This window comes from Pleurodeles waltl, chromosome 3_1 (assembly GCF_031143425.1).
Source record: "Pleurodeles waltl isolate 20211129_DDA chromosome 3_1, aPleWal1.hap1.20221129, whole genome shotgun sequence".
Taxonomy (NCBI): domain Eukaryota; kingdom Metazoa; phylum Chordata; class Amphibia; order Caudata; family Salamandridae; genus Pleurodeles; species Pleurodeles waltl.
In genome coordinates, this window is record NC_090440.1 from 1,119,714,938 (window position 1) to 1,119,859,116 (window position 144,179).

At 44.7% G+C, this 144,179-nt stretch overlaps 1 long non-coding RNA gene across 1 annotated transcript; it reads right to left on the bottom strand.

Annotated features, from left to right (window-relative positions):
• Nucleotides 1-33,810: 33,810 nt before the first annotated feature.
• On the bottom strand, nt 33,811-100,881 carry LOC138285005 (uncharacterized). Its single transcript, XR_011201491.1, has 3 exons — nt 100,746-100,881; nt 43,191-43,298; nt 33,811-36,478 (listed from the first exon to the last, which is right to left on the bottom strand). It is a non-coding gene; the product is annotated as an uncharacterized lncRNA (long non-coding RNA).
• Nucleotides 100,882-144,179: the final 43,298 nt, after the last annotated feature.

The following is a 144,179-nucleotide window of genomic DNA, read 5'->3' on the forward strand; positions in this document are numbered from 1 at the left end:
CCCTGCAGGACCCCTACCCAACGTCACCGCACAGGAGGGTCCAGATATGTCCACTCCACCCACAGAAGAGGCCCACAGTGATGACAGCAGCTCGGCCCATTGGGACCTCGGGACAGTCGGTTCCCCTCACACTGGCACAAGCCACGACAGACCTTCCCCCCTCTGGAAACACCAGCACGGCACCCACCCAGCGGGCCCACACCTCTGTCCCCAGGACACGTCAAGCAGAAGTGTGTCCACCACTACAGGGAACCCAGGCTAACCCACCACCCCAACAACACCAGGGACCTGGGGGCAGTGGCAGTGGGCACAAGACAAAGACAGAGAACAATGCCAAGACCCCCACCAAGAAATGAGACCACCCTGATTGTCATCCTTATGTCCCACCTTGTCACCCTGTCCATTCTTAAGCTGCCCCAGCTCCACTTCCTATGCCCCTTTGGACAATGCACCTGTGAGACGAATAGACTGGACTCTGCCATGGACATTCCTCCACCATCAACACCTCACCATTTGACAACCCCCTCCAATATTGAGCAATTAAATAAACACCCTTAAAGCACAAAACAATCAGGAGTCTGTCTGTGATTTCGAAATAGTGTATTAGCAATTACAGTGGCAAAATACTCATTCAAATGTAATGTCAACATACCTATGTCACACAGCTATAGTCCATGAGGAAACAAAGCAGATGTCACACAGTGGGACCCACATCTGTGAAATCGTAAGGGAAAGTGACAACTCAGTGACCATACACTGGGTGAAAATGACAGACAGTAGAGAGGAAGTACATTTAAATCAGATGTAGCAGGCAGTGTTGTCTTCTTACCTGTGTCTCACTGGAAGTATTGCAGGATCACTGTGTTCCTGTTGTCGATGTCCTCTTCTTCTGCTTCCTCGTCTTCACTGTCCATAGGGTCCACACCTGCCACAAGACCTCCATCCGGACCATCCTCCTGCAGAAAAGGCACCTTTCGTCGCAAAGCCAAGTTGTGAAGCATACAGCAGGCCACGATGATCTGGCATATCTTCTTTGGTGAGTAGAATAGGGAACCACCTGTCATATGGAGGCACTGGAAAATGGCCTTCAGGAGGCCGAAGGTCCGCTCTATAATCCTCCTAGTCTGCCCATGTGCCTCATTGTAGCGTTCCTCTGCCCTTGTCCTGGGATTCTTCACTGGGGTCAGTAGCCATGACAGGTTGGGGTAACCAGAGTCACCTGCAAATGGCTAGCGACAACTGTTAGACACACACTAACTCATAGGGACATCCACAGGCCCAGACAACTATTCCCACTGTATTGGGTCCATGTGCTCACCTAATAGCCACACCCGGTGCCTCTGGAGTTGCCCGATCACATAAGGGATGCTGCTATTCCGCAGGATGTATGCGTCATGCACTGAGCCAGGGAATTTGGCATTAACATGGGAGATGTACTGGTCTGCCAAACACACCATCTGCTCATTCATGGAATGGTAACTCTTCCGGTTTCTGTACACCTGTTCACTCCTGCGGGGGGGGTACCAAAGCCACATGTGTCCCATCAATGGCACCTATGATGTTGGAGATATGTCCCAGGGCATAAAAGTCACCTTTCACTGTAGGCAAATCCTCCACCTGAGGGAAAGCGATGTAGCTCCGCATGTGTTTCAGCAGGGCAGACAACACTCTGGACAACACATTGGAAAACATAGGCTGGGACATCCCTGATGCTATAGCCACTGTAGTTTGAAAAGACCCACTTGAGGGGTGATTCCTGTGGGATGGCGGATAGCTCACATCAGGTCTGGCTCCAACTGGGCACACTGTTCATGGATTGTGGCAAAATCAAGCCTGTAGGTGATGATCACATGTCGCTCCTCCATTGTCGACAGGTCCACCAGTGGTCTGTACACCAGAGGATGCCGCCATCCGCTCACATGCCCCAGCGGACTGTGCCTATGGAGGAGAACAGCGAGCAGAGAGTCAACCAACTCTGAGGTACGTAAACACAGCTTACTCTGATAATATTAGCAATTCGAAATTAGCCTGTATGAGTGTTTAGGTAAGGCCTACATATGTGTGATGCAGTCAAAAATAATGCCATGTGGGCCCATGAAATGGTGGCTGCCTGACCTGTAAAGTGGGACAAGGGGATATGAGGTAACTGCGCTGGCGTTGTACACCGTTGCGGTAGGCGGTCGAAGACCGCAGCGCAATCCTGCATTGGTTAACATTGGACCCTATGGGTCCCAGGAGCCAATGACGATGTATGCCGGGGGTGATGGTACACACCGCCACGGACGTGACCGCCATTTTCTCTCTATTTAATCACTTGATACCTGATCTTCGACAGGAGAGGACCTACACTGCAAGTGCTGCTGTGACCTCAGTCTGGAAGAGACAATGGCTCGTGTGTCTGGTGAAAGGGCCCCTGCCTTCAGCACGGAGGAGTAGGAGAAACTTGTGAATGGGGTCCTCCCCCAGAACACGCTACTCTACGGTCCTCTAGACAAACAGGTAAGTACACTGTGAGCATGCTGTATCGGCAATGCCAGTGTGGAGTGGGGTGGATGAAAGATAGGGGGGGGGGTGAGAATGAGGCGTGCATGAAAAGACGGTGAGTGCATGTGCGTCATCGCAAGGGTAGGGATGCGGGCCAATGACTGTGACGGTGCGGGCGGTAATATCTTCTCCTTTTCCCCTGTACTATTCCTGTAGGTCAGCACCCACCAGAAGAAGAACATTTGACGTGCCATCGCCAAGGAAGTCCGGACCCTGGGGGTCTACCACAGACGGAGCACCCACTGCCGGAAAAGATGGGAGGACATTCGCCGCTGGAGCAAGAAGACGGCGGAGGCCCAGCTGGGGATGGCCTCCCAACGTGGAACGGGTGCCCGTCGCACCATGACTCCCCTGATGTTCAGGATCCTGGCGGTGGCGTACCCGGAGTTGGATGGGCGCTTAAGGGCATCACAGCAACAACATGGGGGAAAGTACACTCTCAGTCTGCTGATTCAGCACGCATTGTAGGTGTCTGGGTGGGGGAGGCGGGCTGTGGGTTCCCCTAGGCCAGGGCGAGTTTAGTAGGCAAGGACCCTACTTAAGGCAGGCCCTGTGGCACCCCACCCCACCTGTGTACAGTGGCAACTACACCCAGTCAGGCTCCTGTGACATCCATGTGTGCAGAAATCGGCCATAGCCTTGTAACCCATGTCCCTGGGATTGAATAGTGGACTCCAAGTGCGCGGCGTAGTGCAGGGGGCTTCTGTGTCTGTCGTGTCTGCCAACGGTAGTGGTATTGCATGCCCTCAACATGTCTTTCTTCTGTCTCCCACCCCCCTTTTTGTGGTCTCCCTGTTCTTGTGTGCATTAGCATCATCAGGCGGAGGAGCAGTGGCACCGGAGCAGGAGGGAGCTGCATCCCACATGACCCTGGACGGCAAAACTACGGAGTCTGAATTCACCAGTGGGATGGAGGGCGAGGGGAGCTCCACGGCAGGAAAAGGAGCTGACACCAGCGATACGGACTCCTCCTCTGATGGGAGTTCCCTTGCGCTGGCGGGCGGATCTGTGCTCCCGCATCTACAGGTACAGCCGCCACCCCCCACCAGCACCGCCCTCCCAGCAGCCCCTCAGCTTTTGCCCTGTGCCCACTCACCCAGGAGGGTGGGCATCACCTTCGCCCCAGGCACCTCAGGCCCTGCCCCAGTCAACCCTGCTGCCCTCAGTGAGGAGGCCATTGACCTCCTCAGGTCCCTCACTGTTGGGCAGTCTACCATTTTGAATGCCATCCAGGGTGTAGAGAGGCAGTTGCAACAAACCAATGCATACCTGGAGGGCATTCACTCTGGTCAGGCAGCCTTTCAGCGAGCATTTCAGACTCTGGATTCAGTACTGATGGCAGCCATTGTCCCTGTCTCTAGCCTCCCCCCTTCAACTTCCTCCACCCAGACCCACACCCCTGTACCTCAGCCTATCCCAAGCACACCATCAGACTAGCATGCACACACCTCAACACACAAGGGAAGCTCAGGCAAACATAAGCACCACACATCCCACAGGCACTCACGCAAGCATCACACACATGCAGACACACCAACATCCACTGCCTCCACTGTGTCCCCCTCCTCCTCGTCTCTCTCCTCCCTCCCTGTCTCGTCTCCACTCACACCTGTATGCACTACATCCTCAGTTACTACGTCCATCACCAGCACACCCACCACCACACCCCGCTCACGTGCAGTCACCACCCCCACTACCATTCACACGTCCCCTGTGTCTTCTCCCAGTGTGTCTGTGAGGCCACCTGCCAAGGTACACAAACGCAGCCACACACCCACCCAACAGCCATCCACCTCACGACAGCCTCCAGCCCATGCACCTTCACCCAAAGTCAGCAAACGGACACCTCCCAGAACCACTACCTCTTCCTCCACACCCAAACCCCCTCCAGCTACCCGTCCCAGTGTTCCAAAGAAACTTTTCCTGGCCAACCTTGACCTCATTCCCTCGCCTCCCCCTCCCCTTCAGTCTACTAGGGCCCGACTCTCCAGGTCCAAACCTGGCACCTCAGCCACAACATCGGTGGGACCAGTGGTGCCAGTAGTCACCGGATTATGGAGTGCAGCAGGGCAGCCAGTGTGGCAAGGAGCCAGAGGACGGACAGTCCCCCACCTGTCAAGCATAAAAAGTTGGCCAGTGTCCGGCAGGAGAGGGGAAAGAAATCAGCCACCAAAGCCGCTCCCAGGGGTACAATTGGGAGTGTGGAGACAGCTGCGACACCATCCAAGCTGGGGAAGGGGCACATTAAAACCGTCAAGTCTGGGAAGATCAGCACGGCGGACAAGACTGCCAGCAGCAGCCCCGCTGCCCAAGACAAGACCGCCAGCAGCAGCCCCGCTGCCCAAGACAGGACCGCAAGCAGCAGCCCCGCCGCCCAGGACAAGACCGCCAGCAGCCCCGCTGCCCAGGACAGGACCGCCAGCAACAGCCCTGCTGCCCAGGACAAGACTGCCAGCAGCCCCGCTCCCAGGACAGGACCGCCAACAGGACAGGACCGCCAACAGCAGCCCCACTGCCCAGCACAAGACCGCAAGCAGCACCGCTGCCCAAGACAAGACCGCCAGCAGCAGCCCCGCTGCCCAAGACAGGACCGCCAGCAGCAGCCCCGCTGCCCAGGACAAGACCGCCAGCAGCCCCGCTGCCCAAGACAAGACCGCCAGCAGCCCCGCTGCCCAAGACAAGACCGCCAGCAGCAGCCCCGCTGCCCAAGACAGGACCGCCAGTAGCAGCCCTGCTGCCCAGGACAAGACCGTCAGCAGCCCCGCTGCCCAAGACAAGACCACCAGCAGCAGCCCCGCTGCCCAGGACAAGACCGCCAGCAGCCCCGCTGCCCAAGACAAGACCGCCAGCAGCAGCCCCACTGCCCAAGACAGGACCGCAAGCAGCAGCCCGCTGCCCAGGACAAGACCGCCAGCAGCCCCGCTGCCCAAGACAGGACTGCCAGCAGCAGCCCCGCTGCCCAGGACAAGACCGCCAGCAGCCCCGCTGCCCAGCACAAGACCGCCAGCAGCCCCGCTGCCCAAGACAAGACCGCCAGCAGCCCCGCTGCCCAAGACAAGACTGCCAGCAGCAGCCCCGCTGCCCAAGACAGGACCGCTAGCAGCAGCCCCGCTGCCCAGGACAAGCCCGCCAGCAGCCCCATCTGCCCAAGGTAAGACCGCCAGCAGCAGCCCCGCTGCCCAGGACAAGACCGCCAGCAGCCCGCTGCCCAAGACAATACCGCCAGCAGCCCCGCTGCCCAAGACAAGACCACCAGCACCATCGCAGGACAGTGAGCGCCAATGATTACTACGCTACTGAGACCGCCACGGGCAGGATGAAGCACTCTGGGCACCAAGCCCCCTCCAGAACCAGTGGAGAAAGACATCCACTACCTCTGTACTTGGCAGGATGAAGCACTCTGGGCACCAAGCCCCCTCCAGAACCAGTGGAGAGTTACATCCACTACCTCTGTCCTTGGCAGGATGAAGCACTCTGGGCACCAAGCCCCCTCCAGAACCCGTGGAGAATGTTATCCACTTGAAGGACTGTGGCTTTGCACTCCCCAGGATTAAACAGTGGGCAACCCACCCACTGGAGAGACTTGAGAGACTGCGGCTTTGCACTCCCCAGGATTGAACAGTGGGCAACCCACCCACTGTAGAGACTTGAGAGACTGTGGCTTTGCACTCCCCAGGATAAAGCAGTGGGCAACCCACCCACTGGAGAGACTTGAGAGACTGTGGCTTTGCACTCCCCAGGATGCATCAATGGGCATGGAGCCCCCTAGTGGATCTGGCGTCGTGCACTTATCCGGCTGAGGTGCCCCCCTTCTCTTCCCCCTGAGGTGCCTGTTTTATTTCTATCTGATGCCCCTGCAGTATTCTCTCCATCTTGTTCGGGTATTGAGTGTGGGCTTCGCCCATGCCTCTTGGGCCCAGTTTTCCACGGACTATGATGGTGGAATCCCTTGGACTTGTGTTCTTGGCGTATATAATTGTTCATAGTGTAAATGTGTATATATGTAAATATTTTTTATTACTGTATTTTAATATATTACAATCATTCGACTCATTTGTCCTTGCATTCTTCCAGAGGGGGTTGGGGGGTGTAACTGTGATGTATCAATATGTATTTGTGTGTATGGTGTTGTGGGTGGGGGTGTTGCGTGTGTGTGTCACTCTCTTCCCCCCCCCCTCCCCTGTGTCGTAGGTGCAGTACTCACCGTGGTCTTCGCCGCCGGCATTCGTGCTCCTGGTAGAGGAGCAGGAAGATAAAAGCTGGGAGTATCTGAAGTTCCGGTTCCATGGCGTCCTGGTTCCTAGTGGGGTGTGTAGAGGTGAGCGTTTTCCCTTTGAAGACCTGTTTCCGCCGTGTTTTTGTTTGCGGTGAATCCACCCCGGAAAAGGTGGCGTATTGGTGGCTTGTAATTCTGTGGGCGGTACATTGTCTTTCGCCTGTCTGTTGGCGGTTACCGCCGCGGTGTTTGTTTGTACCGCCGTGGCGGTCGGAGTGTTAAAGTGGCTGTCTATGTTGGCGGTTTCCGCCACGGTCGTAATTCCATTTTTTTTACTGCCGGCCTTTTGGTGTTTTTACCGCCGCTTTAACACCGACCCCCAGGGTTGTAATGACCACCTGTGGCTTTCCACTCCCCAGGACCAAGCAGTGGCCATGTAGCCCCCTCTAGGAGCAGTGGCGGTTTACCATCTTCTGGCTGAGGTGCTCCCCCTTCCTCTTCCCCCTGAGGTGCCTGTGTATTTTTGGCCTGAGGCCCCAGCAGTGTACTCTCCGTATTGAGCCCGGAGTCAAGTGGGGCCTTGGCCTATTTGACATGGCCCTGTGGGCCACGGACATTTTGGAGTGGTCAGTGTCTCTCCATTTGTATATTTTGTAGATACTGTTTTGTGCTTTGAAGACGTATTTCTTGAAATTTATATTATTACACTGACTTTACTCACTTCTTTTTGTTATTGCGTTATTCCTGAGGGGTACCGGGTGGATACGTAATGTTATTGCATCTGTTTGTGTCTATAGTGTTGGGGGTGGGGTGGAGGTGTTGCGTGTTGAGTATGTGAGTCAGTCTCTTTTTCCTCCCACCCTCCCTTGTGTGCTAGGTGCGGTGCTCACCGTGGTCATCTTCGCCGCTGTTCATGTTCCTGGTGTAGGAGGAGGTATACGAGCATGGCATTGTGGTTCTTCCTTGAGTGTCCAGAGGTGAGTCGTTTCCCTTCTGTGTACTGTTTCCGCTGTGCTTTTGATGGCGTTGGTACTGCCCCGGAAAAGCTGGTGGATTGGCTTTTTGTAATACGGTGGTTGGTACATTGTCTTCCGCCTGGCTGTTGCCCGTTACCACTGCGGTGATTGTTGCTACCACCGTGGCGGTCGGTGTGTTAAAGTGGCTGTCTGTGTTGGCGGTTTCCGCTGTGGTCATAATTCCATTTTTTTTACCACCGGCCTGTTGGCGGTATTACCGCCGCTTTATCACCGACAGCCAGGGTTCTAATGAGGGTCTTTATGTCCATTCTCAGCTACATGATTAAGCAGAGAAATTGTATCCTGTTTGCAAGCTTCTCTAGTGCTCGATTCCACGAGTAAGGCATTGATATGTTGCAATAGAACTGAATCACAAGGTATCTGCAGAGACTCAAGATTATCTTCAAAATTTGATTGAAAATAAAAGGACTCTCAGTATACCCATGTGGAACTCAACACTGTGCCAAAACTCTCTCTAGAAATACAAAAGAGAACATTCATTGGCTATCCTCATGCAATAGTATGAAGCAAAAGGCTTGTCAAAGTTCTACAACAGTTAACCAATCAGCAGTGCACAGAAAAGATTGGTGGCTATGATCAATGCCACAGAACAACTACATCATTCATTTGTTGAAGATTTTGGATAATCCAGAACTTGCCATTGGATTTCTGCAAGCTCATGATTGGCGATTTGAATGGACTCCCAACTATCTCGCTCAGGATCCCTTTTCTCAACATGTCCTCAATTGTTGGTGTTGTTCCTGTCACTGTCTCTCTGGCCAACTTGTATGGTGGTTTTCTCAGAAAAACTGCATTGGGCTTCACTGTGATACAGACAAGCTCTACACCTTTGATCAGTCTGATGTCTTTTTCTGTAAAATCCCATATTTCTGGGTTCAAAGGCTCTCTCAAGTTAGGGGGGAATTCTTCTTCTGTTCTCATTGGATACAATCATGCAATATCTTAGACCAAATTAAACTCCACATCGTCATAGTGTTCCTAGAATTCGACTCCATTTGGTATGCATCAGATTGTGCAATCTAACTTGCACAACAAACCTCTTCCTAGAAAATTTACAGGACTCATATCACACACCACAAATTGAAGCCTACTTTTATAGAACCTTCTTTTAAAACTAGATTGGTGATCTGTTTATTTGTAATGCTTATAACTTAGCTCCTCTTTCCTGAGAGAGGTAGGTCTGTGACTTCCGCTGATCTAGCAGTATAATGGGTAGCTCCATTGTCAATAAGAAATAACACTTAGTGGCCATTTACCTCACCTTCTACAAATGATCCACCCTGGTCTACCTCTAAGACTGCACTAAGTATGCAATCGTCTTCCCTCCAGAGGCACCATCCTCGTGAATTCTCAGAGCCAAAGCTATCACTGTTCAACATAGGAAACTGTTGAAATAGGTTCTGGGTCTGAAATTGACTTTTATTTACTCTGGGCATCTGATTCATGTTAAATCTGGGGTTGCCCATATGTTGTGGAGCCATTGGGGCTTGTGGAACCTGCACCATTGTAACCTGTATTTGCATTAGCACTTGCATTTGCTGATTTCCTCCTTGCATTTGGTTATTAGCACTCATTCCACCTGGATTCAATCTACACTACCTCCTCTAATGTGTGATCTTGTTACAGGAGTGGCAAGGAGTCATTTTCTTCAACATTGAAACTTCTACACCAGTATTTGGATCAACCCGAACTCCTCAACCTCTACCCTGAGGACCAACGATACCTCCTTGAACACCTTGAAGTACAACTTGAAACCCAACTCCTTACATTTCATTTAGAAAACCAACACTTTACATTACACTGAGATTTCCTGCAAATGACTGATTCTGAAAACCTTTCTGTGCCATTTTCATCTGAGCTAAAATAAACTTCCTTAAACTTCTTTTGCTCATCTCCTGTCTTTCACTACAATACATTGCATATTTCAGAATCTCATCCAACCACTTTATCTGCTAGCAAAGCACATTGTGTTGTATGTGCTGACTAATATCAGGTCTCATCCCAGTAACAAACTGTGAGATAAAGAACATCATAAGACTCAAGGTATGACTGCCCAGTGTGCTGCAGAAATACCTTCATTAACCATTCATAATAGTCATGCACTGACTCTTTCGCTGCTTGCTGAATTCTATTTAGCCTCACACAATCCAAATCCTTTGAAAGAACTCTGCCTTTCAGGAAAGTAATCACCTAATTGTATTTATCCATCATAATAGGAGATCGTGCATTAGTGCAAGCGTTTTTCGTTGGCTATGGGCTTAGCCAGTGCATAGCAATTTTGCATTCAAACCACAAATCATTTGAAACAACAATGTCAAAGAATGTACTCAAATCAATCCACAGTACTTTTGAAATGTTAGCAAATCTTTCTATTTCCATGTATCAATGCATAGGGTTCTTTCTCAATTGTAGGACATTGTTCATAAAAATGCAAGATTTCCTCTACCCCATGGCACATGAACATACCCTTCGCCTGGTACCTCTCTTATGTGATCAGTTGAAACTTCTCCTTCATTCAGGAGACCTGGAGGTGGCTTTTCTCTTAATTCAGCCACCTCAGATTTTTTCTTTTTCTGTTCATGTTCCTTTGCCTACTTGGGCTCTAATTTTTCCAATTTTTTCTAAATTACTCAATTTACTAATGCATTTTAGTAATTCAGTAATGTTTAATTGCTTTCCTGAAGAATGCACTGTCTCAGTTGCTTCTTCATCTAATTGTATTCAGAAATGTTTCTGCAATGGAACACTTTTTGGAAGATCAATGTAATTGTTTTTGCCAATTCAGTCAATTTATCATGTGTAGCTGCTTCACGCCTAGTAATTTCTTTGCTCAAATATATCAATTATTGTTCTTAATATTGATTCACATGTTCAAGATCTAAACATGCTTTAATTATTTATTCTAATCCTATTTTAAATCTCGGGACATTTAATAGTCTTTCTTTTTCTGCACTCTGACCGGGGTATAGACTTCCAGTGTAGGCTGTCTTTGCACTATTTTTGGCAGCTCCCTCAAACCATGGGGGTAAAATAGTTTGCTGTAGTTTCTATCCAACAATCTGTGAATTCTGCAAAGTTGGGAAAAAGCCGTGACCCACGTGCCCCTTTAACACCCACTTGAGCTACAACATTTGGGACAATATTAATTGGACCATTTGCTGTGCAAATCTCTACTGGTTATGCTGTTATAACACCAGCAACAGATGCTAGTACCGTCACAATAGAAGCAGAAACACCTGGAGGAATCACTGCCAGTGCAACCTCAAATTAGGTATAACAAGTTGTGCTACAAGCTGTGTCATAACAGGCTGTTCATTTGTAGCGGTCTCTCAATCTGAATTGCATTTGGGCCAACAGAGGCTGTAGTCACTGTCACATTAGTAGTTGTCTTTTTCTCAGTATATGTCTCAGGAGCCACATAAGGTGGTGGGCACACAGCCAATAATTCACCCAATATACCAACTCCAGAATCACTGTCAGAGTCTGATTTGTCTTCATCTTTTTCTCCTTTAACTTTTGACCTTTTTGGTTTCTCAGATTTCCTGTTAGTAATTACGGGATATGATCTAGTTCCCTCAATTATACCTTTCCTCCATCTCGGTTGTTGCTCATTCCATATTGCATCTGCATACTTTTTCACAGCTCTCTTTGTTCTTCTCTGAAATCTCTCTTTTTCTAGAGCAAGCTATCTTCTCCCAAGCATTTTGTGCTTCAAATTGTGTAGGTCTCTGAGGTGGCATCATGTCACAAAGTTTGTCTCTTGGTCTGACAATAATGCACAATTTAAATGTATCCCAAAGTGGAAAGCTCAAATGGGTGTGCTCTTTCAGTGATCTTGCACCATTTGCGCAGTCATACACATGTGTGTAACCCATTCTCAATCATGATATGATAAGCAGGCGTGGCCTCTACACCTTCCTGTACTGCAATTTTCACATCATCTCTTATGAAATTTCTAATTGCTTCGAAAAATATCATGTTCCCAAATTAAATTAACCATTCTTCAGTGTTTTGATTCTGTTTCATATACGTCAATTTGTCAGCACACCTCCTTCCCATTCCCAGCACGGCTCTTCATATCAATCAACCAATCACTACGTGACTCTTCACACGGACCAACTAATCACTGCATGGCATTTAACACCGATCTCAGTGCAGCGCAATATGATGCAACAACGTAATCCTTGCAGCAGTTCATGCCCCTTTACAATTTCTTCGTGCACACACAATGCTACATTTCTACAACTTTGTGAGACATGAAATAACAGTCTTCGTCCACTGAACAAAACAAAAAACACAATTCAACAAGCAGAATATTCAGGTTTTTACACACCGCAACTTTCTCATTCAAAAAGATTTTCAGACACAAGAAAGAAATCTCAACCAGTGGGAATTCATCCTAATCAATGAAGTGTTACTTTGGTGCATTGGTGTCCAGTAACCTACACCACAAATGTGGTAATCTTGTTTAGCTACCAGAGATCATAGGATAGAACGTTGGGGGTGGAATGTTGAAATGTCGGTGGTGATGGTTGGGGAGTTTGATGCTGATCGGTTATGGATGCGGGTGTTCAGTTGCCTTTTGTTGATAATAAATCTTACCTGCAACAATAGTCTCAGTTTCATCCTTTAGACTGCTACATTTATTTGGGAGGCAGCGTTCATTCAACTTCTACAGCTCAAAATTGTTTTTGCATATTGTCTTGTTGCAGGAGCGGCAACTCCAGGGAGGCAGCATTTACAAAAGAAGATTCAGAAAGGTGGGGCCACGTATCTGTTTGTGCCGTTTTGCTATTCAAGAAATCTTTCAGTAGATCTTGTGGAAGATTCACTTCCCACAAATCATTGCACATACTTTTTCTTGGTGGCCATTTTGAATCAGGTGAGATTCAATATTGTATTGAAGGTCCATTTCTTTCCATAATTCATTGCACATATGATGTATCTACAGCAGCCATTTTGGATTGGGTGAAGTTTACAGATCTTAAAGGTATTACTTGTCTTTCTAAAGCTTTGAATAGAGGTATTATTTTGGCAACCGTTTTGTTCTCTTGACTATCTGATTTCTTGCCAGCCATCTTGGATTGGGTTACCCATATTGTAATCCTATTGAAGACAGTTACTTCTGAATATTCAGTCATATTTGCCATTTGACAGGTAGTTTAACCAATGATTTGTTTAAATATATAATAAAAAGAATAATATAACAACAATATAAGGAGTTTTTTTTTTTTGGTCAGGATGTCAAACACAGGTTTTCAAGCATATGTGGATGCATTAGACGATTAAGACTGTTCTTCGCAAAGGAAACTCACTTTACTTAAACATTGATTAGGGATGTATTCGAGCAAGCAGTGAAAAGTTACAAAAACTGATTTGGGAAGAAAATAAATACAGTGATGAAAAAGTTCAGATTTTATTCTCATCCTCAAAAAGAAGACAAATTTATGGAAGGCTACTTTTCAGCATTAAGAGCTCTAGATGGTTTTGTGAATTTGTGACAATCACATATGACCAATTACTTTGAGATCAAATAATTATGAAAACACAAAGTAAAGAAATCGAGGAATAGTTATTGGCTGGTATAGAGACTTCATTAAGTGCTATAATAAATATTGCAAAGGGTATCGAACAATCTGAAAAGTTTGTAAGTGAGATCAATGGTCAACATAAAAAAACTATTGATGTCAGTACAGAGGTTAATGCTATAAGAAACAAGGATAATATTAAACGAAAGAAAGACTCAGATTGTAGAGGTATAGGTAGGAAGGAAAATTGCATGTTATATTGCAGATGTGGCAGTCCATACCACGTAGGCAATTTTAAAGGGTGTCCAGCTTTAGAAATAAAATGTTTAAAAAAGGGGACATTTTGGGAGAGTGTGCAGAGGTGTTATGTCCAAAAAAGTCAACTGTGTTACAAGTGATGAGTTTGATTCAGAATTATTAAGTGGTGGTTCTATACTTTGTGTTTCCGGTAAGCAAGCTAAAGGATTTGCTAAATGTACTTTGAAATTGGATGGAAAGAACATTGTTGATGGTAGATACTTGTGCATGGTATAGTATAAAAGGGAAATCTAAATTCTATGAGTTATAAAATGAAAGAGAGTTACATCCCCCAGATGTGCAACTTGTTGATTATTCTGGGCACGACATTGATGTGGAACAATACCTTTAGCCTGACATTGAATTTAATGTAAAGAGAACAAAAGGAAAGACTTATGTGGTCAAGAAGGCTGATTCCATTTTGGGATGGCCAAATTAGCAAGACTGGGTAATGAAGTTAAATTCCAGTGCTTTTCAAGCTGTGTCAGTTATCACATCAGAGGTAGGCACCTCTGGTTTTGTGGATGACTTAAAATGTTTGTTCCCAAACCTGTTATGAGATGAGTTAGGGAAATTTCAAGGATTTAAACATAAGATTGTTCTGAAAGAAGGGGCTGTTCCTGTTAGACATAAAGTCAGGAAAGTATATTTGGTGTGGAGGGACAAATTAAAGGAGATGCTACATGACATTTGTCTTAAAAAAGTGATTGAGTCAATTGAATCATCTCCTTCGGTATCTCTTGTTTTGATTTCTATTAAGAGTTCTGATGATTTACGCTTATGTGTGGATTTGCGTAAACTAAATAATGAGATTTGGAATGATAGACATCCTTTATCTAATCTGCATGAGATGGTTTCTACTCTTGCAAGAGCAGCAGTATTTTCTACTATTGATTTAACAATTGCACACAACCAGATTGAGCTGGAGATGGAATCCAAGTATCTTACTGCTTTTATAACACGGAAGGGAATGTATCAATATCTGACAAGGCCTTTTGGTTTAATGAGTGCTGCTTTGGTATTTCAACTATTAATGAAGATTACACTAGAAGGGGTCACTGATGCAGTGGCTTTTCAGGATGACATTCTTGTGTTTGGGAAAACGTATGAAGAACATGGTAAGAATTTACATGAATAATTAAAAAGGCTGCAGAAGGGTTTGACTATAAGATTGAAAAAATGTTGTTTGCAAAGAAAAGTTGTTGAATATTTGGGCCATGAAATTTCAGAAGAGGGCATCAAACCTAAAATAAATCATGTGGGAACAATAGTTAATGCTGCTGTGCCAATTATTAAGGAACAACTATTGTCCTTTCTGGGTTTAACAGAGTTTTATGCAAAATTTGTGCAGGATTATGCTACTGAAAAACTACTTTTTAGTGGGGGGTTTTACAGCAAGAATAATTTGAACTCTTAAAGAAAGAAATTATTTGTGTCCCTTGTTTAAGACTGTACATTGTAAGTAAAGATTGTGTGGTGGCTGTGGATGCAAACAGTGTGGGTTTTGGTGTGGTTCTCATGCAAAAGAATAATGGAAAGGAATGGATTGTAGCATATGCTTAGTGTACCCTTAAATCATCTGAAAGGAATTATGCTATAATTAAAAACGAGTTATAAGCATGTATGGGGGCTGTTCAACATTTTAGACAATTCTTGTGGGGAATAAAATGTACAATTAAAACTGATCACAAACCTTTTATTAATATCTTATCAGCGGGTGGTGGAAGAACATTGACAGCACGTCTTACTCGTTTAGCTGCAAAATTGAAAGAATATCAATGCATTGTTCAGTTAGTTCCTGGTAGAGAAAATATTCATGCAGATTGCATGTCATGCTTTCCTTTGAAGGATGCTTGGGAACTGGAGGATGTAAGTGAATGCGATGTGGCATATGTAAGTGAGGATTTAAAGGACGAGTGTGTGGCTGGTGAATCTTTGTGTGTGATTTCTAAAGATATGTGGGGAGAATCGTTACAAAAAGATGAGGTGTTGAAATTGGTGAGTGAATATTTAGTCAGAGGTTGGCCAGAAGAGAAGAAATTGAGTGGGGATTTAGCTTCTTTTTACAAAGTCAATGATGAATGAATGTTCAATAAGGGCATTATTCTGAGAGGTGACAAAGTTGTGCCTCCACAAAGTTTATGGAGGACAACTCTTACTCTAGCACATGTGGAACATCCTGAGATGTCATCTACTAAAAGGAGAGTTAGGGATTTCTGTTGGTGGCAAAAAATGAATGACATGATAGACAAATGGATAATAGAATGTACTCCTTGTGCGGGCAGGGATGAAACTGCTAAAGCATATGTTGTGGAAAATGAATGCATTGAAGTACCTTCAGGTCCTTGGAGCAAGCTGGGTTTTGATATAATGGGCCCACTTGCGGTGTTACTAGGAAAATCATCTTTTACTTTCGTTTTCATTGATTATTTATCAAAATGTCCAGAAGTAAAAATGGTAGAGAGAGTTGATTCGAATGTGGTGATTGAATTTTTTAATGACCTTTTTTTATAGATGTTTACATGAGGAGATTGTATCAGACAACGGCTCTCAATTCGTTAGTAGTGAATTTGAATTGTTTTTATCCAGATGTGGTATTATCCACAGAAGAATATCCAATTACCATCCTCACGCCAATGGCCAGGTAGAAAGGTTCAATAGAGGCGTGAAGGAATCTATTCAGTTGGCTGTCAAGAGCGAGATGTCATGGAGAAAGGCATTACAGGCAACCTTATTAATGTACAGGACATCTCCCAATTCTGTGACCAGGCTTTCACCTTTCGAATTGTTATGAGGTAGAAGGCCAGGATGTAAACTTGTCCCTTGGTGGTTGAGAGAAAAGAGACAAAACACTGGTTTAGTGAATTTTTCAGATGTTAGAAAGAAAGTGAAGGAACTCCAAGGGAGTGTGGTAGTAGTGAGTAAAACATTCCTAATTCAAAGTTGAGTGAGGGGGACTATGTAAGGATTAAGCTTCCGAATTTAGTTTGGAAAGGTTTTCCCAGGTGGTCTGAACCTAAGAAAGTGGTAGAAGTTTTCTGTAAAGTGGTGCGAGTGGAAGATTGGACAATTTGGAACTTGAGAAGGATATCAATGTATAGAGGAAGCCTGAAAAAGGTTAGAGAATGTTTGTATAATGAGTGTGACACTAATGTTCATTTTGATCTGGAGAACAATGTTTCAAACAGTCTTCCTAGTGGAAGCAATGATTCTGGTTTGAACAAAGTTGCGGATCAGGAAATTGTACTAAATTGTTCCAAGAACTTGCAAAGGGTATCTTACCAAATTTATTGTAGACGCCAACTTAATTTAAAGCGTCCTGAAAAATGTAAGGATTATGTAATGAGTTAATATGTCATTTATTAGAGTAACGTAATTTGTTATCTATTTCTCTCTATGGAAATTCTGATCAGATTTACTGTAAAAAGTTCTGTAAATCTATAATTGTACATATTATAGGGAATGTGTATGGTATCTATGTTATTTCTATTCTATTCTTGAATTTGTTATCATTCCTTTTTTTTTTTAATTTATTTACAGTTAAGAGTTATTGTCAATGTGGTAATTAGTAGTAGTTTGTTCATATCTTTAGGAGGTGTTTTTGTTTTTAAAAAGGTAAAAAGAGGAAAGATGTGTTGAAAGCTTGTGTAGCTACCAGTGTAGATAGGATAGAATGTTGGGGGTTTGAATGTTTGAATGTTGGTGGTGACGGTTGGGTAGTTTGATGCTGATCGGTTATGGATGCGGGCGGGTGTTAAGCTGCCTCTTGTCTCAGTTTCTCCCTTTAGACTGCTACAACAAATCTTTACCAAACAATAAAAAACAGAAAACAACTCTTATTTATTTATCCCGGGTTCTTGGACTACTTCTTAGCTCAGTAGCATCTTCAACTTCTTGATATAAGCGTATAAGCATCAACAATTCATTCAACACGCATACACCAATACTTAAATAAAACTGCAACAATTGCAACGCCTAACCCTATTACAATTCATACCTCCAATTCAGCAATCGCCTTAGAACCTGCACTCCGTCAATCTTCAAATTTCAGGCCATAGGGCATGGGGATCTCTCTATATCAGGGTAATTAATTACAGCTCCATTAATTACAGCTCCTCTTTCTCATTGCATAAACCATCCTCTGCTGGCAACTTTGGCAGAGTGGGGATCTCAGATCAAAATTGGTTTCGAAAGTAAGGTTTACCAACTCATCAGGATAGCTATTTCAGTGTAGCTGTGCTTAAGAAATTGGCTGCTTTTTCTCTACATCTTGGAGAGAGAACATATGCAATGATTTTCACCAATTCTTCTTTAGATTTTGTCCCCTTCACTTCCAGGTAAATGCCATAAATGTTTTTTTTTTGTATTTCTTAATTTACATTTTTCTGATTTTGGTGTTAAACTATAGTCCTGAAATATTCACACCACTGACTCTTATATTATGTCCACATCAATTTTTCCCATGTATTAAAATATCATCCTGGACATATTGCATGCTCTTTTAGTCTCCTATAATACTGGTTGTAACTCCTGTAAAATCTGAGGCTAAGGATGCATTTCCAAAAGGCATGACTAAGAATCTATATGCTCCCATAGTTGAGATTAAAGTACTTGCATATCTGATAGTAGGCTGGTGCTAAGTCTAATGTAAAAAACTCATAATCCTCTCAGCAATGACACAATTTCCATTATATTGAGTAATAGTAATTCTTAGCAAGAACACATTTGCTTAGTTGACGTAGATCAATACATAGAGAAATCTCACCAGTAGGTTTTTTTTGTACAACCAAAGCAGCCCACAAATCAGTTGCTTCTGGGCAGTTAATCAGACCCATTTTGCTTCATTTATTTCTTTTCCAGCCAGTTCCATTACACTCGAAGAAAATATTCTGGTCTTGTTCACTTCTTGTGCACTGCAACACCTTCGGAGATTCCACCTTAAAAAAACCTCTGACATGTTAGCCCTGTTAGTTTTCGCTTTAGGATCGTCATTTGGATCCCATAACACTCCCAATTGTTTCTGATGTAGCAAGACATTCTTGTCACCTTTAGTGGACACTTTTCTTGAACTCTTATTTTGATTGGTTCTCATCCGTAACTCCCTTATTTAATGTCTACCTTCTGCACAAGCACCTTCCCTTTAAACTTTCTGTGCAAAATGTCATTTCTCCCAATAATATACTTGACCAAGAACAAGAGTCAAACATCAAATCTACTTCCTGTGTGTCTAGCAAGACCTGGTCTTTGGATTTCCAAATGTCTTATACCTCATTTGCGGCACAGACTCTTCATGTTGTTTTGTACTTGCTCACTTTTTTTTTTTTTATCTCTCATCAATGTTTGACATAATGTCTTCCCTTCTACAATTTTTGCATGCTGACTTTATGTGCAGGATAATATTTACTACTTGTGCTGTACCCCAAAGTATCGCATCTGTGGCATACACCCTTAAACCTTCTGCCCGCATTCTCAATTGTCTTGCTTTCCACCACCTGCACACACATGTTTTTCATTCATTTTCTTTATCCCTTCCACACATTCCATGTTATGTTCCTTCCTTTTTGCTGTCATTAACATTTCATTTAGAGCAGGACATTGCAACAAAGCATGTATTGATCCGTAGCTCGAACTTTATTCAGTTCTCAAATCTCCATTAGCAGGCATAACTAAGTAATACATTCTTCCAAAGATTCTTTTTGTTTCTGTGACCTCGTACTAAAAGGGTGTCTCACTAGAAAGGTGCTTACTGTTTAATTCAACACAGATTCGCCAGTCATGTACCAACTGTCAAGACAATGTTCCATTCTTACCTGTTTTACATGGAATATAAGGAGAACAAAATTCTTGAACAGAATGTACATATGTCACAACGATCTTCCTTTAAATTTGAATCTCAAATCAGTGCCTCTTTATTCTTTTTATAGACAGTATTATACTGCGGAATGACAAAATCGTTTTATTTGTGACTAAAGATAATTGTAACTGGTGTAGTAAGTTAGAATCCCATATTAATTCATGCGAATGTTCTTATGAACTTTAGCCCTTTCGTTACACCTTCTCTTGTATGTAGGTCAGTATCTGGATATACTTTGCTACTTAAAGAAAAAAAATGTGGAAATAACACGCTATTTCTATGCTAAGAACTTTTAACCTCAGTTCCTGTTCTCAAGGGATGTGTGGAGTTGCAATTTTATTTTCTGCTTGCATCTGTTACAAAGATGTTTGAAAAAACTTTACAGCTAAACACCTTTTATGAAGTTTTGTGCTTTAAGATTTCCTTGTCAAAATCTAAATGTTTCCATCAATTTTACAAACTTAACAGAAACTGTTAGTTTTACTCTATAATCTTATTGTGCATAGAAATGTTGTGCTTAATGTAAACTTTCCAAGAAATATTTTTGGATATGTTTCCCTGGGTGGAACTATGAACCAAATGATAAATACGTAGTATTAACTCTACCAGTCACCTTTGGCTAGGCTGGAGTCTATTAGTGTGAAATGACTTCGCTAGGCAACAAAAAAGTAACTGAAATATAGAAAGACTAGGGAACTTTCCAAATTATGGGAATGGTGGAAATATGGACAACTTTGCATCACAAAAAAATTTGCTTTCCACACCCATTTTCTTACGTCTTCCTACTGACAATTTAACATGACCAAACCGGGCAACAAAATATCCTTCATGAATTGCAATGTCCTACCCTCTTGGCCTGTAGGTCTAGAAATTGCAAGGCATAAGAATTATTTGCCTGTGTGTGCAGTGCACATTCCAATATTTGTATGTGTAACTTTGTTATTCTATTATACAGTAAATAACTGTCAACAAGATCATACAGATGATTAAAGGCCTCCCGGGAGACAAGGCCTAAGCTTACCCCTGTCACCGGTCAGTTCAACCAGCAAGCCTCCGGGCATACAGCCAGTGCCCGCAGCATGCACAACTCGATAGTTCTGTGGGGCATAGGGCCCAGTCGCATCTCCGCTCTGTCTGCCGCATGCCACAGGCCTAGCTGCCTGTCCGGGTCCTGTAGTCACAGCTTCCAGACCGCTTCACGAAAGCACAGCAGGCAGCTGTCATCCCAGAGTGAAGGATCTCCATCAAGGCAGGGTTGTTGGTTTGTTGTTTTGGCAAGTCAGGCAGCCCCAATCGTGCGAACTGTGTCAGATATTGTGGCCATCTTGCAGCTCAGTCAGGCCACTTGTCTTTTCCAGATTATTGGTTGAGCATAGAAGGCTTGACACAAATTACGAGGCAGTCATTCATCCTCCTTGCTCCCTGACTGCATAATATTACATCAGTTGAGTTTATTTGTTCAGAAGTATGTTTTGTTACGTTGTGTTATATGTTCTGTTCTGGATATTGCCTGTTACATCTTATTCCAACTCTTAGGCTGACAATAGGTTGCAATGATAAGCAGCACAGGTGGATCAGGAAAGAGGGAATGATCAGAGACTGTGCTCCATTAAAGCAACAGTAGCAAGTTGCTTTGTAGCCCTTCTAGAAATAGCTGTAAGAAGGCATCAGGTACCAAAACATTGCAGTAAAAAGGCCTTTTTATTAGGGGATAGGAGTAAAAGGAGTACCTGAAAAGTGCAAAAATATTTTGCCTGGAGATCTAAAAACTATTGCATCAAAGCTGGGACTGATGGAGGAGCCTTGTGAGTAGAATGATAATTGTGAAAAATAGATAATTGCAAATCATACTAATTTAGGTGGTGGTTTTTCTCTCAGTTTTACTGCCTATGGATTTACCAGGGTCTTTCTTCTGCTTTATTTGTATTCAAAGACGTAACAGAACTTGAGGTGGGGGGGCTGCAAAGTACATGGACTCACCAATGAGTTCTCAGGACAGGCCACACTTCTGAGGGGACCCTCAAGGAACTCAAGGGCCCCAGCACCACAGGGGCCTTTGTTACATCACTTTATGTACAGGACCGATTTTCTTTCACTAAAGTATGTTTTTTTCATTACTTGGGGCGAGCATGTCTTGAGCTTATTTTTAGAGTAATCTGTGCTTTCTCTGACTTGGAGCTTTGAAATTGTGGCTCCCAGTACTTATTAGAGAAGATCACTCTATATTGTCTGTCACAGAACTTTGCTCAGCGGATGTGCTCCTGGCATCAGTCCCTAGAATGGAACGCTCATGAGAAAGGCGGCTTCTCCTTCTCCTTTCTACTGCCTGGAACCAGCTTGTATTCAAACTTCGCTGTGTCCACAACTAAGCACAGTTCTGAAACATTGAAAACTTTACTTTTACCACAGCATGATGCTTTTTAGGATGGCAATTTGCCACTGGCCCTCAGTGCCAGGGCACTCCCAGGAGTAGCTATGTATGCTATATATTTTTTTCTCATTAATTCATTCATTTGCTCATATTTATTCATATTATGTTACGCTGTCTTAAGGCTATTTGTTAAGTGTAGCATTCACTCAATGGTTTTTTGTGCTAGAAAGCTTTGACCAACGCTTTGTTTGTACTATAAAGCCTTGACAGAGGTGGAATTGTAAAAGTTAAAAAGAAAAGTGTTATGTTTTAAGTCTTTTCCTGAAATACATGTAGGAAGACATGCAACTACAGGGACAAGTATACCGCAAAGTAATGCACTGATTTTTTATTCATAAACAAATATACATCTAAAAATAGAAATTGTAATGGGAAGGTTGGAGTTTTCAAAATCTGGATTTATTTCTAAAACACAAATCAATATACAAGACTCTAGCATAGCTAGCATATACGTTTGGCCTTTTGCTCCTAATGCATACTTTATTTTTGGTAGTGCACAATAGTGCTTCAATTGTGGTCACCAATAGACCATACTACTGCTTGCTGTACTTGTGCTGCTCTTGAAGATCAAGCTAAGCATAATAAGTTAATTTTTAGCCTGCAATTTTAAATTCCTTCACATTTACAAAGCGTGTTAACATTTTCAATTTGCTTTTTTCTGAATATATAGTTAATCAATCGGCTAATATTAATTAGATTTCTAAACTCACAGACCCCCGGATAAGGCATCGTGGATCATCAGGGGTCTACAGACCACAGATTAAGATTCACTGCGCTGGACGCCTGGTTTTGAATGGTTTGTAATCGCCTCAAAAGTTGTTTAGCAATGATTCTAGGGTCCCTGAAATTCTATCTTGTTTCTAGCTGGCTACAATGGAGTCAGTTGATGTTGCTGCTGCCTCTGGATGGTTGTGCCCTGTGTTGGTGACCATTAAACTGGGAGTTGTATACTGCTGTGTACTCTTTATTGTATATTTTTAAACTTAACATTGGCGACAAGCCACCTGTGGTCACAGGTGCTGACCAACACAAAATTTGCGGACCCCGCATGCGCTCTGCATTTATTTCACAACATAAACTTCCTGTGATGCTTCAGTTTCATTATTGGTTACAGGTTATTGTATGTTGTGAGACTATGGTTAATTACAGCACTTTCTGGGAGTTTCTGTACGGCAACAACTGCATCCGTTGGAATTTGACAAACACACCTCTAGGATGTGTACTTACTATGAGCCACTTTTACCCCATGCAGCAAGTAGCTTCAGGCATCCTCCAGACCACCACAAACAGTCTCATGGGAGGCTCCTGATTTCAAGGTTCACATGTCACGCAATTGTAACAAATTATTTACATGTATCGCTTGACAGCGTAGCTCTACTACTCATTTAGTACTTACTACTTTGTTGATCTGTTTTTAGATATTCAAGAATGCTTTTCTCATTTGTACTTAATTTAATCCTTGGACTTTGGCTGGTGTGCTGTATTACCTCACTAAGGAAACTGCAATAAACTTTACTAAACATAGTAAAGAAGTATAAATATGGGCCATTGTATTTATATATTTTGAGAGCACAAACAGGAAACACATGGACATATGGAAATCTGAACAGTCTTTAAGGATGAATATACTGGCAGTCAAGAACAATGTACAGGTTTTGGTTCTGCCTGATTTGTTTTTTTAATCTCTTCTGTTTATTAATTATACTTATTAATGTAATTCATTGTGTTTTTTTGTTTTTCCAGGTAGTAGTGTACAGTTCTGTTCTTAGGTGACTTGGACATGTCTTGATTCGGCATGTCACAACCTTCACAATTTTTATCTAAATCTGGGTCCCACTTTTGCCTTGGATAAAATGGAAACAATTATTGACTATTACTTAGTCGCCATTAGAGGAGAGAAATTTTCACCTGCGAGGAAGCAAGGGGTGTTACACAACCTAGGTAGTGAGGGACAGAACATTTACGAGAGCCTTGACAAAATAGCCATTGGTAATGGGGAAAGAGGTCACAGAAATGTTTTCCTAATGACTGCGGCGATGTAGGAAAAGCATTTTGATCCATGCATTAACATTGTGATGGAGAGACATACGTTTTTCACAAGAGTACTAGCACATTAGGAGAAAGTGGGGGAACAATGTGGCTGTCCAGAATTGTTTACAGAATTGTGAGTTTGATGATTAAACTGATTCACTAATTTGTGTCGACGTACTAATGATCCATGGGTACAGGACATATTGTTAGCTAAAAACCCCTCACTAAAAGAGACCACCAACATTGTGGAAAGCATTGAACATACTTCTGGTTAGCTCAAAGAGATGTATAATTCCACTCCTAGCTGAAAGAGATTTTGGTCAAAAAAGAGAAGCTGACAAATTAAATGAAAACAAAATTGAGACACAAAAATTCTTGAATTGTATCTTTAGGGTAAATGTTAGCTCTGGAAAAGATTCCAAATTGAAATGGTTCAAGTGTGGCATTCCCGATCATTTGTCAGAGAGTCCACATTGCAAGCCAGCAAATTCTTTATGCAGGAATTATGGGAAGAGGGGCCTTTTTCCATGTGTTTGAAACAACTTCAAAATCAGTTTTGTAAGTGATGTTTCTGATGAGAATGTTAAAACAGTTTTTCAGGTATAGTGTGAGGCAGGTGGACAGTGTGGTTGATGGAGGAGGACACACTCACCTACCTCCAGTTCTTCAGGCACTGGTAGTGGCACAATAAAAAAGTTATCCTCCCCAGTTTGGGACTTCTTTACGATTAGCAAGCAGTAGGATAACATTGCAATATGCTCCATTTGCAGTGTGAGTGTTCATTAAAATAACCCTTGATCCCACAATGGTACTGGAGTCCAAACATCTCATTAGAAAAGAATTGTGCAATCCAGTGGGAAGAGCACCTTAAAATGGTAGCTAGTGGTGGTGATGGTGGTGAGAAGAGAGGGGAAGCAACTCTGATCACTGCGCTAGAAGGAGGTGATAAGGAACAAAAGGATGGCTTTCTTAGACAAAGCAGCCCTGTCCCCTGCAGTGTGCCAACATCACCTGCATCACCAACCTCCAAATGGCACAATACTGAGATGTAGACACCACTGCATAAAATGATTTCCCCCAATACCCAAATTGGGTCTCCACCTCTTGGTTATCTCCAGAAGTCTCCTGTGTCAGTGGCACTATGAAAGAAAAAAAATCTAAGCTACTGTTACGGGCATTTTTAGGTAGAAGGGGATATATGAATGCAACCACCCAATGGCACATTTATACAATGGGAAGCTGGTTTAAATATTAGCACTGGACCTATTTTGCCAGAGTTGCTGTTACAGTGCTCCGTCATGATGTGCTGCATTTGGCTGGCCAACCTATGCAGCAGAGTGGTGTTCACACTATCCACCTGACAACAGATATGTAGACCAGCTGTTAAGCAACTGATTAGATGTGTATCACTGCACACTGGGTCTATTTTGTGGGAGTTAGGCAACAGTTATCTGCAGGTTTTAGTGCTAACAATAGTTTTAAGGGCATTCTGCGGCATGCAACAGTAGTTATGTTTGCCATGGCCAAATCCCATACAGCTGCAAACATCTTGGAAGACTTTAACAGCAAGGTGTATAAATGGTTTCAACCCACAAGTCTCAGAAATGGACTTGTTGCCACAGACAATGGCAGTAATATAGTCAAGGCCATGGCAGCTGGTGGATATTTCATGGTCCAGTGTTTGGCATATTGCATCAACCTGATTGTACAGGACTTTCTAAAAAAAAGAGACAGTCAGCAACATACTGGCCACCTGCAGACAACTGAACTCATTCCAGTTCTTCTTTTAAAGCATAGAAGCAGTGGAGGATCATTCAGTATGCTAATAGAGTACCAGTTAAACCCTCATACATGAGGTGTGAATACGTTGGAGCCCAACCTGCTACATGTTGCAAATTCTGTCTGAGCATTATAGACTGATCACCCAACTATGTCCTTCAAAGAAGAAGGGGTGCAACTGGGAAAAGCATGACCAAGGGGATGGACAAATGGGGGCTAGTCAAATGCCTGACACAAATGGTACTTCTTTTTGAGGTTTTCACACCAGAAGTCAGCGAGGACCGTACAATACGCTAAGTAATCCTGTTGCTCTGTACCTGTTACAAGACTAATGAAAAAAGGTGTTGCAAAGATTAATTTAATCATTTCCCTGGCTGTTAATACAAGGCTGCAAAGTGAGATTGTGTCCTCTAAAGAGTACATCTGTACCACAATACTTGCTCCACAGTACAGAAAATACTAGACACTTTCATTCCTTTTTCAGAAGGAAATGTTTCAGAATATAAGACTTGGATTGTTGAGCAAGCGAGATACCTGGAGGAAGGATGGCTGAAAGTCTCCAGACAGAAGTTCTGGTGTGCAGCCTTTAACCTCCATAGAGAGCAGTGCTGTTCTCTCACAGCAGCCAACACCAGCAACACCAATAACAAGAAGAATCAAACTCATCCTCCACTGTGACTAGGTTTCAAGTTCAGGGCTTAAGTCTAGTGCAGAGGCGCAGGCAGCAGAGGCCAAGGAAGTGGAAGCACCAATGACCATTCAGAGGAGGATCCAGGACGACCCGAATGACCCAAAAGAGGTCTACCTGGATCAGAACCCATTGATATGGGAAGACACACCCAAAGGCCAAAGCTCAGGAGGCTGGCACAGAGGTATCTGGCTTGTCCAGTAGCCAGCGTGTCTGCTTATCATGTGTTCAGTGCAGCTGGTGCAGTTGTCTTAGTCAGAAGAAACATTGCCTTGCCTCAAAATGTGGAAAGATTGACTGTGACTAAAATGAACCAACACTTCATACCATAAGATTACCCTGTTCTTGAAACAGCGCAGGAGGAGGGCAATAGTACACACTTAAGTCCAATGGCTGAACAACTTCAGGGTGAACTCCCTGAATTAGAGGATGAACTGTGCTTCCAAGACTGAGAAGGCCACAATAAAACTTTCACATTACTGTTGAACTGCTGTGCAAAAAAATGTTTTTAGCTGGGGGAACATATATATATTTGGTATCCAATGTATGCAGCCTCACCATTGATAGACATGTATGGACTGGATTGGAATTGGACCAGTGTGCACAGAAGAAGCCTCCACATTCGTTTTAAGGAAATAAAGACAATGTCTTCTGTTCCTATTGTTCTTTTCAGGTCGAGTGTAAGCGTACAACCTCTTGTATACTTTTAAGTATACTTCTTCTGTCGGCTTCCAACTATTTCATTTGTTAGTTTCAGTGTCATTTAAAAATCTGTTCTTGCTAGTGGTCAGTCATGCCTCTTTGTCCTGCCTTCTTCTGTGTGGGAGCAGGGACCAACCATGCATAATCATGCTTTGTCCTGTTTAACTGGTCTGTAGGGGACTTTTTTTTAACTTTGTTTCTTGCTCCTGTCCAGGGAAGCTTCCCTTTTAATTTGCAAAGCATTCTTCCTCTAAGCTTAGCTGTAATCAAGGCTATAAATCAGGCTGTTATCTTGGTCACGTTTAGTCCTTATGGGCTCTCTGCGCCATCTCTCAGCTGCCTGGCTCCTGCCCTTCCATGGCTTGGATTTTCTTTTCCAAGTGTGCCTGCCTGTGTGCTGAGAGCATGGGTGGAGGATTGCTTGTAACTGCTTATAGCCCAGGCACCCAGCTGTACCAGGGCTCTGCAATCCTTAGAGACAATGCCCACTTCTGCTCCATACTGGGATCCCACTCGCAGCTCCATCAGTGCACTGCAGTTCACACACTCCAAGCCCTCATCCATGCCAGTGCCGGGAACCCCACTGAGGCTGTCTGCCAGAGCACATCAGTTCTTGCAGTCAGTACACTCTTCTGCTCCAGTACTGGGACCTCTGATGCAGCTCCATCAGTGCACCGCAGTTCACACACTCCAAGACCTCAGCCATGCCAGGGCCAAGAACACCACACATGCTGTGTGCCAGAACACCTCAGTTCTCACAGTCAGTACACTCTGCTGCTCCATTACTAGGACCTCGGGGTCAGCTCCATCAGTGCACAGCAGTTCACACACTCCAAGCTCTCAGTCGTGCCAGGGCCAGGAACCCCACACACACTGTTTGCCAGAGCACATCAGTTCTTGCAGTCAGTACACTCTGCTGCTCCAGTTCTAGGACCTCGGGTACAGTTCCATCAGTGCACTACAGTTCACACACTCCAAGCCTTCAGCTGTGTCAGGGTCAAGAACTCCACACATGCTGTCTGTCAGAGCACCTCAGTTCTTGCAGTCTGTACACTCTGCTGCTCCAGTACTGGGACCTTGGGTGCAGCTCCATCAGTGGACTGTAGTTCACACACTCCAAACCCTCAGCCATGCCAGGGTCAGGAAACCCACACACGCTGTCTGCCAGAGCACCTCAGTTCTTGCAGTCCGTACACTCTGCTGCTCCAGTACTGGGATCTTAGGCACAGCTCCATCAGTGCACCGTAGTTCAAACATTCCAAGCCCTCCGCTGTGCCAAGGCCAGGAACCCCACACACTCTGCCGGCAAGGGCACCTCAGTTCTGACAGTCAGTACACAATGCTGTTCCAGTGTTGGGACCTCAGGTGCAGCTCCATGAGTGCACCTCAGTTCACACATTCCAAGCCCCTCAGCTGTGCCAGAACCCCACACACGATGTCTGCCAGAGCACCTCAGTTCTTACAGTCAGTACACACTGCTGTTCCAGTACTAGGACCTTAGGCATAGTTCCATCAGTGCACCTCAGTTCTACCCCGATGAGGTCACTTCCTTTCCTCTAGTGGGACCCTGCTCACATACAGTTTCATTACAGCAACTCAATTCTAATATTCAGTCACACTGCCAAGCCAATACTGGACGCAAAAGAGAAAAATACAGCTCAGCCAGTGGACCTCAAGTCTAACATCTAACACCATTGTTGATGGGAACCACAACAGCTCCACCAAAATCCATCAATTCTAACATTCAGTGCACATTTCTTCTCAGTACTAAGGCTCTCACACACGCCCTTCAGGCCTCCTCTCTTCTGTGGTTTAGAGGCAATTACAATACAACTCTGCTAATGTACTTCCTGATGTTTTGCAGTGCTCCCTGCAGTTTCACACTCTGACTTCTGTTTGAGGACGTGGGGGAGCCAATAAAATCTATTCTTAGCTGCTTGGTTTATTTGGGAGGGTCTGTTACACCCTACAATCAGTTCTTTCCTTTAATCTGTTTATTCTCAGTGTTTTCTTTCTCCCCCACTTTTCTCTTTCCATCTCTTAAAATTCACACGTTATCAGTTTTGCTCTTTCTTTCACTGTTTATTTCTACTCCTCTCCCTTTTTTTATTTTCCTCTTCCTCTTGCCATCTGCTCTTTCAAACTCCCAAGAACTTGGGGCCAGTTGTAGGTAGGAAAAAAATAGCGAGTCAGAAATTGCAATTCAATGCGAATTGCAATTTCCAACTCGCAAAATGGGATCCAAGAAAAAAGTGCGATACCAATTTGCGACTCGCAAGTGATGTTGCACCGCATTTTGCGAGTTCGCTTCTAGTGTGTCGCAAATTGCGACAGGTCCGCAAATTGCCTGCAGGTGCAGCATAACAGTTTTGAAATTTACTTCCTGGCTCTGGGTGATGACATCAGAACCAGGAAATCATCAAATACACCTGGGAGGAGGGAGGACCACACCCTTTCCAAACTGCTGTGCAATACCTAGGAGAGAGGACCTACTGCTACTATGGAGGAAACAGGCAGTGCTGGGAGAAAAAGAAAACTTAAGTTTTCTGACAAAGAACTGGAGGTGCTCACAGAGGAATGCTGCCAGCACCACGACAAACTGTTTGGGAAGGCAGCCCGGAGTGTCCCAGACACAGAAAAAAAGAAGATTTGGCTGCAAATCCAGGACCTGATTAATGCCATAGGGGTGAGCCACCGCACCCTGGAGGAAGTAAAGAAAAGGTGGTATGACCTGCGCTCCAGGACAAAGGAGAGGGTAGCAGAGCAGCTCAGAGAAATGAGGGGCACCGGAGGAGGCCCATCCACCGTCCCACCACCCACAGCCATGGAAGAAATGGTGGAGCAGACCCTGGAGCCTGAGGCCGTACTAGGAATGGGAGAAGTGGACAGTTCTGCACCAGGGACATCCAAAAGTGAGTACCATGAGATATGCATTCACACCTACAAATGCAGTATCCACATTCTCCCAGTACACAGCAGCAGGCACCACCAGACTAGCTCCATACAAGTCTAGCAACCACTAGAATAGTGCATTATGGGCAATGTAGTACAGTAGACGGCATATAGGCAATTGTTTATTATGAGGCATAAAACAGATGTGAGAGACTGACAGTGTATTCCCTATGTCCCACAGGCCTCCCACAAGACACCCCCAGCAGCGACAACATGCAGGGAGAAGACAACAGGCCAGAGACAGTGCAGGAGGCTGCAGCAGAAATTCCTGGGCCCAGCAGGACACCACCACAGTCCCCTCAGGAACAAGAGCAGGAAATGGGGGAAGCTCACACGACCCCTGGCCCCAGGCCCACAGCAAGTCGTCCAGAGCCAGCAGCACGACAAAGGCGCAGACACAGACACAGACCGAGTTCAGGCGGTGACCCAGGAGGAGATAGGGGAGGCAGCAATGTCAGGAATAGAGGCATCCCTCCTTAACGGTCAGCGCCTGCAAAACAGACAATTGCGGTCAATTTCAAGTACATTGCACAGAATGGAGAGCAACATGACCACTGGCCTGGCTGAAGTGAACACGCAGTTCACTAGACTAAATGAAAATGTGGGGGATCTCACCCAGGCCATCCGCCAACTTGTGACGGAACTGGTGGCAGACAGACGCAGCGCAAGGCGCAGGGAGCGCCACACAGTGGCACGCTTCGACCGCATGGCAGCCTCAATTGGGCATCTTGCAACAAACACTACTGGCCTGTCTAGACGGACAGTTAGTTTACAGGTGGAACTTGCCCACTTTGCGGGGGTTGTGGCACGTGGACTTGGCCGCATCAGCCATGCAGTGGACTTGATGGAAGCTAGGCAGGTGGAAAGGGACACAGGTGAGACCCCTCAGGACAGTGAGGAGGGGTCCACAATAAGTATTGTGTCTGCAAGTGACACCCGAGTGCTAAGGAGTGCAAATGCACGGCAGGGGTCAGCTGACCCACCTGGGATGAGCCATGCTGGGCACACAAGAAGGAGGTTGTAAGCCATCAGAGAGCATGAGTCATGAGGCACATGATGTCAATGTGTCCTCTTTACGTTTGGACATGTACAGACTTTAACGGGCAGCACTTTTCTTTCATCATTTAATTTACAAATAAAAAGGTTTTGTTAGTTCCACTACACAACTGGGCTCTGTTCGTCTGACATCAGTGAGTGTGGGGACAGTTGCCACGCACCTGCCAAAGTATTGGGTTGCAATGTGGTCCCGTCTCTGTCTGCCTTGATTTGCAATGCTTCTATCCCCAGGTTGTCGTGTGGTAGCTCTTGCTCCTCATCCTCCGAATCTGTGTCTTCAGGGGTGAGATGTAGCCCACGTCTGGTGGCAATGTTGTGTAGGATTGCACATGCGCCAACAATCTTGAATGCTGTTTCTGGGGCATACTGGAGTGCACCTCCACTTTTGTGGAGGCATCTGAATCTTGCCTTTAACAATCCAAAGGTCCTCTCTATGACAGTTCTGGTCCGCCGATGGGCACTGTTATATCGCCTCTCGTTCTCATTGCCAGGTGTTAGGTACGGGGTAAGTATCCATGGTCTTAGGGCATATGCACTGTCACCTGTTTTGCAAAAATAAGCAATGTTAGCAGGGCATGGATGGTTTCTACAGTGACCTTTATGTATGGCTTCAGGGTGTAGTCACCAATACCTAATAGATATCCGTCTCCAAACTCCCCACGTTCTAGGCGTTGGCGTATCCCACTGTGCCTGAATATGTATGAGTCATGTGTACTCCCTGGAAATTTGACTACAATGTCAGTAATGACATTATGGGCGTCGCATACCACCTGGATGTTTAGTGAGTGGGTACATTTCCTATTGCGGAACACATATTCCAGATTTGCAGGAGGGCAGATTTGTATATGTGTCCCGTCCACACAGCCTACAACATGGGGGAAGTTGGCAATTCTGTAGAAGTCCAACTTGGTGCTGTTAATTTCTGCCTCATTCCTGGGTAGGTATATGTATCTGGACATGTGTGTGAGTATGGCATCTAGGAAACATCTGAAGAATCGTGAGAGTGCACTTTGGGATACCCCACCTGCCACAGCAATCACCCTCTGATAGCTACCCAAGGCCAAGAGGTGCAGTGAGCATAGCACTTGCACATGTGTGGGGATGGCGCTGCCGTGCATTGTCTGTCGTTGAAGCTGCAGATTGAGTAGTTCAATTAATTCTAAAATTGCTGCACTGCTCAGTCGATATTTGTCATAAATCTCCTCCTCAGTTTGTTGGAAAAGTGTCCGCCTGGTTCGGTATATCCTCTCCTGTCTGCTCCTCCTCCTCCTCTGCTGGGCGGCGTGGACTCTCCTACTCCCTGCTATCACATACAGTTCAGCCATTTTGAGTAACCCGGATGCCTTCTGGGTCTTCTTTTATACTTTGGTTCTGGTTACCACCTGCTTTGACTTAGTGGTAATTTGGGTGTGCAAAATGGGCTTTTTGCGACTAGTTGCAATTTGCGACTGCCTTTTTCACATGGTTTGCGACTCACAAATTGCGACTTCCTCTTTGTGGGTCGCAAAATCAGGTCGCTATTTTTGTGAGTCGTGAATGGCTCGCATCGCAATTTGCACTTCGGAAATTGGATTTTTGCATCCCATTTCGGATTTTGCAAGGTCGCAAATTGCAAATTGGGCCATTTGCGACTCGCAAAAGTTTGCTACATATGGCCCTTGGTTATTTCATTCCTTGTTTCGTTCCTCTCTTTCTCTTCATCAGGAGTTCATTCTTTCACTCATTTTTTCTCTTCCCTTTATGCTTTCTTTGTCTTTTTTTTTTGCTCTTTCCTTTGACTTGGCATGTGTCCTTTCACCATTTTTTATCTTTCTTCTTTCCTTTCTTTGGTGCTTTTCATATCTTTATCTGTCAATTCACGATTTACCATAAACTATTCTTTTTCCCACCTGTATTTGGAAGCCACAAGTTACTTGTCGGGATCCGAAGTGTCAAAGTGGTTTTCCCATTCTTTGCCTGTGAGAAATGTGTCAGTACGTACATGCCCTGGTTCTTTCGCTGCTTGTTTGTCTCACCATCTCTCCTTTTTCTCTAATGTTCATTTTTTTCTATCTTTTCACACTTATTTCACTATTTCTTCCTCTTTATCTTTCATCCGCTAGCTTCCTTCCCTTTTTTCTTTTGCCTCACACGTCTGCTCTATTTCTTCTCTGAGTTGTGTTTTCATTTTCTCGTTCTTTCTTTTCCTTCAGGCTTTTATTTCCTTGGGACCCCTTCTCTTTCTTCCTTTTGTCTGTTGTAGTCCTTTTGTTTCTCTTTTCCTGCCTCATCCGCTTTTTCTCCTGAGGCCTAGTTATCAATGGAGCAACAGGTGCAGTGGCACCGGGGTCAAGAGACCTATGGACCTCACTCAACTGTAATCTCTGCTGTATTTTCCTACCGAAATTACAGTCAACCATTTTCCTTTCTTACTCCAGGGCTCATGACACCATTATTACACCACTTGACCTCTCCATCTTTACGCTTGACTCCCTCTGGCCTTTCACACTCCAATCCACCCCAAATGCTATTTTTGTTATGGTGTTTTGAGCAAATAATACCTCTAATACCAAAAGTTTATATCTGATAAATGTTTATATGACAATTGATATGTTTTTAGATAGAGAATGAAGGTGAATAGAAGTTATTTAAATGCTGAGCCAGTGCAATTATATGGCAGGAAAGGATGAAATTAGGAGGCAGGGTTGACCAATTGGCAAGAAAAGTCCAGTTATTAATTTACAATGCCAATAGCTTTAACTCAAGAAAATGCAATACCTATTGCATTGCAAATGCTTGTTTTATTCCATAGCTTGGCTGCCCTAAAAAATATTATTATTTGCAAGACTGCCATTGTTTGTTGCTTCAATGAGAAAGGAGGAGATACAATAGACCAATGTGTACCACCATGCTTAAAACAGGTAACTATTGCACCAGTGAGTGAAATACATTGAGAGAGTGTGAGTGATGATGATTCATGTGGTGACAGACAGTGAGGGTGTTGTTCAATTTGTAAACTTGATTTTGACCATTTGTAATGTTTGGGGCCGATAGGTGATTCTTCCTGAAAATGATTGCCCCTTTCACACATAGCTAGATTTACTTACATGGTCCACTCCTTGCTGTACTTAATTTTTTCAGATTCCTCAGAGGCTAGACCAGTCAGTTTAGTAACAAATGTACACAAAATGTGCGAATTGTTTTGGTCTTCTTGTTTATCACAGCAGTGCACAACAGGCTTATCTCTCAATCTTATTTTGGTTGTGAGTCGGGACTTGGAGTCAGGACTCAGGGCGGAACTACCTCAACAACCAGATGAAGTACAGTATGAACAATGCCTATCTACTTCAAAGTGAAATCAACATGATCAAAGAGGCCTATTCAGCCCTATACACTGGAGAGAGGTGGGTTGATCTGAGAAATCCTGGCTACTTTGCTGGCTTAAATGTCAAACTCCTGTAATTAAGTGGTTGTGGTTGAGGGGACTGTAACTTGAGACATGTGACATGATGGATGCACTCAGCAGAATGGTATGACATTTGTGAGATTGACCAGCCAGGTATACGCAGCTACTTGTCTGGGATTGGTTGTAAAATGGTTCTCAATCTTAGTTAATCATACATGAGTCATGAGTGCACCAGCCTATTCACTTGTTCTACCTTTTGGTCCTTGTGAAGCACACGTTCTCCCTGACTCTAAAATATCAACATTCACTGTTTTGCAATCCACAGGCCTTCTCTTCTTTTGCATGGAAGTTCCATAACACTCCTGCTTACCTTACCAAACCAGTTCAGCCTTGCACCCAAGACAAACATTCGAGAAGAAGAATGCAGATGCATCACCCAATTTGGCAATTATATACAGTATAATTTTTCTTTTCCTAACAATCATAATTTGTATAATGGTGTGGGTCCACTCCTCCCTAATTTGTATTTTTCAAAACTAGGTGAAAGAAGAATTAGATAAAAGCTTGACGTTCGGGATGAATGACTGTTTGCAATATATTTATTAACTGAGCTGTATCATTCCTTCATTCCCTCCCACAACAGATTTGATGATGATGTGTTGCTTATCGAACAGATGAATATTGTTGTGTTTGTCCACACCTTTCCCTAACTCCCCATTCCCATCTATCCATCAAACCTCTAACCCTCTTCCCCAAGGTTGTGTGATATATTGAGGTGTGGCTTACAAATGTGCATCATAAATGGATCACACACTTGGTGGGGCAGATATGGTGAAAGTGACACTAACTCATTGCGGGATCTTTTTACCATGCCAGTCCCACTTACTCACCCAGGCATGAAAAGACAACAGCATCATCATGGTGCAGAGTCTTAATTGAACAATGTCTGTCCCCAGGATAGGTACTACTAATGAGGTCTATGTGGCTTGATTCCCAAAGGTAAAGTTACACTTTTGATGTAAGTTCACTATTGTACTTTATCTGAACTACCAGAAACTTTATGAGAAGTAGATAATCTTAGTAGTAACTAGTAGTAGTTAAGAGTAACTCCTTTTAAAGTGATAGAGATTACTTCCTACTTGCAAAGGTATTACTTGTAAAGTTATTGATAAAAAAGTTACTAGTCAGAAACCTACACTGCAAGAGTAAACTAACACCAAAAGTACAACATAATTTACCTTCCGAATCAGGTCTTTTTGTTCCTTAAAATGGTTATCCATCTCCTGAGTCCTACGTCCTGAGTCAAGGGTTTAGTAAACTTACTTTTAATTGTTTTAATAAATGAAATTCTAACTCCTCATTGTTCAGAAGCTACTACTACTAATTTTTGTAATAATATCAGGTCTTTGTGTCATGGTGAGGTCTGGGCTCAGTCTTTGATAAGTTATGATAATAACAAACTAACTCTGTGTTTTCTTTCAGTCTAGTTGCCTGTGATGGATAATCCTTTTGAATAATCTTACAGCTGGAGTTCACCTCATTCAGAAAAGGTGGAAGTGGGGCCTGCTTGTGATGTCTTCCCGGTTAGTCCTAGCCCAGTACTACCACCATTAAGAATGCTATTTGGAAAACCCTGCAAAAAGGTTTTGGAAGATTGAAAGCGGAAGCAGCCATTAATTCACCTATTCAGATAGGAACACTAAGAAGTGAACTAGTCAGTAACTTATACTGAAGTTTTGTTTTGAGGGGATGTTGCTCTGCTGGGCAGCAGTGGTATGCCCTGGATACTAGTGGCGCTGGAGTTGGTATGACCGGAATGGAGGCGGGCCACGCTGGCAGGAGAAACTGGAGTCACATGCTTCCTCCTCTTCCAAGGCCACTAGCCAACAGCTGATGGATATGACTGTGCCAATCCTCTGGGGCTGCAGCCAGATGGCTATCTCCTGCTGGGGTATGTGATCACCAGCAGCATGAGTAGCTAAATCAAGAAAGACAAAAAATGAAAGACACAAATTGTAATACTTAGTGCAAACACTTGTTTATAGTGGCACAGTAGAAGAACATTACTGGTATATATACTGAATATTTAATGTGCTTAGTCACAGGGGCAAGTTTTTCCACACACATGCATTTTATAATAATAGAGCTGAATTTAAGGAATAAAGTCAGAATACGACCAGAAAAAAAAGTGTTTTTTAAAAGACTTCAATGTAAAATGACTTTGGGGGTCATTTTGACCCTGGCGGTACGAGACCGCCAGGGCTAAAATGACAGAAGCACCGCCAACAGGCTGGCGGTGCTTCCTGGCCTATTACGACCACAGCGTACTGCCGGGGCCGGCGGTATTCCGCCACATTTTCCCCGGCCAGGAAAAGGCTGGCGGAAAGGGGAGTCGCTGGGCCACCTGACAGGGCCCCATGGAGCTTTTCACTGCCTGCGTAGCAGACAGTGAAAAGCACGACGGGTGCAACTGCACCCGTCGCACAGCCGCAACACCGCCAACTCCATTTGGAGCCTGCTCCTGTGTTGCGGCCGAGATCCCTGCTGGGCCGGCGGGCGGAAACCAGGTTTCCGCCCTCCGGCCCAGCGGAGATCTCCAAATGGCCGCAGTGGGAGCGCGGCCGCATTGGCGGCCGCCCGGCCGCCCGCCAAGGTCTTAATGACCCCCTTTGTGTGTAGATTACCTCTCATTAACCCTTACAGTGCTAGGCCTTTCCCCACCCCCAGTGGTAAGCCTTTTTTAGCTATCTGGGGTAGTTTGCGCTTAGGTCTTCATAGCGTTTCATCTACATTGGCTATCCACACCAAATTAACATCCTTTTTTGCAAACACCAGTAGGATTCTCAAGGTTTGTGTATTTCCCTGAAGGGGACCAAGAAAGTAGACTAAATATAGCTGCATTTTGTTTTTTGGGGGAAAATGTGAAAAAGTGTTTAGAAAAAACTGTGTGTTTTTTCCTGTAAATGCCATCACTGAAAGGTTTGTGCTGCTAAAATCTTCCAAACTTTCAGGAACAGCAGACTTGATTCAGAAAAACAAATTTTCTAACACATTTTTGGCATTTTACTGACAAGAGCATATTTTCCCTATTATTTGTGCTTTCAACATCCTTCCAGTTTATGGTGGAAACAGGTGTGAAACACATGGCGCATCCTGGAAAGCTATAAATGGGTGGAAACTAGACAATATTGGGAATCCAGCAAAGTGTCAACATTTTTTATGTTAGTTCAGAGCTTTGCAGGATTAGCATCAAAACATTTGACGCTAATCCTGCAGAACCCATTGTAAACAATGGTGTGCCTCCTTTTAATGCCTGCTCTGAGAACACGTTAAAAGTGCTGAAAACAATGCCATTAGATTTCTTTGCGCAATTATTTTTGCCCGCCTAACTGGGGAATGCCCCCTTTGCATACACTATGCCTGGGCCAGCATTATGTATCCCCAAATGTTACAAAGTGGCTCAATGCATGCGTTGCACCACTTTTAATTTTGGTGTGGCAATTGTGGCCTTGTTGGGCCACATTAGTGTTAAATAAATGACATGTAATGTGGCCCCTGGAGTCACTATGGGCTCTTAAATCTGCCGTATGGGGTTTGTGGGTTTTGCCAAGAACTTGAGGTACACAGAGCAAGTAACTGAGCTGCACCTTACAATTGTTTTTTATTGTGTACCGGGTCTAGAGCAATTCATATGATAAAATATAAATAGTGAAAAATAGGTATCAGGGAAACCAATGTATTTCCGATACGGGTAGAAGACATGGGGGTTAACTTCACATCTGTGAATTTGTGGATAACCACACTAGCAAGTGAATTAGATGGAATTTCTCAAACATTCTTCTTTCTTACACCTTGTCTTACATTTGGAAGGTGCAAATGCAGAGACATACAATTGGTAATAACATGTGTTCTACTATTCTGTGTTCCCCTGTTTCCCAATAAAAATGGCGCCTCATTTGTGTGCGTAGGCCTAGTGGCTGCAACAGGAAATGCCCCAAAAGGCAACATGGATACATCAAATATTTTCATGCAAATCCGACCAGTTTGTTGTAAAGTGAGTAGCTGTGGTTTTTGGGTCCTACCTCATCTGGCACTTTGGAAAACCTAACAAACCTGTACATTTTGAAAACTAGACACCTTAGAAAATCAAGGATGAGGTGACTTGTGTGGCTGTCGCTAGGTAGATTTACCCAGAATCCTTTGCATCCCGCAAACTTTCACTAAAAAACTAATTTGCTGCACATTTCTGTGATGGAAAGTTCTGGAATCTGCACAGAGCCACAAACATCTTTCCACCTAGCATCCTCCTACGTCTTCTAATGAAAATGGTACCTCAGATGTGTGGTTAAGCCTAGTGCCCGTGACAAGAAGTGGCCCAAAATGTAACATGAATACATCAAATTTTTCATGCCAAACTGATACATTATTTTCAAAGTGGATAGTTGTGGTTTTTGGGCCCTACCTCAACTGGCACCTAGAAAAGCCCAGCAAACCTGTACATTTTTTTAAACTAGACACCTCGGGCATCCAGGATGTGGTGACTTGCATGAGTCTCACCAGTTTATATCACCCAGAATCTCTTGCAAACCATTGCATTGGTTGGATCAATTTTAATTGTCAGAAGTGGGGTAGTGCTGGCAGGTAGGAATTTTGTGTATTCCTGCGGATTTCTGAAGTTTCCATCACAGAAATGTGAGGACAAATGTGTGGTTTTACTCATTTGAGGTGTGTAGGGCATGTTGGGTACGAAAATAGTGTGGGATAGATGCAAAGCACATCATTCAGAACTCCTCCAGATGTCTAGTTTTCAGAACTGTCTGGGTCTGGTTGATTTTTCCAGATGGCAGCCTACCCAGCCCAAAAAGTGCACCTGTTCAACATTGCAAGGGGGGAGATAATGGGAGTTACCCAAACTCTCCTGGCCTAATTTATAAAAACAACACCCATAAAAATATATCCTATTGCTTGTCAGTGGGATGAAATGCTTTAGTCCACATGGAAGCAGAAAGACTGCTCCCCCATTTTTGAGGGGTCGGGGGCATGGCCATTCCCTTGATGGACAGCCTCTACCCCTACAAAAAAGTAATCCCTGCTGTCTAGTGGGCTTTCTGCCCTTCCCAGGGGGCAGCTGAGGTAATTGTCCCAATCTGTCCCCTGGGGGCAAAAAAGACTGTTTACGTTTTCGGGGTGGGGGGTGATGGTGATGTCCATGCTGGGCAGCCCCCACCGATACATAAAAAAAGTAATCCCTAGTGTCCAATGAGCTTTCTGTCACCCCGGGGGGGAGGGCAGATGGGGTAATTGCCCTCATCTGCCAGCCAAGGAGGCAGAAACACTGTTTATCTTTTGTGGGTGGGGGCATGTCCATGCCCATGCAGGGCAGCCCCCATTGATACAGACAAAAAGAGTAATCTGTGGTATCTAGTGGGCTTTCTGCCCCCTTGGGGGGCAGAGAGGGTAATTTTCCCCATCTGCCCCCCCCAGAGGCAGAAAGGTTGGTTCCCTTTCTAGGTGTGTGGTGGGGCATGCCCATGCTGGGTAGCCCCTACTGATATAAATACATTAAAAAAAGTAATCCTTGATGTCTAGAGAACTTTCTGGACCCCCGGGAGCAGAAAGACTGTTTTCCATTTTTTTTAGTGGGGCATGGCCATGCCAATGCTGGGCAGCCCCCACCCCTACAAATAAAAAAAGAAAGAGTAATCCCTGGTGTCTAATGGTTTTCTGCCCCCCATGTGGGCAGATTGTCCTAAAAATAAGGCCAATCTGCCCTGGGGGGCATAAATCAGACAAAATAATGCCCCGATAGTGAGGAGTTACCCTTGCCTACTCAAGGGCCACTGGTGTCTAGTAGTATTCTCCCACCCGGGGCAGATTGACCTAAAAATAAGGCCTATCTGCCCCCGGAGGAGGCAGAATCTGGCCAAACTGTGTTTCCCATTTTGGGGCCCTCGCATAAGTGGCCACTCCCTCAACCAAAAGTAAATCCCTGGTGTCTAGTGGGGTGGATCCGTGCTTGGGGATTGACCTTATTTGGTGATATCTAAGCAGGGATCCACTTGGAAAAGTTACCTTTGGAAAGGGGAGGTTCCAGTTCCAACAATACCTTTCCTGTATGCTTTAGTGCTCGGGGCTGAAATAGCCCTGCAAGCACAAAGCAGTGAAAAGTAAATGAATTGATTGTCTCATCTGATTTTCACTTTCACTGTAATGACGTCAACATGACATGCGCACGATCGTCATTACAGTGAAAAATAAATTCCTCAGGCAGCAAGGGAAGCTCTTCCCCTGCTTCTGAGGTTAAAAAAATCAAAAAGTAAATCCCTCTGTTTCTTGGTCATATGCAGAGGACGAAACAGCTCCGTCCTCAGCAAACGACCACTCTCGATGAGGATGGAACCGTTCCATCCTGAGCACCGAAGGAGTTAATAAGTAAGGCGTATATGCTGCACAATTAATAGCATACTTGAAAGTATCTGAGCAAATTAATGGGGGCGTGCTAGTGGGTCTGCTACACTGCAGTTTGCAGCGTGTTTTGGGGCTAGCTGTCATAGATAATTTATTAACTTTTTATAATTATTTTCAATGGCCCTCCTCTTCTCTGACTGTCTCTTCACTTCTACCCTGACTCCAAACATAGAAGAGGCAGATTGAACACTCCACCACTGTTGGACTCGGCCCTTTTAGAAGGGTAATCCCCAATCTTTATGCCTCCTTCCTCCTAATTTTACTGATTTGTTTTTATTGGCTTTAGGACTCTGGGCACTTTACCACTGCTAAACAGTGCTAAAGTTCATATGCTCTTTGTGTAAATTGTATTGTTGATTGGCTTTCCATGATTGGCGTATTTTATTTACTAGTAAGTCCCTAGTAAAGTGCACCAGAGGTGCCCAGGGCCTGTAAATCAAATGCTACTAGTGGGCCTGCAGCACTGGGTGTACCACCCACATTAGTAGCCCTGTAAACATGTCTCAGACCTGCCACTGCAGTGTCTGTGTGTGCAGTTTAAACTGCCAGTTCGACTTGGCAAGTGTACCCACATGTCAGGCCTAAACCTTCCCTTTTTATACATGTGAGGCACCCCTAAGGTAGGCCCTAGGTAGGCCCATGGGCAGGGTGCAGTTTATGTTAAAGGTTGGACATGTACTGATGTGTTGTACATGTCCTGACAATGAAATACTACCAATTTTTTTTTCACTGTTGTAAGGCCTATCTCTCTCACAGGTTAACATGAGGGCTGCCTTTAAATTTGATTAAAGCACAGATTCCCTTTGGGAGAAGACAGAAATACGCAGCTTAGGGTCTCTGAAGTCACAATTTAAAATTACATCTTTTAGTGAAGTCCGTGTTTTTAAATTGTGTGTTTGAAAATGCCACTTTTAGAAAGTAGGCATTTTCCTGCTTAAACCATTCTGTGACTCTGCCTAGTTGTGGATTCCCTGTCTGGGTCAGTTTGACAGTTGGGCTGTTTGCACCTCTCCTCTAGACAGTAACACAAAGGGAACTGGGGGGTAGCCTGCATATTCTGATGGGCCATCTGGGCTGAGGGGAGGAGAGGAGTGGTCACTTACACCTAAAAGGACTGTGCCTGCCCTCACACAATGCAGTCTCCAACCCCCTGGTGTGTGCCAGGGGCCTGGTCTGGGCAGTGCAGGATCTTGAAAACAACAGAGACTTCTCTTTGAAGTAGGCCTACTTAAATGACAGAAAGGGGTTCAAGAAGAGCACCGAAAATCCCTGAATATCAGATTACTTCTGGAACCAAGAGGAACCTACCCGGGAGAAGAGCTGGAGAAGCTGTAGGAGTACTGCCACTTGGCCTGTGACTGTGCTTTGCTGGGTTGGCCTGCAGTAGCTGCTTCTACCTGAGAGAGGACAAAGACTGACTTTTGTCTGACTTCCCACTGGTGAAGAATCTCCGCTTGAACTGAGCTTGCCTTCTGTTGTTGAAGTCTCAGGGACAACGAAGACTTCTCTCTGTCAGCACTTTGGCTTTCTGCTGAGAGTCCTGCTTGTCAAGTGGTGCCCTAACCTGTCTCGCAGCCCTTTAAAGGTGCAGCTGGTGGAAAAGGACAGAAACCCTTGCAAAGACCGCCGTGCGGGGAAACTTTTGATGCACCACCTGCCTCACTGCTGCTAAACGATGTGCCGCCGACCTTGCTGCTAAAATCAACACTCTGCATGCATTGCGGCTGGGGGATCGACACAACGTGGCTGGAGAAATGACGCACAACACCTGCAGCAGCTACTGTTAACGGCACAAGCCCCCACACAACATGATTTGTTAACACTGTGTGACCGGATTTCAACGCAACATCGCTGGGTGTGGAAAATCAAAGCAAAGCCTGCCTGGACCCAAGGTGCCTGTCCAGAATCGACACATCGCTCTTTTTTTTGGTCAGCCGGGACACAAGGAAAGAATGATGAAATGAAGTACACCTAGTAGGTGACTGAGTGGGCACTGGGATTCACACCTTCTTTTTGGTTTGTAATGCACTGCAAATGTCATAATGCAGCACTATTAACTGAAGCAGATCCACATTGCTCAGCCTACAGTGCAGCACCAATAAGACCCATGCTGCAGTTAGGTCATGAGTGGCGAAATGCTGTGGCAGGGAGATGATGATGATTGTTATTTCTGCCTCGCTTAACAAATACAGTACTGTTGATATGCAAGCAAGTTGACTTACCACTTGTCTGTCACCGCTGGGCCTCCACCACCTCCAACCACCTGGACCTTCACTGTCCTACTCCATGTTGGCTGCTGGCACTGGCTGTGGCACTAGTGGGCTGCGTGGCTAAAAAAAAAACATTAAATTACCAATTTTAGATACCAGATTCACCATCTAAGTAATTATTTTGCACAAAGTACAACAGCAATGCCTCACTATAATTCATTTAGCAGTATCTTCTATTGAAACTATCACTTTGGGAGGTTCCTTGGTTCACAACATGTTAAAAAATTCAGAGAGTCAAGTCAATCAAACATTTTTCTCTCCTAACGGAGGAACAAGGCTAGAGAATGAAGCGCAATGAATGGGTGGAATGGAACGGTATTGGTTGGTAATGGAATCTCATTCCTTTCCTATCATGCTGCACTTTCATGAAAACTGATGCTCTACTATAACTTGCGCCCCTTCCATGCACAGTTTTTTCTTCAATAATTTGACTATTAATGTTTCACTGATTTTTTTATTTACATTATAAACACTGTAACAAGTGCTGTGAAATCTGGAGTAATAAGAAGTGCAAGGTGAGGGCACAAGTTATAGTTAACTTAGGGTGCAAATTATATTTACTTGAAATAACTCTAACTATGACTGCAGTAAATTCAAAACCTAACTATAATGTCCCTGTCACCTTTGGTTTAGACAGTGAATTTCTATGTTTTTTTAACGTAAAGTAATTTTCATTAATATAAGTTAACCCACCACTGCCATGCATGGCACTTGGCCATCCGCAGCAGGACCTGGCCTGGAGCCAGGCCCTGCGGCCAACCCCCTATAACCATACAACCTGGTGAGGTGTGTGGCCTTTGGCTGTGCATGATGGGGGTTGGGCGCAGGGTCTCGCCTGCAGCCACTCCTTGCGGCCAACCACCCAACCCAACGCGGCACAGGGCCTTTCTCTCTGGGTGTGAGGGTGTCTGTCTGGGTGTGAGAGGGGTGTGAGAGTGTCTATGTGCATCTTAGAGTGGATGTGAGAGTGCCTGTCTTGGTGTGAGAGGATGTCTCTGGGTGTCACAGCGGGTGTAAGAGGATGTCTCTGTGAGTGGGTGTCTGAGTGTATTTGTGAGTCTGAGTGTATGTGTGAGAGTCTGAGTGGGTCTGTGAGTGGGTGCATGAATGTTTGCGTGAGTCTGTAATTGGGTGCATGAGTATCTTAGTGGGTCTGCGAGTGAGTGTGTGAGTCTCTGAGTGGGTGTGTGAGGGGGTGCATGAGTGTCTAACTAGGTCTGTAAATGACTGCATCTGTCTCTAAGTGGATCTGCGAGTGGGTGTGTGAGTGTCTGAGTAGGTCTCTAAGTGGGTGTGTTGAGTGTTTCAGTGGGTGCATGAGTCTCTGAGTGGGTCTGTGAGTGGGTACATGAGTGTCTAGTGAGTGGGTGTGTGGGTGTATCAGTAACTGTGTGAGTGACTCTGTCACAAAGTAATCTCACCTGCTCTTTTATCCAGCAAGAGTATACAGCTTTGCATTAAATATCTACCCAAGTGGAGTTCCTTCTACCTCCTTGGGTAAATGTCCACTATGTTTTCTACACTACAGCTTTGTAATAGAGCACAAGGAAATGTCACCAGTGACCCTGTGTGCGTTTTGGCAACACAATTGTTCATGTTGCCTGTTTCTCTAGATTTCTGTGGTGATATAAATCCTCCTTTAGAGAAGCCAACAAGACTACAAAGACTTAAATCTCCACTAAACCAGGGTCCTTCCTTTCCCTATATGAAGTAAGTGTTTCATTGTTTTGTGGAGATGTCTTCATATTCCTCAGCATCAAGACTGTGCTATCAAAACTGGTGGGAAATGCACTTGGGCCCTTTTGGAAGCTGTACATCATCCTGGCAAAATGGAAAATCTTTACATACTATTAAGGTTGACATTGAGGGTCAAGCACATGCAGCTTCCAGGTGACTTGCACATTTGCATCCTCATAACAATTTAAAGGGAGAAACATGCACTGAAGGGGAAGAGGGCCATGCAGGGCCCCTCCCTCGGCTGATTTCGGCCCCAGGGACCCCATACCCTGGGCCCCGGCCATGTCACCTAGGTGCCATATGCACTCAATGTGCATGATTGGGACTGGAGATGGAGTCTCAAGGCCACCACGGTCCCGGCTTGCTCCCCGCCTTCAACGTGAGCCGGCATTGCTCTTGCACACAGAGAGCTGTTAAACATGTAGCTCCCTGTGTGCAAGACCAACCGCTTCATCTTTTTCCCTACCTGAATCTCTGCAGGTAGGGAAAGAGGTGAGCTTCAGCTTCTAGCAGGTGAGAGCACTCTAACAGCTCTTGTCTGCAGGAAGCATGGTGTTTTCTCTGACTTGACGGGAGCTGTCAAAGCAAACAGCTATGTATCCAGGGTGGACACCCCGGGACAGAACAGGAGCCGGACCTGGGGGCTGGCAGTACCAAGGGACATGTAAAGCTCCAGGAGGGTGAGGGCGTGCAGCTCCATCCAAGCTTTATGTTAGCCCCGGGAAGCAGGTTCCAGGAGTTGGGTAGCTGCAACGGACTCCCTTCTTTTTAATTTTTTAGTCCCTGGGAGGTGGGGGCTGTGCAGAGCCATGCAGCCCCCCTTATTATAGCAAATTGCCCTGGGGAGGTGGTGGTCCCTGGGGCTGCAGGGGAGGCCACACGGACCTCCCCCATTTTAAGTAAAGATTTTGTCCTTGGGAAGGTGGTGGTCCCTGGGGCTAACATAAGCCCTAACGAGGGGGCACCCTGTGACCCCCTACTTTTTCAATCCCTCAATGCCCCCGGGACCTCGACCACCCAGGGGCCGAAGAGAAGAAAAAGGCGGGAGATTACCTTTTTTTAAAAATCTTTTGAAAAATCTGCAGATACACAGATTTGTTCAAGATTTTTTTTTTTTTAAAAAGGCTTTTTAGCCCTGGTGGGGTCTGCGAGGGACTCCTAGACCAAGGCTAGGGGCTCAGGGTGACCCTACCATGGTGCCTATTTTTTTTGTACTTTTTTGGTAGGACTCGACTGAAGCAGAGCTCCAAGATGGCGGTCAACACTTCCTTGTTGAAGTGTGTGCAGCCAATCAGGTATCAGCATGGGGACAGGTGGATCAGCGGAGGACGGGCATCTCTAGATATCTATATTTTTTCCCCTTTAATATCTTCAACATTTATTATCATTAGTCCATTTACTTGGAGACTAGTGTGTGCCGATAAACTCCACACTGCCACCAGTTGGTGAAGTTTTTGGAACTCAGTTCTCCAAGCAGAGTGTGGAGTGGTAAAAGCTCTGTGAGCTCCCCCGCAGAGCAGAGTTTCCCATCCACCCCTAGTTTCCAAAGGAAAAGCATTTTTTGTTTTACCAATAACTTTGGCGCCGCTTGATGAATCTTCATTACATTTTCAAAACGAATACAACTGTAGGTTCAGCTGCTGTCTTGGAAGTTTTAGGGTGATCCATCAAGCAGGGCCCAAGAAAAAGGGGGTTGTATAACACGCAAAGTGTGTGGAAAAGGCTGCATGGCCATGCCTTGGGTTCTGCCACCTTCCAGGAGCAAAATACTGTGAAGGGTATGTGGTGGGACCACCCTGGGGACCACCACCTCCCCACTACAAATTGTATGTGGGGTCAGCGCAGCCCCCCCACCACCCCGAGGACCAGCACCTCTTCACAGCAAAATACTGAGAAGTGCATGTGAAGGGGCTGCATAACCCCCCACCACCTCAGGGGCCATCACCTCCCCAAGGCAAAGTGCTGAGCAATATATGCAGGGGGTCTGTGAAGCTCCCTTTGCTACCCCTGGGACCGCCACCTCCCTGGGCAAAGTGCTGTGAAATATATGCGGGTGGCCTGCACAATCCCCCACCACCCCCAGGGACCACCACCACCCCGGGCAAATATAATTTAAGAAGGAGGGCCATGTGGTATTTATGGCCCTGGGGACTGCCACCCTCAGGGCTGACTTCTGTTACCTCCTGAGGTGCCCACCCTCAGGAGGGAGTAGAATGCTTTTGTTTGGTGGGAACTTACAGCTCCCACCAAGCAAAAGCTAAGATAGCTCAGCTTTCAGCAAGCAGGAGCTGTCAAACAGCTCCCACTTGCCGAGAGCTGAGTTTTCATCTTTTTCCCTGCACACTGACATGAGTGCAGGAAAAGAGAGGAAAACATTGCTCCCGCAATCAGGGAGCTGATATTTGCAACAGCTCTCTGCTTGTGGGAACAATGCCCGCACCCACAGGAAACTGGAGCCATCTGAGACTGCGGGGACCTTCTGACTCCCCCCAAGACCCCTATAAACTTGAGTGCTAATGACGCTCGAGGAACAATCACATTGGCAAAGTTAGAGACACACAAGATCACTGAAGGCATTTCCTTGGTGTCCTTTATGCAGCTGTAGTGTTTGAGATGCACTATACATTTACTCAAAGAGGTAGCACTTACTAATTAGCCAGAAAGTAATACAGTCAGGTAGACATTGTGCTTTTAAAAAAAAAATCCCCTGCACTTGACTTACATAAACAAGTAGCACTTACTCCCTACTCTGTAGAAAGTGCTCCTGTTTGATAGACATTTTCGCGGTCATTCTGACCCTGGCGGTAAAAACCGCCAGGGCCGTGGTCTGCGGGAGCACCGCCAACAGGCTGACGGTGCTCCTTTGGGCATTCTGACCGCGGCGGTACAGCCGCGGCCAGAAACGGAAAGTCGGCGGTGTACCGCCGGCTTTCCGCTGCCCAGGGGAATCCTCCATGGCGGCGCAGCTTGCTGCGCCGCCATGGGGATTCCGACCCCCATACCGCCATCCTGTTCCTGGCGGTTTCGGCCACCAGGAACAGGATGGCGGTATGGGGTGTCGTGGGGCCCCTGGGGGCCCCTGCAGTGCCCATGCCAATGGCATGGGCACTGCAGGGGCCCCCGTAAGAGAGCAGGGGCCCCCGTAAGAGGGCCCCACTTGGAATTTCAGTGTCTGCTTAGCAGACACTGAAATTCGCGATGGGTGCTACTGCACCCGTCGCACCCCTTCCACTCTGCCGGCTCCATTCGGAGCCGGCTTCCTCGTGGAAGGGTGTTTCCCGCTGGGCTGGCGGGCGGCCTTTTGGCGGTCGCCCGCCAGCCCAGTGGGAAACCCAGAATGACCGCCGCGGTCTTTTGACCGCGGTACGGTCTTCTGGCGGTTCCCGCTTGGCGGGCGGCTCCTGCCGCCCGCCTAGCTTGGAATCACCCCCTTGTGTTGTACTCTGGACTCTTGTTGGATAAATGAGCAGGTGAGCTTCAGTTCTGGCCATGATGCTTGTTTCACAGAAATTAAACCTCAACAGGAAGCACTTAAAAAAAGAAACGTAGCAGCTGCCCCAGTAGAAGTTCCACTTCTGGAAAGGACAAATGATCATAACTCCTGGGTTGGCAAAGGCAAAGCAAATGTGTTTAATCCGCAATTCCATATTGAAAACCGATCTGAAATCCTTTGTGGAGGTGAATGCATCTTTCATCTGCTGGAGCACAATCAGAAACACGCACGTCGACCCTCTCACACCCAGACAGACACTCTCACAGCCACTCTCACATCCTCTCACACCCACACTCACACCCAGACACTTTCACGGCCCCTCTCACATCCAGAGATACCCTTTCACACCTACTCGCACACCCAGAGAGACAGACCCTGAAGCCAAATTCTGCTGTGCACAGCCAAAGGCTGTGTGCAGCGTGGTGTTAGGTGGTTAGGGGGGGTTGGCTACAGGGCCTGGCCCTCTGTGGCAGTGGTTGGATTAACATATAGGCCCTCATCATGATCATGGCAGTGTGGGTCGCTATGATGGCAGTGGGGGGAAATCCCACCATCCGGCATGGCGGCCCACACCACCACATAATGTTGATGGCCCTCCTTCACCACCAGGCTGCCTCCGACAGGCAGCCTGGCAGTGGACGGCATCATTATCCGACAGGGCAGCGCTGCTGCCCCTCCGATAATGATCCCATTTCCACCAGCCTTTCCCTGGTGGGTTTCCCTGCCAGGGAAAGGCTGGTGGAAGGGGTGCTCTGGGGCCCCTGTGCAGTGCCCCATCGAGCAGGTCACTGCCCAATTTACGGGCAGTGATCTGCGTGACGGGTGCAGCTGCACCCGCCGCACAGAGGCATTGACAGCGGCTCAATGTGGAGCTGCAGGCAATGTCCCAGCCAGGCATTCTGCTGGGCCGGATGGCAGAAACAATGTGTCCGCCCGCTGGCCCAGCAGACTGGGTGGCCGGCTGGCCCGGCCGGCTGGGTTCCAGGTGGGCTGGCGGTCACTAGAAAGACCGCCAGCATGAACACGGCGGCGTACAACGCCGTGTTCATAATGAGGGCCTTAGTATTGAAAATTAGTGTATGTTATAAATACCTTAGAAATTGACTTAAAAAGCAAAGGTTAGAAGGACTTTATTATAAGGCTCTGAAAGTACTCTCACAAAACAGAAATTCAGAAGTTCTGGTTTGAGTTATTGCAAGTAACTATAGCTAGTAGCCTAAGGTAATTATAACTTGCACCCTTGCCATGCACTGCTAATTACTCCAGATATTACAGCAGTGTGCTTGGCCGGGGCCCGAGTTGTAGTTACCTACTTAACTATAACTGCTGAATTTCTCTGGTTTTGTGTGAGTACGTTCAGAACCTAAGTTTAACGGTACTGTAACGTTTGTTTTTTTAAGTTAAAAAAAAATATATATATATATATATAGAGAGAGAGAGAGATATACACACACACACATATTTATAGTCAATTACATCATGTAAACTTAAATTACCTCTGAGTGTGAGCATGCTGTTTGAAAAAAAAACATTTTAGAAAACAAAAAATGAATATTACTCATCGAGCCCCACAACCTCCGGCACCTAGCATGTCAAGCATGTCCTTCTCTTGGTTCATGATACCAGCATAGTGGTGCGTCAACTGCTGCTCTGTGTGCTGCACCCCTATGCTGCGGTGCACGCACTGTTGCACTCTACCCCAAAGTCGTTGATGCCCCCGCAGGGTGTAACCCTTGTTGGGCCTGCTGCCTGCTGCCAGCATGCAGAGGTGGTGGTGCTGTACCTAAATGATTAGTGTGGCCACGTCCGCCTTGCTGATAATGCTGCTGGGCTGCACCCCTGCATGCCACGATGCCCACAGGAGTACAGTTGACAGTGGCACTTCTGATGCTTGCTTCTGCCATAGCAGAAAAAGGAAGCAGGAAGAGGAGGTGAATGAAAAGGAAAACCAAAAACAAAGTACAAAAAAAGCCATGAAAAAGGTAAAAAATATAAAATGCACACACAGATAGACAGACAGCAATACAAATAAGTAAATGGCAGGTGGACTTTAGATTGGGGTGATGAGATGGGGAAGGATTAGGTAGGATAAAAAGCAAGTCAAGAGAAGCAGAACCTAAATTTGTGTTTGCATGAGCACCGCATGGTGCCGTTCACACTGATTTTCAGCGCAGAATGTGCTACTGGCATGAGAAAAACTATGCAAACTGCAGAAAGACCATTTTCTCACCTGTTGTTGGAATTCCACAGAATCACGTAGAGTTTTTTGTAACTCCACGGAATTCCTCTGAGTGAAATTCCACAAGTCTGCCCAGGCCTACTTGGCACCTGTGGTTTTTGCATCCAATGACAATGGTAGCAAGTTAAAAATGCGTGTAAATGTCAAGGACGTTAATCAATGTATATGGGTGGATCAGCAACCACTGCCTAATATGCTTGAGGCTTTGCCAATGTTGAATGAGGCAGTGATTTTAGTGTAATAAATCTCTCAGCTACATACCATCAGGTGTTTCTTCAGGAAGAATCAAGGGCTTTAACTTCTTTTGTTACACCACTAGAGGTCTATAGATTCATAAGGATGCCTTTTGGCCTACCTTTGGCTGCTGGATGTTACTAAAGAGTAATGAAGGAAGTACTCAAAGGCATTGGCTGCATAATGTTTTTCCAGAATGACATCATAGTTCAAAGTAAAGATAGAGGCAGCCATAATGTGGCATTAAAACAAGTATTGACCAGAATAAAAGAAAATGGGCTCATGCTCAAGAAGGAAAAATGTATGTTCATGGTGATCTCAGTCTTGTATTTAGGTCATACTGTGTCTGGTGATGGGAGTCTCCCTAAGCTAGAAATTACTATCCCTATTGTGATGCACCAACACCCATCAATGAAGATCAAGTTAGGTCCTCCCTTGGCTTAGCGGAGTACTACTCCAAATGTGTTCCCAAATTTTCCAATGTGGTGCATCCTACATGGTCCCTAATTAAGACAGTTGCTAGTGTGGTTGGTCTGAGGAGTGTGAGGATGCCTTTCTAGAAATAAAATGTGAGATTGGGAAGATGACAACTTTGGGACATTTTGAATTTTCTATGAAGACCATACTCACCACACATGCCAGTCTAAATGGTTTGAGGTAGTCCTTTGCCAGGTACTAGATGAAGAGAAACCAACTGCATTTACCTCATGGTCACTGAAGGGTGGTGAGAAAAGGTACCTTTTTAATTCAGAGGGAAACATTACCTTGAATGTGGGCAATAAGCCACTTCAAATATTTCTTCTGGGGTATGCTTTTTATCTTGAGGACTGACCATGGACCTTTATTTCAAATATTTTCAGATAAAATTGTTGATGATACCACTCCTAGGAAAAGAAGGTGGGTTGAAAGTTTATTGAAGTTCAGTTTTTATGTATAATACATTCCAGGAGAAAATAATAGCAGACTATTTATCTTGACTTGCACTTGAAGAGCTGATATTGGCAGACTCTGAACTTCCTGTGTTGTGGGTTAAAGACTCAAACCTAACAAATGTAGAGTGCAAAGCTGAGATTGCTACAGATGTGGTATAGATGTAGTCAAGAGTTGGCCTTCTTGAAAGTTGTTACAAGTGGAGGTGAAGTGGTTTGGGAATGTGAGTGATGAATTGAACATTGTTGATGAAGAACTTTAACATAGTGAATGGCTAGTTCCTTCTCCTGGGTTGTGGTGCAAATTCATAAATCTAGCCCATAAAGGATATCTGGGAAGGAAAGCCATGGTGAACAAACAATATTAGTGGTCTGGACGTCATAGGCATGCTGAGATGGGGGTGAAAGATTGTTTGCAATGTGCATACAGTGATAAAGCCAAATTACTGTGGACAGCTCCATTATTACCTGTAGAAACACCTAAAGCGCCTTGGAGTAAGTTGGACTTAGATATTATGGGCCCTTTTGGACGAGCTACCATCAAGTGAGAGATTTGTATTAATGTTGGCAGATTATACCTCACAATGGGTCATGCATTGTGTGAGTTATGTTACTACTAAAAGTAAATTGGAGTTTTTGTGTGATGTCTTTGCTTGTGAAGGTATTCCAAAGACCATTGTTACTGATAACGGTTTACCTCTCAGGTGATGAAGTTTTAAGAGGATCTCTCTGTCAGTCACTATTACGCTGCTCTTTATTCGCCACAGGTAAATGGTCTTGTGGAACGCATGAACCAACTACTAAAGGTGTGTGTTCAAACTGCTGAGAGAAGAGTTTCACTCAAAGGGGTGTTACAGAAGAAGCTATGAGCATATCGTCGCACTCCCAATAGTTAGACAGTTGTATTACTTTTGTGTGCCTAAAGGGTAGAGTGGCGGGCTCTGAACTTAACCCATTATGGCTGAGCAATGAGAAATATGGTGATGATGGGGGTAGCGATGGAGAGGAGAATTTCCACAAAATATAAATGCACATCAGAAGAAGTATTAAGAATATGTTGATGATAAACATTTGGTGCAAGGGAGGAGATGGAGTGTGGGGGAAATGGATTCCATAAAAAAACAGCATGGATGCCCAACAGAAAATTGTGGTTTAATTTGGCCCTGTGAAAACCAATGCAGTCAGAAGGAATGTAGTGATTTGGAGAAGGTCACGTTTGGGCAAAGCTGTGGCACATATGGGTCTGGTAAGTTAGGATCATCGCCTTCCTTTCCTATTGGAAGTTTATCTCCACGTGTCAAGAGTAGGCCACATTATCTCCATGACTATGTACTAACTTAAAAACTTGTCCTTCTCCATGTAGTTATTATACAATGCAGTCAATGGCAATTTTATTACATTTCCATGTCTGTCTTCATGCTCTCCTTGAATTCTTCCATTTTCCTTAAGTATACATTATTTTTCCTCTACTCCTTTGCTTTATTAATTCCATTTTCCTTTTGTACATAAGTTGTTGTTCCTTTGTTATGTGAAGGAGGTTGGGTCCTGGAACCCTCAACATATTGATTCCAGCTGGCCACCTAGATTATAATGGAGCTGGTTGATGTTGCTACTGACTCTGGATGTTTGTCCCCTTTCTTGGTGACTAATAAACTGGGAGTTATCTACTGCTGTGGACTCACTATTGTGGATTCTTCAACTTAACATATACTGTAAAGGAAGATACAATTCTCAAGTCATTAACCTATTTTGATTTATGCTCAAAAGGTCAGAACTGGTCTAGGTTTATGTAGAAATAAAGTACAATAACATACAACTGAGGAGACATGGACAATCAGGAAGGGGACCTAAAACATTCAGAACAATAAATCATGATGCATGATCTTTGTCCATTAGAAGAGTCTTTGTTTTATCCATGCTAATTCCCCAGCTAGTTGGGGTTCATCCAGAGCTCCATATTATATAAGCAATCAGGCAATATTAACAGTGTCCAATCTAATCGAGTCACATGAAAGAGGATGTATGTCATCAACATAATATAACAAATGTTCACAGTTTTTGATGATGCGTAGAAGTGGTTTAACATAAGTGTTAAATAAGGTGAGAGGCATGATCCCTGCAGTAGTCCAGTTGTGCTCACATGACTTCAACATACTGCATGTACTGCAGGCGTTTAGACATCCACTTGTGTTATTTCTTTTAGCCTCTTATTAAGTGAAATTGAGCACTGTTACTAACACGTCACGTATCATTATTATTACTGCACTAATATATGTTTATTTTGAATATCAATACACCTTAGTAGAAGTATGTTATCACAGAACTAACTCACTCTACATCCCAACAAGAACCCTAATGTTGTATATCTATTATTTCCTGATATCATTTACATTTCAGCACATAGTAACTCTTCTGTTAATGCCTAGACGCTTACCATAATTGAACATGACTAAATTATTAGTCATGTTATTCCATGTTATAATCCAATGTTATTTTCTGGTGTGTGTGTGTGTAATTAGGAACAAATATTTGTATAATTCTAATGATGAGGGTGCCAAATATGAATTGCATCCTGTCTGTGGTTTTGCACTATGAAAGAGTTTAGCCAAACGACAACTACAGATTGTGGGCACCCGGTAAAGACTGGTGTGTGTCCCCTGCCCTGCACGCATTCTCCACCAAGATGTTGAAGCCTCCTTTTCTATCTGCCCTCAGGAACAAACCAGAGACCAGCCAGCCTTAAGGTACAAGCAGAAATATTTAATAATACGTGCACGGAGACTGTGAAATGATAGGCCAAATCCAAGCAGTCTGAGTTGCGGAACTCCAACACAATCTTTTATGCATGAAAACCACAAAAAGGTGGAAATACATTATCCAATCAGAACAACTGAAAGATAATTTCTTCATCAAGTAAATGGTGTGATGCTGATCAGGAGATGCATGGTATTACACATATATTAGGCATCTATCCAATCACAGTAGAATAAATGTTAATGGTGGCAGCATGATACAAGATGACCACAAACGTGACCTTCATATTTCTCAGACGGTTGGGACTTTCCTAGGTGTCACCATACCAGTTTCTTCATCACCTCTCCTCAGACCTATGTAGGACATCAAGATGTCTGTCTGTTGCTGGATTGCTTGGCAAATGAAGCCATGCATGTCGCATGAGCTATTTAAGCAAGCCTTGTATTACAAGCTGCCTGTCAGGGTTAATGTACTAAAGGTCACCCAAACTTTTGCATATGTTTTTCAGGCCTGTACATCAGTGAGTATCAGTGGGTACACCCTAGTTGGTGGCCAGAGCTCCGCACAGCAGAAGAAGACTTGAGCAATCTTGGATTCAGGAATAGAAGGGTATTCTGAGACTTGGTCATGCCTAACCGCTAAGAATGATGTAAAGTGGGAAGGTATGCCCCTCGATATTGGCTAGTGAGTCCTTCCCTCCCAAAACCACAATTTGGCATAAAAGTGGCCCCTATGGCACACAGTCCTCAGATCACTACTGGTCTGGAAAGAAGACAGAGGAAGGAATGATCTGCTATTCCCTGGACCCAACAAAGAGAGGATGCACCAAAGACTTGACGGTACTTGCTGAAACCAAGAGACCAGTAAAGTGTACTTTGCCTGCTATGTCCATACATGGAAAAAATAACTCCACTTTTGCCTAGACAGAAGAAGTGACTCAAAGGGCTGGGTGACTAGCCCATTTTAAGCATCAGGACTAAAAAAGCTAAAGACGGAAGTCACAGAAAGAGGCAGTCATCTTAAAGCAAGAGAAACATTTACAGTGCTATACAGCAACAGGGTCTCAGAAACAAATGAAAAATAGATAGCCACTGTGAAACAGTCAAGAATAGGAGTACGAAAGAGCAATACAGACACAGCCTAGCCAAGAGGGTAAGGTGGCAGCAATATCTATGTGCAGGAAAGTTTGCTATGTAATGTCAGCATGTTTTAGCAATCTCCAACTTCCTGCACTTCCAAGCGACAAAACAGAGGCATTTTGTGATTTTAGAGAAGTCCTAGTTGAAATGGAAGACAACAAACAAGATAATAACATGCCTCAAGAACCTAGTGAGAGATGGTGTGACAGAGGTGGTTCAAAAACTCCTCACCAGCTGCTTAGTGTCTATCACATCCATAGACAGCAGGTGGACGATATAGCCATGTTGTCAGATAAGGTATCTCTAAAGAAGCACCATCAATTTGCTTTTTTGTAGGACAAAGTCACATGAAGTTGGTATTAAAAAGAGGAGCATTAGTCAATCTGATGGGGCTGTCCAAGTGTGATAGATAATAAAACCAAAACTAGAAGCCTCGGATGTCATAATTTCACACATTGGCAACCAAGAAGCCACTGATCTGCAAGGGCAAATTTGCAGCGTGTTTCCAGCATCAAGGAAGAGAGTCACTTGCAGAAATAGAAGTGGTAGAAGTTGAAGTGTCTGTGCCAAATATACTGTGCCTACAAACTGCCATTGCCTTAGGGCTAATGAGTGTGATCTAGTCAAGTGAAGAAGTAAATCACATCAGAGATGTAACAGAAACAAAATAATTTCCCATGACTATCTAACAGCAGATAGTCACCCTGTCTCCTTCATTGTTGATACTGAGCCTTCAATAAATGTGATGAGAATTGAGAAATTCTGGAACATGAAACCAACATCTCATTTGGAGAAAACTGAAGTCCTTGTCTACAATGGGGCTGCATCAAAAACTCTTCAATGCATAGGGTCGTTCAATACAGCTCAAAACTACAAATCATTAGCATTGAGAGCGACAATACAAATACTAAGAGGAAAAATTATGTCTGCATGTCTACTGTGCTTTGACATGACAGAGAAGATGGGTTTGTTTTCCATCACATATTTATTATAAGCCAAACCATCAATCCCACAGCAGTTCCCTAACTATCTAGTAGGTCGGGCAAGATGAAAGGTACTCAAGTGCAGATACACATCAACAAAGTTTAGTTAGTTGCATCCTGCTTGCAGCAAACAATAGAGAAAGAAATAAGGACCTTACTCAAACTTGAATTATTGAAGCATCTATTGGTCCAACACCATACGTCTCTCCCAAAGTGGCCGTGCCCACTCTGAATGTGTTGACGTGCATCAGACCAAAAAAGCACGGAGCAAGAATAGTATGTGGAATTCAACATCTCAAATGTAACAACTCAACTGATTGTACCAACATTTTCTCAAAGCTCCATCTCAACAAAGGATACCATCATTTGCAGTTGGAGGGAAACTGCTGCTGCATCATGACATTCTTCACATACTTAGGACTCTTTAGACAAAAGAGGCTTAGCTTTGGAGTGTCACTGGCAGCTGAAAATTTCAAAAAGTTTTTTGTAGTATAATCCAACCTGTTCTAAATGTGTTAAACTATAGTGAAAACATCCTGGTATTTGGATCACTGGAACAGGAACATGATGAAGCACTCCTTAACCCCTTCGCTGCCAGGCCTTTCCTTGGTTATTTGGGGCAGTTTGGACTTAGGCCCTCATAAGATTTTGTGGACATAAGCTACCCACGCCTTTTGTCCTTTTTTCCAACATCCTAGGGTTTCTAAAGGTTCCCAGAGTCTGTGGGTTCCACTGGAGGAGATCAAGACATTAGCCAAATACAGCAAAACATTTTTTTTTTTTTAAAGAAATGGGAAAAAGGGCTGCAGAAGAAAGCTTGTGTTTTTTCCCTGAAAATGGCATCAACAAAGGGTTTGAGTGCTAGAATCAAATTTTTCCCCAGATTTCAGATACAGGCAGACTGGAATCAGAAAACCAAATTGTTCAACACAATTTTGGCATTATACTGGGACATACCCCATTTTTACTATTTTTTGTGATTTAGCCTCCTTCCAGTTAGTGACAGAAATAGGTGTGAAACCAATACTGGATCCTGGACAGCTAAACATTTCTGAAAAGTAGATAACATTCTAAATTCAGCAAGGGGTCATTTTGTAGATCCTACAAGGTTTTCCTACTGAAACTAGCAGCTAAAAATAAATATAAATTGAAATTTAGGTGAAAAAAGAGCCATTTCTGTCAACGTTTTCTTCAATAACTTTTTCGAGCTATAGCTGATTTTTTAAAGCAATATACCATTACGTCTCCTGGACTTTTCTGGTTGTGGGGATATATAGGGCTTGTAGGTTCATCAAGAACCCTAGGTACCCAGAGCCAATAAAGGAGCTGCACCTTGCAATGGGTTTTCATTGTAAGCCGGGTGTACAGCAATTCATTTGGTGAAATATAAAGAGTGAAAAATAGGTATCAAGGAAACCTTTGTATTTCCAAAATCGGCACAAGATAAGGTGTAGAGAAGCAGTGGTATGTTCCCCATACTAGCATGTGAATTACAGGGCATTTCTCAAATAGTCGTCTTTTTTACACACTGTCTTTCATTTGGAAGGAAAAAATGTAGAGAAAGACAAGGGGCAATAACACTTGTTCCTCTACTCTGTGTTCCCCAAGTCTCCTGATAAAAATGATACCTCACATGTGTGGGTAGGCCTTATGCCCATGACAGGAAATGCAACATGGACACATCACATTTTTACATTGAAATCTGATGTGTTTTTTGGAAAGTGCCTAGCTGTGGAGTTTGGCCTCTAGCTCAGCCATCAGCTCAGGAAACCTATGAAACCTGTGCATTTTTCAAAACTAGACACCTAGGCCCATATTTATACTTTTTGACGCTAAACTGCGCTAACGCAGTTTAGCATCAAAAAATTTAGCGCTGTCTAACGCCATTCTGAAGCGCCATGCGGGCGCCGTATTTATGGAATGGCGTTAGCCGGCGCTAGCAGACCGGCGCTGCCTGGTGTGCGTGGAAAAAAACCACGTAGACCAGGCAGCGCCGGCGTAGGGGGAAAATGGCGTTAGGGCGTCTTAAAATGGGGCAAGTCAGGTTGAGGCAAAAAAATCGCCTCAACCCGATTTGCGCCATTTTTTTCGACGCCCAGACGCCATTGAAATGACTCCTGCCTTAGTAAAGACAGGAGTCATGCCCCCTTGCCCAATGGCCATGCCCAGGGGACTTATGTCCCCTGGGCATGGTCATTGGGCATAGTGGCATGTAGGGGGGCACAAATAAGGCCCCCCTATGCCACCAAAAAAAAAAATATATATATAAAAAATTATACTTACCTGAACTTACCTTTTCTTCCCTGGGGTGGGTCCCTCCATCCTTGGGTGTCCTCCTGGGGTGGGCAAGGGTGGCAGGGGGGGTCCCTGGGGGCAGGGGAGGGCACCTGTGGGCTCATTTTGAGCCCACAGGCCCCTTAACGCCTACCCTGACCCAGGCGTTAAAAAGTGGCGCAAATGCGGGGTTTTTTGACCCGACCACTCCCGGGCGTGATTTTTGCCCGGGAGTATAAATACGACGCATTTACGTCGCCGTCATTTTTTAGACGGGAACGCCTTCCTTGCATCTCATTAACGCAAGGAAGGCGTTCACGCAGAAAAATTACGCTATTTGCCCATACTTTGGCGCTGGACGCGTCAAACGCCAAAGTATAAATATGGCGTTAGTTTTGCGCCGAATTTGCGTCTAAAAAAACGACGCTAATTCGGCGCAAACGGAGTATAAATACGGGCCCTAGAGTGACTTGTGGGGCTCTCACCAGGTTCTGTTACCCAGAATCCTTTGCAAGCCTCAAGATTTTGCAAAAAATAAAACACTTTTTACTCACATTTCGGTGAAAGCACGTTCTGGAATCTGAGAGGAGTCACAAATTTCCTTTCACCCAGCATTCCCCCAAGTCTCCTCATAAAAGCGGTACCTCACTTTTATGGGTAGGCCTAGTGCCCGCGACAGGAAATGCCCCAAAACACATCAAAATTATCAAATACAAAACTACCTGTTTTTGTGGGGGGGCACCTGCGTTTTTGGTCCTGGGCTCAGCAGCCATCCAGGGAAACCTAGCAAACCCAGACATTTCTGAAAACTAGACACCCGAGGGAGTTCAGGGAGGAATGACTTGCTTGGATCCCCCAGTGTTTTCTCACCCAAAATCCTCAGCAAACCTCAAGTTTAGCTAAAAAATCTAATTTTTCCCACATTTCTGTGTGGGATCACCGCACCAGCACAAATATCCTAACACCCAACGTTCCCCTCAGTCTCCCATTAAAAATGCTACCTCACTTGTGTAGGTGGGCCAAGTGCCTGTGACAGGAAAGAGCCAAAAACATGTCAAAATTGAGGGGGAACCAAAGCAGGTCCAAAAGGGCAGTTAAAAAAAAAAACATTTTTAGACTGACAAGTGGGGCAGAATGTTTATCGGTACAGATGTGACAATGCTGGTTGCTAGGAATTTTGTGGATTCCTGCAGATTTTGGAAGGATCCATCACAAAAATGTGGGGAAAATGTGTGATTTCAAGCAAAGTTGGAGGTTTGTAGGGCATTGTGGGTAGGAAAATGGTGTGGGGTGCATCTGAAGCACACCACCCTGGACTCACCCAGCTGTTTAGTTTTCAGATGTGTCTAGGTCTCATAGATTCTTTTACAAGTCAGCGTACTAAAGTCCAAAAAGTGCAGCCCTCATCATTCCAAATGGGACGATTTTGAGAGTTAGCCAAGATCTCAGGTCCCAAATGTAAAACCAAAACCCAAAATAATCAAATGTCCTCTTGCTTGCCATTGGGATAAGATCTTTTAGTGTGCGGGGTAGAGCAGAAAGACTGTTACCCTCTTCAATTGGGGCGGGGGCATAACCATGCCCATACTGGTTGGTAGTGACCACTCCACTATTTTTTTTAATTCCCTGGCATCTAGTAGGCTTTTTGCCCCCCCCAGGGAGTGGATAGGGGTTAATTGCCCCATCTGCCCACCGGTGGGCAGAACAACTTTGTCCCCATTTATTTGGGATGGAGGTATGGCTATACACTTACCCTCTTTTTTAAAAAAAATTCTTCCCTGGTCTTTGCTGGGCTTTCTGCCCCCTTGGGGCAGATGGGCCTTCCAATAATAGGCTGATCTGCGGGGGGGCAGAAATGGGCAACAGTAATGTGCCCCCATGGGGAGCGACCCTTGACCCAACGAGCCGCCCCCCAAACAAAACACACGCACACCAATCCCTGGTGCCTAAGTGGTTTCTGCCCCAATAGGGGCAGATTGGCCTAATTGAAATAGGCCAATCTGCAGAAAAGGCCTAAATAAATTTGCCCCTCAGGGGAGCAACCCTTGCCTAAAGGGTCGCTCCCCATCTGTAAAAAAAAAAAAAAAAAGAAATCCCTGGTGCCTAGTAGTTTCTGCCCCCCTGGGGACAAATCAGCCTAATAAAAATAGGCTGGTCTGCCCCCAAGCGGGACAGAAATGGCCTGAAATAAATTTGCCCCCCAGGGGATCGACCCTTGCCTAAGGGGTTGCTCCCCTTGTATGGAAAAGGCGCAAAAAAAATGCCTGGTGTCTAGTTGCTTCTGCCCCCCTTTGGGGCAAATTGAGCTAATAAAAATAGGCCGATCTGCCCCCAAGGTGGGCAGAAATGGCCTAAAATAAAATTGCCTCCCAGGAGAGTGAGCCTTGCCTAAGGGGTCGCTCCCATCTGTAAAACAATAAAAAATCCCTGGTGCCTAGTGGTTTCTGTTCCCCGTGGAGGCAGATTGGCCTAATAAAAACAGGCCCCCTGGTGTAAATAAACATCCCTGGTGTCTAGTGGGCATTTCTGCAGCCTGACCGTGAAGCGATCGGGCTGTAGAAATGCTCAGAGAGAGCCTTTCCTTTCCTTTAATGCCTCTCTGCCTGCCCCCACCTCCCAGTCGGCAGAGAAATGCAAGCAGTCTCTCAGCTTCCAGCACGATGGGGGAGGCCTCTGATGAGGTCAGTGCACGATTGCGCACTGACATCATCATCAGACGTCACTGGGGGGTGGGGTGAGGGCGGGGCTCGGGGGTGGAATGGGAAGTGAATCCATTTCCATCTCTGCCCTTGGCTCTCCCCCCATGAGCTGGGTGCAGGATGAGGTGGTTACGTCCATGGAGCATGAGCACCACGGCCGAGAGGTCCCCACCTAGTCCCCAGCACCCGAGAGGTTAAAGAGTGTCAATTACTGTGAGACAAAACTCTTACACATGTGCATAAACTTCTCAGCTGTACAGGGCAAAGCTCAGATTGTTTGGGCACATTTTTGCAGGGAAAGTGATAATGGCAGAGCCCTGAAAAGTTTTAATGCACCCACCGGCACAGGATCATTTCTTGGAATTGCTAGTCACTGTGCAATGTGTGGAAAGTGTGACAAAAACTTTCAGACCATCAAGGAACCAGTTAATAAGGCAATGTTAATAGCATGTTTTGACCCTAAATGGTACACCGGGTGGCAATTGACTCAATTCTGGTGAAGCTAGTGGCCATGTTGGCACAACATGGTGAGGGCATAGAGTCGCTGGCAAGTGGTAGAACATGCCAGTAGAAGTCCATTGGATGTACAGAAGGCATTCTCTCAACCCGGGGAGAGTTTAGCTGAGGTATGTGCATGTAAACCCTTTCACATCTTCCGTTATGGGAAAAGATTTAGCATCAAGACCAACCACCAAGTGTTACTGACAATCTGTATGAATTCCAAAATGAAGATGTCCCTAAGAACTGAATGATGGGGAAAAAGACTGCGTGAAATCCCTAAAACATCATTCACAAGCATGGAAAGGAGCTAAACCTGGTCTACTATTTCTCCAGACACCTGTTGACATCACAAACACCAGCCCCTCACTAGCAGAGGAATACCATCACTTCCTTGTTATAGTCAATGTATCAAAGGCAATCTTAATACAAGTCATAGACACAGCTGATGAGAATGAAGACTTGGTTGTGGTAAAAAAATGAATGAAAACAAGAAAAGGGAGACACACTAGAGTTGAACAGAGAATGAGAGATTGCATTAATTGCAATGCAGATCCAGAAGAACGCAAAACATTTAAATAACAAACATGAAGAACTGTCCTAAACTGCAGAGGGACCTTTTTGAGAATCACAAATTGTCCTTTCCAGAAGCCTTTGAAAGCAGCAATAGACACAGCAAATGTGAGACAGTGAGGAACTGTGGCAACAAAAATGGCACTGAGGAAATAGATGTGGCTCCCAAGGCTAAACAACATGCTGTTGTGTTCACTTCAGGACTGCCACACAGGTCAGCACACCTCAATTTTGAACAGACTGATGCCCCTTGAAATGCCAGAACGACCAAACTAGGGGGCATATTTACAAGAAAGTGGTGCATCGTTTCCACTTTTCTTACATCGCCCCTGCCCTACCTAACAACACTATGGTTGAACCATATTTACAATAGGGTGCACCACGGCGGTTGTTAGGACAATAGCAACAACATTTTGGACGCTAGTGTGGCGCTTTTCTGCACTTTCGTCAAAAATGTTGATGCTAATGCAGCAAAGCACAGGGATGCCCACTGATTAAAATGGCAGTGTCATTTTAACTCCTGCGCTGAGCATGTGTTAATAATGACAGAAAAAATGGCGCAGTGAAATATTGTAAATTTCACTGCGCCATTTGTTTGGGCCTCCCTGCGTGGGAACACCCCTGTTGCATACATTATACCTGGTGCAGGCATAATGTGGCAAAAGGGTTTACAAAGTGCAATGAAAGCATTGTGCCACTTTGTAAATACGGCATTGGAAAAAAGCCTTGTTCACGCCACCTTAACGTCAATCAAAATGACACAAGGGCTGTGCAAGGTGGTGCTGGGGGGCTTGTAAATATGCCTGAGGCAAAGTATCTTGTTGCAGTCAATTATTCTGGTCCAATGACTTCTGGCAAGTATTTACCATAGTTTATGGACGAGTACTCTCATTTGCCATTGGTAAAAAGAATTTCACCCAGCTCTTTGGCAAAGTTAACAACAGCTTTGGATGTTATCTTTGCAGCCTAGGGCCTACCACAAAAAACATGAGGTCAGACAAGAGACTTCTGCTCAACAGCTGAGATCTTTAAGAATTGTTCAACCAGCAGGATGTAGGGCACAGGCTAGTGGCACCCCTGTGGTCCCAAACATACAACATGGTAGGGAGATTCAGGAGCAGTCTCAAAAAAAGTGCAGAACGCAGAAGTGGGAGGGATACCATGCAACAAAGCACTGTGCCAGGTTTTGAGAGTTTATAGAAATGCTCAACTCTCAACAACAGGGGCATTCCCAGACCCTCTCATGTTTTGGGAGAACCTTATTTAGCAAACGTCAGTAGCGACTACCTTCTGTTGAAGATGCCAAACTCAGAGCCACAGATGAGGAGAAGAAGGTTAAGTTTTAATCATGCACTTGACAATGAGCTACAGAAGACAAACAGGAGAGAGAATTGACATTAGTAAAGCAACATAAAAAAAACAACAACATGCACTCCCTTTAATCTACAACCTTTGAACAGGTTAGAAAGGAAAGACACCATGGTCACTATGACTCACACCGGCAAAACAATTGCGCAAGATATATACCTTTTCAAATCCTTCCCATTATATGAGCGTGAACAAAGAAGAGTGGAAGAAGAGCAGAGATGATTGAAAAAAGAATGTGGTCCGCCCAGCCTGCTGAGAACTGAGGTAGGATGGACTGAGAAGGTCCCAATGAGAAGGGTACAAGGGAAACCAAGGAGGTCAGGACCCACCATCACTCAACCCTGCAGACAGATCAAAGAAATGTAACATTGTATTTTGAACACAAAATGAGGAGAGTTGTCAGGTATGATGTAGGACTCTAACGAACGGACAAAGTCTGGAAGTCATGCAAGCCCACTGGACACTAGACACTCACAGGAAAGATCCCGGGGCACTGGAGTGGCCTGGGGTAGGAAGCCATGGCAGGAGTATCTACATCAGCACAAAAGGAGGAAGTACTGGGGATTACCTGGGCTGAGGTGCAGTATTCAAATGGTTTAGAATAAATAAATGAAAGAGTCTACCTTGGCTGTGTGCATCACTTGTATGAGGAGAACCATTACCCCGACCTGACTGTCCAAAACAAAACAGAGAGTAGGCGAAGTTCACTTCCGTGTACGGTCTGAAAGTGTACTGTTTGCATGGGCTACATTTAGGAGTGGCATTGATGCACCTCATGGGAGATTTGTGTGGCATTTTTTGCGCCTTCGTGGAGCTGTTCACAGGCTATGGAAAGTGCTCATTGCACAGTCAGTGCACTCAGAAGTTATCCTAGAGAAGGGTTTGATTTCTTTGAAAATGAAAATGATACCCGTGCATGCGCCTTTTGAAACAAAAACACAGGTTTTGATGTTTTAACCTTAGTTCATATTGAAGAAAAAGGCATTTGTTTGCTGACTATGTAGTTATGTTTTTATATATTTTCATAATTATCTAACTGCATTTTCACTAGGAGATTATACACACAGTCCTGCAGAGCTTGCACTGACACACAGAGCTATCTTACTTTACATGTTTCAGCTTCTGGAACAAACACCAGTACACTTGGGGCCTTATTTATACTTTTTGGTGCAAAACTGCACTAACGCATTTTTGCACCAAAAAGTTTTGCACCGGCTTGCACCATTTTTTAGGACCAGCTGGGCACCATATTTATGGAATGGTGCAAGACAGTGTAAAGGGTAGACTAGCAGGAAAATAAATGACGTTAGGCAGGTTAGAGTAGAAATAAATGACTAACTAGATTATCGTCATTTTTTTATGCTAAAGGGCATATTTATACTCTGTTTGCACTGAATTAGCGTCATTTTTTTTTACACCAATTCGGTGCAAAACTAACTCCATATTTATACTGCTGCAGCCAAGCCACACCAAACAGCTGTGTGGGACATAGCAGGAGCCGGCCCGGGGGGGTGCTGGTCCCCAGGGCCATCAGAGGCTCCAATGTGACGATAGCCCCGGAGGGTGGTGGTCCCTGGGGTCTGGTGATCCCCCTTTCAATTGTTTTCTGTTTGCCCTGGGAAGTGGTGGTCCCTGGGGCACAGGGAACAAAGGCACGGGCCTCCACACATATCTATATAGAACCTCCTTTTCTTTTTTTTAAAGATTTGCCCTGGGTGTGGTGGTCCCCAGGACACGGGGCGGCGTGGCCCTCCCACCCAAAATTCAGTGTAGCCCCGGGGAGGGGGTGGTGATCTCCGGGGCTAATGGGTCTCCCAAAGGGATCCTCTTTCCTTTTTTAAAATATTCTCTGGGGTGGTTGTGGTCCCCGAGGCATAGGGAGGCCACAGGCCCCCTGCAAATCATTTCTTAAATGCCCTGGGGAGGTCGTGGTCTCTGGGGCAGCAGGAGGGGCCCAGGCGCCCTCCTCCTGCATATCAGAACAGCCCTGGTGAAGTGGCGGTCCCCAGGTCAGTGGGGGTATGCGGCCCCCTGCAAAAACAATATAAGCCTGGGGGAGGTGGTGGTCCCTGGGGCAGTGGGAGAGGGCCATGAGAACTCCCCCCCAGTTCTAAAAAAAATGCCCCAGGACATGGCCCACCTGGGGGCTTTATAATAAGGAAGTGGGGGAGACTGAGCAGCCTTTTAACAAATTTTACGGTGCTTCCAGGGATCCCACCTAAATGTTTTAAAAAATGCTCTTTAGCCCTCAGGGGCTAGGACCCCACCACCAGGGCTAAGGGGTCAGGGTGTTCGTACACAAGCTCCTTTTGTATTTTTTATATTTTGTTCTGGGACTCGGCCTCAGCCAAGTCCCAAGATGGCTGACAACATTTCTGTTGTTCAAGTGTTACCAGCCAATCAGAACTCTGCACGAGATCGGGAGGGGTCGCGAATCCTTCGCATCCCTATATATACAAATATGGATTTTCTTGAAATTCTCAAGAACTACTGAATGGATTTACACCAAATAACAAAAAGGGCCCTTTCTGGACCAAGAACTGCCTTTCTGCCAAATTTGGTGTAATGTCATCCAGTTGTTTTTGTGCTATCGCTGTTCAGTTTTTCCAATGAGAATTAACATTGGAAAAGTGATGCCAAAGGTATAGGCAAGCAAAAAACTGCTATATATATCCACAGGTCGCTGTAGTCCGGCCTCTTACAATGCAGCTCGACTCGGCAGGGTAGCGAACCCTAATTAATCCCAAAAACACACGTCGGTTGTAAAACGCATAGCCTTATTTGCATTCAACACCACAACGAACCAAGACGAATTTATTTTGAAAAAAAACTTGCGCGTTTCGAAGCCGTGGCTCCTTGCTCACAGGTAGAGCTACAAATAAATAATGACTACGCTATGCGTTTTACAACCGACGTGTGTTTTTGGGATATAAAAAAAAATATATATATATATATATATATATATATACATGCCTTTTATCTATTCTGGGCCTCCTGCAAGTGGTGTGATATCACGTTCTGGTGATTTCATCATTATGATAAGTAGTGATTTTCAAACCGGATAAATCCCATCTCTCTTTGGTCACAGAATGTAGGCAAGTATGAAGATGTTTGACCAAAACTGGGTGGCTGAGCAGAAGTGAATTGGGCATAGCTAATCTCATGGATCTGGGTCGCTTAGCTGAAAGACAGGAGCAGAAGAGGCAAGGAGACAATTTAAGAATCAAATTAAAGGACTGGGAGAGTGTTATGGATAGAAATTATTCCAAGTCATATAATAGGACTTGGCCCGGCTCTTAACGTTATCATTTCCTAAAACTATGTAACAAAAGTTAATTTGCTTCTGGGGAATTGTCGAATTTTAGAACGCAGAAGAATGTTCTTTACTGTGCAAATGCTATGTTACAGTGCGTTTATTCTCTCCACTTCCATTATGTTTTTTTCTTACACTAAATGTACATACTTGTTTGTGTTCTGACATGATGAATCAATTATACCCAATAAATATTGACAACATAAATCGCCTACCTTTGGTCACCTCACAGAGAAAATCTTGGTTTATTTTCTGAGCTGGCTGTATAGCATGCTGGTCCTTGGCTGCTGAGGAGCAAAGAAGGTGTCAGCCCATGAAACTCTTAGCATAGATCTGCAAAGCTAAGTCACAATAGGAGAAAAACTCTTTATGCAAAACACATGTTTTTGCCACTACTGCAGTTATCTGGGAAATTTCCTGCGAGTTTGTTACCATGGCAACACACCCAGCATGAAAGGCCTGTTTACTAGGCCTCTAGGACAAAAACCAGGCATGTGTTGTCAATTTGAGGAGGTTCTGGCTTAGCTAGAGAGCTGCCTTCATAGGAATCCTTGCTGGAGTAAAGACAACTTAGACATGAACCATACCTCCTTCTTCCCATCATTTCAAAAGCAATCTTCTTTTTTTCTCTTTGAGGGAAAGTTTTCTTGGCTACGATAAGGGAGTATCTGGGCAGGCCGCCATGGCAGCAGGAAATTAACTTCGGGGGGAACTGCTCCACGAAGAGCGGGATCTCCCAGAAACAGTGGAGTCTGGGATTTTTGAGGGTAGAGGCGGATGCACAGAAGAGTGGGGTTTTCAGCACTGGGACTAGTGAGTTGATGTATGGTATTGTATCCTGTTAGGCAGCGTCAGCCTTTTTAATGAGGTAAACTTGACAATTGCCATTAGCATCAAGTTAGTGGGATTTTCTATATTTTAAATGAAAAAGCGATGAGGTGCTTATTGAATAGTTCACTAAGGGCGTCTGTTACTGAACGTTTGTGTAGAACTGCCACTCCTGTTGGGCAGAACCAGTGGAATTATGCGACTAAGAGGATGCAACATGTTCTGCGTCAAACTGGATTTATCTCATTTGCCACATATTTCATAATTTGTTGCAGAATTTCCAGAATTCAAACAAAAAACTTTACAGCTCAAACGGATAAAAAAATGACTAAATAAACAAGCACTGACATCAACTTTGCAAAAGATATGTAGTAGCCTTTCAGTTGCTGAATGCTGTTAAACGTATACTAATGTAGTGAAACTTCCACCCAGAAAACATTAATATCCCCATTTGATAGACCCTGTTAGCATCAGGAAAAAAACTTACTTATGTAAATGTAACTCAAATTGGCTAAGGAGATAATGAATCCTTCATTAGTCTGTAAAATCGACGTACTCCAGAGACATTATGGCATATTTACAAGAAAGTGGCGCACCATAGATGATGTGCCATTTTTCTTGCACCCCCCTACTGACACCTAACAACACCATGGTTGCACTGTATATACAATACAAAAAGAACAAGTAATGGACGGAATGCTGAACAATGTCAAACATTCACCCCCAGTACAGAGATCTGGGCCTAAATCCATTGTTTTTTTGCTACCCATACCGTTCCAGTTTGGACCCAGCCATATGGGAACAGTCCAGCCCAAACTGCCAATACGCGCATCGTGGCGGTAGTTACCACAATAGAGTCAAAAAAAATTATACTATTGTGGCGCTTTGCTACACTATCGTCAAAAATGTTCACACTAGTGCAGCAAAGCACAGGGAGGACCATTGAAAATAATGGTGCACCTTTTTAATGCCTGCTCTGAGCAGGCCTTAAAAATGACACAAAAAATGGAGCTGTCAAATCTTGTAGATGTAATTGTGCCATTTTTTAGGGCCTTCCAGCACCGAAACGCGATGCTTGCATACATTATGCCTGGCGCAGAAATAATGTAATGCAAGGGGTTACAATGTGGTGCAATGCAAGCATTGCAACACTTTGTAAATATAGGACATCAGAAATGCCTACCTAATTCCACATTAGCATAAAAAAGAATGCCACTAATGGGGGGCAAGGGGCTTGTAAATATGCCCCATTGCTCTTAGAGGAGCAATCATTTAAAGAGGTTACTCAGTTACAGAAATATTTCAAACATGTGACTTGTCTTTATTAGGTGTGATGTCTTGAATTGTACAGTGTCTCCTAACGTGATGCTTATCATGACTATGTGGAATACAGAACTGCTCTGAAGAGCACTGTCACTGGGCAAAGAGGTATTTCTGAAGGCCCAGGTGTGGGCACAGAGTAAATCCAAACCCGAAGACAATTTCTAAAATGTAATTGGCATATTTGTCATAAAAGAGGCTGACGTTTGTTACAAGCAGTGTGCATATGCAGCTACATCCTGCACTCGACAAAAACAAGCTTACCTGTGCAAATATTTGTAATACACACCATTTTATTTTTGAAGTTACAAGGGATGGCTTTATTAAAATAGTATGCATGAGGTTTCAAGGAATTTAAAGTCATTATTTGCTGTTGAATAATATTTTCAATAGGACCTGTAAGCACTTTTCTTTCCTAAGGACTCTTGTTGGAGTGTAGCTTTTATAATAAAAAATTAACATGAACTGCTTGCGAAATATTGAGTAATGAAGCTGCATAGAAAACGCATTAATATGTTTCTAATGTACGCATTTGAAATGTGCCCACGGGGTGTGGCCACCAATGCATACGATGATTGATGAAATTGACTAATAATGAATTAATAATGTACTAATGTATGATTCTGTTTTAGCATTAAGAGTTATATGTTAAGGTTTTGCTGAATAAATCATTAGGCTTTAGTTAGCAAGAGTGTGGGACTAGATGCTTGGTCTCATATTAAATGTGTTTTTCTAACGTGCAATGTGCTGTCTTCCTGAAGGACATAAAGCTGTACTTTTCCAGAAGTTAGAGATGTGTGTAGCTGTAGTAAATTCATTCTCATGAGACCCGACTTGCTCAAGGAGACATTCTTGTTGAATGCAACAGTGTAATTCGCATCAGGTACAAGGTTGCCTGAACTGGTAAAGACAATCGAGCTACTGATTGAAGTTGTGCGTGTAACTTTTCCTACCTGCCATCTCACCCAATGAAGACGTAAATCACAGGAGCCAATGAACTGTATGAGAACTGTCTTAGGTGAAAATTCTAGTAAGGTGACCACTCAGCCATTGAACAGAGATAGTGGTGCACTATCAAATACTGACCAATGGGAAATTAGAGACTTGTCTGGCAAATTCAATTTAACGATGTGTCATAAGGAGACATCAGCCATTAGAGGGATACCCCTGTGGTTACTCTGGTATTCCGTCTTTACCTTTGCTGCTTTGATCCTTCAAACCATCCTCACCATGTCTTGCCCGATATCCATTCCTTCTCCTCCTTAAGAGGGAAGAACTTTCTGCCCTGGTTTCTGAGACTTTGCTGTTCTATCCCAGCTGATGGCAGATCGACTACTGTCCTGAGGACGAAGACTGACTCTGTATGCTGACCCATTACGGAGGGTAACTATATGATAATGAAATTGTAATTGTCTGCTTGCCTTTCCTTTCTAGGTGCCAACTGCTTTTGACAGAGACCATAGTTAGATGTTTTCCAAATTTGTGTTACTAAATTGTTTTGCATGAAGCCCAGCATCCTGATGCTAATTCAAGGTTAGTCAAGGAGTTCACTAATATTGGGTGCAAAAAGACAAAATGACTGAATCTTTGCTGTGTTGAGTAGATGCGCTAATGATACTCTGCTAAATAGATACATGTTGACACCGTGTTTTGTTCTAATGTTTATAATCTTCGCTTTGCTCAAATCTTATTCGAGTTGCCACATTATAACACTGTTGATGTGTTTTCTGGTGTTGAGACTAATAAACTTGCTAATGGAGTGTAACCAATAGGGAATAAATATCATAAAACTTACTACATTTTGTGTGGTTATTCATGGCTGAAAGGTCATGGTGAGTTTTGATTTATATTAATGTCATTTACTAATTTGATTAATTTGCTGTTGTGAATATTGATGGGACTATTGATCTATTGATTGACATACTGGACAGAGATCTCGTCTTAAGGTGTCTCCAATCAGGGTCAAAAGGTTCATTGGCCTAAAACGAGTCCCAGAATAAGTAAATTACCTAGGGCGGGACGCGTTATCACCCTTCGTAGGTTGCATAACGTTTTAGTGTCCATAGCTTTTTGTATCACTGTGATAATGCTGCCACAGAATGTGCCACACATTTTGCTTATTTTTGCATATAAATTGGTCATCCTGCTGCATAATTTAGTCTACGGCTGCCACAAGAGTCCACTGCCCTGGCACTGGTAACATGGAAGACTGGCCTTCCTGGTCTGCACAACTGCCAATGAAGCAACATTTTGCTACAAATTCTTAAAAACAGGGGTATACATGTGCATTTAAACACGGTTTTTCACACTATAAACTAGTGATGCAGGTGGCATAGTAGATGTGTTGGAGGAATAAGGAAAATGTCTCGCTGTTCTATGAATGGGTCAGGGGGGGCTCAGCAGGAAGACTGGTTGGGCAGTGCAATGCATGTTGGTGGCAATTGGAATACTTGTATGCACATTAGGCTCACAACACTGGTCAACCTTTGTGGGAAGTAAAGCTCCCCTCTGTTCCTCCCATTTGTGGATCAGTAGCCCTAGAAGATAAGGGGCAACAGCGGGAACAACTTCAATAATACATTAATAGCACGTAGTACAGTCAGTGAGAGTGATATGTGCATAGCTGCAGAATAGCACACATTTTAAGAGAGGCCTGATAATCTCAAGGGCCACATTATATGAAGTGCCTCAGGCGGGCAACTGGCAATGTGTTGGCTTTATGCACCCCCTGGACTGTTTGGTATTACAGAAGGGACACCAGATGCTTGGGGGCCTCTTCAGTAGTATAGATTTCACCTGCTCTAATTGTGGATGTTGGTATGATTATATGGGGGCATGGCCCTGGCAAATGAGGAAATCCTCTGCTTTTGTGCTGTATTACAGATGCAGAGTACAAGTGGCCAACAGGAGGTGCATAGTCTGTGAGCCACATATAGGTGGCACACTTTCACTGCACCCCCGAAATGTGCCCTAGAGACCTTAAAAGGATCCCCCTGGAGAATAGAGCAGTCACTCACTAAACCTGCCTGCAAGGGTATTTGTGCACCCTTTAAAAGACAATATGGAATGCCACCACCAAAAGAGTGAAAGTTGGACCTGCGGATTTAAACAGTCCATCTAATGCGCTGTTCCCAGTGCTGCGCAGGTTCACATCTTCACTGGAGACTACACATTGAGAGGAAGATTTATGGAAAGTGGCGCTGCACTGAGTGTAGTGCCATTTTCCCTGTGCCCCTTAGCACACCCCTATTGCCAACCTGTGTGCGCCATATTTAAAATAAAGTGCAACTTGGCGCAGGGTAGGGGCAATAGCATCTTTTTACATGACGCTATTGATGTACTCTGCAGGAGTAGCGCCAAAATATTGGCACTACTCCTGCAGAATACATAGGGGCCTATTCAAAATCATGGAAGACCCATTCAACGCCTGCTCTGAGCAGGCATTAAAAGTGCCGTAAAAGATGACGCAAGGAAGTCTCATAGATTTCCTTGTGCCATTTTTTTGGCACCCCTAACGGGGGAACAAAAAGGGCTACAGGGTGGTGGAATGCATGCATTTCGCCACTCTGTAAATCTGTCACTAGAATTTAGGCCTTGTTAGGTCACATTAACGAAAAAATTATTACGCTAATGTGGTGCAAAGTGGCGCTAGGGGACTGTAAATATGCCCCTTGCTATGATACGTGCACTTTTCTGGTCAGTGTTTGTCACACACACTTAAGTGTGCAGAGTGGATTAGTGAGCTCTATCTATAATGTGGCCCAGGTAGCCCCACGTCAATAAAGTAACTTCAAACCAGTACAAACTTTTATCAAGTAGCACCAAGCATACTTGACCTCGTCGGCCCCCATTTATATAAGGGTATGGCGAGTCTACTCGTCCCAGCATGCATAGTATTGACTGCGAAACAAGGCCTAGCTAAAAACCATCCTCATGAGTGAGGCCATTCGAGAGCTGTCCATTTTTTGTTTCCCAAATGGAAAACTCTCAGATCTTTGTAAAGAACTTTGAGTCAAAGCTGTTCATTGATACCAGGTTCTAGCATTGTTAGTGGGATGAGTACTCTTCTGTTAAAATTGTTGTGTTTTTTCTTATTTTTAAGCAGGTAGCACTAGGTGAGGTAATTTACATTGATTTTGTTTTCTCGTTCTGCTTATCACTTTAAATAGAAGAGTAATTTGGGGGCACAGGTTGACGGGAACAAGTGAGAGCGACGGAAACAATGAATGCCAGATGTAATGCCAACAACATGTGCACATGAAAAGCAATACTAAAGGGGTTGTTTATCAAACTAACAGCTCCCTTGGGTGGCAATTTTAAACTTTCAGTAGCATCACTTTTTTTTCTTATTGTATGTTATGGAGGACGGGAAAATTCAGAAGTTTCCCTTGCAAATATTTTTTGGAAAACTAACAGTACATTTGAAAGGAGGTCAGTAAAGGAAAACTCACAACAGGAGCACATCCACCATGCATGGAGTATCTGCATTATTCCGACCCCGTCTGTAGTAGATATCCCACAAGATAAAATACTGCTCGCAGCCTGTAGAACAGTGTCACAGTGGAGGCGTCCAAAATAATGCTTACAGAGGCATGTGCACCTTCCACTTAAGATATGAGACTGTGGTTCCGGACCAGTCACAGTCCTGGGTAGGAGCAAAATATGGAATACAAAGTGAGCATCAATCCTGAGGCTGCGCCAGAGAGAGGGAAGGGTTGACAAATCCTCGAGAAATCGTCACGTGAGATCAGAAAAAGGACGAACGAAGGAGCCCATGGTAATTTTCCGTCTGCAATAGTGAAAAATAGAAAAGAAGAGCCTACCTACTGCTGCTCTAGATGCCCTGCATAGATCACAGCTTGAAGCACAAAACTGCAATTCATGAAAGAGCTGCAACTTCTGCAGAAAGGAAGGCCACACATTACATCAACAGTATCATTTAACAGCAGGTTTGTTCATATGTGCTGTCGGCCATTCTTCCTTAAAAATTGAACTGCTGGTTAACCCTGGGTGACTGTCCAGTAAAAAAAAGGTCAGAGTGAGTTACTGACCATGCAGCAGAAAACAAAACAAATAGCTGAAGAAAAAGACCATTGAAGGATAATAAGGCCCACTCATCAAAAAGCACTTGACCCTTTGTGCTAGGCCCACTGCTTCTTTCCACAGATGCCACTTTTGGCAAGATAGGTAATGTAGTGCCTAAGAAAACATAGGCACTGAAGAGAAGTCCAAAAAGTATGAAAGAATGACTGCATCTGCAAAAAGCAAACAACAAAGCAAGAGTCAGACAGAAATGGTTGTCAACCAACACACGGCTTGCCACTGATTCAGAAAGTGCAAATGCTGATCTATGCCCACAAGGAAGGGAAGTAAAGAACATCATCTGGGATCTAGAGAGTAAGTAGAGAAACACTAACATAAACACTAATCCTTTCAATAGCTTGGGTCTCAAGGTTTCAACCTTGGCCAGCATTAGGAGAAAATATGAGGACAAAATATCCCTCCCTCTGGTAAAGTTAAATAAGGCATGCTTGTTGATAAAATGTAAGTTAACTGTTACTCATATGAGCAAGGTTATTTCATTACATGTCCTTCATATCAGAGTTTTAAGAGATACAAAAGGCACACTACAATCATAAGATTTCATAATCATGAATATGGAGTGCCATATCCATCGGAGTGGTGAATGAGTGACCTTATGACTCATCATTCTTTTCTGGGGGAATTGACTGGAAGTTCTCAGGCATGACAGGTTTACTCTGGTAACTGAACTTTATTATAGAGTCTGTGAACGAGCAAGTGTCCGACACTGCTCAAGTTATGGATGACTTGTACTTGGGAGAGCCAGTTTGCCTGCTACAATAGGCAAGAAACATTTGACTTCAGCTTGTCTCCTCCGAAACTATGGCAATGGAAGACAACTTGAACTACACCAGTGAGAACAGCAGACATGCTGGTTATCAGCTGGGCAAGCATGGACCTTGTATCCAGGACGATTGAGCATGAGGGTTCAGAGGCTTTCTTGAAGGGCATACTTGCAGGCATGGGGACGAAAGTCAACAACTATTTCAGCAGTCACCCTAATGGCCTGAGTAATTCTTAAATCAGCTTTCTGTTCATACCTCCATTGATGAGATCTATTATCCGTTGCACGTTTTGCAACCCTTTACCTCGAACATGGATTTCGGTTTCCACAATGAATGTACTAAAATCGGAGAAACCGAAGTGCTTACCTGTTGAGAAAATAGTAAATGAAAACAGACCTACGGCTCATAAGAGAAGAAGTATAAATACATTGCTTTCAGTTAACATTCGCTAACCCGTATTTGTCATTTCATATCCTTCTAATATGACAGTGTCATTACGCACTTTCATGGCAATCAATGTATCTTGTGTCAGAAGAGAAAAGATTGAGTCATTTCTTTCAGGATTCCAACATCGGAACTGCAGATCATTTAGAGATCCTAGCAGTGAGTGATATCATCAGTGAGACTTCTTACTCCTCCACAGAAAAACATGGATGAGTGAGTGAAGGAATTATGATTGAATGAAAAGAACCTAAATGAAAGGTTCTTACAATCCACACTGCTGCCAAGAAGGGGTGATGAAAGGTCATAAGGTATGGCCTCCTCCAAGAGGCAAGGTGAGTAACTGCACAGAAAAAGAACTGTGCAGCTCTAGCCACAGCACCTGCACAAACTGCAGAAACAAACCTGAGCAAGTTGAAGTGTAATGCTCACCCTATAGAATGCATTGCAGTCTTCTGTAAAAAGCATGATTGTTCCATTTAACACATTGGGGGTGATTCTCACCCTGGCGGGCGGCGGAGGCCGCCCGCCAGAGTTCCCCCCTCCAAAATACCGCTCCGCGGTCGAAAGACCGCTGAGGGTATTTTGGGTTTTGCACTGGGCTGGCGGGCGACCGCCAAAAGGCCGCCCGCCAGCCCAGTGCAAAACAGCCTTCCCACTAGGACGCCGGCTCAGAATTGAGCCGGCGGAGTGGGAAGGTGCGACGGGTGCAGTGGGGCCCTCTTACGGGGGCCCCACGACACCCCATACCGCCATCCTGTTCCTGGCGGCAGAGCCGCCAGGAACAGGATGGCGGTATGGGGTGTCAGAATCCCCATGGCGGCGCAGCAAGCTGCGCCGCCATGGAGGATTCTACAGGGCAGCGGAAAACCGGCGGGAGACCGCCGGTTTTCCCTTTCTGACCGCGGCTGAACCGCCGCGGTCAGAATGCCCTGCGGGGCACCGCCAGCTTGTTGGCGGTGCTCCCGCCAACCCTGGCCCCGGCGGTCCATGACCGCCAGGGTCAGAATGACCCCCATTATGCAGATCAGAATGAGATACAGAAGCAACGACAAAAGCAAGTGGACATTTGTGCAAACGGGCCCCTGGTAAAAAACCTGCATGTGATGTACAACTTCTTCTGCAAATTATAAGCCGCAAGTACCATCAAAAACCGAATCATGCCCTTTTCTCCAAAGAATACTATCCGGGAAATACTCAACTTGCCCTTCACTCTGACATCGGCAGCCTGTTTGTACTTTGATTCTGCATGACAAAGTAGTGCTAAAAAAGTGAAATTAAGACAGATGAAGTTCTAGTAGAAGTAAGGACTCTGGGGCCTCAGGGCGCTAACCAAGAGAGGGAAGACTCTCATGCAGAGAAAGGAAGAGAAACTGATGCTGCAGTGAGTGGTAAATGAATGGCTAGTATATAGATCAATAGAAAAGAAGTCACCTGAATTGTAGTCACCTTCACCTGAAACTAGAAGCTGGAGAGATTGAAGATACTGGTTATGGAGGGAAAAGGACAAAAATAAAACAAACATCCTTACTTCAGTGCCATTCTGGGGTGACTTTTGGAGCCTCTAGGCAGGACACAGACGATACCAGATTCATCACAACACAATTCCTTCCCCTGCCCAATTAGAAAGTAATACAGATAAAATACATTTGTAAACTACTCCATCCTTCAAAGATCCAGTAAGGTTGTGAAACAGCTCTACTGGACTGGAAGTCCATAAGCACCCATCTTGAAAATGTAAAGAGTACCCACAGGCTGATCTGAGTGATAAACTTCAATGAGCTGGTTGATGGTTTACCACTAGGCATAGTCATGTATGGGTGGCAGAATATGTTGCTGAGATGACTTTCCAACATCAATAAAGGCAACACCTTGTTGGTAGTCCATGACCGGCTGTCAGAGTGCTCAATTAGATGCCCAGTTGAACAGACAGTCTCGCACTTCTCCTGAAAATGGCATATGGCATACTTGTTGATAGTGAAGGAAAAACTATGGACTCACAAAAAATATGGTTATACTTTCAGACAAGAATACAAGAATACAAGGAATCGGAGGTATGGCCAAACACTGAAGAACATGGCTGTTCCCTAGATTTGCTTTGCTAACATAAAGCACAATCACCTACATCCGTGCCACTTTCTGCACTCCCACCTCTTTCCAGATGACACACGCAGAGCACTCCTTAACTACATTTCAGAACAGCACAAAATTCTTCAAGGTGACAATGACCTAATGAGCTAATAATGGCAAAACTGTAATACTATGAAGGGCAAGCCAGACAGAACATTAGGAATGTGAGGGTCCCTGAAAGAGCACAGGGACTCAGTGTGACACTATTCTTGGAGGACATTAAACACAAACACTGATGCCCAAACGGCTCTCAAAGTTCTTCTCCATAGAGTGAGCACACAGACCCCGGTGCCACCACTCCAGCCAGGTGCCACACCTAGAATGATAATTGTTTGCATTTTTAACTATTCTAACAGAGATACCAAACTCCAGGCTACACGCAGGTAAGACAATCTCCAATATGAAAATGCCACAATCTGATTCTTTCCAGATTTCACATACATTGTCCAGAAGAAACGATGAGCTTCAAGGATGTAAGGAAGGCTCTAAGAGCCCGAGAGATTAAATATATGATGATGTTCCCTGCGAAATTGAGGGTAGTGGCTCAGGGCAAAACCTGGTACTTTAGCACGCCAGATGACACATGGGATTGGCTAGGGGGCTAGTGCCCTGCCCTACTTAATGAAGGACATGCTGAAAGACCTGAACTGAAATCGACCCACTAAGAAGACCTACAACAAGATTGACCAAAACCACATCAAACATACCAAACACATGGACAAGGACAGTAGGATTGGTGACAACAACTCAAGGCCAGAGGAGTTGGTCTAGGCGCTCTGAGGAAATGGAGAGAGGACACACCAGGGTGCAGTACTAGTACCCTTTCTGCTTGAAAAACGAGGATTCACTGAAAGAAATTATCCCAGTGACCCCCAAATAAGTACAGGTGAAGACACACTGGGGGTTATTACAACTTTGGAGGAGGTGTTAATCCGTCCCAAAAGTGACGGTAAAGTGACGGATATACCACCAGCCATATTACGAGTCCATTATATCCTATGGAACTCGAAATACGGCTGGTGGTATATCCGTCACTTTACCGTCACTTTTGGGACGGATTAACAACTCCTCCAAAGTTGTAATAACCCCCACTGTCATCTTGGGGAATTGTATGATCTTGAGCAAAACAGAATGGCCAACTCAAGACTGTCTGTAATTAACATTTAACTAATGGGGTGACAGGCTCACTGAGAGTTGGGGACTCAGGCAATGCAAGGCTGGGGGGGGGGCGTTTTGTTACATGGGTGTTTTATTTTGTATTTGTATGTTTGTATGTTTGTTTAGTAGTCCCTGGAGTGACTGAGGCATTCAGAGGCATATGGCGACCACAGCAGCCCAACCCAGGTTATTCTTACATGTTTAGGGCTTTCAGAGGCCTTTCAGAGGCCTAAACATGTAAGAATAACCTGGGTTGGGCTTCAGTGGTCGCTATATGCCTCCATATGCCTCAGTCACTCCAGGGACCACTGTAGAGCCAACAGATGATACCCTAATATGACAAGCAGGAAAACGCAAAAAATACTGACAGTTTGGGAAACAGAATTAAAAGAGGGACTGTTTTGCAATACCTGAAAAGGCAAGCCCCAGATATTGTCATCCTGCAGTCACCAACCTGAAGGGTAATCATTGTAAAGTGCTGATAGATAGATATGGTTACAAGCTACTTACTTATTTGGGATACACCACTGACTCAACAGGAGAAGTGGTCTTGATAAAAAGACACTCCCTCAACAGAAATGGTTAAATCAGAAAGGCAGATATGTCCTACTGGAGAGACACTGGGGGGGCATAAGGTTAAATCTCTGCTCAGTCCATGTTCCACCCAAATTTCAGACATCCACCTTTCCAGAGATAGGCTCACTTCTCTTACAGGTACTACAAGGAATACTGGTTTTGGAGGGTGACATCAGCACAGTAGTTTATGAACGCTGGGACAGGGAGACCAAAGAGGTGGTTCAGGGACAGCCTAATATGCTGCTTGGCTTCCTTGAGGCCCTTGGGCTGATCAGTCTATGGTGCACACATAAACCCTAGCGAAAACAAAACATATTTGACTCTGGAGCACATACAACTTCTCATTTATTGATTATCTGCTGACACAATGCCTACATATGGTCCAATTTAAGGGGTCTAAACACCTCGCAAAAGGAAACTCTGACCAATCCCTTGTGTTGGCAGAGTTACAGAGCTAATTGGAAGAGAAGGTAAAAGCCTGGTCATAGATCAATGGTACCTCAAAAATAAAGACATAGGGCCTCATTCTGACCCTGGCGGTCTATGACCGCCAGGGTGGAGGCCGGCTGAAGCACCGCCAACAGGCTGGCGGTGCTTCATTTCTTATTCCGACCGCGGCTGTGAAGCCGCGGTCGCCCAGCCGGGTCCGGCGTTTTTCCGCCGGATTTCCCCTGGCTGGGGTAATCCTCCATGGTGGCGCTGCTTGCAGCGCCGCCATGGGGATTCCGACCCCCTTCCCGCCAGCCTGTTTCTGGCGGTTTTCACCGCCAGAAACAGGATGGCGGGAACGGGTGTCGTGGGGCCCTTGGGGGCCCCACAAGGATTTTCACTGTCTGTATTGCAGACAGTGAAAATCGCGACAGGTGCAACTGCACCCGTCGCACCCCTGCAACTCCGCCAGCTCCATTCGGAGCCGGCTTCATTGTTGCAGGGCCTTTCCCGCTGGGCCGGCGGGCGATCTTTTGGCGGTCGCCCGCCGGCCCAGCGGGAAAGTCGAAATGACCCCCGCAGTCTTTCGACGGGGTAACTTTGGCGGGCGGCGTCCGCCGCCTGCCAAAGTCAGAATGACCCCCATAGTAGCAAACCTAAAAAATTGGGATAGAACTATACTTTAAGGAAATTAAAGATACAGTGGACTCCTCTGTTACACTCTGGGATGCAGATAAATGAAACAGTAATAGGTGGGCAAGCTAGTGGTCCACAAGAAAGAAAAGAGAGATCCTCGACATATAGCGACTCCTGCTGCGGAAGTGCAGGGGGAATTTCTACACCACAGACTAAGCCTGAAACAAAAGAAGTACTAGAGACTTTGCTAAAAACAATGCCCGTGCAATATTTCTGTTTACTCAAAGCAGACTTTATAATATAGAAAATAAAACAGGAAACTATTGGCCTGGCTGGAACACGGAGATCAAACTAGAAAGTGGGTCCTAGAGGTCAAGAACATGAAAGGGGAGTTTGTGAGGGTGAGCCCCCAGGTAGCAGAGTTGATTGCAACCTATTATGCTAAACTATACATGTCCTCCATCACAAAAATCACAGATTAGATACAGAAGTTCCTCAAGGCTATGCAGCTTCCAAACCTCTCAATTGAAGACAAACAGTCCTTGGAAGTGCAGATAGACAAGACAAAGATTGCAGTGCCCATTTGAGGTTTATAATCCAGAAAACTACTGAGACCCAATGGTATTCCCATTGAACTCTATAAGAGCATGGCAACCAAACTGTCACAGCATATACTCAGCATGCTAATAGAAATCAAAAACAAGGGCTCACTCCCAGTGAAGCAAAGACTGCCCACTATCGTAGTCATACCAGAAGAGGGCAAAGCAATTGATGAATACATCTCATACATGATGATCTCACTGCTTAACATAGATGTAAAAATACCAGCAACAGTGCTAGAGACAAGATTAAAAAGAGTAATGTTGACGCTGGTTGACCCAGACCAGGCGGTCTTCATGCCTAACCGAGGGATCAAATGTAATATATGTAACATTTATGGGGTCCTGAGACTGGCAGACAGTACACAAGGACAAATATCATGGATGTGCCTGGATGCCACAGTGACGTTTGATATGCTTGAATTGTCATTTGTATGAGGTTCTAGAAAAAATGGGCTTTGGCCCCTGATACACACAATGGATGAGGCCCCTATACTAAAGACACTCACAGGAAAAAAGGTTAATAGTGGGATGTCTAGCCTGATTATGCTTAAGAATGTGCTTAAGAATGGGACCAGACCGGGATGCCCACGCTCCCTATGATGTTTGCCCTAGCACTACAGCTGCTAGCAGCCTGGATCTGGCAGGGCCGTCTTATCCAGGACATACAGTGGCGTACAATTGACGAACACTTGGAAAGAAAGAAAATTGCTGTATGTGGAGGACATCCTTCTGTATTTGGAAGAACCAGAGAAAACAGTTGCAAAAATAATTGAAACATTTAAGACCTTGGGTCAGTACTCTGAGTACAATATAAACTCAGGGAAATCCCAAATGTTCCTATTCACTGGCAGACCACCACAGCTACCAGCAAACGGGGGATACCAAGCACAGGAGATTCAAATACCATGGTATATATGTAACTTGACAGAAGGAAAGGTTTATTGAGTAAAACCTGTACTGGCTGTAAGAAAGACAGTTACCACAGTCACTGCTGGGCAGAACACCCTTGTTCAAAATGATGGCCCTACCTAGATTTCTATATGCCTTACAAAAACCCCTTCATGTTCCTGCTGAGTTCTTCAAAATACTGGAAGCGGAACTGTGATGGCTGCTGTGAGATGGGGGAAGTATTTCAAATATTGCCTGTAGGAGGCTGGACTGGTTTGTAGTGAGTACCAAGGGGTACTTGCACCTTGCACCAGGCCCAGTTATCCCTTATTAGTGTATAGGGTGTCTAGCAGCTTAGGCTGATAGATAATGGTAGCTTAGCAGAGCAGCTTAGGCTGAACTAGGAGACGTGTGAAGCTACTACAGTACCACTTAGTGTCATATGCACAATATCATAAGAAAACACAATACACAGTTATACTAAAAATAAAGGGACTTTATTTTTATGACAATTTGCCAAAGTATCTTAGAGTGTACCCTCAGTGAGAGGATAGGAAATATACACAAGATATATATACACAATAGCAAAAATATGCAGTATAGTCTTAGAAAACAGTGCAAACAATGTATAATTACAATAGGATGCAATGGGGAAACATAGGGATAGGGGCAACACAAACCATATACTCTAAAAGTGGAATGCGAACCACGAATGGACCCCAAACCTATGTGACCTTGTAGAGGGTCGCTGGGACTATTAGAAAATAGTGAGAGTTAGAAAAATAACCCTCCCCAAGACCCTGAAAAGTGAGTGCAAAGTGCACTAAAGTTCCCCTAAGGACAAAAGAGTTGTGTTAGAGGAATAATGCAGGAAAGACACAAACCAGCAATGCAACAACTGCGGATTTCCAATCTAGGGTACCTGTGGAACAAGGGGACCAAGTCCAAAAGTCACAAGCAAGTCGGAGATGGGCAGATGCCCAGGAAATGCCAGCTGCGAGTGCAAAGAAGCTTCGACTGGACAGAAGAAGCTGAGGTTTCTGCAGGAACGAAAAGGGCTAGAGACTTCCCCTTTGGTGGACGGATCCCTCTCGCCTTGGAGAGTCGTGCAGAAGTGTTTTTCCACCGAAAGGACGCCAACAAGCCTTGCTAGGCGCAAATCGTGCGTTTGGCGTTTTTGGACGCTGCTGGGGCCCAGGATTGGACCTGAAGAGAGAGGGGACGTCGAGCAAGACAAAGAGCCCTCACTGAAGCAGGTAGCACCCGGAGAAGTGCCAGAAACAGGCACTACGAGGATGCGTGAAATGGTGCTTGCCGAAGTTGCACAAAGGAGTCCCACGCCGCCGGAGACCAACTTAGAAAGTCGTGCAATGCAGGTTAGAGTGCCGTGGACCCAGGCTTGGCTGTGCACGAAGCATTTCCGCCGGAAGTGCACAGGGGCCGGAGTAGCTGCAAAGTCGCGGTTCCCAGCAATGCAGCCCAGCGAGGTGAGGCAAGGACTTACCTCCACCAAACTTGGGCTGAAGAGTCACTGGACTGTGGGGGTCACTTGGACAGAGTCGCTGGATTCGAGGGACCTCGCTCGTCGTGCTGAGAGGAGACCCAAGGGACCAGTGATGCAGCTTTTTGGTGCCTGCGGTTGCAGGGGGAAGATTCCGTCGACCCACGGGAGATTTCTTCGGAGCTTCTGGTGCAGAGAGGAGGCAGGCTACCCCCACAGCATGCACAAGCAGGAAAACAGTCGAGAAGGCGGCAGGATCAGCGTTACAGAGTTGCAGTAGTCGTCTTTGCTACTATGTTGCAGGTTTGCAGGCTTCCAGCGCGGTCAGCGGTCGTTTCCTTATCAGAAGGTGAAGAGAGAGACCCTAAATAGCCAGAAAAGAGGGTTTGGCTACTTAGGAGAGAGGATAGGCTACTAACACCTGAAGGAGCCTATCAGCAGGAGTCTCTGACGTCACCTGGTGGCACTGGCCACTCAGAGCAGTCCAGTGTGCCAGCAGCACCTCTGTTTCCAAGATGGCAGAGGTCTGGAGCACACTGGAGGAGCTCTGGACACCTCCCAGGGGAGGTGCAGGTCAGGGGAGTGGTCACTCCCCTTTCCTTTGTCCAGTTTCACGCCAGAGCAGGGGCTAAGGGGTCCCTGAACCGGTGTAGACTGGCTTATGCAGAATTGGGCACATCTGTGCCCAAGAAAGCATTTCCAGAGGCTGGGGGAGGCTACTCCTCCCCTGCCTTCACACCATTTTCCAAAGGGAGAGGGTGTCACACCCTCTCTCAGAGGAAGTTCTTTGTTCTGCCATCCTGGGCCAGGCCTGGCAGGACCCCAGGAGGGCAGCTGCCTGTCTGAGGGGTTGGCAGCAGCAGCAGCTGCAGTGAAACCCCAGGAAGGGCAGTTTGGCAGTACCAGGGTCTGTGCTACAGACCACTGGGATCATGGGACTGTGCCAACTATGCCAGGATGGCATAGAGGGGGCAATTCCATGATCATAGACATGTTACATGGCCATATTCGGAGTTACCATGGTGAAGCTACATATAGGTAGTGACCTATATGTAGTGCACGCGTGTAATGGTGTCCCCGCACTCACAAAGTTCAGGGAATTGGCTCTGAACAATGTGGGGGCACCTTGGCTAGTGCCAGGGTGCCCTCACACTAAGTAACTTTGCACCTAACCTTTACCAGGTAAAGGTTAGACATATAGGTGACTTATAAGTTACTTAAGTGCAGTGTAAAATGGCTGTGAAATAATGTGGACGTTATTTCACTCAGGCTGCAGTGGCAGGCCTGTGTAAGAATTGTCAGAGCTCCCTATGGGTGGCAAAAGAAATGCTGCAGCCCATAGGGATCTCCTGGAACCCCAATACCCTGGGTACCTCAGTACCATATACTAGGGAATTATAAGGGTGTTCCAGTAAGCCAATGTAAATTGGTAAAAATGGTCACTAGCCTGTCAGTGACAATTTGGAAAGAAATGAGAGAGCATAACCACTGAGGTTCTGGTTAGCAGAGCCTCAGTGAGACAGTTAGTCACTACACAGGTAACACATTCAGGCACACTTATGAGCACTGGGGCCCTGGGTTACCAGGGTCCCAGTGACACATACAACTAAAACAACATATATACAGTGAAAAATGGGGGTAACATGCCAGGCAAGATGGTACTTTCCTACACAACCCCCCCCCCCAAACGAAGGACAATAAGACTAGCCATGACCTGATGAGTCTTCATTGTCTAAGTGGAAATATCTGGAGAGTCCATCTGCATTGGAGTGGCTACTCCCAGGTCTATGTTCCACTGTATAGTCCATTCCCTGTAGGGATATGGACCACCTCAACAATTTAGGATTTTCACCTTTCATTTGTTTTAGCCAAAGTAGAGGTTTGTGGTCTGTCTGAACAATGAAGTGAGTGCCAAACAGGTATGGCCTCAACTTCTTCAGAGCCCAGACCACAGCAAAGGCCTCCCTCTCAATGGCAGACCAACGCTTTTCTCTAGGGGTCAACCTCCTACTAATAAAAGCAACAGGTTGATCCTGGCCCTCAGAATTAAGTTGTGATAGGACTGCCCCTACTCCTAATTCAGATGCATCAGTTTGGACATAGAATTTTTTAGAGTAACAAGGGCTTTTCAGGACAGGTGCAGAGCACATGGCCTGCTTCAGCTCCTCAAAAGCTTTCTGACAGCTTGCTGTCCATAATACCTTTTTAGGCATTTTCTTGGATGTGAGGTCATTAAGAGGGGCTGCAATGGAGCCATAGTTCTTAATGAACCTCCTGTAATACCCAGTGAGGCCTAGGAAGGCTCTCACCTGAGTCTGAGTGGTAGGGGGAACCCAATCAATGATAGTTTGGATTTTCCCCTGAAGTGGTGCAATCTGTTCCCCACCAACAAGGTGTCCCAGATAAACCACCTTACCCTGCCCTATCTGGCACTTTGAAGCCTTGATAGTGAGGCCTGCCTTTTGCAGAGCCTCCAAAACTTTCCATAGGTGGACCAGGTGATCATCCCAGCTGGAGCTAAAGACAGCTATATCGTCCAAATATGCTGCACTGAAAGCTTCCAGCCCTTGCAGGACTGTGTTCACCAACCTCTGAAAAGTGGCAGGTGCATTTTTCAAACCAAAAGGCATTACAGTAAACTGGTAATGTCCTCCAATGGTAGAAAATGCAGTCTTAGGTTTAGCATCTTCTGACAATTTGATCTGCCAATACCCTGCAGTCAAATCAAAAGTGCTTAGATACTTGGCAGATGCCAGTGTATCTATGAGCTCATCTGCCCTGGGTATAGGGTGAGCATCAGTTTTGGTTACCAAGTTGAGACCTCTATAGTCTACACAAAACCGCATTTCCTTCTTTCCATCTTTAGAATTGGGGTTTGGTACCAGTACCACAGGAGAAGCCCATGGACTGTCAGAGTGCTCAACCACTCCTAGTTCCAACATTTTCTGAACTTCTTGCTTTATGCAGTCCCTGACATGGTCAGGCTGCCTATAGATCTTACTTTTGACAGGTAAACTGTCTCCAGTATCTATAGTGTGCTCACACCAAGAAGTGGTGCCTGGCACAGTGGAGAAGAGTTCTGAAAATTGTCCTAGGAGATTTATGCAATTATCTTTCTGCTCAGCAGTAAGACAATCAGCCAAAACTACACCTTCCACAAGAGCATCTTGTTCTGTGGAAGAGAAGAGATCAGGTAGAGGATCACTGTCTTCTTCCTGTCCCTCATCAGTTGCCATGAGTAGGGTGAGATCAGCCCTGTCATAGTAGGGTTTCAGGCGGTTGACATGGAGCACCCTAAGGGGACTCCTGGCAGTGCCTAAGTCAACCAAGTAGGTGACTTCACCCTTCTTTTCAACAATTGTGTGGGGTCCACTCCATTTATCTTGGAGTGCTCTTGGGGCCACAGGCTCCAAGACCCACACTATCTGCCCTGGTTGGTACTGAACCAAAACAGCCTTCTGATCATGCCATTGCTTCTGGAGCTCTTGGCTGGCCTGAAGGTTTTTACTGTCCTTTTTCATGTACTCAGCCATCCTTGATCTGAGGCCAAGTACATAATCCACAATATCCTGCTTAGGAGCTTTTAAAGGTTGTTCCCAACCCTCCTTTACAAGTGTGAGTGGACCCCTAACAGGGTGTCCAAAAAGAAGTTCAAAGGGGCTGAAGCCCACTCCTTTCTGGGGTACCTCCCTGTAGGCAAAAAGGAGGCATGGTAGAAGGATATCCCATCTCCTGCAGAGTTTTTCAGGGAGACCCATAATCATGCCTTTGAGAGTTTTATTAAATCTCTCCACCAGTCCATTTGTTTGTGGATGATAGGGTGTTGTGAACTTGTACGTTACACCACACTCCTTCCACATGGTCTTTAAGTATGCAGACATGAAATTGCTTCCTCTGTCTGATACTACTTCCTTTGGGAAGCCCACCCTGGAAAATATTCCCAGGAGGGCCTTTGCCACTGCAGGTGCTGTAGTGGTCCTTAAAGGAATAGCTTCAGGATATCTTGTGGCATGGTCCACTACCACTAAGATAAACCTATTGCCTGAAGCAGTAGGAGGGTCAAGGGGGCCAACTATGTCAACCCCTACCCTTTCAAAGGGAACCCCAACCACAGGCAGTGGGATAAGGGGTGCCTTTGGAGTGCCGCCTGTCTTGCCACTGGCTTGACAGGTTTCACAGGACTTACAAAATTCCTTTGTGTCCTCAGACATCCTAGGCCAATGAAACAGGGGAACAAGCCTGTCCCAAGTTTTCATTTGTCCTAGGTGCCCAGCTAAGGGAATGTCATGTGCCAGTGTTAGGAGGAACTTTCTGTACTCCTGAGGAATCACTAATCTCCTGGCAGCTCCAGGTTTAGGATCCCTATGCTCAGTGTACAAGAGGTTGTCCTCCCAGTAAACTCTGTGAGAGTCACTGACATCCCCATTAGCCTGTTTGACAGCTTGCTGTCTGAGACCCTCTAATGTGGGACAGGTTTGCTGTGCCACACTCAGCTCCTCTCTGGCAGGCCCCCCTTCACCCAAAAGCTCAGCAGTGTCTGCTTCCAGCTCCTCTGGTGTAGGTTCTGCACAGGGAGGGAATTCTTCTTCCTCAGAAGTTGAATCCACTGTAGAGGGAGGGATAGTAGGAAGTGGTTTGCTTCTACTAGCCCTAGCTTTAGGTAGCACTTGGTCCATTGTCCCAGGATCCAAGCTTCCCTGTCCTTTTTGCTTTTTGGCCTGAGCCCTTGTCAAAGCAAAAATATGCCCTGGGATGCCCAGCATTGCTGCATGGGCCTCCAACTCCACATCTGACCAAGCTGATGTCTCCAAATCATTCCCTAATAGACAGTCTACAGGTAAATCTGAAGCTACCACAACTTTCTTTGGACCAGTTACCCCCCCCCCCAGTTGAGATTTACAACAGCCATGGGGTGGCTTTGTGTTATGTTGTGAGCATCGGTTACTTGGTACTGGTGTCCAAGTATGTGTTGTTCAGGGTGCACCAGTTTCTCAATCACCATTGTGACACTGGCACCTGTGTCCCTGTAGGCCTGGACCTCAACACCATTTATTAGGGTTAGTTGCTTGTACTTCTCCAAGTTATGGGGGCAAGCAACCAAAGTGGCTAAATCAATAGCCCCTTCAGAGACTAAAGTAGCCTCTGTGGTCTCCCTAATTAGACCAACCCCAACTAAATTACCAAAAGTGAGCCCAGCTACTCCCTTGGATTGGCTATTAGTAGGTTTGCTCCCACCACTACTGCTATTAGTAGGGACACTAGGTGTAGCAGTAGGGGTTGTAGTGGTAGGAGCTGTGGTGCCTTTCTTTGGACAACTGGGATCTGTTGTCCAATGGCCTTTTATTTTACATAAATAGCACCATGGTTTCTTTTCCTTGTTCTGATTAAAGGAGGGTTTGGACCCACCACCCCCACCAGAGTGTTTTTGTGGGCCTGATGAAGACTCATTTTTAGATTTGTCCCCACCCTTGTCAGAAGACTTACCATCCTTCTTTTTGTTGCCATCTTTGTCACCCCCTGTATGAACTTTTCTGTTCACTCTTGTTCTGACCCATTTGTCTGCCTTCTTTCCCAATTCTTGGGGAGAGGTCAGATCAGAGTCCACCAAGTACTGGTGCAACAAATCAGACACACAATTATTAAGAATATGCTCTCTCAGGATCAAGTTATACAGGCTGTCATAATCAGTAACTTTACTGCCATGTAACCACCCCTCAAAGGCCTTCACTGCCTGGTCAATAAAATCAACCCAGTCTTGTGAAGACTCCTTTTTGGTCTCTCTGAACTTTATCCTGTACTGTTCAGTGGTTAAGCCATAACCATCCAGGAGTGCATTCTTAAGAACTTGGAAATTATTAGCATCAATTTCTTTCACAGTAAGGAGCCTATCCCTACCTTTTCCACTAAATGATAGCCATAGGATAGCAGCCCACTGCCTTTGAGGGACATCCTGTACAACACAGGCCCTCTCAAGTGCAGCAAACCACTTGTTAATGTCATCCCCCTCCTTATAAGGGGGAACTATCTTGTGCAGATTCCTGGAATCATGCTCTTTTGCAGGATGACTATGGGGAATACTGCTGCTGCCACCATGGGTATCTAAACCCAACTTCTGTCTTTCCTTCTCTAATTCAAAAGACTGTCTATCCAAATCCAGCTGTTGCTTTTTAAGCTTCAGTCTGGTTTGTTCCATCCTCAACTTATTGAGTTCCCTCTCTAACATTCTGTCATCAGGGTTGGTGGGAGGGACATTTCTAGAAACAGAGCTATGATGGGAATGAACAGAAGGAGACCTGTCCCTTACAGAAGGCACCCTAACAGCTTGGTTTGCAGAAACATTACTACCAGTATGGTGAGAATAAATGCTTTTGCTATGATGTGAGACAACACTATTTATTTGGTGTGGCTCATCATCATTACCATCTATGCTAGATTGTCTAGTAATGGGCAGGCTAGGAAGTGTCTTTCCTGAATCTTTTCCTGGGGGAGTCCCTGAATCAGATTGGGAACTATTAGGTACTTTTTCAACAGATGGGGCACCTATGGCCTTATCCTGTTCTCTAAGCATGTTAAGTAACAGTTCCAAGGAAGGATTCTTCCCTACACTCAAACCTCTCTCTATACAGAGACTCCTTGCTCTTTTCCAGCTAAGGTTGTCATATGCAAGTTTGGACAGATCAACACTTTGGCCTGTGCCAGACATTTTTTAGAGAGAGTTAAAGTGATAGAAAAAGAGAAAAAAGTTTTCAGAACTTTTGGGAAAGACAGAAAAAAAACTTTTTAAACTTTTAAGAACTTTTTGAAAGTTTAGGAGTACTTTTCAGCACTTAGAAAAGAGTGAAAAGAGGAAATGCAAAACTTTTTGGCTATGTGTATATACACTGACCTTGTTTTGTATATTTTTCTCTTATGAAAAGTACAATGACAAGAGTGGTAAGTAGTCTCAAGCACTTATCCCACCACTGCACAACCAATGTAGGAGGCTGGACTGGTTTGTAGTGAGTACCAAGGGGTACTTGCACCTTGCACCAGGCCCAGTTATCCCTTATTAGTGTATAGGGTGTCTAGCAGCTTAGGCTGATAGATAATGGTAGCTTAGCAGAGCAGCTTAGGCTGAACTAGGAGACGTGTGAAGCTACTACAGTACCACTTAGTGTCATATGCACAATATCATAAGAAAACACAATACACAGTTATACTAAAAATAAAGGGACTTTATTTTTATGACAATATGCCAAAGTATCCTAGAGTGTACCCTCAGTGAGAGGATAGGAAATATACACAAGATATATATACACAATAGCAAAAATATGCAGTATAGTCTTAGAAAACAGTGCAAACAATGTATAGTTACAATAGGATGCAATGGGGAAACATAGGGATAGGGGCAACACAAACCATATACTCTAAAAGTGGAATGCGAACCACGAATGGACCCCAAACCTATGTGACCTTGTAGAGGGTCGCTGGGACTACTAGAAAATAGTGAGAGTTAGAAAAATAACCCTCCCCAAGACCCTGAAAAGTGAGTGCAAAGTGCACTAAAGTTCCCCTAAGGACAAAAGAGTCGTGTTAGAGGAATAATGCAGGAAAGACACAAACCAGCAATGCAACAACTGTGGATTTCCAATCTAGGGTACCTGTGGAACAAGGGGACCAAGTCCAAAAGTCACAAGCAAGTCGGAGATGGGCAGATGCCCAGGAAATGCCAGCTGCGGGTGCAAAGAAGCTTCGACTGAACAGAAGAAGCTGAGGTTTCTGCAGGAAAGAAAAGGGCTAGAGACTTCCCCTTTGGTGGACGGATCCCACTTACCTTGGAGAGTCGTGCAAAAGTGTTTTCCCGCCGAAAGGATGCCAACAAGCCTTGCTAGGCGCAAATCATGCGTTTGGCGTTTTTGGACGCTGCTGGGGCCCAGGAGGGACCAGGAGATCGCAAATTGGACCTGAAGAGAGAAGGGACGTCGAGCAAGACAAAGAGCCCTCACTGAAGCAGGTAGCACCCGGAGAAGTGCCAGAAACAGGCACTACAAGGATGCGTGAAACGGTGCTCGCCGAAGTTGCACAAAGGAGTCCCACGCCGCCGCAGACCAACTTAGAAAGTCGTGCAATGCAGGTTAGAGTACCATGGACCCAGGCTTGGCTGTGCACGAAGGATTTCCGCCGGAAGTGCACAGGGGCCGGAGTAGCTGCAAAGTCGCGGTTCCCAGCAATGCAGCCCAGCGAGGTGAGGCAAGGACTTACCTCCACCAAACTTGGGCTGAAGAGTCACTGGACTGTGGGGGTCACTTGGACAGAGTCGCTGGATTCGAGGGACCTCGCTCGTCGTGCTGAGAGGAGACCCAAGGGACCGGTGATGCAGCTTTTTGGTGCCTGCGGTTGCAGGGGGAAGATTCTGTCGACCCACGGGAGATTTCTTCGGAGCTTCTGGTGCAGAGAGGAGGCAGGCTACCCCCACAGCATGCACAAGCAGGAAAACAGTCGAGAAGGCGGCAGGATCAGCGTTACAGAGTTGCAGTAGTCGTCTTTGCTACTATGTTGCAGGTTTGCAGGCTTCCAGCGCGGTCAGCGGTCGTTTCCTTAACAGAAGGTGAAGAGAGAGATGCAGAGGAACTCGGATGAGCTCTTGCATTCGTTATCTAAAGTTTCCCCAGAGACAGAGACCCTAAATAGCCAGAAAAGAGGGTTTGGCTACTTAGGAGAGAGGATAGGCTACTAACACCTGAAGGAGCCTATCAGCAGGAGTCTCTGACGTCACCTGGTGGCACTGGCCACTCAGAGCAGTCCAGTGTGCCAGCAGCACCTCTGTTTCCAAGATGGCAGAGGTCTGGAGCACACTGGAGGAGCTCTGGACACCTCCCAGGGGAGGTGCAGGTCAGGGGAGTGGTCACTCCCCTTTCCTTTGTCCAGTTTCGCGCCAGAGCAGGGGCTAAGGGGTCCCTGAACCGGTGTAGACTGGCTTATGCAGAATTGGGCACATCTGTGCCCAAGAAAGCATTTCCAGAGGCTGGGGGAGGCTACTCCTCCCCTGCCTTCACACCATTTTCCAAAGGGAGAGGGTGTCACACCCTCTCTCAGAGGAAGTTCTTTGTTCTGCCATCCTGGGCCAGGCCTGGCTGGACCCCAGGAGGGCAGCTGCCTGTCTGAGGGGTTGGCAGCAGCAGCAGCTGCAGTGAAACCCCAGGAAGGGCAGTTTGGCAGTACCAGGGTCTGTGCTACAGACCACTGGGATCATGGGATTGTGCCAACTATGCCAGGATGGCATAGAGGGGGCAATTCCATGATCATAGACATGTTACATGGCCATATTCGGAGTTACCATGGTGAAGCTACATATAGGTAGTGACCTATATGTAGTGCACGCGTGTAATGGTGTCCCCGCACTCACAAAGTTCAGGGAATTGGCTCTGAACAATGTGGGGGCACCTTGGCTAGTGCCAGGGTGCCCTCACACTAAGTAACTTTGCACCTAACCTTTACCAGGTAAAGGTTAGACATATAGGTGACTTATAAGTTACTTAAGTGCAGTGTAAAATGGCTGTGAAATAACGTGGACGTTATTTCACTCAGGCTGCAGTGGCAGGCCTGTGTAAGAATTGTCAGAGCTCCCTATGGGTGGCAAAAGAAATGCTGTAGCCCATAGGGATCTCCTGGAACCCCAATACCCTGGGTACCTCAGTACCATATACTAGGGAATTATAAGGGTGTTCCAGTAAGCCAATGTAAATTGGTAAAAATGGTCACTAGCCTGTCAGGGACAATTTGGAAAGAAATGAGAGAGCATAACCACTGAGGTTCTGGTTAGCAGAGCCTCAGTGAGACAGTTAGTCACTACACAGGTAACACATTCAGGCACACTTATGAGCACTGGGGCCCTGGGTTACCAGGGTCCCAGTGACACATACAACTAAAACAACATATATACAGTGAAAAATGGGGGTAACATGCCAGGCAAGATGGTACTTTCCTACATTGCCAAAGTCATTAACATTAAATATGGAAGCTCCATAGAGCAGAATGTATATCCTCTCCTTATACCTCTCCCCTAGAGCATAATTTGCAGGTGGCCCCAGGATGAGAAATGAGCCAGAGGTATGTCAGGCAAGCTGTCTCTCAGTGACTTTAGGGGACGAAAAATAATGTTCCCTGACCTCTGGAGATAAAAAAAGGTAGACAACTAGCTGTTTGTCTTTTCACTTACATTTGAAATTCAGTTACTAAACCTTCTGCATATCTAAGTTTGCTCAATAGATTTTGATGTGTAAATAAAGCTTGTGTGTACTGAAGCCAAGTTTAGTGTTTGCTGCCTTTTAATTATGAATTGGGTGTGTGTGCTAACGTAATCCCACCCTCAGAGTCAACAAGTCCAGCCCCTGGGGCTCCCACCCTACTTTGCTAGATGCGCTCCACCCCCAAAAGGCTACCTTTAGCACATTAAACAATTTCAGAAATTAACAAACAAAAAAAACAAATAAATAAATTAAATAAGGCCCAATCACCTCAAAATACGCAGTGGTGAAGCAAGGCCTCATTCCACCCTTTCCCTTATGCACTCAGTTGACAGATTCCATAATTTAAGCTTTTCACCTCACATATTCAGGTTGCCCATTTACCACATTCCTGGTTTTAGCAATCCTGATTCATCATAATCAATGCCTGGCCCATTTCTGGCAGGAGCATGATTTCGTTGTCAGAATCCAGCACATTTTGCAGATGGGTGGATTCCGCCTTTGCCTTGGATTGTAATTGTAATTGTATTTATATAGCGCTTACTACCCCTGTTGAGGTGACAAAGTGCTTTTTGGCGAGTAGCACGCTTCTCCGGAACCCAAGAGGAATCAGTGGTGGAATAGTATAGGGAAATATGAGTACAGTATTAGTATTAGTATGAGTTAAGTTGAGCAGAGGATACGTGAGTTGGATTGACTAGAGTAATGGAGGGATAAAGGAGGGAAGAATCCAGAAGTGTTAATTGGGAGTGTATAGTAATAGGATGAAGCTTGGGATGAGTAAAGGAGAGATGACGGAGGGTAGAGTCTGAGGAAAGGTGTTAGAGTATCATAGTAGTAGGATGGGTTTTGGATGAGTCAAAGGTGAGATAAATGAGGGAGTATGTAGTAGGGTTGTTTGGGAGATCATAGTAGTAAACTGAGGTGTGGGGTGAGCTAAACGGTAGAGAGGGGAGAGCTTAGGCATGGTTATTTTGGAGATCAAAGTAGTAGAATGGTTTTGGGATGAGTCAGTGTGGAGATGGATGATAGAATGATAGAGACATAGGGTGATGGGGAGACAGAGTAAAGCTTACGAGAGATTAAAATTTATATATATATATATTTTTTTATATTTAATTATTTTTAATCTTATTTATAGATTTAATTTAATTTATATTTTGATTTGTTTTTCAAATAATAAATAATAAATAAATAGATTTGTAAATACATAGTAAGGGAATATATGTGCAAGGAATATAATAATGGGTATAATAATATGAGAAGTAAAATTGTATTGTATAAACACAGACTTTCAAGATTTGTAATATTTGATGTCAATTAATAAGTGTACTTTCCTAACATTCATTTATCTTTCCTCGATTTTCGGTAGCTAAATGCTTGCTGTTAAATAGTTAACATAACATTTGCTCATTGTGATCTAAAAAATAAAGCAGGGATTCATAAGTATCTAATATAACAACATTTCTAGGAGGTATGCAATGACCTATGAACATTTCAAGCACAGAATAATATACACACATATAAATATGTATATACACACATATATATAAATACACACATGCACACACACACACATATATATATATATATACATATACATATATATATATATATATATGTATATATATATATTTATATATATTGATATATATTGATATATATATATATATTTAACCTTGGGTAAATATATATTAAACAAGCTTAAAAAGTATGTGTATAATTTATTATTATGAAATAGTAACTATACTATTTCTCAAAGAACTATACATATCTATAACATACACATAATCAGATTTTAAATATTTATCAACACAGGCATACGCAGTCCATTGCTGTTTGAATATGGTCGTTAAGAAGGAAGAGCCAACTCTTGAGTAGTCTTCTGAAGACAATATAGTTATCAGTGGATCTTATATTTGGGTTAATGAATTCCATAGTTTGGCTGCTAAAACAGAGAAGAATGTACCACCTATTGTCTTTTTCTTGTATAGTGGTGTTTTAAGGCAGGGTGCCAATCTTGCGTGGAGGGTTATTTGTTTAATGTATTTGGTTATTTTGTTTCTGATGAAAAGTGGTCCTTTTCCATGTATAGATTTGTGGGTGATACAGAGCAGTTTGAAGGTGGATCTTCTGACAACCGGTAACCAGTGTAGTGCTCTCAAGGCAGGGGAAATGTGGACTTGTGGCTTTACATATAATAGTAGCCTGGCAGCTGAGTTCTGAATACTTTGTAGAATTTTCATACTAGATAGAGATGATCCATGGTAGAGGCAATTGGCATAATCCAGTTTGGATAGTACTAGACAGATAGTAGCTTGCACCTTGTGTGGAAATCCGAGGTGCTGGAAAATGCGTAGCAGAGTCTTCAAGGTGATGAAGCGTGATCATGCTAGTTTGTCCACTTGGGCCTTCATTGTTAACTTGGAGTCAATGGTAATTCCAAGGTTTTTACTTCCTTGGATACTTCAGGAGGTGGTTCCAGATCGTCAGGCCAGGCGCACAGTGGGTCATCATTTTTCCAGTCGCCACATGTGAGTATTTCTGTTTTGGAAGCATTCAGTTTGAGATTCAAACATTCAGCTTTTCAGTAGAAAACTGAGTTCACTTGCAGCCATGAATAAAAGTATATGGACTGATTACCTTGTCAGGCGCACTACTTTGCTGAGTGCTCTTGGCTCAGCACGCCATCAGTAGCCCACAAACAAACAAAGGGTTGTTTCCCTGATTTATCTTGTGCAATGCCAATACTGCAGCATGGAAAGCTGGAATGATCGCACACTTCTGAGGGTACCACTCATGATTCTGGGATCAGTGACATTGTGCTACTGTATTATGGGTTGCATGCTGTTAGAGTGCCCTGTTTTGTATGTGTGCGCTTTGGAGTAACTATGGCGTACGAATAAACAATTCCTATTATTTGAATGGTGCCTCGTCCCTATACACTTTAACTTATGTGGATGCTAAATACATACCCTTGGGTGTTACAGGCAGGACTGGACAAATGGCAGCTCCCCTATGGCAATGCCAAGGTTTCCCTAGTGTGTGAAAACAGATTCAAATTCCCAGTGTACACCCAGGACACCCTGACCGTGGGAAACAAGCAGTCAGATAACCACATACTTCTTGTAAGTGCACACCCTCAGTTGATTGAGCTGGCGAAGACGAGGGTGTCATATGATGCTCCTGGAGAGAAAATAAAGATGTTTCTGGAGTGCCTGAGCAGCTGGCGAAGTTAATGCATGTGATACAGGTAGCATAGCATAGCTACCTCGAGTACCACCTGTGGCATCCACCACACTGCTCATGTCACTGCATGAGCATTCATTTGCCAGACATCGGAGGGTGCAGTGTGTGACTCCACTCCCTTTGGTGGGATCCTTATTTACTGATTATGCTCTCCCATTTGGGGCCCAGTTAGCGCTATGCTCAAGGGTGTTCTTATCCTGAATCTATAATATGGTGCAAGCTCACAGGCAAATGAATGCCATTATTTCCACCAGATCATGAGCTCACCTGTTTTCCAACTCTTTTCCTCTCTTTCTCTTGACATACTGTCCCCACTTTCCTGTCCAGCTCACTAGACTCCTGATACTGATTACCTTAAAATATGACACTGTTCCTCTGTCTGGTGTGGCAGGGTGTATTAGAGAAGCTCATAGAGCTCACAAGACACTTCCCTTATTACCTCTCTCCTGATCACTCCTCCATCTCCCACAATCAAGCACATTGAGGTGGCTGTGGCTTGCGTTAAGAGCTTTACAAGCAACTAACACAACAGAGCATATATTTACATTGAGCAAGGTCTACCTTTGCTCCGGCGCAGTGAGAATCACATAACAGGCCAATATGTGGACCTTCCGTAATATCAAAATGACCCAAAAACACTGAAGATGATACCAAGCCACTGAAGTGAAGAGCATGTTTTGGGTACACAACTCTTGTGCATTCCAAAAGTGGGCAGACCCACTATATACTTAGCATGTTTCTGTAGTGCTGCTGCACCTAGATCGAAACAGAACAGAAGTATTGCAAAGGACTACTAGGGATAATTGTAAGCAATATAGAGAAAATGCCATTCTCTATGTGCCACAAAGTGCAGTTTCTTCTTGAGCAGGGCTTAATTTTTGCCAATGCTTGCAGGTGTTGGGCACCAGGAAGTATTTTTTAGATCCTGGGCATTAGCCAAGACCTTTTGATTTTAGTAAAATTATATGTATAATGTATTTATTTATTGTTGCTTTCAGCTAGCCCTCTTCATCCATTTGTCTGTTATTGTGTCATTCACATTTTAGTCTGCCCACTATGACATATAGGGCCAGATGTAGGAAACAGTTTGTGACTCGCAAACAGCAAAAATTGCCGTTTGCGAGTCGCAAACCGGAGTTTCCTATGCAGAAATGCACTTTGCGAGTCGGGACCGACTCGCAAAATGCATTTCTGACTCGCAAATAGGAAGGGGTGTTCCTTTCCTATTTGCGACTCACAGTGGTATGCAATTCCATTTGCGACCAGTTTCCATCCACTTGAAGTGGATGGTAACCCACTCGCAAATTGGAAGGGGTCCCCATGAGACCCCTTCCCCTTTGTGAATGGACCCCAAAATATTTTTTCAGGGCAGGTAGTGGTCCAAGGGACCACTACCTGCCCTGAAAAAATTCCGAAACAAAAGGTTTCGGATTTTTTTTTAAGTGCAGCTCGTTTTCCTTTAAGGAAAACGGGCTACACTTGAAAAAAAAAAAACTGCTTTATTTATAAAGCAGTCACGGACATGGAGGTCTGCTGACTACAGCAGGCCTCCATGTCAGTGAGTCACCTGAGTCGCTATGGGGCCGCAATTTGCGACCCACCTCATTAATATTAATGAGGTGGGTCTTTGCGACCCCATAGCGACTCGCAGACGGTGTCTGAGACACCGTTCTGCATAGCAAATTGCGAGTTGCAATTTGCGAGTCGCTCGGACTCGCAAATTGCAAGTCGCAATTTGCTTTGTACCTACATCTGGCCCATAGTACTGTGTAATGGGTCAGAGGTCAGCCGACGTCAGCCATTAGGAAACTTCACCATTAGTGATGGCAGTCTTCACAAGCAGCACATCCTCACCAGTGGCGGCCACCACAAATGTCAAGGGGTGTGTCGGGTGGGTATGGGAGACAATAAAATAAACAATATATTTTTTTTTAAACTTACCTGTCTGCTGCCACCCTCCTCGCTCCTCTCCCTATAATGTTGTCCCAGCAGTCCATGGGACACCAGCACAGGCTTCACAAGCAATCCTGGCACTGCTCTCATGCTATACCTAGCATGAGAGCAGTGACAGTACTGGTTTGAGCAGCTTGGTCTGCCACTCAGACAGTGCACTGAAGTCGGTGCTGTTTCTCCAACCCAGCTGTGCAAAACAGCATGTTTGGAGAAACCTAAGTGCACATGTCAGTTTGGTCGGCCTAGGACAGCTGGGCAAACTAACATGCGCTCTTAAGTGCACTCACTCCACTCCTCCTCCCCCTCCCATGGCTCAGCCCCGCACATTCCTGAACATGCTGGCTCAGAGCCAGCAGCTGGAAAATAAAACGATAATCAAATATCGTTTTATTTTTCAGCTTCTTGCTTTGAGACAGTGGGGTGACGCTCCTTCAGCATTGCGGAGAAGCCCTCCCCCCCCCCCCCCGATTCCTCACGCACAGTAGTTGTTTTCACTGCCAAGGACTCCTATAGCAATGTGTGCTTTTTTTTAGACTATTTTTTCTAAATGTATTCATTTGACTTTAAGCCATTGTGTTTTTTACGTTCAGGAAGGCCTGGTAGGCTCCCAAAATAAATATTTGCAAAAGCCATTGCAAAAGAAAACAAGCATTACCAAATCTGAAAAGCTGACAGCCAGTGGTACCCCTAGAAGAGAAAAGACAAAGAGGGAGGAAGAGAAATTTTGACAGTAGGAGGAAGCAGGGATGATGAAGAATCGGCGAGCGTGAGATAAAGAGAGAAAAAGTGTACGATTGTGACGATGGTGGCAGAAAGGGGCATGGAGTTGAATCATGACTAGGTTGGCGGGTATTCAGCAACCTCAGCGTTCTGCACTTCCTTCAGCAAGCTCCTGATGAAAACACTTTGGGCCACTGTATTTTTTCTTGACAAATAAAGCACTGACTTTGAGGTTTACCTGAGGTATGTCTGCGTTCTCTGTGATCAGTGGATTGTTATCAAATCGATTCCTGCTCTCGAAAATTATTTTAATGCCCCCCACCCCTTTCCACAACTCTTTATCGCCCATATTTCTGACGTCCCTGGAAGTTTCAAGTATAATGGAGCTGGAGTGTAAGAACAGATGAGTTGTGTTGATTTGATTAAGTGCAACACAAAAGTGAATTAACAGCCCCATCTCGTTCAAATCTCGCCTGCATCTGCGGCAGACAGCAGAGCTAGGAGCGCACAGGATTGCGACTACCCGTCGGCAATTTAAGAGCGCCCTCATCTATCTCTGGGATGCAAACTATTTAAACTCGCCCCTGTCATTTTTAACGACATCTCACAGAGGACGCCTTTAAGCTGTAGACTCATGATATCACCCATAAACATTACGGCTTCTTCAGGTTTGATTGGCATGTCAGCTTCTGGGCACAACTGGGCTGGCCTCAATGCCCGGCAGATAAAGTGCAGCTGTCAATCACTCACCGCGGTGCCCCCAAAGCCCTTGGAATGTCAGCATGAGGAGGTAGAGGTACACCGATCCTTTCAGAACTACGGTCAACACCTTCTGGGCCTGTAAATCCACACATCCCTCCAAACAGTGTTCTTTACGAGTAGGTAGGTGCGAGCCCAGGGTTGTGTTTTGTTCTCCAGGAAGCAGCGGCATGTGGTGATGCCAGTCCTGCCAAGGATGCCACGAGGCTGTTTACAATATCCCTGCAGGGAAGTTACTGCTACCAGCCTATAAAAGGTAATCGGAGCTGCTGGTGAGCCGGGCAAGAATGTAAACAGGGAATGCGTTCTCGCTTGAAATTTTCAGAAGCCTCTGCAGCTAGGAACAACGAGCTCGCATAAGAGCCTATAGGGCAATCAGGCAGGGCAAGAGGTCAGGTCAGGGCGTGGGCTGTTTATCTGGCTGTTTGCGGGCATGTTTCAGGATCTGCTTGGCAGTTTTTTATTGCTGATTTCTCTTGATACTACCAAAATAATTGCTTGCAGCTAGCACAAATGCATACAGTCTTCCATACCTAGCAAAACAACTACACACTGTCTTCAAAAGTTTAAAACTGCTCTGATTTGTAAATGTGGGGCACTTTTTTAACTATCAGATTTGCTAATAGGGAGCACATTATGGGCCATACTTGTGGCCAAGTCACCCAGCGGCATGCAGGAAGTCACCTTGCTGCACTGGGTGACAGGGAAAGGGAAGGACTGCGCTGTATTTAAAGGAATACGGCGCATTCCTGCCTTTGTCCCTGTGCTGCCGATGTTTTGGCTGCCTAGCGCCTACGCAGGTGCCCTTGCACCGGAGTCCAAGGGTTGCTTCGTTGTAAGGAGGATTTGTTTTTGTGCAGGAAGCGGCACCTTTCTGCACAAATGAAATCCCTTGAGTCATTTTCCACTTTCTATGTGTGCTGCACAATGCAGCATACATGGAAAGAGCAAAAAATCTCCTCATTACTCCTCACATGGGAAGTCGTAGCATTTTGACGGATTCCCAAGTCTACCACTTCTGGTAAATATGGGAATGCATCAAGATCCATTGATGTTGCGAGGGAACACCCATGAAACAAACATGGAATGCCTGCCTGAAGCACAGCAATGCAACGCAGCAATTTGAGCTCCGTTGCTTTACTCCAGATTTTATGGCAAGACCGGAGGCTCCTATTATGCATTCTTTTCTTGCTTTAATTAAAACAGCAGCAAGTGAAGAGAACAACAATTCCCATGAGCATGGCAGAAACCAGCCAATGGGAAACAAAAGGTAGTCCAATACCAGTAACCAATGAATAACCACATAAGCCATTATGACGTAACTGGACTGCGAACAGCCCTCTTTTCTTGCTGCTCGCAATCCAGTTAAGTCGTCTTTTATTATTCCTCTTATAGTATGGGGCATTATTTTTTATGGTTATGGTCATTTTCCTTTGTTCAACGCGTAATGTTATGATTGTTGCTGTGATAGCACACTGTTTGTTTACCAGTCGGCATGTTGCCGCATTACCGTCGTGCTCCCACGCTCTCAGGCACGCGCTCGATTGATTTAACGGTTTTAAGCGTTCCTCGCGTTGTGCCATTAATTTGACGACGCGCGAGGAACGGTTCATTCCCGTGTGCCTCCTTCGCATTGCCAGCTCTTTGCATCGCTTACCGACGCTTTTCTTTTTCTGGAAAATTCAACCGCTTTTACAGCAGTTATTCCGGGCACGTCCTCTGCCTTCAGGCTCGCCGACGTTTCTCAGGACTCACAGTAGGCAGCATTAGACACGCCCTAGGGCGGAGCCGTTTCTTAGTTTCTCATTCCATTCCCTTCTCCATTAACCCCTTCTTATCCAGTTTTGTGTAAACATGGATTCTGGCAGTTCAACCTCACGACAGGTGGAACCTGAAGAGGTTTCTGCTATTAAGCAAGATATTAGTCATTTTATTCAAAATTCGGTTCAACAAGCTGTTAATAATTCCATGAATAGTTTGTCAAAAACATTAGAATCTTCAGTTTTGACAATGTTTAATAACACATTTAATGCCCAGTCTGCAGGGGAGTGCAGATAGCGCCCTTCACTTATTACCAAGAGTTCACATAATTTGGCGCAGAAGGTTTGTGAGGTTTCCTCACCCATGGCAGAGGACGCGGCTCCTCAAAAGGCTCCAATTAAGGCAAAATCCAAGAATATTTTGTCTCCCTTAGTTATCACCTCCATTCCAGATACTGATGACGAGGTACCCGATGCGGATTCAGATGCTGATCCATCTGATCAAGATGATTGTGACGCTGCACCTATCCCAAAAAGACCTAAAATTTCCTCTTCCAACATCACTCCACTTCTAGATTCGGAAGGTTTGCCTATGTTTGACCCCTCCTTCATATTACACCCCAATTCAACTGAATGGTTCCCGGCTACTCATGTGGGAGAATATGTTTCAACCAAGTTATTTTGCCCTTTAGATAAGCAAACCTGCTCTAAACTTAAATCCGAGTGTCCTCGTCCCTCTCTAGAGCATAAGGCATCCGTTACTCCTTCTATTGACCAACCCATCCTCACCTTCTTCACTAAGTTTGGAAAGGATCCCAGGAAAGGGGTAGATAAAGCCTGGTCCTCTTGCCAGGACAAATTATTAGACATCATTGGACCTCTCACACGTATTTTCGACATGGCAGAGTCCGCCAGAATCGATGGTTCCGCAGTGGATCCTGAAGAATTTTCTCTATGGGTCCAAAGATCTGTCTGTCTGTTAGGCAATGCCAATGCCGCGATTTCACAAGAGCGTCGCAAAGGGATTTTGCTCAAACTGGATCCCAAACTGGTTCATTTAGCTTCACTTCAAGCGCTCTCCAACACAGAAGGTTGTTTATGTGGTAATAACTTTATCAAAGAACTGGGCAAGTACGTTGCTACTTTTACTTCAATCGATAAGGCTCAACAATCTTTAAAGAAAATGTTCAACCAACGGGTTTTCAACAAGGCCGGCAGAGGCAGGAGCCGCTTTGCCGGCCGTCCATATTACAACCAAGGCTCCCGTGGCAACTACACCTACAACTCTTCATACCAAGACTTCAGACCCCAGTTTAATCCCGCAAAGAGCCAGAGGTTTCCGTACCAGAGGCTTCAGGAACAACAGAAATGCCACCCAATCAGGTAAATCCTTTTCCTTCACTCGTACATGTGGGCGGTCGACTTTGCCATTTTCTCCCAAATTGGCTAGTAATGACTTCAGACCCTTGGATTCTCAATACTGTTCGAGGTTACACAATAGAATTCTATTCAACTCCAATACAATCGGGGGCCCCCCCTTCCACGATTTTCTACAGATATGTCCGCTCTTATTTCCTCAGAGGTCCAAACCCTTCTTCAAAAGAGAGCTATTGCCTTTACTCAACCCCATCCTCTAGGCTTCACCAGTTCCATTTTCCTAGTTCAAAAGAAGAACAAGAAAATGAGGCCGGTTATCAATCTCAAGTTTTTCAACCAATTTGTGGTTTACCGTCACTTCAAGATGGAAACCATTCTCCATCTCAGAGATTCTCTCCTTCAAAACGACTGGATGGTCCGCTTGGATTTACAGGATGCTTACCTGGTAGTTCCAATCCACCCGGATCACAGGAAGTTTCTTCAGTTTCAGTGGCTAGACCAATTCTTTCACTTTACATCTCTTCCTTTCGGTCTGTCGTCAGCTCCATGGTGTTTTACCAAACTCATGAAGCCAGTGATAGCACACCTCAGAGCACAGGGGGTGAGACTTCTTATTTACCTAGACGATATCCTTCTCATGAATCAATCTCCTCATCTACTCTTATCCCATCTCAACCTTACGTGTTCTCTTTTGGCAGATCTTGGCTTTATCATCAACAAAGAGAAGTCTATTCTTCTTCCTACCCAAACTATAGAATTCTTAGGTTTTCTTATAAATTCCGTTTCATCCACGCTGCTTCTCCCTTCTGCAAAGATCAAGTCTATAAAGTCAGAGATCCTTCAAATTCTTCGTCATTCGTCCATTTCCCTGAGGACCCTTGCCCGGGTCTTCGGTCTTCTCTCCTCATCCATTCAAGCCATATTCCCAGGCCCTTTGCATTACAGAGCTCTCCAACGGTTAAAGATTCAACATCTTCGCAAAGGTCTTTCTTACGCAGATGTTATTCCCCTAGATCACGATTCTCGTACAGAACTGCAATGGTGGATAGACCATTTAGATGCTTGGAACGGGAGGACTATCTTTCCATCAGCCCCAGATCTTGTATTAGAATCCGATGCAAGCCTAACCGGTTGGGGGGCCCGCTGTGGACCAATCTCGACTGGAGGGCCATGGTCTTCAGAGGAGTCCAGATTGCACATCAACTGTTTAGAGATGCTTGCAGGCTCCTTTGCAATCAGAAGCCTAGCGAAGAACAGGGTATGCTGCGCTATCCTTTTAAGGATGGACAACATTTCCGCGGTCCGCTATATCAACCACCTCGGGGGTACAAAATCCAAACCCTTAGCAGAACTGGCAAAAAGTTTTTGGGAGTTTTGTCTCGCAAACCAAATCTCAGTCCAGGCAGAGTATCTTCAGGGATCTCTAAACTCCATCGCCGACTGGCATTCACGTCATTTTCGCGATTCAAGCGACTGGAAGCTCCACCCCGCACTATTCCAATTTCTTCAAGGCAGATGGGGGCCCATGTGGATCGATTTATTCGCGTCCCGTCTCAACACACAACTTCCCCAATTTTACAGTTGGAGACCGGACCCTTCAGCCCAGGCCTACGATGCTTTCCTTCAGGACTGGTCCAAGTCCCTTTCTTACGCTTTCCCTCCTTTCGTTATGATCAGCAGAGTTCTTGCTCAAGTCCGGCGTCAACAAGCTACTTTAGTTCTTATCGCTCCTTTCTGGCAATCCCAGATTTGGTTCCGAACTCTTCTGGAACTGGCCATAGACTTTCCTTTTCTCATTCCTTCTTTCCAGGATCTTCTTCTAGACCCTCTTCAACGTCCTCACAACCTCATTATAGACAACCTTCTTTCCCTTTCAGCTTGGAAAATTTCGGGAATTACCAGTCTTTCCCTTGCATTTCGTCACAAGCTTCGGAATATATCAAACAATCCTGGGCCCCTGGAACAAGGAATGCCTATAAGTCAGCCTGGACTTTATGGCACAGCTGGTGTTTGGGAAAACACATCGATCCCCTTTCAGCAGATGTTACTTTTATAGTGAATTTCCTCGCTGCAGAAGCTAGCAAGTGCAAAGCGTTCCGTACTATTAATCTGTACAGGTCTGCCATCTCATCGAACCACCGCCTCGTCAATGGAAGGCCAGTGGGAGAACACCCGCTTATTTGCCGACTTCTAAAGGGAGTAACATTTTCTAATCCTCCTCTTCCTAAATACAGAATTTTGTGGGATGTTAACATTGTACTGAATTTCTTCCTTTCCTGGCCCGATAACCCAGCTCTTACTTTAAAGATGTTATCGGCTAAACTCACCATGTTGTTGTGCCTTGTATCTCTTAAACGAATTTCTGACGTCAAAGCTTTAGATATTTCTTCTCGTCAGTTTACTCCTTCTGGAGTATTATTCACTATTTCTAGAAGAACAAAAACAAATTTGCATTCTGTTTTTTACCCTTATTTCCCTGACCGTCCTAAATTATGTGTAGCAAAATGTTTGAAAGTATATGAGCATATGACTGCGCATCTAAGAACGTCCTCATCTTCCCAACTCCTTATTTCCTTTCGAAAACCTCACAAGCCCGTATCCGCTGCTACTTTGGCCCGTTGGGTTAAGTGGATTATGTCATTGGCTGGTATCGACACTTCCATATTTGGAGCCCATTCTTCCAGGGGTGCCATGGCATCCAAGGCTTTTTGGGCGGCATCACATCTGGAGGACATTCTTAGATCTGCAGATTGGTCTAATGATAATGTGTTTAGAGTTTTTTATTGAAAACCAGTTGATAATACGGTTATGAATGTTATTAATTCGCTTTAAACATGCATAATAGGAGCCTCTGGTCTTGCCATAAAATGTAGATTTTCCTAGTTTTAATGACGGAAAGTCTTAATTTTATTAAAGACACGGAGGCGAGTATTATCCCACCCGTTGTTTTCCTGATAACTACCGTTGTTTATTTGTCTTCCCTCCCTTTAGTGGCACCAGCGGTTCAACCTTCTACTTAAGCCATCTTCTTCTTGTACGGAGGGATCATCATCGTCAACGCTTTCTCCATATCCTCTTCTCTGCTTGGCGGATCATCAGTGTGCCTCCCTTCATCGGCAGTTCCCTGGCCTCATGAACTTCTGCACCGAGTTGTTGTCATTCATCATGGCTCTGTTAATTTTGGCAGCTATATTTCCTTTGTTTCGTAACAGCTGATTTTAAGCGCAAGAAAAGAGGGCTGTTCGTAGTCCAGTTACGTCATAATGGCTTATGTGGTTATTCATTGGTTACTGGTATTGGACTACCTTTTGTTTCCCATTGGCTGGTTTCTGCCATGCTCATGGGAATTGTTGTTCTCTTCACTTGCTGCTATTTTAATTAAAGCAAGAAAAGAATGCATAATACTCGCCTCCGTATCTTTAATAAAATTAAGACTTTCCGTCATTAAAACTAGGAAAATCTACATTTATTAAGTCACTCAGGGCCACGCAAGGTGGGCTTGTGTGTCTTCATAAATTGCATTTTGGGCTTGCATCATGCATGCACCACATAGCCTAGAACAAGAACGGCGTATCTCCACTTATAATTTTGTCCTTTAATTTGGTACCTGGGCCTATTTTCCATCTCAGTCTGACTCTGGGACAGGCAGATGGCTTAGAAGTCAGAATCCTAAAAACCTGGAGGTGCTGCAGAACTATGAAGGTCCTTGAGTCACATCACAGAAAAGGCCGACCAAGATTCCCTGGTACAGGAACATTTTGCACAAATCCTGATTCAAAATTTAGCCCAACTAACTGCACAAAATGTTGTTTTTATCTCTGGGTTTACAGTGCAACTGTGACTTGTTCAGTATTAATTGATGGAAATCTCAAATTACCTTATTCAGTAGAAAATTGCCCAGTGCCACTGCAAAACTGCCCATATCAGTTCAACTTACGTGATCTGGCGCACTTTATCCTCATTGGCTTAAGAATGGAATGTAGACACTTATATGATTAGGTAACATTTTTTTTGTCAGATGCATGGCTACATGTGTTCACCTTGAAAAGAACTTAACCGCCCCCTATGGATAAGCTTTCACAAAGCCAACAGGTCTTGCAGCTTTTAAACATCACATTGGCAGGTTTTTGAAACACTGCAGTCAGCACAGATTTGCAAGCATCCGTGGGAAGTGTCAACTGCTACAGGTTATGAGAGGCATTTTGTCTCAGCAATATAAGCATGCGTCTTCTCAACTTACCCCAAACACAATACCTCAAAGAACTATTTATAAGAAGTTGGATCCTGGCACCAGCCCCTAATCATGTCATCGACCCCTCCTCTCAATGCCCATTTCCAAATCTGGTACTAATGCTTTCAAGATTAAATACTCCCCAAATCTTTCCAAACATGCAATGAAAAACTTGAAACACAGGACCTTTAGAGACTTACCAGAAACACTCTTCACAGACCAAAACCATTGCCAGCACAAACGTTCCCTTAAAACCAACCTCCCCCTCTTCTCAAACAACACTTGGTCTATGGATCAGATTCTTCCAATTATTTTTCCCATCTTTGTCTCTCTCCAACATCCCCTTTGGATGCAAACTCAAACTCTTTTCAACAAGCTCTTTTCCTCGTTCTCACACCTCTTTTGAAGAATATACATCCTTACTTTGGCTGCATTCCAGTTTGGTGACTCTCTGTCTTCCCGTCACTCCTTCCTCATCACCCCCTGCGGACCCTCCCCCCACCTCTTTCTATCATACCAAGAGACAGCTGCCTACCAGACCCAAACACAACCTCCCCTTGACAACTCAGACCTATTCAGACCTACTCCATCTCCTAAACAGTTATACAGCTTCAAATTACACTACCCCCTCCTCCTATTCGCCCTTTACCCCCGCTCTTACCATACCGTAGGAGACTGCCAGATTTCCACCATCTTCTCTGACTGCATTAAAACTAACGCACACCACTTCAGTGCACGCTCATCCCCTCCGTAACTTGATACAAGTCCCAAATAGCCTCCTGGATCACCCAAGTCAGAAAGGCAACAGCTTCACCCTTAACTGCATGCTACACAATTGTCATTCTGCAGTCAAACTTTGTCTTGAGCTATCAGACTTGATCACAGCCCATAATCTTGACATCCTGATCCTCACGGAACTGTTGCTCAATGCCTCATCCAACCATGCTCTTGAACTTCTTCTTCCTCCTACCTACTCCATTTTGTGGTGCGACCTAGAAGACAGACACAGTGGAGATCTTGTACTCATTCACCATAACCCTCTGAGATGCTGAACCCTCCCAATGACTCACTTTCAGTCCTTCGAAAGTTTATCAGTGGAACTGTCCACAACCACTACCTTCAACCTCAGATTGAATGTGATCTACCATCCACTGGGTCAAACAACACCTTCATCAAGAAACGTATAGATTACTTCACCTCTCATTTTATCAGCTCTGACAACAATATTTTCCTCAGTGACCTCAGCATCCACTGTGGAGATGTGGGCAGTAGTGATGTAGACACTTTTACCTCCTTTCTCAAACCCAATGAAATCTAACAACATTGTCATAAACCTACACACGATAAAAGCACCATTCTGAATCTGATAATCTCCAATTCCCCCATGACTCCCTTAAATCGGTTGAGTTTGTACCGTGCAAATCAATATAACCATGGTCATTTTTCTTTCCAATCTTTGAGCAGCACCTACTATGAACTAGCTCCAAATTAAAACCTTTAAACCATCATCAGGACGCTATTCCAGAAACTATCAGCAAATCTCTTGCCACACACCTACTCCCCATATGGACCACCTTGGTCAATTCCTTTCTTAATCAGGGCCTCTTCCCTGAATGACTAAAAATGGGTCAAATCACTCCTCTCTTAAAAAAAACAACCTCTTGATTCTCCCCCCAGCTCACTTCAACCTCTACCTAGAACCACTATGTGTGATTCTCAGAAACCCTGGGATTCTCTTCCACCTCTACGTAGACGATACCCAAATATACTTGAAAATCTCATCCCGGAGGACTTTGCCCTGCTTTTAAATACACCCTTAAAGATTCAAAACTGGATATCTAACCACCATTTAAAACTCAACCCAAATAAAACAGAATTTCTTTTGATCTGAAAGCTAAAATGCATGCTCAAGAATGGATGGCCAACTTTCCCACCTTTGTAGGCTGCCCTGCCATTGTCAGGAGTGCCAGATCACTCGGAATCACCCTAGACAATCGTCTTAATCTCCACAGCCATGTGGCAGCCATGGCCAACTGCGCACAACACCAGCTTAGGCAGCTTTGGGGCATCAGACAAATGATTACGGAACAAGACCTCAAAACAGAAGTGCACTCTCTCGTTCACTCTAGACTAGCCTATGGAACTGCTCTTCTCTCAGGTATTTCCAAAGTTCACCTAGGCCCACTGAGAGCAACACTACTTGCTGCAGTAAGCTTTGTCTAAGGTTTCAAGAAATTTGATAACATTCCTGCTGCCTTGTTCTGCTTCCAAGGGCTCCCCATTGAAGCACAGGCCCAATTCAAAATTGCTTTCATCACCCACAGCGCACTGCACTCCTCCTCATCCACCTATCTAATTAAGAACCTGAAAATCACTGGAGCAAATAGGGGTTCCAGAAATGCCCAATCCCTGCTCCTGGAATCCCCCACCTTCAGGCCAGAATGATACATGAATCAGTCCTTCTCTCACAGCACCAGTAGAATCTGGAACTCTCTGCCTCCGTAACTCAGTCTCACCATCTGCCTAGCAACCTTCAAAAAGGACCTGAAGCTCCTCCTATTTGAAAGACATCTTGGTTAATTCACCTTCTACCAATCTACTTACTTTCTCCAATGTGCCCTCATCTGCTTCGTTCAACTGTTCATGTCCACCACCCTATTGTTGTAACTGTCTCATGTGGTAATTCTTGTATACATACATTGACATAAATGTCAGAGTTCAACTACTATTAATATAACCCTGAATTCTGAGTGTTTTAAAGTGCTCTGATGTCTTTGGGCTATATCCGTGCTATATAAAATTGCAAATAAATAAAATAAATAAAATTTGATCAATGAACAAACCTAAGTCATGCAACGTATGTGGAAGAGATGCATATATAAATATATATACTGGTGGTTGCCAGTAGTTAGTTATAGTTAGGACCATGTTTCTGTAGAAAAATAATTTTAGACTTTCCTATACATTTGCATCATTTGACGAATCTTCACAAAATTTTCCAAAAACAGTGTGACACTGATTCTTTCTGTGCATAAAATCTTTTGGGGTGAGCAGTCAAGTGGGAGCCAAGAGAAAAGGGGGTGGGGGCTTAAAAAAAACTGCATTTCCCATGTTAATGCCCATAGGAGTGTTGAACACAACTACAACTCGAACCACTTGACGGAATTACCTCACATTTGGCAGAAAGCTAGATTTTAGTACACAGATTGTGCTTTTTGTTACTTGCTGTAAATTCTTTCAGTAGTTTTCAAGGTATTAAAGGTAAATCAATTTGCATATCTAGGGCTGTAGATTTGGTGACAAATGCACAGTTATTGCTGCAATTTCAAAAATACGTCAGCCATGAAGAATGCTGTGATTGGCTGTCCACAACCCGAGCAGAAAGTTGCAGCCACTATTTTAGGTATGGGACTTGGTCCCCAGTGCTGAAAATACCAATCAAAAGGGCCATAACTGTCAGGGTAGAGGTTCCCTGACTCCATGGGTGGAATATAGGGCTCTTTTAGGAACGCCCGATGTGTATAATATGTCTACATGCGATATTTGCGAATTTGTTGCGACCATCAACCCGGCCCCCATGTAATGTTGTGACTTATATTCAAATATCAGCAAAAAATATATATTCACAGACTCATTCAGACACTAATGCATTCACTCACAAATGCGCTCAGAGATTTATGAAACTTCTCACACATGCACTAAATGAGTTAAGGTGATTATAGAGGGTTGCCTGCAGGGACTAGCCACATGCCCTCCAGCTAACTACCATCGTGATGTATGTGACCCATGGTTGGGTGGGTATAGGGGGTTGGCTGCATGTACTACCCACAGGTCAGGCCCTACAGCTAACTTCTGTGGTGCACAGCTGAAGGTTGTATATGGAAGGGGTTTATAAGGGGTTGGCCACAGGGACTGGCCAACACCCACCATGCACAGTCGAAGACGGCACGAGTTATAGTTACCTTAAGGTTCAAGTTTAGATACTTGAAATAACTTTAACTATAACTGCTGAATTTCTGTTGTTTGTGTGAGTAAATTCAAAACATAACTATAACGTCCCTGTAACCTTTGTTTTTTTCAATGAATTTGTATTGTTTTTTTAAATTCGATTTCCTAACTATAACGTCCCTGTAACCTTTGGTTTTTCAGTGACTATCTATCTATATAGATATCTATTCATACATACATATATATATATATATATATATATAAAACCTACTGGTGTTTGCCAGTAGGTAGTTATAGTTGGGACGTAGTTTCCATAGGAAGAGTATTTTTTTCTGCCAATAACTGTGGCACCGCTAGACAAATCTTCACAAAAATGTTTAAATCTATACTCCAGTGGGTTCAGCTGCTGTCTTGAAAGTTTTGGGGTAATCCGTCACGCCGGGGATGAGAAAAAGGGGGAGTCCCAAAATGCATTTTATCTATGCATTTTCCCATAGTGATTTTGAACGCAACAACAGCCTGAACCACTGGCCGGAATTACACCAAATTTTGCAGAAAGCTAGCTCTTGGTCCAGGAAGCATTCTTATTGTGATTTGGTGAAAATCTGTTAAGCAGTTTTGGGGTAATTAGAGACAAAAAATAATATCTAGGGACTTGGATCCTCTGTGGATCCAACTGTCCTTGTGCTGGTATCTGATTGGATGCCGACACTTCAACAAGGAAGTGTTGACAGTCATCTTGGGACTCATCTTCAGCTGGGTACCACAAAAACAGTAAAAAAAACATTTTTAAAAAGGGAGCCATGGTAGGGTCACCCTGAGCCCCTAACCTTGGTCTAGGGGTCCCTCAAGGACCCTGCCAGGGCTAAAAGGCATTTTTTTTAAATCTCAGAAGAATCCACAGATCCAGATCAACGGATTGTTCTGACATTTTTTTTAAAAAGGGCAGTTGTCCACCCTTTTTTAAATTTTGATCCTGGGTAGGTCAGGTCCTCGGGGCATTGGGGGATTGAAAAGGGACCACCACCTCCCAGGGACTATGAAGCAAAAATGTGTGAGGGGCTGCGCAGCCCCTCTGCACCCCAGGTCCACCACCTCCCCAGGGCAAATTCAATATTTAAAATGGGGGCGGCCTGTAACGCCTCCCTCACAGCCCTGGAGACTGACACCTCCCCGGGGCTCATTCTGAAAGTTATGACTCGGGGGCCTGCATAACTAGTAACTATAACTCGGGCCCTAAGGTAACTATAACTCATGCCCCGCCGTGCACTGCTAATTACCCCACAAATTACACACTCATGACATCTTCGATAACATCATTGATAAAGTCACTGTAAGATCTGCAATAAAGTTTTGAACACTTACCTGTGCATGGCAGGCGTGAGATATAGTTACCTTAGGGCACGAGTTATAGTTACTTGAGGTAACTCTGGTGAATTTCTATGGTTCCGTACGTTTAAAATGTGAGCCTAATTATAACATCCCTGTAACCTTTGTTTTTTAAAGTGAATATATATATATATATCTACACATACACAGACATATGTATCTAGAACTAGATAGATAGATAGATAGATAGATAGATAGATAGATAGATAGATAGATAGATAGATAGATAGATCGATAGATAGACAGATTACCTACTGGCAGTCACCAGTATGTAGTTGTAGTTAGGACAATTTTTTCCTTAGACAGAGCACGTTTTGTTTTGCTAAACACAAAAAATGCTGCTTGACAAATCTTCAATACATTTTCAAAACATATGCTTTCGTAGATAGAACATTTTGTGACTACTTAGCTCAGTTTCATATCTCCATACCTGGGCACTGATTCACCAAAATGCCTGGAGTTGCAGAAGAGTCTAGATGCACTTTAACAGCCCCCACGTGACCTTGTGAGTAGATTCCTTGTCCATACTTTCTCCCTGAACAGCATCCTATTTGATGCTGAGAAGCTGTGGAAGGAGTTTTCTTAGAGAGCCCTCGTCTCTTTCCATTTCCATCAGTAATGAGATGGTTGGTGAAGGGTAGTCCAAGGGGTATGAAGGGGAAAGCCACTTTGATGTGATTCCAGCCTGGATGTTCAGGGTCTCACATATTACAGATATACTCCTGGCAGAAATCAATGTTTTTTACCCATTACCTTGGAAACAGGATATTACTTAATTCAAATTGAAGAGTTCTGACTAAACCAAAACAAAAGTTCAGTATCCAGCTTTTATGTGCTACAGCTGGGAAGCTGATTAACAACATTTTTATGTAAACAAAGTTGCTGCACTGCTTTGCATGAAAAGGAGAGAGCATAACAGCACCATATCAACTAAGATATGGTGCTGTTATGCTCTCTCCTTCAGGGCTGGCTTAATTTAGACTGCCCTGTACTAATGCACACACCTGTGCAACATGGTGCAAGAGTGTTTTTGTGATGTCAAGCTTACGTTTTATTCCAGCACCACACTTAACAACTTTGTATCTGTCCTGTACGGGGCAGCACACATGCAAAGTTGGAAAGGTTTGGAAATGATAACTCTTTTCTCCAATTGTATGCCGGCCTCCAGGAGGTTAATTTCTTAATGCCAATCCCTTTCTACCAAAGGCAGTAGATAGGGACTAGCATCAAAATCCAAGGTTGAGTGTGATGTAACTGAAATGTTATTGCTACTTTGACGTCACAATAATAATTGATACGTGACTGAGTTTGCATTTTATTGTCTGAAGTTCTAACAAGTTTACTGTAAAGTGGGGCACTGAAAGCTGATTTTAAAGTTTATTCACTATAGTTCTTACTAAAATGATAATGAATTTCCAGAAGGAGATGTTTTAAATGTTACATGTTGGTGTCAAAAATATAGTTCTCCATTGTACCTATTGGAATCTATTAATAAAGTTATTTAATTTTAAATCTACTGTAAGATGAACACTGACAAAGATCATTAATCATGAATTCATAATTTTGAATCTTATCTGTGCATTACATAACATAAATGAATGTGCCATTTTAATTCACTGTAGTTCACTGTAGTTAGCCTATGTGAGGCCTGCAAGGCCCTGTTTCATAAAATGTGTGGAAACATGTTTAGTCATTCTTGTTATTGTCATATTTCTTTTCGACTTCGTCTCCACCGAATGTTACCTTGGAAATAGATGTACTATTATTTTACGCATAGAAAGCATGAGGATGTAACCTTGAACGCATTACATCGAGGAACTGTGGAAATGGACGATATACAATTACTTCAAATCATACAGGAGAAGAGTGTGGATGCCTTTCCTATGTTGGTATTGGGAATCTTTCCTGATGTTTAAAATGACATATGATGGTCTATGATTGGACAGTTCAACCTTCCAATTTGTGTAGTGTGATGGATTGACAAACCATTGTGCACTTTGGACTTTAATTTGCTGTTCCCCAGCTGGATTAGCAGGAGACCCTATCTGGATTTTGAGAGGTACAGACCTCGTTACCCTTGCCCAGCACCTAAGTGCTGAGATGAGAAGACTTAGGTGGTCATTACAACCCTGGCGGTCGGTCTTAAAGCGGCGGTAAGACTGCCACCAGGCCGTCTGTAAAAAATTTGCAATTACGACCGTGGCGGAAACCGCCAACAAAGGCAGCCACTTTAACACTGCGACCGCCACGGCGGTACAAACAAACAGCGTGGCAGTCACCGCCAACAGAAAGGCGGGAGACAATGTACCGTCCACACTATTATGACAGGCCAATCCGCCACCTTTTCCGGGGCTGATTCACCGCGGATAAAAACATGGCGGAAACAGGAATCCCGAAGGAAAACCGCTCACTTCTACACACCCCACGAGGAACGAAGACGCCATGGACCCGGAACTCCAAATTCTACCTGCAATAGTCTTCCTGCTCCTCTACCAGGAGCACGAACGCCGGCGGCGAAGACCACGGTGAGTACTGCACCTACGACACAGGGGAGGAGGGAGGCAAAAAACAGGGACACACACGCGCACACCCCCACCCTCACCCACTACAACACACACACTAATGCATATCAATACATCACAGTTACACCCCTCAAAGCCCCCGGAAGAATGCAAAGACAATAGAAAATGAGTGTAACCATTATAATATATTAAAAGCAAGTAGGCAGAAATATATATATACACCATGTACATGATTTATACCAAGCATAGTAGTCCAGGTAGTGCTCTAAGAAAGTCCGTGGAACACTGGGACCACACGGCATGGGGGAGGCCCACACAAGATCCCCGACCATGACAGAGAGAACACTGCAGGGGCATCAGACAGCAACTAAACAGGCACCTCAGGGGGAGGGAAAGGGGGGGCACCTCAGCCGCTTGAGTGCACGACGCCAAATACATGAGGGGGCCACATGCCCACTGTTCCATCCTGGGGAGTGCAAAGCCACAGTCTCTCAAGTCTCTACAGTGGGTGGGTTGCCCTCTGTTCCATCCTGGGGAGTGTAAAGCCACAGTCTCTACAGTGAGTGGGTTGCCCACTGTTCCATCCTGGGGAGTGCAAAGCCACAGTCTCTCAAGTCTCTACAGTGGGTGGGTTGCCCACTCTGCAATCATGGGGAGTGCAAAGCCACAGTCTCTCAAGTCTCTACAGTGGGTGGGTTGCCCACTGTTCAATCCTGGGGAGTGCAAAGCCACAGTCTCTCAAGTCTCTACAGTGGGTGGGTTGCCCACTGTTCAATCCTGGGGAGTGGAAAGCCACAGTCTCTCAAGTCTCTACAGTGGGTGGTTTGCCCACTGTTCAATCCTGGGGAGTGCAAAGCCACAGTCTCTCAAGTCTCTACAGTGGGTGGGTTGCCCACTCTTCAATCCTGGGGAGTGCAAAGTCACAGTCTCACAAGTGGATAACATTCTCCAATGGTTCTGGAGGGGGCATGATGCCCAGAGTGCTTCATCCTGCTAAGGACAGAGGTAGTGGATGACAGTCTCCACTGGTTCTGGAGGGGGCATGGTGCCCAGAGTGCTTCATCCTGCCAAGGATTGGGGTAGTGGATGCTTTTCTCCACTGGTTCTGGAGGGGGCATGGTGCCCAGAGTGCTTCATCCTGCTATGGACAGAGGTAGTGGATGACAGTCTCCACTGGTTCTGGAGGGGGCATGGTGCCCAGAGTGCATCATTCACCCGTGGCATCAGTGCCCTTGCCGCTCATGGGCCAGCGGTGCTTGAGACGGCGGTGCCCTGTTCAGCGGTGCTTGAGACGGCGGTGCCCTGTTCAGCGGTGCTTGAGACGGCGGTGCCCTGTTCCGCCGTTCTTGAGACGGCAGTGTCCTGTTCAGCGGTGCTTGAGATGGCGGTGCCCTGTGCAGCGGTGCTTGAGACGGCGGTGCCCTGTTCAATGGTGCTTGAGATGGCGGTCTCCATTGCAGGGTCTCAGCTGCTGGCGGTCCTTCATGGCCCAGCGGGGCTTGTGCTGGCGGTCCTTCATGGCCCAGCGGGGCTAGTGCTGGCGGTGGCCTCCTGGGCAGGTGGGCTGGTGCTGGCGGTGGCCTCCTGGGCAGGTGGGCAGGTGCTGGCGGTGGCCTCCTGGGCAGGTGGGCTGGTGCTGGCGGTGGCCTCCTGGGCAGCTGGGCTGGTGCTGGCGGTGGCCTCCTGGGCAGCTGGGCTGGTACTGCTGGTGGCCTCCTGGGCAGCTGGGCTGGTGCTGGCGGGCCCCTCCTGGGCAGGTGGGCTAGTGCTGGCAGTCCTGTCCTGGGCTGCTGGGCTTGTGCTGGAGGTGGGCTCCGGGGCATCGGGGATGATGGCAGTCTTCTCCGCCGTGCTGCTCTTCCCAGACTTTCTGGGTTTCTTGTGGAAAGTGTCACAGCTGACTCCACACTCCCACCGGGACCCCTGGGAGCGGCTTTGGTGGCTGGAGTCTTCCCCCTCTCCAGCCGGGCACTGGCCAACTTCTGATGCTTCCCAGGTGGGGGACTGTCTGTGCTGTGGCTCCATGCCACACTGGCTGCCCTGGTGGCCGGTGCACTCCATATTCCGGTGACTACAGGCACCACTGGTCCAGGAAATGTTGTGGCTGAGGTGCTAGTTCGGGACCTAGGAGACGGACGGGGTGGGGGAGGTGTGGGAAAGAGGTCAAGGGTGGACAGGAAAAGTTTTTGGGAGACACTGGGACGGGTAGCTGGAGGGGGTTTGGGAGTGGAGGAAGAGGTGGTGGTTGTAGGAGGTGTACGTTTGGTGACTTTGGGTGAAGGTGCATGCGCTGGAGGCTGTCGTGAGGTGGATGGCTGTTGGGTGGGTGTGTGCTTGCGTTTGTGTATCTTGGGAGGGGGTGTCACAGACACACTGGGAGAGGACACAGGGGATGTGTGACTGGTAGTGGGGGTGGTGACTGCATGTAAGCGGGGTGTGGTGGTGGGTGTGCTGGAGAGGGATGTAGTGGCTGTAGAGGTAGTGCATGCAGGTGTGAGTGGAGACGAGACTGGGAGGGAGGAGGGAGATGAGGAGGAGGGGGACACAGTGGAGGCAGTGGATGTTGGCGTGTCTGCATGTGTGTGATGCTTGCGTGTGTCCCTGTGGGATGTGTGGTGCTTATGTTTGCCAAAGCTTCCCTTGTGTGTTGACGTGTGTGCATGCTGGTCTGTAGGTGTGCTTGGGATAGGCTGAGGTACTGGGGATTGGGTCTGGGTGGAGGAAGTTGGAGGGGGGAGGCTAGAGATGTGGACAATGGCTGCAGTCAGTGCTGAGGCCAGAGTCTGAAAAGCTCGCTGAAGGGCCGCCTGACCAGAATGAATGCCCTCCAGGAATGCATTTGTTTGTTGCAACTGTCTCTCTACACCCTGGATGGCATTCAAAATGGTAGACTTCCCAACAGTGAGGGACCTGAGGAGGTCAATGGCCTCCTCACTGAGGGCAGCAGGGGTGACTGGGGCAGGGCCTGAGGTGCCTGGGGCGAAGTTGATGCCCATCCTCCTGGGGGAGCGGGCACGGGGCAAAGGAGGAGGGGCTGCTGGGAGGGCCGTGCTGGTAGGGGGGTAGGCGGCTGTACCTGTAGATGTGGGGGGCACAGATGTTGCCACCACCACAAGGGAGCTCCCATCAGAGGACGAGTCCGTGTCGCTGGTGTCAGTTCTTGTACCGGCCGTAGAGCTCCCCTCCGTCCGACTGGTGAACTCTGAGTCCGTAGTCCCGCCCTCCAGGGCCATGTGGGATGCAGCTCCCTCGTGCTCCGGTGCCACTGCTCCTCCGCCTGATGATGCTAATGCACACAAGAACAGGGAGACCACAAAAAGGGGGGGACGACAGAAGAAAGACATGTTGAGTGCATGCATTACTGCTACCGTTGGCAGACACGACTGACACAGAAGCCCCCTGCACTACGCCACGCTCTTGGGGTCCACTGTTCAATTCCTGGGAAATGGCCTACAAGGCTATGGACAACATCTGCACACATAGATGACACAGGGGCATGACTAGGTTTACTTGGCACTCTATAGAGGTGGGGTGGGGTGCCACATGGCATGCCTTACGGAGGGGCCTTGCCAACGGAACTCGCCCTGGCCTAGGGAAACCCACAGCCCACCTCCCCCACCCAGACCCCTCCACTGCACGCAAAGTCAGCAGAATGAGAGTGTACTCACCCCCTTGTGGCTGCTGTGATGGCCTCAAGCGCCCATCCAACTCCGTGTAGGCCACCGCCAGGATCCTGAACATCAGGGGGGTCATGGTGCGACATGCACCCCTCCCACGTTGGGAGGCCATCCCCAGCTGAGCTTCCACCGTCTTCTTGCTCCAGCGGCGAATGTCCTCCCATCTTTTCCGGCAGTGGGTGCTCCATCTGTGGTAGACCCCCAGGGTCCAGACGTCCTTGGCGATGGCACGCCAAATATCTTTTTTCTGGTGGGCGCTGACCTACATGAAATGTACAGGGGAAAAAGAGAAGTTATTACCAACTGCACCGTCAAACTGATTGGCCCCCATCCCTACCCTAGCCATGTGGCACATGCATTCACCGTCTTTCATGCACCCAGCACTCTCCCCCCTTCCTTCTTACATCCAGCCCTCTCCACACAGGCATAGCCCATACAACATGCTCCCTGTGTACTTACCTGTTTGTCTGGAGAACCATAGATTAGCGTGTACTGGGGGAGGACCCCATCCACGAGATTCTCCAACTCCTCTGATGTGAAGGCAGGGGCCCTTTCCCCAGACACTCGAGCCATTGTCTCTTCCAGACCTAGGTCACAGCAGCACTTGCAGTGTAGGTCCTCTCCTGTCGAAGATCAGGTATCGAGTGATTGAACAGATAAAAAATGTCGGTCACGTCTGCGGCGGTGCGTACCGTCACCGCCGGCGTACATCGTCATTGGCTCCTGGGACCCATAGTTACCTCACATCCCATTGTCCCACTTTACAGGTCAGGCAGCCGCCATTTCAGGGGCCCACATGGCTTCATTTTCAACAGCGTCAAACATACCTAGGCCTAGACTCTACACACATACAGACCATCTTTTGTATATGAATGGTGTTCTGTGTAAGCTGTGGGTACGTACCTCTGAGTTTTTTGACTCTGTGCTCACTGTTGTCCTTCATAGGCACATAGTCCGCTAGGACATGTGAGGAGATGGCAGCATCCTCCGGTGTACCGACCGTTGGTGGACCTGTCGACAATGGAGGAGCGACATGTGATAATCACATACAGGCTTGACCGTGCCACAATCCAGGAACTGTGTACTCAGTTAGAGCCAGACTTGATGTCAGCTATCCGCCATCCCACAGGAATCCCCCCTCAAGTGCAGGTGCTGTCAGTGCTCCATTTCCTTGCAAGTGGGTCTTTTCAAACAACAGTGGCCATAGCATCAGGGATGTCCCAGCCTATGTTTTCCAACGTATTGTCCAGAGTGTTGTCTGCCCTTCTGAAACACATGCAGAGCTACATAGTTTTTCCTCAGGTGGAGGATTTGCCTACAGTGAAAGGTGATTTCTATGCCCTGGGACACATCCCCAACATCATAGGTGCCATTGATGGGACCCATGTGGCTTTGGTCCCCACCCACAGGAGTGAACAGGTGTACGGAAACCGAAAGAGTTATCATTCGATGAATGTACAGATGGTATGTTTGGCAGACCAGTACATCTCCCATGTGAATGCCATGTTCCCTGGCTCAGTGCATGATGCCTACATCCTGCGGAATAGCAGCATCCCTTATGTGATGGGTCAACTCCAGAGGCACCGTGTGTGGCTATTAGGTGAGCGCCTGGAAGCAAGTCAGTGGGAATGGTTGTCTGGGTCTGGGGCTATCCCTCCAGGTTAGTGTGTGTCTAACAATTGTCCCTCACCATTTGCAGGTGACTCTGGGTACCCTAACCTGTCATGGCTACTGACCCCAGTGAGGAATCCCAGGACAAGGGCAGTGGAACGCTACAATGAGGCCCATGGGCGAACTAGAAGGATGATCGAGCGGACCTTCGGCCTCCTGAAGGCCAGGTTCAGGTGCCTCCATATGACAGGTGGATTTCTATTCTACTCACCAAAGAAGGTGTGCCAGATCATCGTGGCCTGCTGTTTACTTCACAACTTGGCTTTGCTTTGCGACGACAGGTGCCTTTTCCGCAGGAGGATGGTCCAGATGGCGGTGTTGTGGCAGCTGTGGAGCCTGTGGACAGTGAAGACGGGGAAGCAGATGAAGAAGGCATGAACAACAGGGACTCCAGCAATATTTCCAGTGAGACACAGGTAAGAGTACAGACCTGCCTACTACATGTACTTTAACACTACTACCTCTCTACTGTCTATCGTTTTCACCCTGTGTATGGTCACTGAGTTGTCACTTTCCCTTACGATTTCACAGATGTGGGTCCCACTGTGTGACATCTGCTTAGATTCCTCATGGACTAGAGCTGTGTGACATAGGTATGTTGACATTACAATTGAAAGAGCATTTTGTCACTGTAATTGCTAATACACTAATTCGAAATCACAGACAGGCTCCAGATTGTTTTGTGCTTTAAGTGTGTTTATTTAAGTGTTCAATATTGGAGGGGTAGTGAAATGGTGAGGGGTAATGGCAGTGGAATGTCCATGGCAGAGTCCAGTCTATTACTCTCACAGGTGCATTGCTCATATGGGCATAGGAAGTGGAGCTGGGGCAGTTTAAGTATGGACAGGGTGACAAAGTGGGACAGTAGGATGACAATCAGGGTGGTCTCTTTTCTTGGCGGGGGTCTTGACATTGTGCTCTGTCTTTGTCCTGGATCTCAGGGTTGTTTGCGGGGTGGTTCTCCCTCTGCAGGGGGTGGGGTGCTGGTGTGGTGGTCCTGTGGGGGGGCGTCCTGTCCACTAGCGCCGGTGGAGGTGGTGGGCAGTTCATCGTCCATGCTAGTGTCAGGGGCCCCTTGTTGTGCCACAGTGTCCCTCCTGGTGTTGAGTACTTCCTTCAGCACCCCTACGATGGTGCCCAGGGTGGAGCTGATGGTTCTGAGTTCCTCCCTGAAGCCCATATACTGTTCCTCTTGCAGGTGCTGGGTCTCCTGAAACTTGGCCAGTACCATTGCCATCGTCTCTTGGGAGTGGTGGTAGGCTCCCATGATGGAGGAGAGGGCCTCGTGGAGAGTGGTTTCCCTTGGCCTGTCCGCCCCCTGTCGCACAGCAGCCCTCCCAGTTCCCCTGTGTTCCTGGGCCTCCGTCCCCTGGACCGTGTGCCCACTGCCACTGCCCCCAGGTCCCTGTTGTTGCTGGGGTGGTGGGTTATCCTGGGTTCCCTGTAGTGGTGGACACACAGCTGATTGACGTGTCCTGGGGACGGAGGTATGGGCCCGCTGGGTGGGTGCTGTGCTGGTGTTTCCAGAGGGGGGAAGGTCTGTGGTGGCCTGTGACTGGGTGAGGGGAACTGACTGTCCTGAGGTCCCCGATGGGCCGGGGTGGTCACCTAGATCCAGTTGGACAGAGCTGCTGTCACCACTGTGGGCCTCTTCTGTTGGTGGTGTGGACATGTGTGGACCCTCCTGTCCGGTGACGTTGGGTAGGGGTCCTGCAGGCGTATAAAAGGATGGTTATTACATCTGTGTGTGTCATGGTGTGCAATGGGTGGGTGACCGTGTACCCCAGTGCTTGCATTCCTGTGTGGGACCTTGTGTGATGGTGGTTTAGGGGGTTGTATGGGTTTGTACAGTGGGCATGCTTTAGTGATGGGTGTCCATGCTTTGTTGTTGCATGCAGGGCTTGGTGTTGGGATGGGTGGTTTGTGATGTTGGGACATATTTGAGGAGTTGTGGTGCTGGGGGTGAGGGTGAGGGTGGGGGTATTTGCTGGCAGGCAGGTAGGGTGGGGGATGTAATAATTAAGATTTGTCTTACCAGAGTCCATTCCTCCAGCTACTCGTGCGAGGCCCTCAGGATGCAGAATCGCCAAGACTTGCTCCTCCCATGTTGTTAGTTGTGGGGGAGGAGGTGGGGGTCCGCCGCCAGTCCGCTAAACCGCCAGGTGGTGTCTTGAGACCACGGAACGCACCTTCCCCCGTAGGTCGTTCCACCTCTTCCTGATGTCCTCCCGATTTCTTGGGTGCTGTCCCACTGCGTTGACCCTGTCCACTATTCTTCGGCATAGCTCCATCTTCCTTGCAATTGAGGTATGCTGCACCTGTGATCCGAATAGCTGTGGCTCTACCCGGACAATTTCCTCCACCATGACCCTGAGCTCCTCCTCCGAGAACCTGGGGTGTCTTTGCCATGCCATGGGGTGGTGTAGTTGATGTGTGGGGTGGAGTGTGTGGTGATAAGTGTGCTGATATGTAGTGGTGTGTTGTGTGGGGTGCGTGGAAGTTCTGTGGGTGATGGTGTTGTGTGCCTGTGGATGCTGTTGTTCTTGCTGGTGCTGTCTCTCTCTGGCCTTCTTTCTGAATTTTTGGTCATAGGGGTATGTGGGTGATGTGGGTGTGTGTTTTATATTGTATTGGGTGTGTGGGAGTGGTGTGTGTATGTGTATCAGGTGTGTATTTCGAATTGTCCAATGTGGCTGTGTTTTGTAAGAGTGTGTGTATTTTGAGCGCGGCGGTGTGTATCGCCAATGGAATACCGCGGTTTAAAGACCACCACGTGGATTCGTGTGTCGTGATAGTGTGGGCGTATTTCTGTTGGCGTGACGGTGGAGGTTTTGTTTTATCACTGACCTTTGGTGTGGCAGACTTGTGTGGGTGTCTGAATTTTGGCGGATTCCGAACTGTGGGTCATAATAGCTGTGGCGGAATTCAGAGGCCGCGGCGGTGTGTTGGCGGTCTTCTGCACAGCGGTAAGCAGCTTTTACCGCCAATGTTGTAGTGAGGGCCTTAGATGTTTCTTTTGACCCATGAGAAGACTTTTGACCAAGCTTCTGACATGCTGACACCGTCTCTTCTTACTTACTTTTTGCCAACTCTAGCTACTTTTATCCTGGCCCAGATGTTGTTTTCCAAATTTCTTTTGCCCTTTATTTTCTTTTTGCTTTTTGTCCCCATGACTTGTAACTCAGACTAGGAGAAATTGGACTTTGTACCTTTAAGGGATCCCCACCTGTTTAGAGGCTATTTTGGAAAATTCTGATTTATTGCGAGTACTTGAATGAACTGGTTAACGTTTATTCATAGAACACCAGGTTCTGGTACTTATGTTTTGTATCATCTTAATAGAACTCTTAGTTTGTTGGATATTAGTTAAATTTTGGTTGTTCACAAGACCTGGACATCCAATGGTAATCTTGTATCTTTATAACTTATTTTAAGAATTTTCTATATTAACCTGAGTCTAAGATTGTAATAAAACCCTTTATCTTTATTCCTGGCTTGGGTTTTCCTAGCGTGGCCACTTTGGTCATGCTGTAAGTTTGATTTGATTTGCATGTTGAATTTGAACCCACTTCTTCTCAAGGGTGAAAAGACTTGATGACCTAGTTTAGAGCAAACCTGAGATGCTCCATCAAATCTGGTAGCAGAGCAGTGGTTCCTCCGAAAAGGGAAGAGCATAGTGTAAGTAAACCCTAGTACTTGCCCTATTATAAGATTGTCCAGACCCACTCCAATTTCTGATCCCATGGTTCGTTCAGAAGATTAAAGGAGTTCCAGCGTTGCTCCTATGCAGCAGATGTGTGAGTATTAATAGGGTTTGTGCATGTGTTGCTTTGGCTAAAGATTATAGAAAAGTGTGATGTTGTGAAGAGTTTTGTGGAGTTTTCAAAGTTTTTGTGGTGCTTTCTGCTAAGAAGTTGTGTTGGTTTATGAGTCTGTCATGGCCTATGATCCTAGATAATGCACAAGTATAGAAGACACTTGGATAATTTATTTTCTGCAGTGTAAGGTGCTTGTCATGAGACATCATCAAAAGTGCCAGTAGTATCCATCGTGTGAGTGGTTGGTATTAGCAAATCCTAAGTGCACATGGAGGAACTGTATCAATCAGAGTGAGATTCACTGGTTGAGTATCAATCGTTGCATAATTGTGACAGCATAGTGGGAAAGAGTATCTCTGTATTGCTTTTGAAGTGTTTGGTTACCCTATCCTCTAGTAAGCAGTTAGGTTGTTGGTTTTTGCTCACAATATTTTGCAATAGGTTTGCGTGACATGATTGTGAGAGAAACTGTAGAGGAGGGTGAGCTGCTGTGAAGACTGAGCCCATATATTAAACACCAAGACATTGGTTGTAGTAGCCCAAATAGGAGACTGCCCTCAGTGAAAAATAACTCATAGTCCAGGACCTTTAAATGAGATTGGCATTCCTTGCAGTCCCTAGGTACCCTCTAACACTTTAGGAAAGGACATGTCTAATGCAAATACCCCAGATCTAGGAAATTCAGGTCCTTCAGGAGCAGAAGCAATGTCAAATACTCCAATAGGTTAGTGAGGTTTCAATGCCTAACAATTAAATAATTGGTTGAATAATTTGAGTCCTGCAGGTGCAACAGGAGGAATGAATTTCAGTGGAAGATCAGTACAGGTCCCATGGAAAGAAAGACCATTAGATGTGCAGAAACTAAGGTTGAAGTTAACTGAGATGATATTGGGATATGTGGATTTAGCTCAGTTAGATATTTACAGGGAGGATGAACAGTGGTTCTCATGCAACAACATCACAAAATGTCCAGGTCAAGCTTACTACAGACTAGCTGAATTAGCCCAGAGATATGTTGTGGATCTAAAAAAATCAAATTCCTTGAAGAGGAGCTATCATTTAGAATTGAGTGCCAAAGATATTTTGAACATGAGACCTCCAGAAATGAAACTGCAGATTAGAAAATTAATTTGTTATATCCAAAAATGAGGTGCATTAGATAAGTGGGAAGGCAGGTGGGCAAATAAAAGAGATCAGAAGAAAATTAGAAAAGAGCTGCCTTTGAATGGAGCAGGTCAGAGTGAGGGAAATGTAAAGATGCTTCCCATGAGAGAAGTGCCTTTTAGAGGGTATTTCATGTACCTTGGGGCTGAAGTGATATTTTGTCATTCACAAATGATTTCCAAAAATTGAGAGAGAGGCCAGCAGAATGGTATAGTCAAACTGAAAGATTTGTGAAGCTTTCCAAATGTTTGTGGAAAGATTTGAAAACAATGTTTGAAATTGGGATTCCGAGTGATTTGTGGACTGAATGTAAAATTTCTGTTGATTGACCAGACAGTGAACGTCCAAGAGATCCTGTGACAATGGCCATCTAAAGAGGTGATGAAGAAGTATCAAAAAACGTATTGGCTTTTTGAAAGACAAGGTGCCCCCTAAAGATATAGATTGGCTGTGAATTGACCCAGGGGTGTGAGGAGTTGATACATTCCTATTATGAGAGATTTTTGCAGGATTTCAAGCATCTAAGTGGTACTGAGACCATTGAGGTGAAAGATATGTGTCTTTTGTGTTCAGATTTGTTCAGGGATTAAAGCCTGAAATAAATACCATGATCCAGCAACATTTGATTTGTTGGCAGAACAAACTGATTACTGATATCCTGTAGTATACAAAGTACTGTAGTGACAAATTGGAGTTAAAGTTGAAAACGTTGAAGGAAAAGATAATGGTGATGCAGTTGAAAGCTGCACAGAGAAATTAGAATCCACTGTTTGCAGGGAATACTAGTGGAATTCAGGGAACTGAGATGATGCAAGGTAATGGTTATCAGTAGCAAGGTAGAGGACAAGGTGTTCCTTCAGATTAGAATGTAGGTGTCAATGTGGGGACTTTGAAGAGAATTAACATTTGTCACATGTTTGGCAAAGTAGGCCATTGGAAGAGGGAGTCTCCTTTTAATGTGAATAATAATCAGAATCTGAGTGACGGATTTGTTCAAATGCCGATAAATAATCAGGTTCAAATGCAGAGAATACAAGGACTCCGAATTCAGAATTCACATGTGTCCCAGAGACAACAGATGCAGGTACCACATGTACTGATGGCCCAATAGAATGTAAACCAAATGGCTAATGTAGATTCAAATCAGTTGACCACTCAGTTTCCCTTGATTGACTTGAGTGATGAGGAATTTTGAAACGTTTTCCGGTTGAGGTGCCCAAAAGAAGAAGAATGCATGCTAGGTGCATTCTTACAAGTAGATAAATGTGGTCCATAGGTAGATGGTGATGTAAATGGTCACCATGAGACATTTCTAGTCGATACAGGAGCTACATGCTTTACTGTAAAAAGAGCAGAAATACTAAATTTGCCTTTTTCAGGAAAGAGGATTCAAGGTGTAGTCAACACAAATAAACACTTGTCTAACCTGTCCAACACATCCAACCCAGTGACACAAGCTATCCCCATAAAAATAGGTTAATTTGAGGATAAGCACCAATTTGTGATGTGTGATTCAAGTCCTGTTAGTTTACTTGGATGCAATTTGCGATGCGAGTTTAACTGTTCCATCAGTTGTACCCCACATGGTATTGACATACACACAAATCATGAAGATGCATTTAAAATTGTGAATCAAACCCAGAGTGTCACATTGTACCCTATGTGGATATGAAATGACTTACCTGAAGATGTAAAAGGTACTGTGTCCCCTGAAGTTTGGGACTTTTCAGGAAAAGAGATAGGACTCATTAAAGGATTTGAGCCTATCAAGATAACTGTGAAACCGAATGCTGTGTGTCGTAGACTCCCTCTGTACAACATGACACCTGTACCCATTGCAGGAATTACCCCAATGATTGAGTCTCTGATAGAACAGGAAAATATATGAGAGATAATGGGAAGTCCATGTAACTCTCCTATTATGGGACTGTGGAAGCACAGTGAAAATACCTCATAGTCCAGAACCTTTAAATGAGATTGTCATTCGTTGTTGTCCCTAGGTACCACATTCAGCAGTGATTTTATTCAAAATTCCATGCAAAGCGGAGTGGTTCACTGTGATTGACTTGTGCCAACCATTTTTCCCCATACTGTTCCATGTTTAGGTATGGTGCAGAGTTTCACAAGGGTATCCTGAGAGACCATCCATCTTCAACCAGATCTCGCTAAAGAATCTGTAGCCCTACCGTTCAGTTTTAATTCAGTACATGGATGATCTGTTAGCATTGTCAAAACAAAAAGCTTGTAAAAGAGATACAATTGCCCTGTTGAACCACTTAGCTGAGAATGGACATAAAGTTTCCCTGACTAAATTGCAGTATTGTAAGAAAGAAGTCTTACATTTAAGAAACCACATTGAGAAAGATGTAAGGAAAGTGTCAAATGAAAGAATCTCAGCATTTCTGAAAATGAATCCCCCAAAGACACAGAAAGAAGTCAGAATGTTCTTGGGAATGGTTGGCTACTGTCACACAAAGATGTGTTTGATCCAGTACCATTGGATACCTCCATACATGCCTCCTCAGAGCTGAGAGAAAATCTCTGTTGTGCCCCTGTTCTGTGAATGCCTGATTACAAATAATGTTGTACTTTGTACTGCTGTGAGAGGGAGGGATGGACTCTATCAGTTTTGACTCAAGTGCATGGAAGTGGGAATACACCAGTGGCATATTTGTCTGCCACTCTTTATCTTGCAGCTTCAGCTTTGCCTCGCTGTCTTAAAGATGTTGCAGCTGCTAGTGTCAGTATTCAGCAGTGTGAAAGAATCATCTTGGGTCATCCTTTGAATGTCTTTGTGCCTCACTCCATGGAAATATTGTTAACCCGCACCAAAACCCAGCATTTAACTGGTGCTCGTCTATCCCAGTATGAACAAGTTGTACTGGCTGTGCCGAATGCTACACTTAAAAGCTCTACCACTTTGAACCCAGAGAAATTCTTCCCTTGTCTGTTAGAGAAAAAAATGTAAATGATTGTACTGATGAAATTGAGCATGACTGTGTAGATGTCACTGAACTATGCACCAAGCCAAGAACTGATATTTAAGACATAACACTTCCCGAATCTGAACATGTGATGTTTGTTATTGGCTCCCGTTTAAGAGACAATGATGGTACCCTGAGAGCTAATTATGCTGTTTGTACAGTCTTGGGTGTTGTCGAGGTTTTCTGGCATCAAGACATTTTTTCTGCCCAAGTAGCTGAATTAGTTGCTCTTCCAAGAGCATGCTGTATTTCTGTATAGAGGAAGGTGACTATTTTCACTGATAGTCAATATGGCTTTGGTGTTGTTGATTATTTTGAACAGTTATGGTCCCACAGAGGTTTTATGACCTCTTCGGGATCACCAATTATGAATGAAGAAAAAGTGTACAATCTGTTGAATGCATCACAGTTGCTAGACCAAATTGTGGTTGTGAAGTGTTCTGCACACCACAAAGCAACCTATAATGTTACTCTCTACAGTAGTTATGCCGATGAGTGGCAACATACTGTGCTTCGATTTGTACTGCTTTTAATGGTGAGTTCTCCAATAAAGGAAATTATGAGACAAGTCACAGTCTTCTGTTAACTGCTACTGATAAATGGGAGAAAGTTAAGAGATGGCAGGAAGAAGTGTCATAAGAAGAACATCAGAGTAGCGCTCGAACAGGTTGTGTCAAAAGAGATGGAGAAGATGTTTGGGTTTCCAATGATAGGAGAGTTATGATGACTAACAGTTCATTGCCACCTATGGTGAAGCATTTGCACAGTACAGCTCAGTTTGGTTATGATGCTATGGTCCGGATGTTTAGGTAAACTTGGTTTAATCTGAGATTCAGATTGATGGCAGAAGCCCTTTGTCACAGGTGTGTTACATGTCAGCAAATGAATGTAGGCAAATGTACAGCAGTAACAGTGAGTCACATAAGCAGTTCAGGAGGCCCTTTCAATAGAATGCAGCTTAATTTCATTGAGTTTCCTGTGTGCAATGGATTGAGATACATCTTGGTTATTATATGCGTTTTCTCTCATTGGGTTGAGACCTACCCGACCAGGAGAAATGACAGTCTCACAGTAGCAAAGCTGTTGCCTAGGCTGGATTCCTGACTTCTCTAGAGTCAGATCAAGGGACTCACTTTAACTGTGACCTTCTGAAAGTATTGTCTGTGGCATTAAAAGTTGAGCAAAGGCTCCATTGCAGTAACAGGCTAGAAGCTTCTGGATTTGTGGAGCTAGCTAATGGAACTCTAAAGTTCTGAATGGTAAACATTTCTGCCTCCACATAATTGAAATGGCCTGATGCATTTCCTCTTGTTTTGATGATTTTGCACAGTACCCTATAAAGAAAATCAGGATTGTTTCCGCACAAGATTATCATGGGCCGTGCCATGAGATTACCAGCTGGACCTGCAAATGTGCTTGTGAACATTACAGATTACATGGTACTCGATCATTGCAAAGGACTGGCTGACTTGGTTCATTCTGTGTCTCATCATGTTGGAGAAGCTACAGTCCTGCTGCAGCAGGAGTTGTACCATGATTTGTTTCCAGGTGACTATGTTATGGTGAAAAAACATGTCCGGAAGTCCTGCTTAGAACCGCATTGGAAGGGGCCACACTAGGTCATGGTGGTGACAACAAAAGCTGTGAACTGTGCTGGTCTACCTAACTGGATCCATGTGACACACTCACAAATTATAGATCCCTTGATGACACAGCACATGTTCCTGTAAGACTGGTTACATTGAGATGAAGGGAGCAGCTTAGTCAAGCTGTTGGGGATACTCAAGTAACTGAAACAGCACAATTGTGGTCTAAGGGGGGGTTTGAGCAAGTCAACAGCAGTGGCTGGTACAGAAGGATCAAGACAGTAACAGTTGGGTCTGTAAAGCTCACATGCTGGCAAAGGATCTAGTGCTATAGCAAAAAGTGTTGTTCCTGGAGACCACTGGCCAAAGCGAGCAAACCCTTCCAGTAGTGCAAGTGCCCCCGATTATTCCAGAAGAATTTGAAGAGTCTGGTCAGAGTGACAGTGATACAGCTAGACCAGTAGCTCAAAGAGAAAGAGAGTCCCTTGTCAAAAGTACGCAGCACCTGAATGATCTAATTTTGCAGCAAATGACTGGGAGAAGGAGTTTACATCTTTTTGTTTTAAAAATACGTATCCAGTTGAACATTTTTGAATTTGTTCTTGTGGCACAGCTGAACTTTGAAATTTCATTGCCACTTGACTGACCTTGGATTTGATTATTAGTGATTGTGAACTGCACATTTAATAGAAACATTTGTATTTTCATTAGAGACATTTGCTGGATCGTGTAGCAATTAAAGAAGAGTTTGCAAACTTAGGTCTGATTTTTGAAAAAAAAGGTTTTAGTCATGATATTTGCTTTGCTCACAACTAAAAGATTGAAAGAATTGAAAGAAACATTTACTATTTTGTGGGCACTATTTGTATTTTTATTTTTTGATTTTTGGTTTGAAATTACAGAAATAGTGGAGTCCACTAGAAATAAGAGTAGTAAACTTAGATACCTATGCAACAGAGGGTTATTTGTGACTGTTACCCTGATGATGACATTCCTTATTGGATTAAGCTTAAGTACACCATATAGAACAGGAAACATTAGATCAACAAGTGCACAGAGTTCCAGAATGCCTAAGAATATAAATTACATACACTAGGGGCCAGATGTAGCAAAGGATTTTACCCATTCTGTGTCTATGGGAAAAAGTGTTCGTACATATGGCCCTAGATGAGGAAATATTACATGCAGATGTTTCTAGAGGAGAGTTTTCTTTAAATGCTTATTATAAATTCATGTATAAATATGTAGATACCATGGATGTTGAGAATTGCTATTTATGAACACAGTTACCTTCATCACTTAGTGAGGGGATAACATATCATAGTATCCCCTTGAGTTATTGAATTTCTTGTAGCCTTTGCTGACTCTTTTGTGTCAACATGAGTATTTCAAGCGAGTATTATCATTCAAATTATGACTTAGCTTTTTCAAATGTCCCCACCATGAAACCTTTGAGCAGTATTGCCAAAGCTAAAAACATTGTTATAGTGGGACATTTCTTTGAGCCAACATTGACATTTAGTACAGTTTACATCCATCTAACCTGTATTCTGACGTCAGTAGAAAAGGAGTTTTCAAAACAAACTGAGGACAGAAGAGCAATGAAAGCAAAGGCGGACGTAGGGGTAGTAGTCAGTGAGTGAAGAAAAGTAGAAGAAGTCCATTCAACAGCAGGGAGTAAAGCTGCCTTGATTATAGATTAGCAACATGTAGGGAAATTATATGCATATACCTCCAGATCGAAAACTGACACAAAGTTTGCAGGGACGAGTGAATGTAAACATTCGTTTTTGTTTAAGATTGTTTGAACATTTATGTTGAACGGACAAGATCCAGCAATTCCAGGAGCTTATTTCATTTGTGGAAAGAATGCTTAATTTAGATTGCAGAAAGGATGGTATGGTAAATGTTATTAGGTGTAGTTTTTCCAAAGATCTATCATGTGGATCATTTTGATGATCCTGTGTTGGATGAGAACTCAAATACCGGAGTCAAGAGAGGTGCCAGTGCTTCAGTGATTGCAGGGAATTTCTTTGGTGCAATGATTCCATCTGTAGGAGTGATTCTAAATGACCTACAGATAAGAAAGTTGTCAACCATTGTAGATGCGTTGTCTACTGATACAACAGGTGCCTTCTTGTTAGTCAGCACAGAAATTGTTGTCGTAAAATCAATGGTTTTGCAAAATCGTCTTGCTTTAGACATCCTTCTTCTGAAAGAGGGTTGAGTTTGCAAGATACTAAACAATTTGCACTTTCATACTGGACAATAGTAAGGAGCTGAGAAAGTACATCAAGAACATGACTGACCTGAAAAAGGATTTGAAGGAGTTAGAGGCAACACGTGCCTGGGAAGCTGTGGGGAGTGGTTTTTCAGCAATTGGAAAGTGTTTTGGAATCCTAGGTAGTGGGATTCTTGGCACTATTTTGAGACCTTTACTGATAGCAGCCTTGTGTGCCTTTGTTGTGCCTGGTCTTTACAAGCTGTACAAGAAATTGAAAGTGAAGAGGCCTGAGAAAGGAAGAAGAAAAGAGGAGTTTGAGCTTGAGAATAGATAAAAAATATCTATGACAGTGACATTAAGCAATTAGAGGAGTCCAGAAGATCTTACCTTGTACGACATCAAAGATTTTGATATGAGACATTGTGATCTGATGTGATGGCTTGCCTCACCATGAGAGGGGGGATTGATGTAGCTGAAATTTTATTGAAAAGGAAATGATTTAAATGTTACGTGTTGGTGCCAAAAATAGAGTTCTCCATTATACCTTTTGGAATGTATTAAAGTTTTTTCATTTTAAATCTACTGTAACATGAACACTGACAAAGATTATTAATGATGAATTTATAATTTTGAATGTTATATGTGCATTGCTCAATGTAAATGAGTGTGCCATTTTTATTTACTTTAATTAGACTATGTGAGGCCTGCAAGCCCTGTTTCATAAAACATGTAGAAAAATGTTCAGTCATTCTTGTTAACGTCACATTTCGTTCAGACTTCATTCCCATAGAATGTTAGTTTGGAAATAGAAGTCCTTTTGTTTATGCATAGAGACCCAGAGAAAGTAACCTTGTACTCAGTACATTGAAAAACTTTGGAAATGGATGATACATAATTATTTCAAATTGTACAGGACAGGAAGATGGATGCCTTTCCCTTGTTGGTAATGGGAATTGTTCCTGATGTTTGAAATGACTGTCATATGATGGACTATGTTTGGACAGTTCAAATTTCTGATTTTTGTAGTATAATGGATTGACAAGTCATTATGCACTTTGGACTTCAAATTATTATTCTCCAGCTGGATTGGCAGGAGACCCCATCTGGACTTTGAGAGGTACAGATCTCTTTACCCTTGTCCCGCACAAAAGTGCTGAGATTAAAAGATTTAGGCCCATATTTAAGAAAAAGTGGCGTGTCAGCACTGATGCACCTCTTTTTCTGCATCCCCTACCAGCACCTAACAACACCATGGTTGCGCTGTATTTATTATATGGTGCACCATGACGGTCCTTAGAACAATAGCGCCAACATTTTTGATGCTTTTGTGGCACTTTGCTGCATAAGCATAAAAATGTTGACGATAGTGTAGCAAAGTGCAAGTAGGCCCATTGATGTTGTTGGGTGAGTCATTTTAACGCCTGCTCTAGGCAGGTTTTGAAAATGACGGGAAAAATGGCTCAGAAAATTCTGGTAAATTTCACTGCATCATTTTTTCAGGCTTCCTAGCACCAGAGCACCCCTTGCATACATTATGCCTTGCACAGGCATAATGTAGCCCAAGGGATTACAAAGTGGTGCAATGCAAGCATTGCACCACTTTATAAATATGTTGTATGGAAACTGCCACCTTAATGCCATACTTGCGTCAAAAAAACTGATGCAAATGTGGTGCAAGGTGGCGCTAGGGGCTTCTTAAATATGCTCCTTAGATTTTTCTTTTGACCCATGAGAAGACTCTTGACCGAGCTTCTGACATGCTGACACCTTCCCTTTGTACTTACTTTTTGCAAACTCTAGTTAACTTTATTCTGCCCCAGATGCTGTTTTCCAAATTCTTTTTGTCCTTGACTTGTAACCCAGATTAGGAGAAATTGGACTTTGTACCTTTAAGGGATCCATACCTGTATAGAGACTTTATTACAAAATTAGGGTTTATTGGAAATGCTTAAAAGAACTGGTCAACATTTATTCTCAGAAAATCAGGTTCTGGTATTTGTGTTTTGTATCACCTTAATAGAACTCTATGGGCCAGATTTACAAGGCTCTACCACCACAGGAGCATCACTTTCAGTGATGCTCCAATGGTGCTAGGCACTGCGTCTTATTTACAAGGTAGCGTTAAGCCACTTTTTGTGGCTTAACCCCACCTTCTAAATATGGTCCCTTCACACGCAGCAGTTTGTGTGGAAGCGGCATGCAATACGTGTTGCTGTGGGCATGCCACAGCAACTCCCATTGCTTTTTGACTCTGTCCCAGATTTACGAGTCTTTGTAAACCTGAGGCAGCCCCAAAATAGAACGCCACCCCTGGGGTGACATTAGGATGGCACAACGAGGAGAAATGCTTTCATTTCTCCTCGTTTTGTGCAATTTCTATGCATGCTGCAGAATGCAGGACACATAGAAAGAGCAAATGGCCATTGAAGATTGTTTTTGTGCAGGAAGATGTCCCTTCCTGTACAAAAACAATCTCCCCGCAGTACAGCCATCCTTGCACCATGGCTCAAGGGTGGCTGTGTTGGCGCCTGGCAGCAAATTTTGCGCAGGCGCAGGGGCAACACAGGGGTGCATCATTTTCTAATAAATATGGAGCGTCCCTGTGTTTTGAAAATACGGAGCATGGCACTGCCAATTTTGGTGCAGCGTTGGGGTCCGTCATTTTTTCATATATCTGGGCCTTAGTTTGTTGAATGTTAGTTAAACTTTGATTGTTCCCAAGACTTGGACATTCAATGGTAATCCTGTACCTTTATATCTTTTTCTTAAGAATTGACTATATTAACCTGAGCCTACGTTTGTAATATAACTCTTTAACTTTATTCCTGACATGGGTTTTCCTTGTGTATTCACATTAGTCATACCGTAAATTTAAATGTTTGGCTCGATTGTGCATGTTGACTTGACTCCACCCATTTTCTAGGATGAAAAGATTTGTTGACCTTGTTTAGAGCACACCTGAGATGCCCCATAAAGTGCATGGAAATGCCATTTACCAGCCATGGTATGCCTCCTTTACATAAAGTAGCAAATAATGCTATTTTGTGTTACTTTAGGGATAATTTCCAACGTCATTCAGGACTAGCACTGGAAAGCCCCTAAACAACACTTTGAACCAAGTTTGCTTCACTTTTGTGATGCAAACTAGACACAAATTGTTGGTAAACGTGCCCCATAACATAACACAATGATTTAGGTGTCATACTGATAAAACTGTATTATCATCCAATTGAACTATTTCTAGCAATATTCCCATAACAAAATATTGAGGTGAAAAAAACAATAAAGTTCTAAACATTAGCCTTTAAATTTATATGCAGCACTTTGATGCCAGTTCATAGCTCAATATGCTATATTTGAAGGATTATTTCTTTTGAACTCCAAGCAACAAAAGTATCTCTGCACAAAAATCCCCACTGAGCTATCTACAAAAAATACTATTCTGTGATCTGCATGTCACATGCTGTGCTTGTGAAGCAGGAACATTAACCCTCTATGCTACTATTTCATGAGTTAAATATGTGACTAGACACATCGCATGCCACACACACAAAATTACTGCAGTCTACTCTTAACCCAGTTCAGCCTGTCATGCAGAGATACCCCCTTGACTTTGGCATCCCGTGCGAAGGCAGCAGTAATATTCTCCTAAAGCCAACACTGATTACTCTGCTTATTGTCATGAGGCCTAGACAATGTGATTTTCTCTTAACCCCATTCGTGCATGTGTTGGCCAATGGCCGAAACACGCACACCCTCCCAGGTGCGGGCCATGAACAGTGGCCGACGCTAGGGAAGGGTTTTTAATATCCTTCGGGAGACACTTGTTTTCCCAACTGGAGCAGGAAGCAGCAGGTACGGCTGCTTTCTTCCCTGGTGGGAAAAACAGCCCCAAAAGGGCCTCCCCACCTTTCAAGAAGGCCCCGTTTGAAAGGGGAGAATCTCCCCTTTCAAACAAGGCCTGCCTAAAAGTTGTTCCTGGCTGTTGATTGCAATCCACAACCAAGAAACACCACTAGGCACCAGGGACTTACTCTGAGGGGGTGAAAGGACATTGTTTTTTTCTAAAGCAATATATATATATATATATATATATATATATATATATATATATATATATATATATATATAGCAAGATCACTTGTATCAGTGTATGTGTGTTTCCCTGGGTGCTGCGTTCAGCCTCCAGGAAAACCACACACACATATAAAAGTGATCTATTTACATATACATAAGGATGGAGAGACACTCTCTCTCTCTCTCTCTATATATATATATATATATATATATATATTTATATATATATATATATATATATATATATATACACCACCAGTTGTCTGGCAGATCAAGTCTTCAAAGCAATGCACATACTCCAACCAACACGTTTCAACCCTGGCTGTTAGGCAATAATAAAAAGGTCAAGATAACTCTTGTGATTATGTTCCTGCGAGAGAAAGATATTGAACTTTTGTCTAGTGGAAGTTTGGATGCCGTAAAGTAGTGCAGAAGAAGAACAATTCTGTATTTTATGTGAATAGCTGAGTGGATTAGTAAAGCAAGCCATTACCTGTGCTTTAAAACAAATGAAATGTATGTGCTATGGAGAGATTAAGGGCACTTTTGCTGGGTGGTAATGAAGTAATCCGAGGAGAGGTCATGGGACTGGGAGCATCAAAAATGATTTTTTGACTGGGCGCCAGAGGTGCCAAAGACCTTGATGATGGGTGCATGGCAAGGTGAAGTGATATTGTGTCTTTTTTGTTTTTTCGTGTGTCTTCAGGGAACCTCCTGATTGAGGGAAGAAGCGAAGGTAAGCTGACTGACATTTACTTTTGAACACATCACACACACCAGCAATTTTGTGACCTTCTAAGTAGGCTAGTGTTTTAGAGGGACAGTTTCGCCAGTAGCAGAGATGGCATCTCATTGGATGACTGCTGCTCAAGTCCTAACTTTTGATATGGAGGACAGCTCTGATGTAGGATCAGAGACTGAGACTGCAGATACTGAGACAGCATCTGAGGGAGAGGACAATAGAGCAGACTCTGGTGGTGACTTTTCAGCCGTCGGAGTCCCACCCAACAACTCCTCTCTCAGTATTTCTGAGGGAGGCAATGAAGACAGTTGTGCTGTCCCTTCATAAGCACAGTCTGAGAAGCGGGACAACAGTAGGTTAGCCCAACCCAGAGAGCAGGTGCGTGTGGCGGCAAACACAGACAGAGTGCTCTCTTGGCAGCCCCCCAATTTAGTTCAGTCCAAATCCCACCTTTTACTGGTGACGCTGGATGTAAAGTTGATACTGGCCAACTTTTTGCCAGTCAACTACATCCATCTCTTTTTGGATGTTGAATTCCTTCAGCAAATTGTGCAGCAAACAAATCTGAATGCAGAACCATTTCTGAGGGAGCATGGAGGCACTCTAGGGCCCTGTTCTAGTGTTTTTATTGGGACCAGTTGGGGAATGCTGGGTGGTATACAGTTTATGGCTCCTTGCATATTCCTGTAGTTTAGGTCACAGAAATGCAAGGACAAATAGTGCTTTTATTCAACGTTTTACCTTTGCAGGGCATTCTGGGGAAAAAACTTTGGGAAATCCTCACAAGCGACACCTCCGTGGTCTCCCCCTCGAGGTCTACTTTTCAGAAATGTCTGGATTTGATAGGTTTCCCTAAATGGCATTAGCTCCACTATAGGTTTTGGACCCTTTGATGTCGCAGACTCTAGGCTTGCCCACACAAATGAGGTACCAACGTTTGTGGGAGACTTTGGGGAATGCTTGGTGGAAGGAAGTTTGTGGATCCCCTTATATTCCAGAACTTTGCAGCACCAAATGTGAGGAAAGTGTTTTTTTTTAGCCCACTTTTGAGGTTTGCAAAGGATTCTGGGTAACAAAGTCCAGTGAGAGCCCCACAAGTCATCCCATCCTGGATTCCCCTTGATGTCTACTTTCCAAAAATGTACAGGTTTGGCAGGTTTCCCTAGGCGCGGCTGAGCTAGAGGCCAAAATCCACAGCTAGGTACTTTGCAAAAAACACACCCGTTTTCATTGGAAAAATGTGATGTGTCCACATTGTGTTTTGAGGCGTTTTCTGTTGCAGGCACTAGGCCTATCCACACAAGTGAGGTACCATTTTTATTGGGAGACAGGGGACACAGAATAAAAGAACACGTGTTATTGCCAATTATCTTTCTTTACATTTTTGCCTTCCAAATGTAAGACAGTGTGTAAGAAAGAAGGCATTTTTAGAAATGTCCTGTGTTTCACATGCTAGTATGGGGATCCCCGAATTTAGAGATGTGCAAATAGCCACTGTTTATAAACTCTTTATCTTGTGCCCATTACAGAAATACATAGGTTTCCTTGATACCTATTTTTCACTCTTTATTTTTTACGAAATGAATTGCTGTATACCCAGTATACAATGAAAACCCATTGCAAGCTGCAGTTCATTTATTGGCTCTTGGTACCTTGGGTTCTTGATGAACCTACAAGACCTATATATCCCCACATCCAGAAGGGTTCAGCAGATGTAACAAAATATTGATTTAAAACATATATCATAGTTAGAAAAAGATGCTGAAGAAAACGTAGACCGAAATGGCTGTTTTTTTTAAACTCAATTTCAGTATTTTTTCAGTTCAACTGTGGCTTTCTGTAGGAAAATCATGAAAGATCTACACAAATGACCCCTTGCTGAATTCAAAATTCTGTATACTTTTCAGAAATGTTTAGCTGTCTAGCATCCACTATTGGTTTCCCGCCCATTTCTGTCACTAACTGGAAGGAGCCTGAAAGCACAAACAATAGTAAAAATGGGGTATATCCCAGTAAAATGCCAAAACTGTGTTGAAAGAATTGGTTTTCTGATTCAATTCGGCCTGTTCCTGAAAGCTGGGAAGATGGTTATTTTAGCACCGCAAACCCTTCGTTGATGCAATTTTCAGGGAAAAAAACATATGCTTCCTTCTGCAGCACTTTTTCCTATTTTTTTCAACAAAAAAAAGAAATGTTAGCTGTATTTTGGCTAATTTTTTGGTCTCCTCAAAGGGAACCCACAAACTCTAGGTACCTTTACAATCCCCAGAATGTTGGAAAAGAAGGATGTGAATTTGGTGCAGATAGCTTATTTGAACAAAAAGTTATAGTGGCCTAAGAGTGAACTAGCCCAAATAGCCAAAAAAGGCTTAGCACTTGGGGTGGGGGGTGAGTCACAGGGGGGGTAGGCCAGCAGCTAAAGGGTTAATGCACTAGCTGAACCCCTTGTATTATGGTGCTAATTAAATATTTTTGTAGATAACTAAACAAAAATCAGCATGACACAAACTATGCTGATCCACAGAGAGTAATATGCTATTTACTGTAACTGTTAGACCAGAGGCAACATGATTAACTTCAGGCTTCACCGTTCAAGACATGGCCCCTCCTGGCACTCAACAACAGCAATATCTATCTATCTATCTATCTATCTATCTATCTATCTATCTATCTATCTATCTATCTATCTATCTACGTATTCACACTTACAAGGGCTTTCAGTCAGACCTCTCTATTAACTTATCTTTTCAAGTGTTATTCACATTTTGCCTCTGCCACCACACCATACAATAGAGGCAATGGGCCAGCCCACTCTAACCACTGCCTCACTTCACTGCCACATACGGTATTATGCTTCTGCACATCTTTATAAAAATAAAAATAAAACATTGCAGGCTTGTCAAGGCCACATATTGGATTTGCCAATGCTTTTCTAAAGATGCAGGTGAAAGAAGGATACTAAAAAAAGTATTGAGATGGGGACAAGAGTGCACATCCCCAGGGCAGCCTGAAATTGTTTCACGTAATATGGGCCACTTTTCTGCTATGTGTATGTGGACGCCTAATCCCCTCACACAGAGACGTAGAGAGAAAGGTTCTTTTACACCCTCGCCAAGTCTGTGTAGTGCTATGTAAAATGGCAGGCCTTGTATGGCTGAAAAAATACAATTGCAGCTAGGAATTGTCTTTGTGATTCCCAGTATCAACATTGTGAATTACTAGGGAACGGGAAAGACATAGATCACCTTCTCAGTAATTCATATGTAAATGTGTCAGTTGTTATAAACGTTTAATGGTTGGTAGACATTCATAAAATGTAAGGCACCCATAAAGGACAGCTTTCATGGTGCAAGTGACAGCTGTGGACATTTGGGAGAGTGGAAAGGGAACGGCCATTACTAACATGGACTCAAATACCCCTCCCGTAGCCCCCTCCCCAACACACAAAAACCCACAGTCGTACCTTTTGAGGAAAAGCCATTTCTTACACTGAAACCGGGAACTTTGAGATAATGACACTGAAGGGCACTTAGTGAAATATGAATGGGGAGATGGAGACCGTGTATTCCTTGCAGGCCTCCATCTTTTACATTTGCAGCCCTTTGCAAGGATTTAAAAGGAATATTGATTTTAAATATTGATGGGGCAGGATTTCTGCAAACGCTTGTCACCATTCATTAGGGTCGAGCCTGCAAGTGCCTGCGAGACACTGTTGTGTTCAGTAAAGGGCTTGGAGCCCGCCTGTCGCTCACCAATAGTTGGTTTGCCTGGCACTCTTCTTTACAGCCTCGTAATTTGTCAGGGCATGTCTAGCATCATTTCTGTTCTCTGTGGAGCAGCGATCAAGCACTAATTGATTTCAGCTTAATTAGTGTCCATCCGCTGCCGTGATCGAGGTACTATTTTGTTCTAACTTCCTGTGTCCCGCAAACAGGTTTGTGAAGTGCCCAGTAGGACAAACAAAATTGCAACTTTTTTTAGGCTAACTTTATCTTATTTTGTTAAGTCATCTTTTCTCAGTTTTTTTTGCTTTTGCTTGTGGGCGCTGTTGTCAAAAGATTACAATTAACTTGTTCAAAATGTGCGAGACCTATTGCAATGCAAATGCTTGTTTTTGTTATGTACCAGCTTGATACATCTGCCAAACAGTTGGTCGGGTAGCCTCACAGACAATGGGCAATGTGCTGCAGTGCCAACTTTGGTCAATAACACTGAAGCCCTTTAACTCCACAATAAATCAAAAAAAGTAGCAGCAGCTACCTCGGGTAGTGTTGTGTCAATCTGTTAATGTTGTCGTTTGGGCTCGTCCTTTCAGCGCTCACCTCACTTGCCCTCCAGATTGCCGATTGTCACCTGCAGCAGTTTACTTTAGTCTGGAGCACCGTTCATGCACTGCTGTAAGCAGGCCGCATAGCTGCCAAGAGAGACCCATGTTTTGCGTGGAAGTTTGTAATGATAATAGTAATTATTATTCATATGATTCCTTCTCTATGGGGCACTTGAAATCACGCAATAACAAGCGTAATTATTACCTTATTTATGGCACTCAGGTTATTAATTTCAAAAGGACTGATTTCTGAGTCAGTATTACCAGGATTGCAACTTGTACCCTGGAGATCATCACATATTTCAATAGAGAGCATTCAACGTGTTTACCCATTCTGTAAACATAAACTCTTATCCAGAGCTGACGTTTTAGCAAATACCACTTTTTATAGTAGTGTTTCTCTGTCTGTATTTTGTATAGAAACGTTAACACTACATGTGTCAGAACGCAATATGCTGTTGATTAAAACGCCAGGACTATTTTCCAGTGTCACTCTTGACATGTGTCTACCTGACAGCACCAAATTGGGACAAATGAGCCTGTGCTTGAAGTTTGGGGGGAGCAATCAATTTTGTGTCTGACTTGTCACCAGCCACCTATTTAAAAATGTGTCCATAGTGTCAAAACTCGATGAAACTATTCCTCTGTTTTAAACTGATCAGTTAATACATTTTGAAAGTTGTATTCTTTGCTGCAACAGTTATTCACTTGATCTAACCTAAATATAACAACAGTCTGTAACAGAAAAGCACGTGTCTGGAAACATGGGACCCTGCCTAGAAGGAGCGAGATGTCAACCATGGCCATGGCCCCCAGAATACTCAAGTTTTCCACATTTGTGTGTAAGTAAATCATCCCGACCTACTGTGCCTTTGGGTATTTGTAGTACTCAATTTACAATGAGCTAAACAAGGCCACAAAAGGAGAGTGCAAAACAAAAATTTGGACTGATTCAATGATCACCCGAGAATTGAGAAACCTGAGAGCCCTGGCTAGGTCAAGAAATTCCTTGCTTCCCAGAGGGCAGGCCGGCTCTGTCCTACAAGCTGTGGGCACGTACCAGATGATGACAAAGAAACTAATACAGTTTTATTGAAAGCCTGGACACATATTTTACAGTCTTTAAAAATGCAATGAAGAAAGCCAGAGGAAAGTAAGAAAAGTTCCCAGGGATGTATAGGCAATGTGTGCATTTATCAGCCGATGCTCCAACTCGACATTCCCCTAATGTAAAGGCCACACTATTAGCCTTTTACTGTGGAATGCATTTTATTTTAGTTTTACCTAGTGGTTGAATGAGCTGTCAACTTGTTCTCTGTTATATTTGGGGCACTTCAGCCCGTTCTGTTTTTAAGGGTTGAGCATATGATAACATGTGCTAGCTCATGCGTATAGCTCGCAAGACGCTGTTGTATGTAGAAAAGGGTTTGGAGCCCGCTTGTTGCTTATCATTTGTTGGATTGAGTGGCACTCTTCTTTACAGCCCCTTAATTGGTCATGGCTGGCATCTCATAATTTCCATTCCCGTCCGGGGAGTAGAGACCAAGCACTGGTTAATTCAACTTAATCAACTTCTGACTTGATTGAGGTACTTTTTTGTTCTTGTTACCTACTTGTGCCCAGCAAACAGAAGGAGTGTGGCTGGAAAAAGCGTGTCCAGCAGGACACAGAAAATTGCAAAGTTGTACTTTCTATGGGTAACTTTTTTGTTTTATTTTGCCAAGTCTTCTTTTCTCACTTTGCACTACTGTTTTGTTTAGCTTTTTCTCATGGGTGTTGTTCTCAAAAGATGACTATTATCTTGTTCTAAATATTGCAAGGCAACATTGTTTTTTTCTTATGTGTAATTTTTTGAAATTATGCTTCAACACATATTCGTGCAGTACACTCCAATCCACCCCACTCCAATCCAATTTATCCCACTCTAA